Source organism: Ctenocephalides felis, unplaced genomic scaffold (genome assembly GCF_003426905.1).
Source record: "Ctenocephalides felis isolate EL2017-DRISC unplaced genomic scaffold, ASM342690v1 CF-g0.4_SCAFFOLD_03571, whole genome shotgun sequence".
NCBI classification, from domain to species: Eukaryota; Metazoa; Arthropoda; class Insecta; order Siphonaptera; family Pulicidae; genus Ctenocephalides; species Ctenocephalides felis.
This window is the reverse complement of record NW_020539725.1, coordinates 57,864,209-57,996,133: the sequence shown is the minus strand read 5'-3', so window position 1 is coordinate 57,996,133 and position 131,925 is coordinate 57,864,209. Positions and strand designations below refer to the sequence as shown.

General features: G+C 29.0%; 6 protein-coding genes across 6 annotated transcripts in view; 3 read left to right on the top strand and 3 right to left on the bottom strand.

Moving 5' to 3' along the window:
- The first annotated feature begins 24,178 nt into the window (after positions 1-24,178).
- Positions 24,179-99,502, top strand: LOC113386376. The gene is made up of 7 exons (XM_026624159.1): positions 24,179-24,185; positions 24,328-24,370; positions 25,540-25,720; positions 59,669-59,804; positions 84,162-84,295; positions 97,433-97,679; positions 99,420-99,502. The coding sequence occupies exons 1-7, from the start codon at positions 24,179-24,181 to the stop codon at positions 99,500-99,502; spliced, it is 831 nt and encodes a 276-aa protein (XP_026479944.1).
- An 8,941-nt stretch (positions 99,503-108,443) lies between these two features.
- On the top strand, positions 108,444-111,908 carry LOC113386375 (meiosis-specific nuclear structural protein 1-like). Its single transcript, XM_026624158.1, has 10 exons — positions 108,444-108,593; positions 108,984-109,183; positions 109,455-109,658; positions 109,933-110,053; positions 110,113-110,283; positions 110,579-110,700; positions 111,002-111,088; positions 111,185-111,245; positions 111,366-111,539; positions 111,819-111,908. Exons 1-10 carry the CDS (start codon positions 108,444-108,446, stop codon positions 111,906-111,908), a joined length of 1,380 nt encoding a protein of 459 aa, XP_026479943.1.
- Positions 111,909-112,176: 268 nt separating this feature from the next.
- On the bottom strand, positions 112,177-122,432 carry LOC113386374. The gene is made up of 12 exons (XM_026624157.1): positions 122,195-122,432; positions 121,218-121,314; positions 120,554-120,804; positions 120,295-120,498; positions 119,482-120,233; positions 119,236-119,410; positions 116,896-117,093; positions 114,600-114,696; positions 114,265-114,518; positions 113,738-113,941; positions 112,750-113,498; positions 112,177-112,565 (listed from the first exon to the last, which is right to left on the bottom strand). The coding sequence occupies exons 1-12, from the start codon at positions 122,384-122,386 to the stop codon at positions 112,331-112,333; spliced, it is 3,408 nt and encodes a 1,135-aa protein (XP_026479942.1). The 5' UTR covers positions 122,387-122,432; the 3' UTR covers positions 112,177-112,330.
- A 1,467-nt stretch (positions 122,433-123,899) lies between these two features.
- LOC113385142 (esterase FE4-like) lies at positions 123,900-127,598 on the bottom strand. The gene is made up of 6 exons (XM_026622953.1): positions 127,361-127,598; positions 126,744-126,840; positions 125,362-125,609; positions 125,053-125,256; positions 124,219-124,961; positions 123,900-124,136 (listed from the first exon to the last, which is right to left on the bottom strand). The coding sequence occupies exons 1-6, from the start codon at positions 127,550-127,552 to the stop codon at positions 123,968-123,970; spliced, it is 1,653 nt and encodes a 550-aa protein (XP_026478738.1). The 5' UTR covers positions 127,553-127,598; the 3' UTR covers positions 123,900-123,967.
- A 1,313-nt stretch (positions 127,599-128,911) lies between these two features.
- Positions 128,912-131,925, bottom strand: part of LOC113385144 (venom carboxylesterase-6-like) — an 8,398-nt gene continuing 5,384 nt past the window's right edge. The window contains exons 3-7 of the mRNA XM_026622954.1: positions 131,028-131,131; positions 130,759-130,962; positions 129,916-130,658; positions 129,043-129,277; positions 128,912-128,973 (exon numbers count right to left, since the gene is read on the bottom strand). Coding sequence (XP_026478739.1) covers positions 129,091-129,277; positions 129,916-130,658; positions 130,759-130,962; positions 131,028-131,131 — 1,238 coding nt within the window. The 3' untranslated portion in view covers positions 128,912-128,973; positions 129,043-129,090. The remainder of the gene's footprint in view (positions 128,974-129,042; positions 129,278-129,915; positions 130,659-130,758; positions 130,963-131,027; positions 131,132-131,925) is intronic.
- The window catches only part of LOC113385145 (lipid storage droplets surface-binding protein 2-like), a 3,688-nt gene continuing 3,377 nt past the window's right edge, over positions 131,615-131,925 (top strand). Inside the window, exon 1 of the mRNA XM_026622955.1 lies at positions 131,615-131,865. Coding sequence (XP_026478740.1) covers positions 131,643-131,865 — 223 coding nt within the window. The 5' untranslated portion in view covers positions 131,615-131,642. The remainder of the gene's footprint in view (positions 131,866-131,925) is intronic.

Sequence of the window (131,925 nt, the reverse complement as noted above, 5' to 3'; positions counted from 1 at the left end):
GTGCGTTTCCAGTTATCAGACTCAGTAAATTCTGCACAGCCTATATTAGATTTTTAACTTCCAGATTCGCTAACTTTATGTTTTCTAAACGCTTAAGTCATTCTGAATTGAATGAGACCGAATTTGGAAAGAAGTATGCGTGTGCATGTGTGTGTGTGTGTAAACAAACTTTTGCCATAAATCAACGTTATTTCAAAAACGGCAGGACCAAATTTGTGCGACGATCAGTCAAGCCATTTCTTTATAAATAGCAGAAAAAAAGGTAAAAAAAAATCGTCCACGTTTTAGATTTAATCGATTCTGAAAATTGAAAAACCGTTCGAAAGATTTTAGTTGGGGATCGTGCTTATTAGTTTTTGGTAGAAATCGGCCGGTCCGTTTTCTTCTAACAAGTGTTAAAAAATTTCGACAATCTTTATTATTATTTTTTATTACCATAGTCTTATGGAACATACTAAAATATTACGTCTCTACCACAACTCGTTTAACTTTAAAAATTTGTCAAAGTTTGCAAAAATTGGTATCGTTTTTTTAAAGTGATTAAATAAACTTTTGAAAAATATATACTTAAATATTTATGAACTTATAATCATTTATAATTATTTTTTTGCATAGTCATATTCCCATCTGTAATACTCTTAAATTTCAATACTGAGTACCTCGAAGGTCACTTTGAGAGAAATTACATTTACGTAAAAATATATAATTATCAATATGTAATTTAGATATAAGATTATACTCAAAGTTTTATTGTAATTTTTGCATCTTAACACCTTAATGTTAACAATGAACAAAGCTTGAGAGGAAAGTTTTTTCATGATTTTTGTACCCAATTTAGTATTGCTTTTTGCATCATAAACCTATATGAATAAAATAAGAGTTTGGCAGAATTATAGTATAGAATGCAATTTTTGTTGATTGCTAAATAAATTACAGCCTCTCAATAAGTCAATGTTTTTAACGTCACGTAACTCTAAACAACATCATCTATTTCAAAATTTAATTTCAATGAACTATGAACTTAAAAACATCTATCTTGACGATCAAATTCCATACGTGATTTTAAGGTTTTAGATTGTAGATGATTTATAGATTGATTTTAAAAATACTAATTTCTTAAGTTTGACAAAATAACCAGTGCTATATACTAGCGATGGACGAAATTATATTAGTAGATTTTCATGAAAAGCATTTGTCATTATACTCAGCATCCAATTATTAAATAAAATCATGAAAATTTTCAAATAAACCATTAAAATGAAAAATATAGCGAAGTATGTACACAAATAGTTTTTTGATTCGGATAGTAAAAAAAATCGGGTAGTATATTTTCAGTGGGTATGTATAAAGACATGTCTGGAATAATATTGAAACACGTATGATATTTGCTCAGGTGGTTCTGGCTCAGGAACATCGTCATGAATGTTTGGGAAAAACGGATCGAAACCTCGTAGGAACTACTATAACGTATTGATAGTAAATAGTGATGCTCAAATTCTGTAAACTGATTATAAAATTGGAAATTGAAAAGGGGGTTTATTTTCAACACTAAAGAATATACGACTTGTTCAGGAAATCATAACCATGGAAAAAAATCATAAAGAATAATAGATTTTCAAACATACAGTTGTTTAAAAAAAATTCTCGTTCAATTCAATTACGATTGGTTATTCTAGATTTTGGGATCTATATCCGTATGAGTTAGTGCTAACAAACTGCCAAAAACCTAGGGATTTGCTGTGTGATCAAGAGTTTCACACATAAAACCTAACTTCACGTATGTGCTATCAAAGAGACTTCACAAAGTTGTACTTATGATAAAATTGTTGTTTGATGTCGGTACGATTTGCAGGTTAGGTTTTATATGTGAAATGCCTAATCAAACATCGAATACATATTTGGCAGTTCGTTACTATCAACTCATACGAAGATAGACCCGTAACATAGCATTACCATAACATTTTTATTTTATCCGAGAATTTGAACCTTCACTCTTTTATTCCCAGCACTAGTTTAAAAATATCTCTACAAGCATTCAGTTTATTTGTATTGCTCCCGTATCCATTTCAAAACTCTATTCCGTTTGAAGAGGTTCTTCAGTTAAATTTGATACAAAATATTCGTCCATCGTAATTGTTATATTCCGATCTAATATAAATAAGATCGATTTTTTATCGAAATGGTCAAGATATGAGATATAAATATTTTCATACAGTTATGGCGGTCGTAACTTCTTGAAGTGTTACGAAATATTACGTACGAAAGTATTCGACAGGAAATTTAAAATAAACTTACCTTACGCCATTCTGCTTGCAATATTTGCAGTATCTGAAAGAAAAAAATATGTATCAGTAAAAGAAAAAATATATAAATATATAATAAATATATATTTTTATATCAAAAAGGGCTTTTAAATTTTTAAAATTAAACGACTTGTCATAGGGCCGTAATATTTTAGTATGATCCATAAGACTATGGTATCAAAAAAATTCATAAAAATCGTCGGAAAAAATGTTTTTAACACTTTATTGAAAATAAACGACCCGGCAGATCTTTACAAAATCAGCACGGTTCTCAACCATTATCTTTGGAACGGTTTTTGAATTTTCAAATTTATTCACAATTGCAGGCTGAAACGTAAACGATTTTTTTTCACTTTTCTGCTATTTATAAGGAAACGGCTTGGCCGATCGTCGCACAAAATTGACAAGCAATCCTTCTCGAGATACTTCGAATGGCTTTTAATCTTTTAAAATCGGTTCAGTCGTTTTTTGAGAAAACGTCAATTTAAGGCAAAAAATCTGTTCACACACACACACACACATAATTTATCCAAATTTAGTCTCATTCGATTCAGAATTGCTTGAAACGTCAAGAAAATATAAACTTAGCGAATCGGATTTTTTGATGAAAACATAAACTTCTTCTTCGAGAAGTTAATAAAAATTATAAAAATATGATGCATTATATATGTATTTTTACTTTGGTAAGCGGTTATGCAGATTTTTTAGCGATCACGCGGTTTGTTCAGAACACAATTTTTCCTCAAATCGTGATAAATAAATCTTTTCGCCTCAACACCTCCTCTTGGCGCGTATAATATTACAGTTTTCCCGGCAATGCCATCTGGAAAATAGCTAATGATACTTGTGTGCGGCACTTGTTCACTATCTTATGTCGTCGGCGATCAGCCTTATATCGTTTTCCGATAATGAATTCCCTTCCAAACAAGCTTTGACAGTTCCCTAATAGGGAAGCCCAGAATCGTTTATCTTGATATCATATCGGATCGGTTACAGGAGGCGCAACGACACTTCAACAATCTACCAAGTGTTGGCCGGAAAACGAAGAAAAATAAGTGTTAGAGAAAATAGTGGGGTAATAGATGGTGAGCTGGTTCAGAAGGGCATATATTGTAATTTGGGCTTTTTTAAAAATTGCATATCAATTTTTGACTAGTGTGTGTGGTTAAACTCGTGCAGGTGGTAATTAGTTCTAGAATAGTTTTGTGCATATGATGACCCTTCTTAGCAAAGTCTTAAGATGGATTGTACACTCATATGCTAGCCAACCACATTAACCATGCATATCACAATAAAAATTTCTCAACTCAAAAATCCATTATTCTCAAGAAAAATATATTTGACGTTTTTCAGAAGGTTGTTTTATACAACTATTCAATGACAGAAACATGAAAACATTGGATTATTATTTTGACTAGTATTATAATAAATTAATGATGAATTTTGCTAATTTATGCCAGATATATAAAGTCTAAAAAACTTTGGTAACATGCTTTTATAGCAATTATTAGAGTTTTAAAAAGTTTAGATTTTTGAAAAATTAAGAATTTTGATATCCGACCAGAAATATGTGGTTATTATAAAAACAACTCATATAAAAATGTAGAAACTACAAGAATATTTGTATATGTGGAATGTAGGTTTTAGTATGGTTTTATTACAGTTTCTATTATATTTTTGGATTGTCATTCAAAATTAACGATACAAATTATCATGTTAATATGGACGTAGTTGATGACACTATGCATATGACATTGATTGATTAAACCAAACTACTTGATTATGTATTTGTTAATGTAATGATAAATCATAAAGTGAATAATGTTTTGATTAGTACCGAATTTCAGTGACATCTTCATCATTTGACGTATTTGATTACAAAATTCACACAATCTTGATAATTTATTAGATCTTTAGCATACAACCACAAGAATTATTAGCTATTGTAATTTATAAAAAAAACAACATAAACAACAACACTTATTTTTTAGTAGCCTTTACTAATTAATAGATATCACCTTAATTTTTTGAACATACAAAATCTCATTTCAAAAAATCAAGGTCAATTCTATAAAACTTGAGCTTCCAAAAACAAAAACTTAAGAGGGTATTCTGGTCTAGAGGTATGAATTTTATGTGATATTTGAAAAGTAGTAAAGACTAATAAATTTTTACAATATATTTTGATAAATTATTTGTATTAAAAATTAAAATTATATAAAAAGAGTCATGAAGTTTTCATTGTAAAAGGTCATGAAATGGTGGGCTTCGAAAAAATAAAAAATATACCTCTTTTTATTATTAATCTAGAATAATGTCGCAAGAGCATGAATAAAAACAAGTTAATTTTTTTTACCAAGTAGCGAATATTGGGAAAAAAGTACAACTTTTTCTGAGAATGAGAGTAGTTCGCGATAGAGAAGTCTATGAATAATACCCTCAAAAATTTGAAGTGAATTGGTTTAGTAAACGTTGAGAAATCGTGGGTATCTTATTGTAAAAGATAGTTTGAATGTGTTTAAAGTTTTGCAGAATGAGGATACAAAGAAGGATTATCTTGATAAAACAGCTTTGTATCCCAAAATAATTTTATTTTTGAGAAATCTTCTCGTACACCTTGATCTTAAACTTTAACTCTTAGGGAACTGTTGTCCACCTGAGTGGAAAAACATACTCTGAGAGACACAGGCTATTTTATGAACAATGATTACTACAAAAATAAATCAATATTGTAAAAGAATGTCTTTCAATGACCACAAACTTTTATCAAACAAATTGCATAACATTCACAATGAAATCAGGTTTACGGCCGATACAGTAGATTGTTTTGAAATCGGTGCCGTCCCGTAAGGGTTATATTATGAAAAAAAAACAACATCGATTGAATAATCATTCTAAACCAGGGGGAATACCTTAAGAGAATAAGATTATACTACAACATGAGTGTGCAACTGTTTTTCGTGGCACAATAGAAACCATATGCACAATAACTCATATTCTTCATTGGCTTAAACTAATTGTTATGGCATTTACACAAAAAAGTATAATTGCAAATGGTTCAAAAATTGAGTCCAATTAAAATCAACTCGTGCTCCGACGAGCAAAAAAGTTTAATCAAGTGAACAACGTCATATTACAGCATAAATGTGTGTAGGGGGTAGGGGATCGAGGGTTGTCCTGAAGAGCACTGTAGTATGAAAGGTCATCAATTAATTCCCGTCATAGTCGTCCAGTGGCGAAATGAACAAATGGGACTACGAACTCGTCCTGTATTGTCACGTAACATGACGCATCGTCTGCAGTTCGCATCAATCAAACTCCGAACGAACGTCACGTAGTACATTTGAGAAACATCTGCTAGAAACACACACTACACGAGTACGAGTACGAGTACGAGTTGTTCCTATACTATACTATACGTTTCTATATGTTTCTACACGCTGCTCTATGGCCGGCCGATCGCGTGCATTTCCATTTTATATAATAAATTACATACATTAGACTGAGAGCACACTGTGAGCCGCGTAATGTTTAGTCAGGGCTGAATATTTAACAAGAGAAAAATGTTGTAAAGTAGTATCAAAGATCAAGAACTAGTGATGCACGGCATCATGTGCCTTAGGGCAAATTGCTGGAACTTTTCGTATCAAAAATTATTTTTTTAAAAAAATTTTAAGAATGTTTGAAAACCTTGGAAACAGTAGATTTTTGAGATTTTTTAAACTTTGGAAAAAGTTTGACTTTGTTCAAAAATTTGGAATTTTCTTTTTATATTGAAATTTATTTTTAATTGTGAACTTTTGTGTGTATGTGTTTGTGTAAAAAGTAATCGCACACAAACATCAATTTTTTCAAAGGTATGCCAAAATGTTCAGAAAGTTTTAAAACGTGATCTTATATACAAAATTTCAATTCCATTTTTTGTGGTTCTATAACTTACCCTACGCAAAGTAAATTATGAAATTCAGAAAACGCTATTTTGTAGTAAAAACCGGTTTATAATGTATGAATAACAATGAGAGCTTTTCCATGAATAATTTCTTTGTTCAATTCTACAGTTGTGCTTACTACGCTTTTATTAATGTTTTAATATAATTTTGACATAATTAGGCGGAATTATTTAAAATTCAACACTTCGTAATTCAACGGTGATATTGGAGATACACTTTTTTGTTTATGTATAAAGTCATGAAACACTTAGTCTAAATTGGAGCTAATTTGCTCGAATAACACTTATAAGTTAACTCATTAGAGTTGAATAAATGAAGTTGGATATAAAGCAAATGTACCACATTGATGTAAACACTCTTGCAAATCGATATCAGTCCTTCGTTTCACTATTATTAAAAAATTTACACCCTTACCAGTTAAAATTATGCAAAAACAACGAGTAATGAATTTATCTTTACAATTTTTATTCCTGGTCAATCAATATTTTATTGTTTTACTAAATTGCACAAAAAATATAATATAGTAAATAATTTCACCCAAAAACTTTTTATCATTCGATTTTTTTTTTAATTATTTGAGCAAATAGTTTTTCTTTAACTCAAAATCGGTTAAATTCGGATAAAATACTATTCGAAAACCGGTTTCCTAAAATTTCTCTTTTTGTCTAAATTCTAGTATCAGACTTTGACTAAAAATGTATGGATTTGGTCACATGGATAGTATTTTCAATCTTATGAAATTAATAAGAGAACTTTTTTATAAAAGCTCAAAATCGGTTGAAACCGACTTTTTCGGTAAAGTACCATTTGAAAATCAGTTTTGTATAGTTTCAGTTTTGTACTAAATTCTAGTACCAGACATCAAGCAAAAATGTATAGATTTGGTCATAAAGTAAAATGTATGGAATTCTCTATTTTATAAAATTAATAAGAGGTATATTTAAATCATTTATATAGATAAAGACATACACCATGTCTCAAATATGAAAAATACATTTCCTCTAATAATAAAATTTCTCGATTGTAAGCAAAATGCGTTAACTGATAACATGCTAGTTTTAAGACTATACTGTTTTACTCCTTTTTATGATAAACTATCAAATATTGTACCATTTTATAATTTTCATAAAATACAAGAATTTTTAATTGAACTTACAAAGACACTTTATTGTAATTTTTTCGGCCTTTCAAAGTCGCCCACTTTTGTAAATTTTCAAAATTGTCAGTGTTATGTCACACATACGCGATTTGAGAGGAAAAAAAAATGGTTATCGTGGTCCATGTAAAATTTTTTATTTTTGTGGCAATTAATGTGTTAAAAGAATTTTTTATGAATAATTTTTAAGAATGGAAATCATATCTAATATTATATCTAGTGGTTATTTCTTATGTAACTTCTTATTCTGTATCAATTTTTGTGTATATAAGAAAGAAGCCACCAAGTATAGTGTAGTAAGTGTTTTTTTTTAGATTTTGGTAATGGGCCTTTACAAAAGTCAAAAAATGGTTAATATGTATTAATTAATGTAACCACTTCTTTTTCATTATTAGTCAATTTTTGTAAAGTTATATAGTTTTGTTACGTTAAAGTGTGAGATATAAATTGACATCTACATTGAGAAAATTGAGTGTGGTGTTAGTGTTTTGTATTTTTTAGTAATGAGCCTTCACAAAATTCAAGAAATGCCTAATAAATATTAATTATGATCAAAACCGGCAAAGTTATACTTATTTTATAGTGTAAGATATAAATTGGCTTTACATTAAGAAAAGCCTGATCAAAAATCAAGGCTTATTTGAAAGATTTCTTCAAGACAAATTTAAAAATTCGACTTTGCTCTTATTTAAAATTAAATTTCACCTAGTTTCCTCAAATAATTAATCCCAGCCCTATGAATAATACTTAGTGTAACCTCTATTACATGAGTATCTACCTACTACCTACCTAGGTAGTCGTATATGCGTCCGCGTCCCATGTACATTAAGCGGGCCAATCAATCATATTCCTACTAAAAACACTTCATTATACAAATGAACTCGCTCTGAACAATCATTTCAGGTTACTGATTATACACCTCTAGAGGACTTGTACTACATAAGGGCTAGGATCACGAAAACTATGTAGCTAATGTAAGCGCAAATGGGCGGAACTGAATTCACTTGATTAAAATTGAATTAATCACCTAAATAAAAGATACGGTATTAGAAACCAAAAGTGGCAAAATGAGAGATTTTCAAGACTACTGGAAGAAAGTACTAGAAGACCGCTGACCCATTTACCTTATCTCGTCCTAAGGACCAAGATGAACTTGCTCTTTTTCTTAAGAGGGCGCGATAAAAAATTAAAGTACTCTCAGCGAACAAGCCGTTCCGTGCAATGACAAATTGTCAAAGTAATAGTGTACCGTCATCTTGTTAATAATTGATGTGATGTATATATACCTGCTACTTTCTGTGTTATTTAACTCAGAGTTACTTATTCGCAGAAAATATGGAATATTCGCGACCCAGAAGGTTGAGAGCATAAGCTCTTGTCATGCTTATTTATTTGCTTTTATAACTGAATGAATTATTCATTGGAATTTTTAGCGGAGATTGGAATATGTGCAAATAGGTTACACCAAATAATAAATGTTTGGAACAACTACAGATAATTTTGAAAATTGTATCATGAATGGAATCTAGGCACTAGGGTTTGTCGTGTGTTCAGGGAAAACAGTTTTTTTTTTGACAAAAATTATAAAATTCGAAAACCGTTTTTTTAGCGAAAAAAATTGATTTTCACTGTACAAATGGAAAATGACAAATATACTAGATGGAAGTGAGCGTTTTGATACTTGGAATCATATCGGTTCGATAAAATTTGAAAGCATATGAATCTGTTAAGGTTCCCAGAAAGGTTCTGTGTTATCTTTTGTCTAAAGTATATATTAATTTAGATTATTATCAATGTATTACTAATTTAGATCAATGTGACTTCTTGATAAAGAACTGAATTGCTCTACTCAACCTTAAAAAAAATAGTCTTTAACCCTAAAATCCACAAATATAAGAACAAAATTTTCAGAATTATTATATCACGCTTTAAAAACGATTAAGTATAGTTCTGTTGCAAATGAGTGAGTATTATCTATTTTGGAAAATTTTGTGAGTAAACAAAGGAGACTTCTAAATAACAAATCGATAGCAATCAGCTATCAATTCAGTTTTTAACAATCATATTTTATTAAACAAAAAAATAATTGAATATTTGAAATTAAGCAATTAAAATAGTTTTTAGAACTAAAATTGACATTAACAAGTATGTATCAATATGTATCTGATATTTTTTTTATTTAATTATAAATTTAATTGTTCAGTCATTTTCAAAGTTATTTAATCCAGATCAACTATTACTTATTTGTTCTATTAATTAAATTCAAAATAAATTGTTTAGTAGTCATAAAATTGAATATTAAATAAATTCAATCAAAAACTAGTTTCAATCACACTAAATTTGCCGATAATTTTTTTGGTTATTACAGAATATTCGAGAAAAAATTGATTTTTTATATAAAATTCAAAAACCGGCTAAAACCGGTTTTCTGGGATATTTACAATTCAAAAACCGGTTTTCTAAAATGTCAGTTTTTGTATAAACCCTACTAAGCACCACCATTTTGAGTTTTAATTTGAATCATCATAAAATGTGAAATATTTATAAAATTTTTGAATAATATCTATATTGCTAATTGGACAATATGCCTTTGATATTGAATATAATATGTACACATAATACACATTGTTAATGAGTTCAATATTCCAGAACAAATATCATTACTGTATTCGCCATATGTAGATAAATACCCGTACATACAATATGTCAATATTATGTTCCTATGTCCACTTAACAATGAGATTAATAGCTTGATTGTAATGGAATTTACTGCACATTTGCCTACTTATTTGTAAAAAACATAGAATTGATATTTTCATAATTCCAAGTAAAAATCCTTCTTACCGGCATTGCTACATTGAATTAAAACTCATCAATATAATAGAAATACTAATAATAAAATGTGTAGATATAATAAATAAAGTTACTTCTCTCTAGTTAAATGAGACAATGGAGAATTTTAATGCTTCTATAAGTCCTAATATTTTAAAATTCGAATTCAAATAATTCATATAATTTTTTTTCATAAATCTTCCAGTACTAACTGTGCATTTATAGAAGTTTCCAATAAAAAACCTTCGATCGGAATATAATCGTAGTAAAACTTCAAGAGTTATCAAAGCATAAGCTTTCACCTTCTTTATATTCTTATTTGAATAGGCTAAGTGTTCATTCTAAAATGGTTCTTGGGTAGCGAGATGCACATCAAAGATTCAAGATCGCTCTTTGCATCATCTCGAAAGGAACGCGGTCTCCTCTCCACCGTTGGGGTAGGGTAGGGTTTAGAAAGGGCTCTGGGGAATTATTTATTTGAAATGAACGTTTGTTTTTATTTAAATGAAGAACACAGGAATAATGATTGTCATATTATCTGTAAGCAAATTGGTAATCCTCGAAAAATCTTTTTTTATATAATTTATGTTTATTTCTTGATATTTTTAAATGCTTTACCAGAAATGTCGCGTCTTCATAATATAAATCTTAAAATTATCAAATACTTCATCAAAACTTTACAAATGTTGGTTATAAGTCTCAAATTGTTTTAATAAAAATCTTGAATTTTTTGAGTCCAAATCTTATGAATGTTGAATCTATCTCTTTAAAATGTTGAATCTATCTCTTAAAAATGTTGTAAATAATTCTCTTTTTTTTTAATATGAATTTAATGAATGTTGAATTTATCTCTTTAAAATGTTAATTTTATCTCTCTAAAATGATGTAGCTGAACCTTAAATTTTTTGAATGTGAAAATTATAAATGTTAATATATAAATATTAATATTTATAATCTTATAAAATTAATGAAAGTGTTAAATCAATCTTTTGAAAATGTTGTAGTTGAATCGTAAAATTTTTGAATCTATACTTATAAATGTTGAATCTATCTATTTAAAATGCTAATTTTATCTCTTTAAAATGCTGTAACTAATTCTCAGTTTTTCTGAATCTGAATCTTATGAATGCTGAATCTATTTCTGTAAAATGTTAATTCTCTCTCTTTAAAATGTTGTATCTAAATCTTGAAATAATATGAATATTATTTTGGAAAATATTGCTTATAAATCTTAAGAATGTTAAATTTAAATCCTACAAATGCGTTATCTGAATTTTAAAAATCTTAAGATTTTGTCTTCTATTCTCCTAGTCTTGAATATGCTGGATCCTACTCTTAACTAGTTGGTTTGGTATTTAGCCTTGAGGCAAATTACATGAACTTCCCGATATGTGTAAATAATCGACTTGATCAAAAAAATGTGTAAATAATATACTTCATCAATCCTACTTTAAAAAAAAACGATAATAATTTTAGCAAAGTTTGACGAATTTTTAAAATTAAACTACTTGTTGTAAGGCCGTAATATTACAGTAAGTTCTATAACACCATGATGTATATCGCCAAAAAAAGTTCCATGAAAAACGGCTTAAATTTTTTTTTAACAGTTAATTACAAGAAAACGGCTCGGTAAATTTTCACCTAAAATTAATCAGCATCATTCCCAACTAATATCTTTCGAACAGTTTTTGATTTTTTAAAATCGGTTCGGTAGGATGAGCTTAAATGTGGACGAAAATTTAATACTTTTTTTCAACAGTTAATTACAAGAAAACGGCTCGGTAGATTTTCACCTAAAATTAATCAGCATCATTCCCAAATGATATCTTTCGAACAGTTTTTGATTTTTTAAAATCGGTTCGGTAGGATGAGCTTAAATGTGGATGAAAAGTTCAACACTTTTTTTCAAATTACGAAGAAACGGCTTGGCAGATCGTTGCACAAAACTGACAAACGATAGTCCTCACCGAAATACATCAAATGGCTTTTAAATTTCTAAAATCGGTTCAGGCGTTTTTGAGAAAACGTCGATCAAAAGTCTAATTTTGACAAATGTCAAAAAGACCATACTGATTTTTGCAAACTTTGACGAATTTTTAAAGCTGAACCAGTTGTCGTAGGGCCGTAATATTTTAGTATGATCTAGAAGACTATGGTATCTTTCGTCAAAAAAATAATCATAAAAATCGTCAAATTTTTTTTTTTTAAACTTTATTACAAGAAAACGGCCCGGCCGATCTTTACCAAAAACTAATCAGCACGATTCCCAACCAATATCTATCGAACGGTTTTTGAATTTTCAGAAACGATTCAGAATTGCGGGCTAAAACGTGGACGAAAAATTTTTCACTTTTCTGCAATTTACAAAGAAACGGCCCGGCCGATCGCCGCACAAAACTCAGAGACGATAGTCCTCATCGAGATACATCAAATGGCTTTTAAATCTGAAAATTTGAAATCGATCCAACCGTTTTGGAGAAAACGTCGATTTACGGCAAAAAATCTGTTCACACACACACACACATACACACACACACACACATACTTTTTCCAAATTTGGTCTCATTCGATTCAGAATGGCTCGAAACGTAGAGAAAACATAAAATTAGCGATTCGGATTTTTTGAAGAAAACATAAACTTCTCCTTCGGGAAGTTAAAAATGTTGAACATTAGTCACAAAAATTTTGAATATGATTTTCAAAAATATTGAATCAGATCCTTGAAATAGTTGAAACAGAAACGTCGCTTCTTCATAATGTAAATTTTGAACTCAAAAATTGAAATTTTTGAGTCCAAATATTATGAATTTTGAATTTATCTCTTTACAATGTTGTAGCTAAATTTCTAAAAAATATGAATAATGATCTTAAAAATATTGATTATGAATCATATAAATCATAAAAAAGTGTTATCTGGACTTCAAAAATGTTAAATTTTGCAATCGCAATCTTAAAAATGTTAAACATTAGACATAAAAATATTGAATCTGATTTATAAAAATATTGAATTTGATCTTCAAAATAGTTGAATCCAATTCTTAAAACTTCTGAGTCAAGTCAGACGTGACTTCAATAAAATTCATTTTCATAGTAATGTTTAATGACTAAATTGAAAATTTTTGCATATATTTACGTTTGAGAGGTTTCTGAACATTCTGGCATACCTTAGAAAAATAGATGATAGTCGATTTCGTGGATCAACTGATTTGAGTAATTCAAAAAATAATCGATTCTAATTGATAAGGAGACGTGCTGATTAGTTTTTGGCAAAAGTTGATTTCAAATTAAAAAAAAAATATTTTTCATTTTCAAAAAATATTTTTTTCAATAACGAAAATAATTCGGAATTTAATTCTAATTCTAGCTGAAGTTCTGAAGCTTCAAAAATGTATATTTTTAAATTGTCAAGTACTACAAATATTAAATTTTACAAATAATGAAATCTCTGCACAAAAATACAAATTTCGCGATTTCTGGTTTTTATAATAAAAATATGTTTGAGATAATTTTGTTTGCTCTGCACATTATTAGAACATTTATGAATACAAGATTTTAATAGTGTAATTATGTAATTTTAAATTTGAAAATTTTGTGAAAGTGATAGTAATCATTTAAAAATTAAAAATTCTCCCTAAATCACTCGTTATATGATACACGAAAATCGAGAACACTAAAAAAATTATGGCCAATTAACTTAATCTAGTAAAATTGCATCAAATAGTACATACCCTCTGATGTCACTACTATATATTTAATTAATGTCAATCAAAATAGCTCATAGAATATAACTAATGTTCTGATTGTTATTAAAAAGAAGAAAGAGAAAAAATCAAATGCCACATATTAAACCTTGTCTGATAAATATTTTCAAATTTGGATTAATTTCATGAATGTTTCTTTACATTTGTCCACCAACCCTTTGTCGTATACATTCCCCGCCGTGCCATTATTGCAAGATTTAACTTTTCTTTGCGGGTCGTCTCGCGGACTTCCCGTTACTCTTTACTTGCCTAAGAGAGAAAAGGGCTAAAATGGCCTACAGGTAAAAAAGTCCAGGCAATACATCCAAAGTGGTATCATCGTAATATAACGGTGTGCCGGCGGTAGCCCAGAAAGCGTCTGAGATGTCGCCCCGGGACAAATGCGTCCCGAGTAGGGTACAAGTGGCGAATACTTGAAATGGGAACAAGGCTTTTGTATTTTGTATTGTGTGCCGTGATAACACTTAGTGATAACATAGGAAATAGAGGATGAGGAAGGTATAATATCATGTACCGATCTTGAATAACAAATACTTGGGAAATCGACTTCAATTGTGACCAAGAGTAGGTTCTGGATAACGATCATTTAATTAATGAAAATTACCCCAAATTTCTTTTACCACCCGCTCCTCGTCCATTGCATTAGTTGACCACCATAATTATAACCTGCCAGAGTAAATAAATCTGCTCTATACGATGTGTAATGAATTGATTGATTTCGAGTTTACCCACGGTCTACTCGGTCGTCTAAGGCAGGTGTATAATTACAATCTCACATGCGATGTTCTGATAGAACGACAAGGCGACGATAATATTTTTACAAGGAACGAGATTCTGGCGACCTATATATGTATTTAATAGATGGAAGTTATTGATTTTGTAAAGAAAAGGCTAGGTTTACTTTATTTAAGAATCTGCGTTTGCCGTTTGCAATACTATGTCGTATGTCCAAATTGGATTAATGATAAAGATGATAAAGTTATGATCAAATAGACATACAAAAATTGGTGTAATTATAAAATTTTATTATATTTTGCAATAACGGTTTATGTCAAACTTTCTAAATTATCTCATCACAGTTTTAAAGTTGCATCAATCAGCAAAGTTTTATTATACCGTAATGAAAATAATGTACAACATGATAATGATAAATTAGAGAATTATAAACTTAACAAATATTCTACCATGTAAAGTTATAAATTAATCCATAATAATATTCATAGTTTCCTTAATCACTCGCATTATCTATGCAAATGTAACAAATTGCAATACTTTTACTAATTGCGAAGTATGTTCCCATTAAGAAAATCGACTATAAAACGTTTTCCCCGTAGTAGTATCAGAAACGATCGTAATTTGCTTTCGAACTCTTTAATTGAACAAAGAATTTAATTAAAATCCCTCTGATGAATAACTAAATTCCGTTTTCCAAGATATTTGATTCTTTTTCGTCTTTTTCATTCGTTTTTCAGAGGTAGTAGCAATACCTGCGCGTTAAATTTACACAGGCGGAGGAAAGAAATATTTTTTGGAGATCGGTGATAATGTTATTTATTATTGAAGTAAAACTTTTTCAGGTATTTCTATATGGGTCGATTCTGATTGGTCTTCATATTTGTGCGAAGCTTCTTTGTATGCGTGACTTTATACGTGCGTACGTCACCGAAAGCGTGAAGCATATTGTTCATTTTTCGGTGTTTCATGTCATTACATTTTAAGGTTGAATATTAGTACAAATCTTGAGTTAATAAAAAATATCAGGATCAGAAGAACATTTTATCCCGTCCCACATAAATATTTATAGTGCAAATAATGAAGCAAATAAAAAATCTGTGCCGTGTAAGAAACGTAAGAATATTGAAGTAATTTGTATTATTCGAGGTTACTATATATTTTTGAGGTTATTAAAATGAAAATTATTTTTATATGCAAAACAGATACTACAACTGTTCAAAGAATGAAACTGTAACGCCAGCTAAAAACTAGAAAAGAAACAAGCAATCAATGATTGTATGTTAAGTTTAATTACATGAAGTTCTTCAAACGATTTAAAAAATATTGAAGCACTACAGCTTTATTCTAACATGCCCAGGATATAACTTATTCAGAATTATATCTCAGACACTTTTAGAAGTTTAGTGGAAGTCTACATGTTTTTTGTTTATGATGGCTATGAAGTATTACAAAGTTATATATTTTTATGAATAACGAAACATAAATTGATATTCAGATTTATTACTCTAAACAAGAGATCAAGCACGACAATAGTTTGTGTAGTTGTGTATCATTTATATACAGATATCTTTTATAATCTATGCAGTTTACTCACTACTAGTATTAATGAAATTATTCAAGATTGTTATATTTCAACCGTCCATTGTGTGAACGAATATTGTAGAATTTATTAATCAGCAATTACTTCATTTCTCTAATGAAGATTCATTTCTAAATGCAAATTTCAGTGACAAACCGATCATGTAATATTTGAAGTATGACTTTAATTGCATTATTGTTTTCAAATATTATACATATTTTCAATGCTATTATAAATTTATTTATCATTATATAAATATGTAAAATGGTCGACATTAAAAAATGAGTGTTACCATATTACTGATCAACATTATTTAAAATTGTTATATGATGTATTTATTTTTAACTTAAATGCTATCTCGTACAATAGTAAGAGTTTTACTTCAATCGTGTGTGACCTTACGCGCACTCTTTCTTTTTTAGAAATAGGACATTAATTAGAATAGAATATCTAATGAACAAATTATCAACCGTTAATGTGCTAGAACAGTTAACCAGTTAATGTACTAATGGAAAATGTGCAGTGATACATATGTATATCTCGAATTAACCATTACATAATCAGTGCTTTCAAATCATATGCTCCACAATATCTTATTCCGGTCGCGTGGATATTCACCTTAATAGAATATATTAACACGTCCCGGGATGAGTATCCGCAAATAGACGGTTAATAGCGGCCATCTAATGCGATTCTCTACAACAGATATGGGGCCAAACTTTGAACATGGGACTGGAGAGAAGGACCACCAGCAGCTTATTTCGTTAGATTAACCAAGGGTCAAACTGTAAAGATAACCTTACTGGGAAACGAACGAACGAACCAACCAAGACCAACTCTCTCCTTGTATTTGCTAGTACTATTATACTATCGCAGTATTAAACGCTTTAGATATTTAGGAGCTGCTTCTGAAACAGCTGAGGGCTATTAAGAGTTGTAGTACGGTCGAATTAAACATGGATTTTAGAGAATTTGTTATAAACGAGTACTGGGTAATAGATTTTGATGTACAATTAACACAAACTATTAAGTAGTAAATATACTACTACGGTAACTAACTGTCTAAGAATTTTGACATAAACAAAATCTATTCAACTAACCGAATTCAACAAATATTTATTGGATGCAGAAAGAATTTAAAATCAAAATTAAAATTTAATCCAACAAACGGGCTATTTAGATTTATGCGGAATTAAACATGTATTTTGAAAAATTTATAATAACCAATTTCTCGATAATAATTCATCTTGATTATTTATATGCAGGGTGGCTCAGAATTCAACGTAAAACCGCAACGGCGTGATTGATCGTAACTATCATAAAACAATTGAAAAAAACTATCCTAATAATAATATAAAACTAGTTGTGTATGGCACCGTGCTTTAAGGCAAATTGCTGGAGTTTCCCGTAACGGAACGAAATGTTCGAGAAATATTAAATGTTTTCAAATAGATTATTATAAATGTAGCACTGTCTAATATTTATAAGAGTTATATAAGCTTAATTACAAAGTTAAAATTATTTACTTAAAGTATACAAGTGAGTTTAGCCAGAATTAATAAGAAAATTTGAATTATTTTCGATATACAAAAATAAAAAAAATTTGAGAAAAAAAATCTGAAATATTTTTTTTCCAAAATCAATTATTTTGTCAGAACAAGCATAAATTTTTCCTGAATCATTCAAATCGGATGCTAAGTTCTCTCAAAAACTGCATTTTTTGCATATTTAGCTTGGTATCTCCGAAATGGCTAGACCTGCCTTTGCCAATATTTAATCACCACTTCTCCCCGTCATTACAAATTGAATGATTTTTAGATCATTCAAATGGATGTTCCGTTCTCTCAAAAACTCGATTTCTATTTTTTGTACTCTTTGTTTCGTAACTCCGAAACGGTTAACCCTGCCTTTTCCAAAAACTAATCAGCACATCTCCCTATCAAAAGAAATCGAATGTTTTTTGAACCATGTAAATCGGTTAAATATAAGAAAATGCGGACACAGAAAACACACTCAAACACATCCATTTTTTCTGAGGTATGCCTAAATGTTTAGAAACCTTCAAAACATAACAAAATGCAAAAATTTTCATTTACGATTTTTGACCCATTACTTTAACTTATACTACAGGAAGTTAACAAGTAGGTTGATACACAAGTAGATTACTTACAAATTAAATATTTATTGTTTAAATCAATTACTTACACTTAACGAAAAATTTTTGCAACATGCCTTGAGGTAAAATGCCACATACGCCTAGCTTTTCCATTATTTGTGTGAAATTTTCAGTGCACAGATTTACCTTTTTGAATAATTTTATTGTTTGCATTTGAATAAGCAATGAAAACAAAATTGTCCATTTAAACGCTCTTTTTTATCACTTCAAATAATTCAAACCGCCAGCACACCGGCTTAACTCGGATTAAAACAAAATCACTGAAATATATTCAAAAATTGCGCTACAACCGTTGGGTATTCAACAGGATAAATTCATCTGTATATCATATCGTATTTCACATTATTTCCTATTTATGAAATGAAACGTGTTATAGAATCCATGACTATATTTCATATAATAAATTCAATGATATTATTAACGTCGAAATGAATCTCTGATAGTTTGCATGGATTCGTTTTACGCGCTCCATCAGCTTTTACATGTGATGATATATACACATATTGTTTAACAATATGCCAATTAATTAATTGTAATGGACATTGTAGCTTTTATAGACATATCTAGTAACACTGTCATTAAAATTTACAGAATATTCATCAGAAACAGGTGAAATTGTGTGAAATGCATACTATTGACTGAAATATTCGTCAGGCAAATTTTTTAATTACAAACATTTTTGTATGTGCACATATGGCTCTACTATATCATCTTATAATAATATTTGAATTCTATTTTTTAATAAATTTTAAAATATATTGTGTTACTTTTACAACTGTTTTTTAATTCCCGTAGGGTAAATTATTGTAATGGGCCGAAAATTTTTACATTTCTCGACGTTTTAAGGTTTCTGTACATTTTGGCTTACCTCAGAAAATATGGATGTGTGTGTGTGTGTGTATGTATGTATGAATACAAATTTCCAGTCACGTTTTCGGGCACACGGATCAACCGATTTGAATGGTTAAAAAAATATTCGATTCCTATTGATAGGCAGAAGGCCGATTAGTTTTTGGCAAAGGCAGGTCCAGCCGTTACGTAGATACGGAGCAAAGAGTGCAGAAAATAGAAATCGAGTTTTTGAGTGTACGAAGCATCCGATTGGGAGAAGTGTATATTAGTTTTTCGCAAAAGCAGGCCCAGCCATTTCGAAGATACACAGCTAAATGTGTAAAAAATGGCAATTTTTGAGAGACCTAAGCGTCCAATTTAAATGAATAAAATAACTTTCTGCTTGTCTTAACAAAATAACTGATTTTGGAAAAAAAAATTGTTTCAATTTTTTTTTTCAAAAAAAATTTTTTTTTGTTTATCTAAAATAATTCAGATTTTATTTTTAATTTTGACTCTAGTTCTAATATACTTTAAACAATTGATTTCAACTTTGCAATTCAGTTTATATAATTCTTATAAATATTAGACAATGTTACAATATTTATAATAATTTATTTGAAAACATTTAATATTCCTCGATCATTTCGTTACGGTACGGGAAGTTCCAGCAATTTGAAATGTTATTATATGAAAATTATTATTATATGAAATTATTGTATGAAATATTATTATATTTATATTTATATTAAATTTACTTATTTTCCGAAAAACAAAATATTAATTAGTACACCATTGCTTTTAGTTGTTTAAATTGTTATTCCATTCTTGGTTCACTTTGTACTAAAATCTTTTGTAAAAAATCTCTAAGCACCATGCTCATGCTAATTACCATTAATATTACAACATCGACTAGAAAATTTTCTGTAAACTCGTAAAATGGAATATTACCAGGTCGTTGGCCCTCGGTCTATTGAAAAACTCGTCGGTTCTTACAATGTTTGGAAAATGTGTTTTTACTGCCCGCAATATAACTCAAATAACTGTCGTGGCCATTAACTCGAAAAGTTATATGTGTATCGTGGTGGTGCAAGTACTTCGGGCTGCTTGTGAATCATATAGAGATCGGTAACTTAGTTGAAAGTGATATAGTGCATGTTATACACCTGATATACAATGTTATTCACATGTAACATTGTTGGAAAATTTTTAGAATTGAAAGAAAATAACGACGTCAAAAAAAAATTGCTCCAAGTACTTTAACAAATTTTTTTCTACACTTTTTCTAAATTATGTTTCATTTTCATTCAGCGTGTGCTGAATAATTTCTAATTGTAATAAAATGCATAAGTTAATGTTATATTTTTATTTTATCTTACTAAAACCTCCAGTTAAGTTATAACATTATCGGAAGGTGTAAAGTGACTTATTATCATTTCTCATGCAACTGCGTAATAATTTTCTGCAATTCCCTAGCCGCAGGTTCACATTAAAAAATTAACATATAAAAATAGCAAAACAGCAAAGGCGGCGAGGAAACTTGCATGGTTTTTAATCTACTTTACATTTAAATCGAATATTGCGAGAAACGCATTTCAATCAGAACTAGATGAGTAGAAAGATTGCTGAAACCAAGTTTCTGGGAATCAGAAAGATATTCCAGAGTTCTAAAAACAAACATAAATGTTCAAAGATATTTTTTTTAATAATTACATAAAACTTTGATTAATAATTTAATCACGAATCAACAAGGATGTATTCATTTTTTAATATAAATTCCCGAAGGAGAAGTTTGTTTTCATCAAAAAATTCGATTCGCTGATTTCATGTTTTCTTCATGTTTCAAGCCATTCTGAATCGAATGAGACCAAATTTGGAAAAATTATGTGTGTGTGAACAGATTTTTTTCCCGTAAATCGACGTTCTCTTAAAAACGGCTGAACCGATTTTAAAAATTTAAAAGCCATTCGATGTATCTCGACGAGGACTGACGTTTACCAGCTTTATGCAACGATCTGCCAAGACGTTTTTATATAAGTAGCAGAAAAGTTAAATTTTTCTCGTCCACGTTTTAGAACGCAATTCTGAATTGATTTTGAAAATTCAAAAACCGTTAGAAAGATATTGTTTGGGAATCGTACTGATTAGTTTTTGGTAAAGATCGGCCGGACCGTTTTCTTGTAATGAAATGTTATAAAAAGAAATTCGACGATATTTGTTTTAAGTTTTTGACGGTAGATACCATAGTATTCTAGATCATACTAAAATATTACGGCCCCACGACAAGTCGTTTAGTTTTAAAAATTCGGCAAAGTTTGCAAAAAATAGTATCGCGTTTTGGCATTTGTCAAAATTAGACCTTTCATCGAAGTATGCTCAAAAACGCCTGAACTGATTTCAGAAATTTAAAAGCCATTTGATGTATCTCGATCAGGATTATCGTTTCGCAATCTTGTACAATAATCAGCCGAGCCTTCTCTTTGTAATTTGGAAAAAAGTGAAAAATTTCCATTTCATTTAAACTCATACTACCACATCGATTTTAAAAAATTAAATAGTGTTCTAAAAATATTAGTTGGGAATGACACTGATTAGTTTTAGGTGAACATCTACCAAGCCGTTTTCTTGTAATTAACTGTTGAAACAGAAATATGAGCCAATTTTTATGGAACTTTTTCTGGCGATATCATGGTCTTATAGAACTTACTGAAATATTATGGCCTTACGACAAGTAGTTTAATTTTAAAAATTAATCAAAGTTTGAGAAAATGAGTAGTTTTTTTTTACGTTTATTAAAATTAAAATTAGATGATTTACTTGGTATAACGATAGAGTACTTGGTCTTGATGAACATACTTAATCATTAAAATCTAACGGAAAATGGTTCAATTATAAAAATTGTTGATTTGTAAAAATTTGCTTTTAGAAAATACTCCGAGTCAACGTGTTTGTTCGCTTTCAATTAGGTGTAATAAATTCACTTGGAATACTTTTAATCACTCATAATTTAATTTAATTTATATTGATTAAGTCGATTATTTACACATATCGGGAAGTTCATGTAACTTGCCTCAAGGCAAAATACCAATACCAACTAGTTTTATTTATAGTTTTCAATTTTTTGAGAAATATCTCTTGATTTATTTCCACCAGCCCTCCGTCTATCTATTTCTCCGCACGCACACCTTATATTTCTTGCGTCATAATAAATACACAGCATTACGTTAATATAATTACAGCGCCGACGATAAATTACAAACGAGGAGAACGAAATGAATCACATAACACGGCCAGGCCAAACCCTCGAGAATAAAATATTCAAATAAATCAACCGATAGCAGATTATGATAATTCGTTTTTCAGATTCGTTTCCAAACGATACGATATTTATTATTTATAATCGACTCGTTTCGAGAAGTAGATGGGCTTCAGGCTTTAGGCTAAGTTTGAATCGATTATTCGTATATGATTTATGGTGCAAGATTTTCAAGAGTTTGATAAGTGGGAGATAAATAATTAGCTAACTTTGATTTAGGGATAAAGAATTTCTTCTATAAAATAGGGCGGGGCGCGCTATTGGTGAAAACCAACCCAATTATCACAACAAATAACATATATCTAACTATGTGACTATGTTCAGTAAAACTCTTAGCTAATTCATCATTGTAAAAATGCTTTTTGCTTTTTTCACAAATTTGCAACTTGGAACTTTTTTCCTCATAAACAGGTTAAAAAGAAATGACCAGGGAGCAAACAGGTCCCAACGTCTCATTTTTAATTTTAAAGGGATTTTACAAAATATTAACTACATTATTCAACCAATGCAAATTATTAATTTAATGGGTACAATTTCTACAGAGGTAACACTGTCTATAACCTTGATCTGGTATTTGTCAGGAAAATTGGAGTAACTATTTATTGAATTTATCTCTTGTAAAATTGCATTTTCTAGATTAATTTACTTTTTTATTCACTATTTTCTATTTTTTACACTTTTGCCAGGCTAAAGGAATAGTTGGTCCTTTTTACCTTTTATATTGATTTTTGTTGTATTATTATATAAAAATCTGCGTACAATAAAAATTAAATATATTATACTCATTTGAAATTTTGTATCTATTTATAATTAATTCTGTAATAACTACACGCTGTGTAATGAATAGTTAGACTATCATGTATTAAGTTGATAAAAAAACATTTTCATTAAATTTAACCTTGGTTAGGCTTGCCTTATACATTACTTTGATCTTCAATTTGATAAATCTACTGAACACATTTTTACAATTCATATCAAAACTTGTCTTACAACTTAGTCAACTAAGTTGGATTTATTTTGAATGAATCCAAATAATTCATAGATCGCACTATTTTATTGATGCTAAAATAGATTACTGAAGACGTCAGTCTTAGGTATCACTCGGATGTTAAATTTTTGAGATTTATTGTAAGTTTCTTGCCATTAAATTTTATTATTTATACTAAAACTGCAAAAAATTTTATGAATCCTTTTCTCTCCAAATTGAAATAGTATTACCAAAGAAACTCGATCAAGTTCCGAACGCGCAGATATCATTCCATTACCTCTTCTATCAGGTTCAAACTACTCTTCGGCCGCGTTAGTATTCCAGATAAGAATTTAATCGCATCGCATCGCAATTCGATGTTAATTGTTAACGAATAATACAAGAATATTAAGCCGATATCTTATATGAAAACGTAGCTTTTTCCCCGATATTCGCGGGGCAATTACACCCCGGCACGAACACGTTATTTCCTGCCCGGCTCGCTGCGAGCGCTGCGGTCGCGATACAATCAGCAACGAGGAGGGACAGAGGAGGGATAAAGGAGGGTTAAAATGGAGGGTTAGTAGCGCACCCCCCGACGAGAAAGAATCATAAATTGAAATAGCGATGTTTTATACAGATTTACGAATTTGCGTGTTGCGCACTATTCAAAGTACAGATAGACTTGTTACTTTATAACTTTAGTAGTAACTTGGGAAAGTTTCATTACTTCTAAAGGAGGTACTTTTATGCCGAGATGTCAGGTGATAGATAGTGATGTAGGTTTGATATAATATATATATATATATATATAAATATTTATATATATATATATATATATTATATATATATATATATATATATATGTATATATTAAGGTAGTTTTAGCTCTTAATATTAACTCTAACCTAGTCCGCACTTCAACCACTAAAGTTTCTTAGTTTTTCTTTCTAAGTAAATACATATTTTAAGAAATATATCAAATTTTTGTTGTAATTTCTTTATTTATGATCAAAATTAGCAAATACAATGTTATTCTCACGATTTTGATTTACATGTCGCTAAGTAATAAAATTCTGAGAAGCAAATGGAATGGAAAGAGCGTTTGAGTCCTTGGGAGCAAGGAAAATCGAAAACATCCATGTTAAGGACCACTCCAATATATTTATATAAATATATATATATATATATATATATATATTAATATAAATTCCACCACCGATATCTCAAAAATAAGTAAAGTTAAGAATTTTATAACAGTATTTGCACGCAGATGGAAAAAGATGCATAACCGGCCAACACATTGATTTTTGCAACAAAATTTGTTTGTTTCGTTTAACCTTTATGCGCATTAATTTGATATTCTATTAAAATAACACCATTATTCATATCATATATAATTATATGCGCTCAATACAATAAATTGATATTTTGCTCTCACACATATTTTGCTGCATATTTAATTGAAAATATGCAATAATTATGTTTACAAAACCAAAATAATTATCCATTCTCAAAAACCCAACTATTGTTAAAACTAAAGAATAAAAGTGTGTCCCAGCTGAATAACAAGAATACGTTATCGATTCGGGAAAGATACAATGAAGATTCCATGAAAATAGTTTTGCAGGAACGTTCTGGTATTAACTGGAATGAAATTTCAACAATAAAACGAAACACTGCGGTAGTATCCCAAATGCATAGTTAGGCCAGAAGAAAATACCGTAGTTACAAAGAAATGCGGCGAAACAGCGAGCAATGTAAAAGTTGAGCAAAAGAACCACAAATATTAATTAAAAAGTAGTATTAAAAGAATTATTCTAAAGGAGCATAGATATATGTTTTTGATTATGATTTACCTAAAATCACATATTATATAATTTTTAATTAAATATTTGTATTTTCCAGTGGCTGTTGGCCTGAAATTGCTCAGAGTTCAAGTACCGACGGTCGCGCTACGTGGCGAAGGCGTGTTATTGCAATGTTTATATGATCTCGAGGGAGATTCTTTGTATTCTGTTAAATGGTACAAGGATAATGAAGAATTCTTCCGATATGTACCAAAGGCCAATCCGGTACTGCACAGTTACAGATTGGAAGGAATCAAAGTTGATGTAAGTAGACCAATTGTTACTAATTCATTGTTTTGCTAGTCGTATTAAAAAAATCTATCAAATTAAATACACGAATGCATGCATAACTATATAAATAATGAGGTCTGTAGGTTTTTTATTATTTAGTAGAAATTTATACAAAATTTTATCTAATTCCATCTTGTCAAAAAGTACGTGGCGTCTCCACCGTATATTTGGTTCCGTCAATTTTAAGGACTTTTTTTTCAAATATATTAGATAAATAAGACATTTTTTTTGAGCGCATTGGTTTATTAAAATTTGCTGTAGATCAAATAATCTTATATATTGTGTCTATAATTTATCATTTTTTTATGTTTCATGTAACAAAGTGTATGATTTTCTGAATATTATCCATGATACATCCGCAAAGTATTTTTCCAAATGAACATCAACTAATCAAACAATACCATTATATTACTATTAACTTATGTACAGCCCAGCAAAGAAAAATTAAATGCAACAAAGCACAGAAAAAAGCCATAACACGAAGCATTTTAACCCGAGCATAATTTAGGAAACGAATTAATAGTATGCCATAGAGTAATGGTTGCGCGGCATGACTTGGATTAACTTTAATGACATGAAATAAGTGTTAATTCAACTGTTTTTATTTTACGGAGGCCGTGCATGCAAACTCAGACCTTTTCTATACATTTTAAGGCAACTTGCCTGCATTTGCTCATAGAAATATTAGTCGTAGGTGCACGAACGGTTATAGACGGGGGGTTGAGTCTCTTTGGTCTCAATATTCACATTTTATTTAACTTAGAACTAACATAAATCACAAAACTCTTTTGAAATAAATTTAAATATCTGAAATGATCTTAATATTCAATTAATTTGTTATTTAATTTAATATTAAATATATTAGCAAAAAATTGTTACTAAGAATTTCATATGAGATTGGCCTACTGATTACTATTGGCCTATTGAGTGTGGGTTGATATATAAATGAGCGTATATACTATCCTAAAGGCTCAGTTATGGTATTGACTAGTCACTCAGTTATAATATTGACTATTTTTTATACAAAACGGATGTCATTTTAAATTATTCCAGAGTAACATATGATTGACAATAATTATTTGCATCAAAATACTTCTGTGAATTGCAAAACCAAATATACCAATAATGAATATTACACGTTTCTAATAAATATTGCAGATTATTCGTCTCTATTCTAAAATATAACGAATACTACATTTACCCACAAAAAAATTCTTTACTACACGAATGGTTATTTCTTCATGCAGCCGCTAATAATATAATGAACTCGGGGGCGTTTTTAAAATTATTTAGCGCTGTAATCATCGGCAAGAATTTTAATACAGGCAATAAATTATACCGAACACAATAATTGGATGCAGTAAATGCTCGCAAAACATGCTCAATTTGAAATACTAGTCAGGATAGGTGTATAAAATGAACTTAGTTAGATATTAGCTATTGAAAATTATATCATGCGTGTTGCAGTCACATGTATTAAGAGTTGGATATTAATTTGTATAATGTGTAGGTGTTAGTTTTTATAACTCTGTAATAATAATAAAAAGTGTATATTTTTCTATGAATTAAGCTATAAATATTGCAAAGAGATAGTTGATTTACACTAAAGTCAAATTAAATCTCTATGAGTCGCAATTTTGTTTGACATCCAAAAAATAGGTTAACTAGTGGGGCGCATGGCAATGTGCTTTAAGGCAAATTGCTGGAACTTTCCGTACCGTAATTAAACATTTGAGAAATGAAATAATTGATAATAATTTTGAATAATTTCAAATAATTATTTATTATATATACATACTGTAAACATGTAAGTGCTTTTTAAATTAAGCGACGAGCGTATTCTACAAACAACTTTTGTGTATGTTTTTAATATATGTATTTGTTAATTTTTTCTAAAATTGATTTTCAAGCTTTCGAAATATTTTTAGAAGTTTGAAATTTTTTGGTTTCGTTTTTTAAACAGTTTTTTTTTTAATTTTTGAAAATATTCGAAACCGTCTATTTTAATTTAGATATTTTTTGAAAGTTTTCAGAATTGAGTTTGAGATAAACTTTTTTGATAGTGATGAAAAATTTAAAAAATTTATTTTTTTTTGAAGATTTAGAAATTTTTTGAAAATTTTCAAAATTACGAAATTTTCTGTAAAAGCAATTTTTGCACACCGCCTACTCAAGCAAAATTTAATCGGATGATCCGTTCTCACAAAAACAGAATTAACATTTTTGGCTATTTTTGCCCCGTATCTTCAAAACGGCTAGACCTGCCTATGCCAAAAACTAATCAGCGCCTCTCAATACAAATCAAATGTTTTGTAGGTTATTCGAATCGGTTATTTCATACCGTCGAAAATTTCAAGGAAATTTGTTTGAATCATACACATGAAAATCTTGGTATGGAACCCAAAAAATTGACATAAATATGTACACATCATTAAAATCTCTATAAAATATGTAATAATTTGAAGTGCATATGTCCATTTTTGACCGTCAAATAACATTTTTTCAACTTGTTTTTATTGAGAGTCCATAACTGCTAGTTCTTCATCTTGTCAATACAAGTAAAATGTTTTTTGAATTATTAAAATCGAACGAGGGCTAGACCTGCCTTTGCCATAAACTAATCAGCAAGTCTCCTTATCAATACAAATCGAATGTTTTTTTTTAATTATTCAAATCGGTTGATTCTTGTTTCCGAAATCATCGACGAAAAATTGTATACGCGCACACACACATACACACATCTATTTATTCTAAGGTATGCCAAGGTAAATGATCAGAAACCTTTGAAACGTAAAGATATATAAAAAATGTCATCTCTATTTTTTGCGATTACTATAAAAACCCTACGAGGAGTTAATAAAATCAGTAATAATTATTCCAAGCAAAAGCGTACGATCGTATTCTATGACAAATCTGATGAGGTCAATGGCACATGTATCATTTAACATATTGGCCATGAATATTTACATGTCTATATAATAAAACTCGTACATATCGACATACGTATAATATTAAGCATTTGTAAAATCATATTCCGATTCTACCCTCACATGTTAGTAAAGCTACAGTTTCTCTCTGTAGTGTGGAGTAAGGCATAAAACACGCTGATCGTGCCGGAAACTTTAACTGTAATGATGTAGCGGCCAATGCCGGATAGTGATGGGCAATAAAGGTTCAAATATCGATATTCATATCACTTGTAAGATTTTTACTACTGCCAGAAGTAAATGCGCAGTTTGGAGTTCCATAGTCTTGAATGAATGTTTTATACCAAGTGATTGCATTTGCTTGGAATCTTTCATCACTCGGAGTGATAATACACTTGTAATCCATTATTGTTTGATAGCTCAGATAAACTATTAGCAAACCAAGGTAAATAACTTTAGCCCGAGAAATTGTGTTTATGCATAAATTTTGCACTTCAGTGATGATGACCAACTTCAAGAAAAAATTGAATGAGTGTGATAAAAAAAATTAGGGATCCAGGAAAGGATTATTTTATGAATTTTAAATGATCATTATGCACGCATACATACTTCTGTATGTTGATTTAAGTATCCTAAATGTGATTTATTTATGCCCAGCACATGCTATTATTGTACTTTTTCACCAAATTCGCGTTTAAATAGTTTAATCATTATATGATGACACAAAATAGATATATACACCAAAAATGGTAAAAAGAACCAAAACACCCTTAAAGATTATTTTGTGAGTATAGGCGAGTTTAAAGGAACAAAGTAATGTTTATATTTTCAAAAACATCTCTACGATAAATATGTTACAAAATAGACTAAATATTTAAATGCATATGATAAAAAATATTCATATATTCATTATATTAAAAAATTCAAACATATCTCTTATCAAATATATTTGATTTTTTTTATAATTTTGCAAAGGAAAAATGTACGTTTTTTCGAAAAAATACATTTTATTAATTTATATCTGAACTATTTTTCTTGGGCATAATTGTATTACTCTACAAATATCAAAACACTTGAATGAATTTTTTCAACTCTTCAAAAGAAAAAAATATTTTCACCAAAAAATCACTTTTATTAATTCATATCTAAACTATTTATTTTGACATAATTGTATTACTCTACAAATACCAAAACAGTTGAATGAATTTTTATAACTCTTAGAAAGAAAAAAAAATATTTTCACCAGAAAATCACTTCTGTTAATTTATATCTAACCTTTTTTATTGGGAATAATTGTATTATTCTTTTAATGCTAAAATACCTGAATAAATTCTTTTACTTTCCAAAAAATGTTTATGCAGGAAAATTCAATTTACTAATTTTCATCTAAACTATTTTTTAATGTATTACTCAATAAAAGCAACAACACTTAAATAAATTTCTCAACTTTTTAAAAGAAATTAGTCATGTTTTTTTCCAAAAAAATGTATTCGTTAATTTATATATAAACTAATTTACTTGAACGTAATAGTATTAATCTACAAAAGCAACTACATTTTGCTATTATTATTGAGAAAAGTTTATTGATATTATACAATATTTCCATTGCAGTTGCAATACACATGTCAGATTGAAGACAACAAACTACATTATAAATAAGGAAAAATTTTATTATATTTTGCCAAAAACGTTTAAAAATATATAAGTGTTTTAACCGAAGACATATCCGTGGTCTAAGTAAAAATATATCTCTAATAAAAAAATTGCATTGTCAGAGGTATCATACTGCCGTTTTATAACGCAGTATCAAAATTGAATATCATCATTTAGAAACATTCATTTGACAAATATTATGGCGTAAAATGATACCACTAATCTATAATATCAAATTGCAGAAACCTGAGTTAAAAGTTAAAATTTAGCAAAATGAACTCCAGGTAGAAACCTAAAATACTTTGCTACGTTATACCTTATTTTTTTATTAAAATATCTTAACATTTTATATAATAAAATGTGAGAATAAATATGAAATTGCCCACCCCTAACTTTAGTCCTTATTCAAATCTGCAAAGTCGTCCGATTAAAATCCGCTTGACCGACCGAATAGCACGCGCGCACTTAGCTTTTGTCATAGTGTATCCACAGCTGCATTTGCATACTTTTCTAATATCGATACAAAAGATCATACTGTAAAAGAATCTTTGCCAAAGCATATATTTAAATAAATTTTAAATATTAAAATTATTGCGAATAATAAATGACTAACTTTACCTCAGCACAATGGGAACCAAGTGAAATATTTTATAAAATCTTTAAAAAGCTGTTTCAAACAGAAGTTGCAGCAAATATAGTTCTTACTCATAAGTATTAATTGCAATTAAAAACATATAAAAAATTATCTGTTACTGTCTGGTCAATGCAGGCGCTAGTAAGAAGTTACATATTTCCATTGCCTCTGAAATTACCCAAAAACTTATTTCCGCAGTTGCTCGCAAATGCACATCCAACTTTCATTAATTAAATGTTCATATTAATAAACTGGAAATAGACTGAGTTTATATGGAACATTATTTGTATCGGACTATCCATTTAAACAAACGAAAAGCAAATTCTGCGTTAGCAATTGTTTTATTTGCGGTTTTGTGCTCATTGCGCCATATCCGGGCTGGTTTGATCACTAATTGCAAGTTCGGACTACCATTTAGTAGTTCATCGAAATTGTTGGTTTATGTTCCTGCCATTGGGATAGTAAAATCAGTTGGGATTTAGGATCATTATTATATATAAAACTATGTACAACTTGAGGTAACCATCCTCACTGATCTATTTAAAATATTCAGAACAGAAAAACTATCTGTTTATAGACAAAAACCACTATGTTAGCCCCGCTCTAACACTAGGTGTAGGTACAATTTTGACTTGGGGCAAGTTCTACCAAATCAATAACCTGCATTATACAATTGATTCTTAAGATATAGTGCTACCGAAAATTTCATTTATCAAAGACCGGCAGCGCTTTCGATCAACATCAATTTCCAGATTGGTCGCCTAATGGGAAAAATTAATAATTCTTTTCGTCTTTGTCTCCACTTCCTCAGGTGAAAGTAGTCGTGAGTCGTAGACTAGAAGCCGCCATTCCTTACCCTTAGGTATGATTAAATGTCCTTTCTGTCCGACACGCGACTTTCTAATTTCGAAAGCACTGCGTCGCCGAGTTCCGAGTTGCGAGTCAGTAATTAACAACGATCGATTTTCCTTAATGGATATCAGAAAATGTTTGCTCCAACCGATCGGTAATTGCACGTTCCGAATGACGGCGACTTTAATTAATACCGACGGAAGCAAGAAGTAGTTTTCATTAGGGAAAAATAATTTTAGCGGAGTATTTACATAAAGTTCGAGTTTACGATTTGAAACAGACTGCAGAGTGTTTTGTTTTTAGCAAAATAATATTGTAGAGACGAGCAGATAGGTTGAGGTAATTCTGTCTTGGGAGTTGAAAATGGTGTTAGGTTGAAGATTTTATTCTGGAAAATGGCCGTAATATTTCAGTAAGTTCTATAAGACCATGAGATATATCGCCAAAAAAAGTTCCATAATAATCGGCATCAAATTTTTTTTTAAATTTATTCACAAGAAAACGTCTCGTTGAATTTCCACCTAAAACTAATCAGTATCATTCACAACTAATACCTTTTAAACTATTTGAGATTTTTTGAAATCGATTCGGTAGTATAAGCTTAAATGTGGACGAAAAGTTTAACACTTTTTTTCAAAATACAAAGAAAGGGCTTGGCTGATTGTCGCTCAAAACTGACAAACGATAGTCCTCATTGAGATACATCAAATGGTTTTTGAATTTTTGAAATCAGTTCAAGCTTTTTTAAGCAAACGTCGATGAAAGGTCTAATTTTGACAAATGCCGAAAAAACGATACTAATTTTCGCAAACTTTGAAGAATTTTTAAAATTAAACGACTTGTCGTAGGGCTGTAATATTTTAGTATGATCTATAAGACTATGGTATCTACCGTCAAAAAAAAATCATAAAAAAATAAATTCTGTTTCGGGAAGTTATAAACAATTTTAGACGCAAGAGTAATAGAAAAAATGGGAAAATTGCTGCAAATTCCTACGGTTTTTGGCAAAAATCGACAGATCGACTAGTAAACATGTAAAAGTGGAAGGGTTGGCAAATAGGCCAGTAGACAGGTAGACAAGTGGAGAGGTAGATAGGTGAACAGGTGAACCGGTAAGTAAGAATACAGCAAGAAAGGTAGATCATATAAAAATAAAATTATAATTGATCAAATCGATTATTTGCAGTTATCGGAAAGTTCATGCAACTTGCCTCAAGAAAAAATTCTACTTGCAACTAGTTCAAGATCATAATAATATTGAATTATGATAGGCACGACAATATTTAAATTCATAAATCAGTTAGAATTTCGAAATAGTAATTGTAGATTACAGCCAAAGCCTGACGAATAAATCGAAAAGAATAAAAATTTACTACATAAAGTGTTAAACCACAGACCGCATTCAGTCGAACGCAGTAAATCAAATTGATTTTCAACAATATCTTTTCCACATAGTTAAAACCGCTGCATTTGGTATCCGCTATTTTTAAATTTTTTCACCCATAAAATTTCGCACTGTGAATTGTATCGATTTTCGACGATGCAATGAAGCGCGATAAAACGGGCGTTGATCCGTGATATATTGCAGTATTCTATTCTATTCAGTTTTCAATAAAATTGATATTAGAGGCTGTTTTCCAGTGTGCAAACATGCTTAATGGCAACGCAATCATTGTCAAATAAATTGGAACGGCACGTCGTTAAACGAAAACTAACGCAGCGGATCCGGATATTTGTGTTAGGTGGAGTATAGTACGTACCACTGGAGATCTAACGAGTTTTTGGAAATTCGAGGGTTTCAAAAATTCAAGAATTTGATTCATTTGTAAAGGTGGTAACAAATAAATCCAACTACTGGTGGACATCAGCTTTAAGGCAAATTGATTGAATTTTTTTTTTTCAAAATTTTGAAAAAAATCGACTTATTTGAAAATTTCGAAATTTTTTGAAGAGTCAATAAGGTTGATCCACGATGTGCAAAATGTCGTAGACATTTGTTCAAATATAAGTGGAGACTCTTTGGAAAATTTAAGATTTTTTGAAAATTTAAAATTGAACCGGATGAACTGATGTTAGGAATCTAAACCACGTTATACCTTAATAAACCGAATTATTATCGTAACAATTATTTATTTTTTTATAATAAATATAATTAAATTTAATATAATGGTAAATATTAGGTCGCCCAACCCTAAGTCGCGTCCTTATTTGAATCTGCAAAGTCATCCGATTTTGAAAAAATAGGCTTTTTTAAAAAAAATTGAATATTTTTTGGTTGTTCGCATAACGTGCAAAATGTCGTGATCACGTTTTAAACTATATAAGAAGGGACATTTTTGACAAATTAATTTTTTTTTTTTTGAGAATTACAGGCGGTTTATCTATAATGTGCAAAATGTCGTAGATATTGAACTATATAAATGGAGATCAAACACTAGAAATCTTGGTACTGAATCCATGGCAAAGAAAACAAATACTGTACTTATTATTGAAATCTCTATGAAATATCCGATAACTTGATGTGCATATGTCTAATAACCATTTACGCACACACACACACACATACATGCATTTTTTCTAAGGCGCGCCAAAATGTTCAGAAAGCCTTGAAACGTAAAGATATACAAACAATTTCATTTCATTTACCTAAAATTACGTTGGAGCTAGAGAAAGTTCAACAAAAATTTCTGAAATATTTAAATTTGATAAAACCATGTTCTCATCATACGTCTTTTACATAATTTTTAAATATTATCCTCAAAAATATCCTTAAATTCGCACGAATTTATTAACAAACTTATTTGGAAAATTCTTAACTAACAATCTCAATACCTCTTTATAAACTCGCATATTTTGAAAGTACCTAACTCCTATATTTAATGAATTAGTCTTTAATAATGAAATATTTTCACTGATGCAATCATAAAATTAATGAAATTGATAATACATCACCAAAATAATAAATAACCATATGCACAAGCAAATTTTTGTAGCCTATTCTTATACATATATGTATTTTAATAATATCTAATTTAGAGTTAAAAATTACTTCGAAATTTGTTATGGGTTCATGTTGAGAGTATTTTACACATTATATGTTAAACCTTTATTTATTTATTTATTCATAAGCAAGCCGTAATCAATAATAATAGATATTGTTTCAGGCTCTTGTCAAGGCTCTTTTTGTATCTACTGAGTAAGAATGTAATAATAAATCAAATAAATAAATAAATTTTAAAATATGGTTATAAATAATACTGAAAAAAATCTTAATCATCCCCTTGAATATACTCTAATCAATATACATGAAGAATATGGTAGTTATTTCATCTTTTGGTTATATTATGAAGCAAAAATAATACATTTTCTATACTGTATTCCTAATAAGATTCGGTATCAATTTAAGTACCTAAAAAGAAAATTTTGAATATATAATCAACGTAAATTAGTTCCATCTAGTTATCTTAATCTGGACATATGGAATTAAGCTATGACAAGAGTAAATTGAAAATTTTAAGATTAGTTGTGAACGCACCCTGTTATCTTACAAATAGCACTTTACATGAAGACTTAAAAATAAAAATAATTAATGAAATAATAAATGAAAGAAGCAAAAGTACCACAAAATTACCAGGTTACACAAACCAACATTTAAAAGAATTAAGTAAGGAATCTCCTACTCGAAGATTAAAAAAAATGGCCATACGATTTTAAATCAAATGCCAAAAAAAGATATCTCATTGGAGATAAACTCTTTTAATGCTTTTACACCCAGCATATTATATAAAAAATTATATTATTTTGATCGGCAATAAAACTATGCAAAAAATTGTGATATTAGAAGAGAAAAATCATTAATCGTCTATTAAAAATTATTTAATTAAATCTTATCCTATCTCCTATCATAACCCTGATAGGTAACAACATTTATTACTTCCCCATACATATAAAATTTTTGTAATCAGTGCTTGAATTTTATTAGCCCTAGCTCGAAGCTCTCTCAGTAATAATGAATCTTCCCTGATGGGACACGTTCGTAAAAGGCTAGAAGTGAAAATAAAACTCCATGCTCTGGCAAAGTGATGGCGAAAAATTCAATTAAAATCCACTCTGATGTATTTAGTGCTAACTATTATAGAATGATGAACGGTTTAATAGAAATATTCCCCTGTAGTAGAAGATATTGATTATTTTCTTGGTTTACTCTTACAAACCATACTCTTAGAAGTCGGGCGTTAATTGATCTACTACAGAAAGATAATGTACATAAAATTATTTTTTACAGCAATCAGAATTCTGTGTACTATGAGCTGTGTTTACTATCACTCATAGTAACTTATTAGTTTTTCTCAAAAGGGCAACCCACAGGTCAACCATTACTTTTCATACGTAGAAATTTAATATAATACTGCTTGAAATCGAGCTGGGCGTGGTTAAAAATGAACAAGGGACTAATTTGCACTTATAAAAATTTTCACCACCAACAATTAATAATATTTTTTCTGAGTACTTAGACTCTACATGCAATTTTTCTTTTTGTAATATTTGGAATTTAAATGAAAATGATCTTGATTACAGTCAATTTGGCACAAATTATTACACCAATAAAATTATTTTTACTATTATTCTAATAAATTTGCATGTATTTGCTGATCCTAAACTATATATCAACATGCCTGTTTAATATTTCAACAATTTTCAACAGACAATGAAACATAATTTATTGTCATAAATTTTTGCATAAAATAATTTCGCATAACATAGTTAGTATAAATATAAATTACAATAATATTAAATGTTATTCAGGTCATTCTAAGTATTTCATGTTGTTATAAATATTTTTTTTTATATTTCATAAATTTTGAAATAACTAATTGGATAAATATTTCGACTGATCAATAAAAATATATGGATGTTTACTATATTATTAATAATAATTTTTAACTTCAGTTTAGTGTAAGTTATTGTAATCGTCCAAAAATCCAAAATAGATTTTTTTTACATCTTTCACGTTTTGAAGGTTTCGGAACATTCTGGTATACCTCATAAAAATGGATGTGTGTATATGTATGGATACAATTATTCGTCCACGTTTTCGGGCGCACGGATCAACCGATTTGAATGATTAAAAAAACGTTCGATTCCTATTGATAGGCAGATGTGCTGATTAGTTTTTGGCGAAGACAAGTCCAGCCGTTTTGGAGATACGGTGCAGAAAATAGAAATCGAGTTTTTGAGAGAACGGAGCATCCTTTTAGCACATTTACCTCGGTATCTCCGAAACGGCTGGACCTGCCTTTGTTAGAAACTAGTCACCACTTTTCACCATCATTTCATTACGGTACGGAAAGTTCCAGCAATTTACCTTAAGGCACGATGCCATTCACCACTAGTTCAATATGATTTTGAGAATCAAAATTTAATATTCACTAAAAAAAGTTCAACAATATTTATCATATCAAATTTCAGGCACATTCCACTAATGCGTCAAATATTGCAATTTAATTTGCGACGGAATGATTCAAAATCTGAATATTTTTATGTGACATACGTTTCTAATATAAATGCAAATTGCAAATGATTGATTCGTAACTATTGCGGTATTTTTTATTTACGGTGGCTGAATAAAATACGCGGATCGACCTAGAAAAAATAATTGGAACGAATAATTTAAATATTTATATCCAAATTGCATTCTGCATGGTATGTGCAATAAGTTACGGAAAAACTAATTCAATGGTAATAAATAATATGGATATTTTGTAATGTATCTAATACATAGTAATTAATAACAAATTAAAATTCAAGTTTATATCAATCTATTTTAAATATATTTTCAAAGGAGCAACTCCTACGCCAATCTACATCCTTATTCCGATGATGATATTACATAAACCCCACGTCAAATATTTATGTTTACAATTCCGATGCTCTCGGGACATCCACCTCAAATCTTAATTGAGTTAATAACGACAGGCAAATTCTCAAACGATATCTTCTCATTGTAAATAAGGGATGATTTTCGGGCGATTAGTCCCTTCGCCCTAACACGGCATGTCAGGCCGTTGCGCAATCAGTCGCCTAGAAGTTTCGGATATTCTCTCGTCTTAGGAAGATATTTCGAGTTTTCTGCTCGGCGATGCGTCCGGAGATACTTTGGACAGATTTGTCAATGTAAAATTTAGATAGGAATAAAAACTGCATTTATTTAATTACAAAATAGAAGTTAAAATTTTATCGATGGGATTGATATACAGCGGTACAAATCAGCAATACAAATGACAATTAGTTGTGTGTGGCATTAAGGCCTTAAGGCAAATTGATAGAACTTCCCGTACCGTAACGAAATATGTTTGAGAAATATTGAATGTCTTCTTATAGATTACTATAAATACTGTAACATTGTCTAATATTTATAAGAGTTATATAAACTGAATTACAAAGTTAAAATTATTAACTTCCCGAAGGAGAAGTTTATGTTTTCATCAAAAAATCCGATTCGCTAATTTTATGTTTTCTCGACGTTTCAAGCATTTTTTTGGCGTTAGATACCATAGTCTTATAGATCATACTAAAATAGTACAGCCCTACAACAAGTCGTTTACCTTTTGTCAAAGTTTGCAAAAATTAGTATCGTTTTTTTGGCATTCGTCAAAATTAGACATTTCATCGACGTTTTCTCAAAAACGCCTAAATCGATTTTAGAAATCTTTGATGTATTTTAATGAGCACTATCGTTTGTCAGTTTTGTGCGACGATCTGCCCAGCCGTTTCTTTATAATTTGCGAAATAGTATTAAACTTTTCGTCCACATTTAAGCTTATACTACCGAATCGATTTTAAAAAATCAAGAACTGTTCGAAAAACATTAGTTGGGAATTATACTGGCTAGTTTTAAGTGAAAATCTACCTAGCCGTTTTCTTGTGATTAACTGTTAAAAAAAAATTTAAGCCGATTTTTATGAAACTTTTTTTGACGATGTATATCATGGTCTTATACAACTTACTGAAATATTACGGCCTTACGACAAATAGTTTAATTATAAAAATTTATCAAAGTTTAAGAAAATGAGTGATTTTTTGATGTTTGTTAAAATTAAAATTTCGATTTATTAAAATTAAAATTAAAATGTCGATTTACTTAGTATAATGATAGAGTACTTGGTCTTAATGAACATACTAAACCATTAAAGTCCTACGGAAACTGGTTCAATTATAAAACCGTATTCATTCCTTTTCAATCATGTGTAATAAATCCACTCGGATTACTTTTAATCACTCATAAATTAATTTATTTTTATTGATTAAGTCGATTATTTACACATATCGAGAAGTTCATGTAACTTGCCTCAAGGCAAATTACCAATACCAACTAGTTTGTTTGAAGTTTATAAGTGAGCTTTAGAATTTTAGCCAGAATTAAAATTAAAATCTGAATTATTTTCGATATACAAAAAAAATTTTTTTTGAGAAAAAAAAATGGGAAAAAAATTGAGATATTTTTTTTCTAAAAGCAATATTTTGTCAAAACTATTTTTAAACTATTCAAATCAGTTGATCTGTGTGCCTGAAAACGTGGTCGAAAAATTGTATCTATACATACACACACATTCATTTTTTCTGAGGTATGCCAAAATGTTCAGAAACCTTCAGAACGTGAAGAAATGTAAAAACTTTGAATTTCGATTTTTGGACGATTACAATAACTTACCCTGCGGGAAGTTAAAAATCAACCACAATAGCCTAAAAATGGTCACAGTTATAACCGAGCTTTAGGTTATGCGAGATAAATGGGTTTTCTAATTTTTTTCATAATAAGTATGAGTACTAGCACCTCGTTTCGCCTAGACGTTGAGTTCTGGGACACTGTGTATTTATATCTTAGAACTCATATTCTTCTAATGTTCGTTGAACAAAATCATCTCAGATTCTGAATCCATATCGCAGAGCAGAGTAGGCTTTGATCATGCGACGTTGTTTCTGCGTTGTTTCTTGGCAAATAGCATTTTAGTGGTTAATATAATCCAGCGTTCCGGAAATATTGTTCTGGTTCGAAGGACAAATTACGCAAGGAGTTACACAATACACGTACGAGGGCGACGCATTAAGTGAAATGGTCCAAGAGCACGCATCTTTGATTAATACGAGCCGTAACTGCGTGGCACGCTCTTTAAAGGATAATAACTATGAAATTCAGACGAGGATTCAGAATATAATATAATATGCGAATATATTTGTAGAAGGGTTTCCTGATACAAATAACATTGTTTTGTTGAGCCGAATAACTTTGAGTATACTGAAGTAATAAGAATGATACAATATGATGTTGTAGAGAAACTTAGGAGTTCTCCTCGATAACTCCAGATAAGGAACTATTAGTAAATGTTCTAGCAGTACCAGTATCTACTAAATAATATCTAATTTTTTTAACTTTCCGTAGGGTAAGTTATAGCAATCGCAAAAAATCGAAAACTAGTGGGACGCATGGCATCGTGCCTTAATTAAGTGCAAGTTGCTGTAACTTTCCGTACCTTAATTAAACATTAAAAGAATAAAAATAATTAGTCGACAAAAATGTCTATGAATAAATATTGTAAAGACTAGAATTTTCATTATTTGTTCCGTGCAGACAAAATGTGAAAACTTATTAGATTAGACGGACGTTGTTTATATATGTTTGAATGAAATATATAAACAAAATCTAATTAAGCGGACTTATTGTTAGAATGAACATATTTTATTTCAAATGCATCCATTTTTTGTTCGCGAAATATATGCACTGAGTTAACAATTTTAAATAGTTCATGTTGTATCAAATATACAAACATAAAATGTATTAAAAAAAATGTGATATTTGAACCCGATCAGTTTTGACTTTCATATCTACTATCTAAAATTGCAGTGGCGCGCCAACCAACTCAGCTATAAAGACATGCTCACGCACACTGGTATGAGCGGATGTCTAGGATCTAATTGGAATTTCTGCACTTTTTGTTCTGTATCTTCAAAACAGCTGAACCTGCCTATACCAAACACTAATCAGTACGTCTCCACGTCAATACAAATCGAATGTTTTTTGAATAATCGAAATCGGCCGATTTGTTCTCTCAGAACCTGCCATTTTTTGCTCCGTATCTTAGAAACGGCTACACCTGCCTTCGCCAAAAATTAATCAACACGTCTCCTTATCAATACGAATCGAATGTTTTTTGAATTATTCAAATCGGTTGATCGGTGATCCCGAAATCGTCGACGAAAATTTGTATCGATATTTTGTTTTGACGATATTTTGTTTCTGCGCAGCTAACGTATTGCGATTGCTTTGAAAAACGTTCAAAATTTTCAAATTATTTCACATTAAAAAAAAATCAACATTTTAAAAAATGTCAATTTTATCCAAAATTTTTAAAAATCTCAAGAATTGATTTTTTTCAGAGTTCTGGTATGGAAAGTTTCAGAAATTTGCCTTAAGACACGATGACATGCATCACTAGTTTACTTTCTTATTAATTATTTGTTATTGTTAAGACCTTTGCTAGGGTAAAAGTTTTGTTGGTCATTTTTATCCCTTCTGGAAGTTTTTTAGCCCTTCTAGAAGTTATATGAAAAAAACTGTTGAATCCAACTTAAAAATAACAATTTATCATATAAAATATGCAAATAATGTAAACAGTTAAACATTCCTCCTTCATTAACTCTATTTTTTACAAGTATAGGAAAGTTTTTGCAGCTTGTTTCGAGAAAAAAGCCACTTGCAACTAGGTTTGATAAATTTTGTAAATAGTTCTAGCCCTATTATCTAGTCTAGTATTGCGTATCTATATATCGTAGAGGTCTAGGGCATTTTGCAGAATTAACGCACCGCAACAATGCAACATGATAATGGATTACGGAGCTTCCAAAGAGTGGATCAGACCGGGTATTACAAAGACTGTAACAACAGCTTAATATAATTGCTTTGCAAGGGCTGCTGCCCTATATTCAGCTAGTTCAGCTGCTTTTTGGTCTAATCGTACCATGTTGTTACTACTAATACACGCAATAGGGATAGTCCTCAGAGATACTGAGGACATTCGAGTAGTTGGATATATTTTGGAAGTTGGTAAATAATTTTAGACCCACTTTTATATAAATCAAAAGTTAAGGTAATGGCTGGTTATACATCTTTCTTTCTGTATTTTAAAATACTGGTGTTAAAAAATTCTTAACTTTACTTGTTTTTGAGATATAGATGGTGAACCTTTTTACGGATGGAACTTTAGGCTTCGTTCTATTCTATACATATTGGGAAAATCATGCAATTTATTACCCTAAGGCAAAATGCCACTTACAACTAGTGTTAGAATTCAGAGTAATATATTGTAAAAAAGAGTGCGCGTAAGGTTCACACGCGATTGAAGTAAAACTTATTTGCTATTGTGGCATTTAAATAAAAATAAATACATCATATAACAATTTTGAATAATGTTTATTAATAATATGGTAACACTCGTGATGCACATTTATTAGTGTCAACCATTATCCCCATTTATTTATATAATGATAAATTATGGATTATATAATTATAATAGCATTAAAAATATGTATAATATTTAAAAACAATAATGTAATTAAAGTCATACTTCAAATATGACATGATCGGTTTGTTATTGCAATTTCCATTTAGAAATGAACTTATATTAGAGAAATGAAGAAATTGCTGATTAATAAATTCTGTAATATTATTGTAGTGGATTATGTTGAACAACGCCTAAACAAATATTGTTTTCGCAACTTCACTCATCATAAAATTGTGTTTGAAGAACTTCATGTAATTAAAATTAACATGCATTCATTGACTGCTTGCATTTTGTTTTTATACTTTTTTGCTGGCAATATGATTTCATTCTTTGAACAGCTGCAATATCTGTCTTGTCTAAAAATATTTTCTATTTTAATAACTTCAAAGATTTATAGAAACTACAAATAATCTAGAAATAATTTCTAATCAATAAACTTACGTTGAGTACACGGCACAAATGTTTAATTTGTTTTGTTATTTTCAAGGAACATGGTAAAATATTCTTTCGATTCAGGCATTTTGATTAAATCAAGATTTGTACCACGATGTGATTTTAAAATGTTTATTTATCTATGCCGATTTGCTTGTTGATATCGGTACGCATACCACGTTGATGCCGGTACGCATACAACGATAGATCTCTATTCACATACACGACGACTAATCACAATCGACCCATATAGAAATGATCTCATTGAGAGCGAATGACGAACAGTTTGGACGTAACGGACTTCCGTTGCATTTGTACAAATTAACACGCTAAAGAAGCCTAAAAAAGTTTTACTACAAAAATTATTCCACAAGTTGGCTGAAGTTCTAAATGTTCACCAGTTCCTCGTCTATCCACCCAATTTCCCCGATTCAAAAACTATTCTGCGGCATGGTAGCATAATTGGCCAAAAGCAATCTAGTTAATGTATCGCAATGCAATGCAAGGATTGTATTGTATTTGTAGCCGATACTGATTGCTCGTTATATATGATAATTGGCCTGTTGGTCGAACAGGTACATCATACTCATCGGCTGTGAGATTTCATGCAATGTTAATGTATTTTGCCAATTAAAAGCGAATCAGAATCAATTAGCTGATGGTTAGTGAAAATACTCCTTTTGCCTTTTAATTTTGCATTCATTTAACGATTCGGGTAACACATTTTCATAAAAACGAATGCCAAATGTGGCAAATGTTAATTTAAATAGTGGTTGAATGCGAGCTGAATATATTATATGAGGATGATAAAAAAGTACTTTATTTAAATGTGTAGTTATTTTAACCATTATCATGTATTTGGTACAATCCTGATTTATACGCAAACTCTGTATGGAACTTGCCAACATACTACAGTACGTTTTTTTTAAAGAAAGGCTTTTCAGAGTCGATAAATTTTGAAAATTTTAAATTCATGGTTAAACAAATAGAGTTACTTCTAGAATACTTAGGATAATTGTGTCACCATTTTTGACTTGTTATTCACGGTTATGGCTCGAAAGTTTGAAGGAACAAAAATAATAAAAATTAACTTGAATAACTAAAAAATGGTCACAGTTTGACCAAAGCTCTAGGCTGTACCTAAAAGCTCATAATCTTCAAACTATATGGTATAATTTTAATTTAGTTTTTTTTTTCGATATAATTCGTATCACTCATTGTAGCTTGGCGTTGAATTCTGGAACACTCTATATATTTACATGATATTATATAAAATATATTCCTTACCCTTATGCTGATCATGCAAGTTCGAAAACAAAAACTCTTGATGAATGAATGAAACTCACCTGAAAACAAATAAAAAAATATTAGATAAACTACACACAAACAAATTATAGTAGGTATTATTAAAAATTAATCAATTATTAACTTGCAGAGAGAGAAGTTCATATTTTATCCTGAAAATTGGATTTGCTAATATTATGTTTTGGCAACGTTTCAAGTCATTCTGAACTGAATGAGACCAATTTGGAAAAAAGTATGTGAACCAATTTTTGATCTTTCGTCGATGTTTTTCTAAAAACGGCTATACCGATTTCAAAATTTCAAAAGCCATTCGATGTAACGCGGCAAAATCTGACGTTGGTCAGTTTTGAGTAAAGATCAGCCGAGTCGTTTCTTTAGAACTAGAAAATTTGTGTAAAATTTTCAACGTCCACGTATAAGACCACATTCCTAAATAGATTTTGAAAACTAAAAAACTGTTCCTAAATCCTTGGTTGGATCGTTCCTTCGTAATTTAGTTGTTGAATTTTAAATTTGAATTTGACTATTTTCATGAAACTTTGTATAACAATGGATTTCGTATTCTGCAATAGCACATTAAAATGTTATGATAAGTGATTGAATTATAAAAAATCACCAAAATTGAAAATTTCGCCGCGGGCTGTTTCTGATTCTAATCAGATTCTGTGCCCGAGCAAATACGTATTTTAGTGTTTTATATATAGTTACTGATTATATTTGACATCTAAACTTATATGTATTCTCAAAACATAAAATAAATTAGGTAAATTTGAGTAAATAATAAAATTATTATTTATTTTAAATATATGAATTTCACTTCTTATTGATTAGGCTTATTATGTTTACAATCGAAAAGTTCATGCATCTTGCCTTAAGTCAAGATGCTACTTACAACTAGTTCTAATTTTTACACTGAATGTTTCCTACTATGGTAGTACAAAAGAAACAAAATACGAAATAATAATTACACAATTTGTATTTAGCTCGGTCCCGTTTTGCTTATATTAGTTGTCATTTGTTGCATCGGGCACGTTTCGGCGCCGCCGTGAAGATAATCTAGGGCGATCAAGAGCACAAATGGAGGGCGAAAAAACATAGGTGTAGCTATGTACAAAGATTCGGGGAGAGAATTTAATTAATTTTTCAATATATCCTTTGAAAATTCTAGATATTACTGTATTATGTAAGGAAATTGCCTCGTTTAATATGATGATGAAATTTAAATATAAACGATTCGATTAACTTGATAATAATGCACCGCGATTGTGAAAACAGAATCATGATAGAAATATTATTTTACTAACAAAGACATATAGTGGTGGACAGCATCGTGCCTTTACCAAGAATTACCAAGTTAAAATTATTTATTTAAAGAATATAAGTAGTGAGCTTCAGAACTTTAGCCAGCAAAATTTAATTTTTTTTTTTGATTTTTTTTTCTGCTTGAAAACAAGCAGAAATTCTTTTGAATCATTCAAATTTTGAATCATTCTTACCAAAACTTCAATTTTTTATGCATTTAGCTCTGTATCTTCGAAATGGCTGAGCCTTTGCCGGATGTTCTTTCGAAAACTCGATTTCTATTTTCTGCACTCTTTGCTCCGTATCTCCTAACGGTTAGACCTGCCTTTGCCAAAAACTAATCAGCATATTTCCCTATCAATAGAAATCGATTGCTTTTTGAATTATTCAAATCGGCTCATCCATACGCCCGAAATGCACACACATATTCATGTTTTTTGACATATGCCAAAATGTTCAGAAACCTCTCAAACGTGAAATTAATTATCCCACGGGAAGTTAAAATCGAGTGTTTTTTTCAAGACTTTTGAAATTTTTGAAAATGTTAAAACATTTGAAAAATTTCAATATTTTTAAAAAAAATTAAAATAAAGCCTTATTTGATAATTATGAAATTTTTGAATAATTTGTAAAAATTGGAAATTATTTGAAAGTTTTTGATACCCATTCGTGTCGGTTGATTCATACCGTCAAAAATATCTGATTTTCGACCGTCACATGGCATTTTTAATGGACTCCGAAACCGCTGGACATGTCTTTAAAAATTTAGTCAATTTTTCATTACGTCAATACATGTGAAATGTTATCTGAAATGTTCAAGTCGGATGCTGCGTTCTCTCAAAAATTTTTGCACCATATCTCCAAGACAGCGGCACCAACCTCTGCCAAAAACAAATCAGCACTTTTCCTTATCAATAAAAATCGCCTGAATAATTCTATCTCCGTTCTCTAAAATACACACACCTATTTATTCTAAGTTATGCCAAAATGTTCAGAAACCTACAGAATGTAAAAATATGCAAAAATTTTCATTTTTGATTTTCGGACAATTACTATAAAATACCCTACCAGAAATTAATTAATTGATTGAAATTATTCTATATGTGTTGTGGAATATATTGATGTGAAAATGCACAACAATGCCATACACCACTAGTTAATTTAAATGTTGAAATCAATTATAATTACCTTCTGCCGCAGCCCTCTCTACGGGCACTACACAGGGGGTAGGTACAACTTGAACCTTTATATATTTCCCTCGCCCCGAACGTCAAGTTTATTTAATGCGATATCGCGTGACTCCGAGCATAAAACGAACGCCAAGGTATAAGGGAAGAGGGATTATGTTTTCTTATTCTTTGTTTGGCGGCGCCAAATGTGGGTAAGGCCGCCTAAGCCACCCGGACGCCACTCGCGGAAGTGGTTTAGTCACGACGCCAATGCGGAGGCCAAGAGGACGGGTAGGGAAATTATTTAATCGCTGACAGATTGGCCTAAGTCATTTGGGTAATTGTTATAGTAAACAGTAATTGAATTGTGGACATACGAGATTACAAGAATTTGGTGATATTTTCTATAGTATCAAAATTATGTCCCATAAAATACACTGAGATTTTTTATATAAGGATCGGTGATTTACATTTAATTTCAAAATATTTTTATCAATTTGTATAAATCTTGACCATTTTTTTTAAAATGAAATGAATTTAAAACTAGTTGTGTATGATATCGTGTCTTGAAGCAAATTGTTGGAACTTCCCATACTGTAACAACATGTTCGAAGAATATTAAATGTTTTTAAATAGGTTATTTACTGTATAATACTGTAACAATATTTATAGAATAACTGTATATTTATGGTATAATACTGTGAATATATAATATTTATAAAAATCATATGAACTAAATGCAAAGTTAAAATTATTTATTTAAAGTAATTGAGTGAGCATTGGAACTTCAGCGAGAGTTAAAATTAAAACCTGAGTTATTTTCGATATACGATAAATAAAAAAAATCCAAAACTATTATTTTATCAAGGGGAAAGTTTTCTGAATCGGATGCCTAGTTTTCTCGAAAAGTGCCATTTGTTGCACATTTAGCTCGATATCTCCAAAACGGCTCGACCTGCCTTTGCCAAAAACTAAACATCTCCCTATCAATAGGAATCAATTTTTTTTTTTTTAAATAGATGATCGCGGTGTGTTAGATTAATTCTAATTTATATGTGATTTATATTTAATTCTTAATAATTTTTTGAACTTGTATAGATAAATCTTGATAATTTTTTGGAATGAAAAGAAAGTAAAAAGAGCCCCTACTGGGCTTTCTGCATCTAATCGAAATACATGATTAAAATTTGTAGGTTAGGTTTCATGTGTAAAACGCCTGGTCGCAAAGCACATACATAGCTTGTTAACTATTCTTTACAATATAGTCAAATTATTTGAATGTGCTCAAATTTCATCGTATATTTTTAAAACCAGACAGGCGCATTGACCACTGAGCCAAAAGGTCTACGAACTCTACAATTAATCTATTTTCGCCCTTCGTTTTTCCACAAACTCTCATATATTTAATGCTGATGAAGGAAATTATATTTTGTTACATAAATACTTAATAACGGTCAATACATCAATTCGGAATGTGACCTAGTCATAAACGCCACGCCTAATTCTTGAGCGATAGCGTTCTTTATATTTTTTGCTTTGAATGAAAAATGTTTTCCACGCACAACATGTGGAAAAAAACACAATATAAGAGATATTTAACAATAGAATAAATCCTGATAAATAAATGTAAGAAATTTCTCTTTTAACCACATAACTTTTGTGTCGGACGATACAGAATGCCGCGACAAATCGGGCATCCAAAATTTTAATAAAGCAAATATTTTTAGTGCACTATTGACCCATATTTTTCCTCAATTTTCCATTCCAATGCAGTTTTTATTTACTCCAATACTAGTGTAAAATTCGGTCCGAAGTTAATTAAAAATCCACCATACAAACACATAACACAGGAACAATGATCGGGTATGAAAATAATTCCGATGCGACACCTTGTTTATTTATTTATTTGTTTTCGACATACTGCAAATTAATGAAATTATTTTTGTATGTAAATTAAATGTAAAAATATACGCTTGGTGTTGAGTTATTTTCGTGCGATAATTTTTATCAAAATATTCGCAGTATTATGCGAAAATCATTAATTAAATTATCAGGCATCATTATGTCGCTTTATGCATATGCGTTTTTCCTTTGTGGGATGTTTCAATTAATTAAATTTTAAAAAGCGCGATGTGACAATGAAATTGATATTTTTGTGATGTTTGGTCAGAATATGCTGTTGATCAATATTTTGTTTGTGCGAGTGTGGAAACTTTAATTAACCATATAATATTCATTTACTAAAATAATTAAAAATCATATATATTTGAATAATGATAATTATAATAATATTGTTTATTTCTATAAAGGCAATTAGTTTATACTAGTACACAAACAAAAATATAGACTAGTTGGTATTGGTATTTTGCCTCGAGGTAAATAATCGACTTAATCAATAAAATATATATTAATTTATGAGTAATTAAAAGTATTCCGAGTTGATTTATTATACATAATTGGAACCGAACAAACACAAGTATTTTCTAAAAGCAAATTTTGAAAAATCAATAATTTTTGTAATTGAACCAGTTTCCCTAGGATTTTAATAGTTTAGTATGTGCATTGAGACCAAGTACTCTATCATTATACCAAGTAAATCGTCTAATTTTAATTTTAACAAACGTCAAAAACACTATTCATTTTCTCAAACTTTGATGCATTTTTAAAATCAAACTACTTGTCGTAAGGCCGTAATATTTCAGTAAGTTCTATAAGACCATGATATATATATCGCCAAAGAAAGTTCTTTTTTTTCAACACTTAAATACAAGAAAACGGATCGGTAGATTTTCACCTAAAACTAATCAGTATTATTCCCAACTAATATCTTTCGAACAGTTTTTGTTTTTTTTTAAATCGATTCGTTAGAATGAGCTTAAATGTAGACGAAATTTTAACACTTTTTTCGAATTACAAAAAAACGGCTCGGCAAATCGTCTCACAAAACTGACAAATTATAGTACCTAATTGAGACACATCAAATGGCTTCTAAATTTCTGAGAACGGTTTAGGCGTTTTTGAGAAAACGTCGATCAAAAGTCTGATTTTGACAAATTCCAAAAGAACGATACTAATTTTTGCAAATTTTGAAGAATTTTTAAAAATAAACGATTTGTCGTAGGTCCGTAATGTTTTAGTATGATCTACAAGGCAATGATATCTACCGTAAAACTTACTTTTGTATGATTTACAAAGAAACGGCCCGTTCGATAATTGCACAAAAGACAGAAACTCTAGTCCTCACTGAGATACATCGAATGGCTTTTAAATTTTTGAAATCGGTCCAGCCGTTTTAGAGAAAACGTTGATTTACTGCAAAAAATCTGTTCATATACACATACACAATTAACATACACATTTTTTCCAAATTTGGCCTCATTCGATTCAGAATGGCTCGAAACGTCGAGAAAACATAAAATTAGCGATTCAGATTTTTTAATGAAAACATGAACTTCTCTTTCGGGAAGTTAAAAATAAGTCTTATTGTGGAAATATGAAATCATATCAGTATATTCAACTAATTTTATCCAACACTTTTCACACAAACACCTACTATTTTATACACAAAAAAATGATAATGACATAATAAACTAGTTGTAAGTGGCATTTTTCCTTAAAGTAAGTTGCACAAATCTCCTGATATGTGTAAATCATCTATTTAATAGCAATTGATAATTATCAACTTTTAAAATTGTGACAATAAAACACATATTTCCTACATTTTAAATTTACAAAGTATCGCAAAAATACGCCTATAAACATATTTTCCTTCACCAACTTTTAACGAATGTTGTTGTAAGTAAGTTTATTTATAAACAGCTTCAATACACAATCTTGTCCTATTTGCGGAAATCCGACAAAGAGTGTCTTTCATCTCGCATTGCACATAAAAGCGGAATTATCTTTCAAATGTACAAATATTTTTTTATTTTGAAGCTTTTTTACGATCTCGTGTAACGTACACCGCCTGATGTTGGTTTGAAACTTTCTTATTTCTTGTTTTCAAGTTGTTTGTTATTGCAACATACATATCCTTGTAACGCGATACTTCTAGAAATGAATACTGCTTGTACTTATTTATTGTAGTAAATAATATGAAACATGTTTTCAAATCGAATAAGGAGTCAAAGGAATGTATTTTCTGATGGCTTATGATGTGATATTAACTCCAATTCGCTAGAAATTCAAGCAATTAATCAGCAACTCAGATTTTGATTTCTATCCAAATTTGGGGAATCTCATTGCTAATATTTTTGTTTGAATGATAGAAATGCTTTTTGGTGTAGTATTTCCAGGTGAACTGGATCCTCTTATGTAAGACAATACATATTTTAATTCTCCTAGTTGATTTTGTTAATTTTCTCCCAAAACCAATTCTTCCCACCGAACAATCAAAGGGAAACTTTTTCGTGACATTGGAAATAGAACATCAAACATTTGATATTCCGGGCGTAAACATCGATAATGACACAACTTAAATTCGTGATTCCTCTTTAATTAGGAAACTAATTAAAGAAACTCGCAGTCGACCTATAGACAAGCGATTGTCAATTATTGATGCGAACAAAGAACGAAAAAGCTAACAAACGAATATTAGACGAGGAGGTCGTGAAAAATTTTTTGTGAGAAAAATATTTCCACTCACCAAAAGTAAATGTTGATATAAACCTGCTTGATATCAAGTTGCCAGTGGTGGGTGTCGAACCCGGGACCAATTTGTAAAACACCCTTTGGCTGCAACAAAAAAAAAATAAACAAAACCATATATGGTCCATATATGGACCCGTGTTTGAATAAAGGAGTCCTAAAGAGGACTTTATCTAGTATTTCGAAGCCTGCACAAAATACAATTTAAAATTTTATTTCTATATTAATTTTTTGAAAATTTATCTTGAGATCTTATGAAAATGTTGATTTTATTTGAAAAAGTTGATTTTTTATAAAAGCTTGATTTTTTTTTTAATTTTTCCATTTTTTCTGAACATTTTTAGCATTCTTTACCAAAAATGCATGTATGTGTGCGTATGTATGTATATGTGGATAACTGCATTAATTTTATATGTAGATACAATTAATGCAGAGAGACGTGCTCATTAGATTTTGGCAAAGGCAGGCCCAGCTGGTTTGAAGATAAGAGGTGAAAAGTGGTAGAAATGGTCATTCAGTTTTTAAGGGAACGTAGCAACCGATCAGAATAAATATTTGTAACGGAATAAAGAATTTATTAATTTTTTTGGAATGCAGGACCAAAAGTTTTGGACATTAGGAAAAAAATGTTTAAAAAATTCCATTCGTTTGTCAAATATTTTATAGTGATATTAATATCCTTATTCAATAATATTATCCAATATTATTCCTATTGATAGAGAGATGTGCTGATTAATTTTTAGCAAAGGCAGGTCCAGTGGTTATGGAGATAAAGAGCAAAGAGTGCAGAAAAAAGAAATTTGAGAGAACGGAGCATCCGATTTGAATGATCTTAAAAATATTCAATTGGTAATGATTGGGAGAAGTGTTTATTAGTTTTTTGGCAAAGTTAGGCCCAGCCATTTCGAAGATACGGAGCTAAATGAGCAAAAATGGCAGTTTTTGAGAGAACTAAGCGTTTAAATTTTTGTTTCAACTTTTTTTTCAAATTTTTTTTCTTCAAAAAAAATTTTCGAAAATAATTCAGATTTTATTTTAAATTCTGACTATAGTGCCAATATACTTTAAACAAATAATTTCAACTTTGCAATTCAGTTTGTATATTTCTTATAAATTATAGACAATGTTACAATATTTATAATAATCTATTTGAAAACATTCATTATTCCTCAAACATTTCGTTACGGTACGGAAAGTTCCAGCAATTTGGCTTAAGGCACGATGCCATACACGCCACTAGTTAATTTTTCTACTTGACTTATTATTAGTTAATTTCGGTTTTGCATAAAAATTCACATCCTCAGTATCTATTTAATTTTTTTTTACCAAAATTGTCTTTCAAACTCTCGGTCTTTTGCCTAACAAAAAACGTTTGAACAAAAAATAAAACGAAACAATTCTAACGCCCGTGTTTTCTCGTCCGTGTAACTTCCAACATTAATTGTACGACGACGAATGAATTCTAATTTTATGAAAATTGCCTGCCTTGACATTTCAATATCGCTAAATATAAAATTTCATTGAACTTTTCTTACAAATTGATGAATTTTTGATTAACTAAGTTTGATGTTTGAATGAAATCATTCAAGTGTACCAAGAGGTAAATTGTATTTTGAAATTCTGCCGTAAACTAAAATAAGATGAAAATTATTTATCGATTAATTTAGTTTTGTAACACAATCCAAATAAGCAAAATTAATGCTGAATTGCAACTTGCGCACACAATATCAATCTTTTGTATTAATTTCTTCGAGGATTCTGTTCCCAAATAACTTGTACTTCATCCAAAGTTATTTCTTCGACATCAGAAACCGTTCATTAATAAGTAAGACCAAATAAGAAGTTTCTAAGATCGCTAATTGATGAAATCCTATACCAATAATATATAAGTTAGTCCTATAGAATCAAGTTTCGCCTCAGTTCAATAAGTTATAATTTTGTGAAGTTGTGATTATCTTTGTTTAAAAGCGATGAGAAATATTAAATAACATAAAGTAAGGGATAAAATAAATATAAATCCAGTTTTAGTAAGAGCTTTAGCCTCATGGTTCATTACAACATTATATCAGTTTTTATATTTTATTAAAAATGTAGATTTAAGTATGACTTTAATTTTAACTTACGTATGATTTCAGTTTTCTATAATCTCACAATAAAATTAATGGAAATAAACTGAAGACTAAAAACTAATTATAATTGACCAGTCATTAAGTTGCATAGAATAAATTATTAAAATGACTTACAAAATGCGTTCGGCAGGAAAATGAAAATTTAGGGGAATATGATTTTTAATTTTAATACAAAAAATTAAAACAATGTCTTAGGGGTAGCAACTCCTAATAAATATAACGCTTCAACAAAAGTTAAACTACAACAAGCCCCTAGGCTCCACTTTATATCTGCCTACATATAGTTGATTTTAATTATTATTAATTACCTAATGAAATACAATTAACACTTTCGCAATAAACTTGCAGCTTATTAGTTAGAAGTAGCAATGTATATTAAACTTTAAGTAACTGAACATCTGCCCTGCAGATGTGTATTTCAGGAAACATATTGAGAATGCAAAATAATACCTTCATACAAAAGTTTTGCCATTCAAATTTTTTGTCGTCCAAGTTTTTCTTGTTACACTTTTCTCTTGTTTTGTAAGTTAGCAAGAATACATATATTGCGTTGCATAGTTGATGAAATGGAATTTTCAAATATAACTATAATAAATGCGATTCCGGGCTTATGAAACCAAAACAGGATACAAATGTTGATTTATTTGTGTTTCTGTGACTGGTGTCCGATGACGATCTTTCAAATTTTGGTGCAACAAATTGATCTGAATATAAGAGTTGATGCTGAGATTTTTTTAAAAAAAAACTGAGTACAATAAAAAATTTCATTGCAATTTTTCATAGTAATTCTACATCGTTCATAAATATCATTGATCGGAAACCCTGAAAGCTACAAATGCTCACAAGCTTGTTTGCAGTCAGAAAATTAATGAATATTCATGATTCGTGGTTCTTGCAAAGCTAATTCCATACCAGATTTTCTTTCCTACCCATAGTAAATAATATTATTGTATAAACGACTATGTTAGAAAACATATTTTTATTACACGCAACTTATTTTTACTTTGTATATGAGGGAACTACCAAAGCTTTTTATGATATACTATTTCAATCTATTTATATATGTAATTTTTTGTTTTTTTGAACACTGAATTAAATTAGTTGCAAGTAACTTAAACTGTATACTAACTGTATTGGTATTTTGCCTTGAGGCAAGTTACATGAACTTCCCGATATGTGTAAATAATCGACTTAATCAATAGAAAATAAACTAGCTGTAAGTGGAATTCTGTCTTAAGGCAATTAGGGCATCGTGCCTTAAGGCAAATTGCTGGAACTTCCCGTACCAAAAATTATTATTTTTTTAAAAACGATTAACATTTTTGAAAAAAATTTAATTAAAAAAAAATAGATTTGAGAAACTACAAATTTGACAAAAAATTACTTTTTTTTTGAAAAAAAAAATTTATATGAAAAAAAATATTTTTTTTTGAAAAAAATTTTTTTTTTTGTATACAAAAAATTTTTTTGAAAAAAATGTTTTCTTCATTTTGACATATTTTGGAAATTCTGAACTTTTTTTCAAAGCAATCGCACTGCTTGAACTGCTTAGAGACGAAATGTCAAAGCGCGCATGTGCCGCGCCGCCGTCTAACGCATAAGCATTGGTACGGAACCCATAAAAATGTAAAAAAAAAATATACTTATTGTTAAAATCTTTATAAAATATCTGATAATTTGATGTGCATATGTCTAATGATAATTTTTAACCGCCGAACGGCATTATTTTTTACTTTTTTCATTAGATCTCCGAAACCGCTAGACCTACCTCCATGAAAATTTGATCAATTCTACATCTTGTCAATACAAGTAAAATGTTTTTTGAATTATTCAAATCGGACGCTCCGTTCTCTTAAAAACGGAGGTACCGTTCTTGTCACTTTTTGCCCCGTATCTTCGGAACGGCTAGACCTGCCTTTGCCAAAAACTAATCAGCACGTCTCCTTATCAATACGAATCGAATGTTTTTTGAATTATTCAAATCGGTTGATCCGTGTTCCCGAAATCGTCGACGAAAATTTGTATCCGCACATACATACACACACATACATACATACATACATACATACATACATACATACATACATACATACATACATACACACACACACACACACACACACATACATCCATTTTTTCTAAGGTATGCCAAAATGTTCAGAAGGTTTTGAAACGTCGAGAAATGCAAAAATTTTCATTTTCGATTTTTTTGCGATTACTATAACTTACCCTACGGGAAGTTAATTAATTTATGAGTGATTAAAAGTATTCCGAGTGGATTTATTACACATAATTGAAATCGAACGAGCACGTTAACTCGGAGTATTTACTAAGAGCAAATTTTTAAAAATTAATTTTTTGTATAATTGAACCAGTTGCCGTAAAACTTTAATGATTTAGTATTTTCTTTAAGACCAAGTTCTCTATCGTTATACCAAGTAAATAGTCAAATTTAAATTTTAACAAATGTCAAAAACAAAACTACTCATTTTCTCAAACGTTGATGAATTTTTAAAATTAAACTGCTTGTCGTAAGGCCGTAATATTTCAGCAGGTTCTATAAGACCATGATATATATCGCCAAAAAAAGTTCCATAAAAATCGGCTTAAATTTTTTCCCAACAACGAATTACTAGAACGACTCAGTAGATTTTTACCTAAAAGTAATCAGTATCATTCCCAACTAATATCTTTCGAATAGTCTTTGATATTTTAGCCGTTTTGGGCCATAATATTTTAGTATGATCTATGAGACTATAGTATCTAACGTCAAAAAAATTAATAAAATAGTCCAAAAATTCTTTTTGACAGTTTATTACAAGAAAACGACTCGGCCGATCTTTACCAAAAACTAATCAGCACGATTCCCAATAAATATTTTATCTGAACTGTTTTTGAATTTTCAAAATCGATTAAGAACTGCGAGCTAAAACGTGGATGAACATTTCTTCACTTTTTTGCTATTCACAAAGAAAACGGCTTGGCTGATCGTCGCAATTGATAAACGCAAGTCCTCATCGAAATACATAGAATGGCTTTTAAATTTTTGAAATTGATCCAGCCGTTTCTGAGAAAACGTCGATTTACGGTAAAGAATCTGTTCACATGCACACACCCACATAATTTTTTTTTTAAATTTGGTCTCATTCGATTCAGAATGGCTTCAAACGTCGATAAAACATAAAATTAGCGAATAGGATTTTCTTCATGAAAACATAAACTTCGCCTTCGGTAAATAAATTACAAAGTATGGTTTTTTAGTTTTGTAGAATTCAGATAAAATATTTTAGCATAATAACATTTAAGATAAATATCTGATCCCACGCTATTCCAATATTAGCCCTTACCGCCTTCCCTTTGTTTTCCTTCTAACTAACCCAGTTTCTTGCTTGTTAACTAACTCACTTTTCCTCATATTTTCTCTCGGTGTTTTCCAACTTTACATTTCAACACTTACTTTCTGCAACATCTCTTCCCAACATTTTTCCTGCCTTTTTCCGTTTTTTTTCAAATTAATTATCATGGCAATTTGCGCTCTCGGAACAAGTTCTATCGACTAATATCATTATTTGAGCGAGTTGCTCGTCGGCGCATCATGCATGCCTCCGACAAAACTTAGTTTTGATCGCCAACTAACTCCTCAGGTTAAAGTTTATAATTATAATTAAACTTCATAATTAAAGTTCTAGAGTTACTCCGGAGGTAGCCCTGGAAATATTATGCCGTTTTCTGATATTTTGCGATAATATTTCAAATGATAGCCGAGTGAAATAAGATTGTGGAAACAGTTGAAGGCGGCGAAAGAGAAATTGTAAATTAAACACAAATGTATCTGAAAGGATCTATCTTCATATGAGTTGGTAATTATGAACTATCAACAAGCCATATATTTGTTGGTTGAAATATTCTAGGCATTTGTAACCAAAACAGGATCTAATTCTCAATTTATTTGAGGGTCTGTGACTTTAGTGCAAAAAATTGCTCTTAATAAAATACTTTATTAAAAATTTTATTAAAAAAACTGAGTACAATACAATTTTCCATAGTAATTCTACATCGTTCATAAAAGTTGTTTCACATATAAAACCAAACTTTACGCATATGCCTATAATAAAATATATAGTTGCACCTATAATAAAATTGCTATCTGGGAATTGTGCATTTTGTAAGTTAGGTTTTATGTGTGAAAAAAACATTGTTTTTTGACAGTCGGTACTTTCAACTAATAAAAAACTAGACCCCTAGCATTACAATACTATATCATTTCTATTTTATTAGTTCCATAATTGACTTCCCTTGGGGTTATTTATAGTAATCCGAAAAATCCAAAATGAAAATTTTTGCATATCTTAACGTTTCTAAGGTTTCTGAACATTTTGGCATACTTTTAAAAAATGGATTTATGTGTGAAGATAAAAATTATCGTTGACTATTTCGGAAGGAAGGCATGTGAAGCCGTTTCAAAGATACGGTGCAACTAGTTTCGAAATGAAAATTTAGTTTTTGAGGAAACAAAGCGTCCGATTTGAATGATTCAAAAAACATTTTACTTTTGTTGACGAAATAAATAACTGTTTAAATTTTTTAGAAAGGCAGGTCCAGCGTTTTGGAGATCTAATTGAAAAAGTGAAAACAATGCCTTTTGGTAATCAAAAATGATCATTAGACATATGCACATTAAATTATCAGATATTTTATAGAGATTTTAATAATAAATACAAATTTTGTTTACATTTCTATGGATTCCGTACCAATGTTTATCCGTTAGATTGCAGCGCAGCCTTTGAAAAAAATTCAAAGTTTTCAAAAAAATTCTAAATGAAAAAAAATCTAATTTTTTCAAAAGGTAATTTTTTTCAAAAATCTCAAAATTCTCAAAAACCTAACTTTTTCAAAGTTTTCAAAAACTAGTGGTGTATAGCATCGTACTTTAAAGCAAATTGCTGGAACTTCCGGTATCAGAATCATACATTCCAGGAAAAAAAAAACAGTAATCAATAAAAATTGATCAATAATTTACAACAATTGTTTTATACATTTTCAAATAGATAATTATAATCACTATATATTTTATCGTTCATAAAATATACGTTGACAATATCGCTCAAAATACTTGAGAAAGTTTACATTTACAAGAGGTGAATTAATGAATTCATCTGAGGATATATTTCTTACGATTAGAATAACGCATTTGAAATATATACATTTTTAAACTAAATTATAAATTTAAAATTCATATTTGAAGTGTAAAAATTTATATATTTTTAAAAATTTTGATTTTTTTTTTTGGAAAATTTTGAAATTTGCTTGAACCGTGTAAGTAAACTTTGAAAATTAAAAATCTTGGTACGAAACCCAACAAAATTGTAACGAAAGAATTAGTACTCATTTTTAAAAACTTCTACAAAAATATCTGATAATTTGATGCGCATACGACTAAAGTTCATTTTTGACCACCTAATATCATTTTTTTTTTAATTTTTTTTCTGTAATTCCGAAACCGCTAGATCTGACTCACCAAAAATCAATTATTCACTTCGTCATTACAAGTAAAATGCTTTTTGAAACAATCAAATCGAGCTCTCCGTTCTCTCAAAAACTAAATTACCGTTTTCAGCACCTTTTGCCCCATATCTCCGAAATGGCTAAGTCTGTCTTAACCAAAAACTAATCAGCACATCTTCATATCAATAGAAGTCGAATGTTCTTTGAACCGTTCAAATCTGTCGATTTGTGTGCCCGAAATAGTAGATGGAAAATTGTATCCAAAATATACATAATACACTACACACACCCACACACACTCACATATATCCATTTTTTCTGAGGTATGCCAAAATGTTCAGAAACCTTTGAAACGTGAAGATATGCAAAAAATTTTATTTTCAATATTTTGCGTTTGCTATAACTTACTCTACGGGAAGTTAAAAAATAAAGCTTTTTTAAAACATTTAATTTTTTGTAGGGAAAGTACCAGCAATTTCCCCTAAGGCACGATGCCATGTACCACTAAATTTTGAAATAAATTTACGAACCTAAGACTAAACAGCTTATGTCTATTCAGAAATATGATTTTTATTTCTGTTTTACAATATTAAAAAATGTTAAATAAGAAAATCATCAGATCAAAAGCAGAAATTTTAAAATTAACAAACACCACTCGTTAAAATGCAATAGTATCAACCATTACCACTATCATTGTTGAAATGCGATACTAAAACCAAATAAATCTCCCACAATCCATCCTAATCCTTCAATGCTTTTGCTTTGACTTATGATAAATATTATAATTTCCATTGCCATTATTTGCAGCACCATAAATCCGACAGCAGACGCGTGTTCCTGAGGTCGGTGACGTTGAAAACTAGCGGCGTGTTCCGGTGCGAAGTGTCGGCGGAGGCGCCGTCGTTCTCGTCGGGACAAGAGGAAGGAACACTCCACGTCGTGCGTAAGTACCATACAGAATACACTTCGAATACTAGGACTAGGGGATACTTGAAATACTATTTGACACTCGACAGAGAGACTCGAGAACAGTCTGGCTAATAAAGCTCAGTTGTTTTGGGATTTTATTCGGCACTTGGGGATGAAATCATATGGGCGGTTATGGGTGATATTTGGCGCTTTGCTGCGCGGTTTAGAAGAAAACTATCAGCAACTTGTGAATACTAATATTTTGGAATATCAGATGATTTTATTTGCATTCAACAGTTGTATGATTTTATATGTCTTACATGCTCTGAAGTAGGAAATGCAATACCGATGGAAAATTTCAATACCGGTATTTCGGTAATTTTTCATTTTAAAACCGGAATGCCGGTAAATTACCGGTATTTTTATTATAAAAAATGGATATATAATTACAACTATATTCAAATAAACAATAAAATAAGATTTTTTTTTAAATAATAATCTAACAAATATGCTATTTAATTAATTTATTATCACTATCGAGTATATTGAATACTTTTTACCAAAAACAAACGTATGAGTAAGAAAGTTCAAAAACTCATAAAAGATCATATTACATTATTATAATAAACTGTATTGTCTGTATCCGATGTGTTAAATTAGTAGAATCTCCAAAATTTAAAAAAAATAAATTTTATACACTAATTTAAGATCGGATTCTTTGTCAAGATAAATAAAAAGTTACTATAATTGCTGAGTATTGTTATTTAAAACAATGTGATGCTTCTATAGTATTTTTAAACTTCGAAACGTTTTCGAAAAATAATATTTTATAATTGTAATAAGAAGCAAAAATATTTAGTAATTATCATAATTATTATATATAAAGTTAGAAAAAAATAAAGATTACGCAGGGGTTATCTGTATGATATAAAATATTTTGGCGCAAATATCACTTGAAAAACCATTACATTTTACAAAAGATGAAACAAATATCATAATTTATCAGTCGAATTCTATTTATTGTAACACGATATGAAGCCCTTTGGAAAGCAATAAACATCAGTTTAATGACGAGTTGAGATATGTTCATCTTATAGAATCACTTGAAGATATAGCTGTTTATGCAATTATGGAATTTAAAGATAAATTTGTTCCGAGAAAATTAAACTTTAGGGTATTATGTATCAAATAGCGCTTATGTAAAAATACCGAAAATACCGGTATTTTTGGAATAAATATCAGTAAAAATACCGCCGAAAAATCGGGCGGTTTACCGGTAATTCGGTATATCGGTATACCGGTATTGCATTCCCTTTGGAACCCCTTTGGACCCCAGGGGGTCCATGTGGACCACTTTGGAAAAGAAAAATAGTTGGATACTTCAGATTCTGAAGTATCCAACTATTTTTCTTTTCCAAAGTGGTCCACATGGACCCCCTGGGGTCCAAAAGGGTTCCCAAAATTCAGATCCTTATTTCTATTATGACACATAAAATGGAATTCGAGGCAAGATGAATGAAAAATGTAGTATGCGAAAATAGATATTGAACATGAGACATCGAGGCTTTGAAAAATAGAGACATTGGAAGTGGGATGAATAAAAGTGGACTTGAACATAAATATGAAAACAAGAGACATGGAAAATGGTTTATTTTAGATGGGCAGTAAAAATTGGTTGTGATTTACTTGATGTTTTTCAATATAAACGAGGAAATAAATATATAATACACAAATTTATATTTTATGCCCATTTTCAAGCCCTGTTAGCTATCCGTGTACATATTGATGGCTAGGTGCCGAAAATGTTCTCTAACGATATTTATTAGAGGGCGAACTTTTTTCACGCGTTTTCGGCCTGCGTGAAAAAGTTATTTGCTTAGCGGTAATAAGCGTTGACGCAATGGGAATTATGTGTTTGTAACATGGGAATTATGTGTTGAAGGGTCTTACATCCTTATTGGCAAAAATGTTAAGGATATATTATGGTCTCAAACGTATGAGTAAGAAAGTTCAAAAACTCATAAAAGATCATATTACATTATTATAATAAACTGTATTGTCTGTATCCGATGTGTTAAATTAGTAGAATCTCCAAAATTTAAATAAAATAATTTATATACACTAATTTAAGATCGGATTCTTTGTCAAGATAAATAAAAAGTTACTATAATTGCTGAGTATTGTTATTTAAAACAATGTGATGCTTCTATAGTATTTTTAAACTTCGAAACGTTTTCGAAAAATAATATTTTATAATTGTAATAAGAAGCAAAAATATTTAGTAATTATCATAATTATTATATATAAAGTTAGAAAAAAATAAAGATTACGCAGGGGTTATCTGTATGATATAAAATATTTTGGCGCAAATATCACTTGAAAAACCATTACATTTTACAAAAGATGAAACAAATATCATAATTTATCAGTCGAATTCTATTTATTGTAACACGATATGAAGCCCTTTGGAAAGCAATAAACATCAGTTTAATGACGAGTTGAGATATGTTCATCTTATAGAATCACTTGAAGATATAGCTGTTTATGCAATTATGGAATTTAAAGATAAATTTGTTCCGAGAAAATTAAACTTTAGGGTATTATGTATCAAATAGCGCTTATGTAAAAATACCGAAAATACCGGTATTTTTTGAATAAATATCAGTAAAAATACCGCCGAAAAATCGGGCGGTTTACCGGTAATTCGGTATATCGGTATACCGGTATTGCATTCTCTTTGGAACCCCTTTGGACCCCAGGGGGTCCATGTGGACCACTTTGGAAAAGAAAAATAGTTGGATACTTCAGATTCTGAAGTATCCAACTATTTTTCTTTTCCAAAGTGGTCCACATGGACCCCCTGGGGTCCAAAAGGGTTCCAAAGGGGTCCATGGCAACTTTCAAGGAGTCCACGGCAAAAAAAAACAAAATTTGGGGGTCCACGAAATAAAAATGGGAGTCCACGGCATATTTAGAAATGAACCAAAAAGTAAAAAAAACGTTACATATATGTAAAAAAGCGTGTAAGTTTCATATAATTTGTCTGTTAAAATGTTTAATTTTGGCAAGAATCTTAGCGCTTTTAGAGACTGTTTTAGAACTTATAGATATTAAATATAAATGTTTAACAGACAATTTAACAAAGTATAACATAGATATCGTTTATTTTATTTTTCCCGCATCTTTGATTATATCAATACTCGACAAGATATATTGATCTGGATCTCTTTTGGAAAATCTAATAACAATTTTACTGAACGCATTAAATGTTAGTATTGAGTGCGGAGCCAGCCACTCATCAACCTCGCATATCTCAAAACCTATTGAATGTTCCAACTTTAAGTTTTTGTCAAATATTTAGTAAAACGTAGTAACAGTGTATGTCAAGTTTCATCAAAATCGAATTATGCATTTTTGAAAACGTACAATCCGTTTCAATACTAGTATTGAGAGCGGGGCCAGCCACCCATTAACCTCGCATATCTCAAAAACTATTGAATGTTCCAACTTTTAATTTTTGTCAAATATTTAGTAAAGTGTAGTAACAATGTATGACAAGTTTTATCAAAACCGAATTATGCATTTTTGAAAACGTACAATCAGTTTCAATACTAGTATTGAGAGCGGGGCCAGCCACCCATCAACCTCGCATATCTCAAAAACTATTGAATTTTCTAATTTTAAATTTTTGTCAAATATTTAGTAAAGTGTAGTAACAATGTATGACAAGTTTCATCAAAATCGAATTATGCATTTTTAAAAACGTACAATTCGTTTCAATACTAGTATTGAGAGCGGAGCCATAACAAAACAAAAAACATTGCAAGGGTTCCACGGCACAAACAAGTTTGGGAACCAATGGTTTAGAACATGCAAGTACATGTTTGGAAGTAGCGTATGTGTCAAGGCACAGTAGTTCAATTTGAATGAATTTGAGCATTCATAGTGTGAAGACCAAATCAACTACATTAAAACAAATACCACATATTAACACTTTGCGTAATAAACTACCTTGTCAATTTGACTGGTTTCTGTACGGTTCAGATCGGTATACAATATATGACTAAATATGAATTTCAAAATTTAAAAAATTAATCAAAATTATAATGGTTTACATAATGCCTGTCAATAAACCTATGAGTTTATGACACAAATTAGTTAATATTACTGATATATTTCTTTCCTACCCTGCATGGGTTAGTTATAGCTCATATCAACTGACACTGAGAACAAATCGTCAACCATCCTTTGGATATTAATGTAAAAACTATTTATATTATTTTAATATTTATAAATCTGTTTGCTATGTCTCTCCTTTTGACCTGTACCTGCCAATACAGTTCTGGTATATTAGTTTGTGTGTGTGTATCAATGTGTGTTGGTAAATTCCTTAGTAATGTTTCTCCGAGCGCAATCAATCATATTGATGAGATCTTCCGTATCTGCTGTGCATCTGTATGTTATTATCGTGATGTATTCGCCAACTCACACCTTTGAATAGCCATATAGATCTACTACACGTTTACCAGAAAATATGTATATTCGAAACAGGGTTGGCAATTATATCCACGGAAATCGAAATTGAATAAATTTTAGTTGTCAGTAACAGATATAATAATTATTTTATTTATTAGTCGTACTTATGGTATGCCTTTGGCCCTATCGCTAACTGCATGAAAAGGATTATTTGGCAATTGGTTTAGCTTGATCACAGGGTGTCCCAAAACTCAATGCTGTGATGGTATTGACTATAATTATATTGAAAAAAAAATATCTCAAGAAGTTTGAAAATTATGAGCTTTTTGGTGCAACCCAGAGCTTTGATTAAACTTTCACAATTTTTCGGTTCTTGTAATTATTAACTTCCCGAAGAGTAATTAATACGTAGTAATCGCAAAAGTATCGAAACAAAATATATATATCTTTACGTTTTAAAGATGTCTGAACATTTTGGCATACGTTACAGAAAATGGATATATGTGTGCGTATTTGTGTGTGCAAATACAAATTTTTGACGATTTTGGGAACACAGGTGAATCAATTTGAATAACTGGAAAAACATTCGGTTTGTATTAATGAGTGGACTTGCTGCTTATTTTTGAAAAAGGCATGTCCAGCTATTTCAAAAATTGGTGGACAGAAAATTTCAAAAATTCTGAGAGAACAGAGCGTCCGATTTGAATGATTCAAAAAGGAAAGTATTGACGAAACAAAGAACTGATTGAATTTTTGGGAGGCAGGTTCATCGGTTTAGAGATAAAAAAAAAGTTAAAATAAATGATATTTGACTCTCGAAAATAAATTTCTTATACAATGAATGAATGGGTATCAAATACTCTAAGATATTTCAAAATTTTCAAAAAAAAAAATCAAGTTTTCAAAAAATAACAGAATTTTCAGAGAAGGCTTTTTTTCAATTTTCTCAATATTAAAATTTTTCAAATATTTTCAAAATTTCCAAAAATGTTTCAAAGTTTCATTTGTGAAAAGAAAATTTAAATTATAGTCTGAGAAATTCCAGCAGTTTAATTTCTAAATCATAGTTAATCAAAACGTGTTTTATTTAGCAAAAAATAAAATAATCGTCAGAATGCATATGTCTAGAATAAATACAAAAAAATACATAAATGTAAACAAAAAATATTATTTTCAAATTTTTTTAAAATTTACTTTAAAATTGAATAATAGGAGTCATTGTTTTACCATACATAGTTTTCTAAAACCAGGGAATTAGAGTAATTTAAAAGTTTTATAATTTGTCAAAAAAAAAAAATCATTAGTATATAATATAGATCGATTACTCCAAATTTTTATTACTCCATCAATAAAAGTTTATGTTTAGCATTGCAGTTTCAAAATGCTTATAGTTTTCGAATAGACGACTGCCAGCAAGAAAATTAACATTAATGCAAATTGAGCACTTGAAAGTTAGATCTAAATCTTATTATTCTCTTTCCAAACTTTAGGAAAGTTCTGCGAGAAGTTGAATGTCTAATTAAACAGCATTAAATATAATAATCTAACGCGATTAAGTTTTTACGCATATTTTCATCTCTATCGTTTTTGTAATTGGATGGTAGAAACATATAAGATGGTAACTTAGGATATCAAAAATTATAAGTTTGTGCTTATGATCATTAGAAGGAAACTCTATGTTCTTCAAATAGATTATAAAACATTAATCGATCCTCTAGATTGCACGATGTGTCCTTCCCACAATAGAGATTTTCATTACCATAATGGTTATAACACATATATAGCGTTAGCAATTGCGAAATGTTTCTTGACAAAACTATGTGCAAAACTTGTGTCTAGACTTCAACATTTCACAAAATTCAGATCCTTATTTCTATTATGACACATAAAATGGAATTCGAGGCAAGATGAATGAAAAATGTAGTATGCGAAAATAGATATTGAACATGAGACATCGAGGCTTTGAAAAATAGAGACATTGGAAGTGGGATGAATAAAAGTGGACTTGAACATAAATATGAAAACAAGAGACATGGAAAATGGTTTATTTTAGATGGGCAGTAAAAATTGGTTGTGATTTACTTGATGTTTTTCAATATAAACGAGGAAATAAATATATAATACACAAATTTATATTTTATGCCCATTTTCAAGCCCTGTTAGCTATCCGTGTACATATTGATGGCTAGGTGCCGAAAATGTTCTCTAACGATATTTATTAGAGGGCGAACTTTTTTCACGCGTTTTCGGCCTGCGTGAAAAAGTTATTTGCTTAGCGGTAATAAGCGTTGACGCAATGGGAATTATGTGTTTGTAACATGGGAATTATGTGTTGAAGGGTCTTACATCCTTATTGGCAAAAATGTTAAGGATATATTATGGTCTCTTCTGGGTTTTTATCAATTCAACACTAGATAGGCAAACTTGGCATACGTTAATTTCTACGATAGTAAAATTATTACTTGGACCATTGTAATGTTGATAGATAATTTAATTTAAATCACATCACGTGATGTCAACATCAACGTCAAAATGTCAACATCAAGATTTCGAAAAAGTTGCCAAAATGTGTATTAAAAATTGAAGTTGTAGATTTTATGTGTTTTGTAATACCATTGCATTGCAAAAATTTTACTTTCACTATATTCGGATGCAGTAAATTGATCACATATAAATTAAATCTGATACAACTACTAGTTCTTACCTTACGTTGCATGGATGTCTGCATTTCTTCGCAAAATTGCACAGAGTCAAGTTTTTCACACACACACAAACTTAGTTTTACGCGAAATTATGCAAAATTGATTTAATCAGCACTTTTGTTTTAATAATTAATTAATTGACGCGAATTTTATTACCCACTGCACTCACTTCTATTTTAAAATATTTTTTGTTTTATTTGGCTGAAAGAAATTTGTGGATTAGTGAGGGATACGGTCACAATTACATAATTATTTGAATCTCCTAACTATAACCTACTTAACGGTTTAACCTATCTATAGGACAAAAATTTTGATTTGCGTGATTGTTAAAAATTTTATTTTAGGATGGAGGATTCACAAAAACTTTTGTATCTGTTGTATGTGCTAGAAATTATGCCTATCGGTAAGTTGCTGTAATTTTGCGATTAATGAAATAAAAAATTATAATATTTGCAAAAAAATAAAAATATTTGATGAAGAAAACTACAGAATTCAAAAAACATCAAAAAATAATGACGAGGATCAAAAATATTTTAAAAATCGATAAGATTATATTTTTGTGAATTCACATCGAGACGTGTGACCGTACCCTAAGAAATCATGCCTAGGAATGAAAATGCACTGACCTTTGTTTAAAATCACCGATTCTTCTGGAACATCTCAATTACCATCTTGTTGTCTGAAAAATCAGGAAAAAATTAAGAATTTTCAAATATATTATTATCAGATACTGATTTGTGCTAAAAAATCTATGCATTGCCTCGAGATTTCCAGAAGAGAACTGACCGGAAACCAAGAACCAGGAACCAGGAACCGAGAAAAAAACACTATCACTGCACACTAAAACACTATAAAACACTACACAAACACTAAAGAATCGATAAACAAAATCGGATTAAAAAATCGAGGAAAACGATCACTACGAGTCCACACCAGATAAATTGTTTGACTACATGCGAATATTTGTCTTTTTATGAACATACTGTTTATCACTAATGAAACTTAGATGAATTTTGATAATAATGTTCTTTTGATCAACAAAATCATTACTACTAACGATGAAATGCATAGATATTCGTTTTTACTCAGGCACTTTTATGGAGAGTTCTGGTAAATCCTGCTTTGATGTTTGGTTAAATTCAGTCTAGCATCAGAATAATCTTCTGGTAATAATAATAAAGTATTTAACTTAGAGGTATTTTTTATATAAATTCATCTTCTGGTTTGAAATTTGAAATTTTTAGTAAAATTAGAAGCTCAAGTATTAAAATTAGGAGCTGAAATGTCAATTCTTCCAAATATTTATTTATTGATCAAGTCTTTATTTGCAAAATTTTGCATCACACTGTTAACACAAACGAAACACTTTTTTTAGTCCGCAAAACGATCCAGAAAGTCCAATTACATTTATTCAATGATCACTATTTTTGTTCTTGCACTTTTTTATTGTTTTGGATAGTATTCTTTGATTTTGAGCATTTTTCACGATAATAAGTTGACCTCCCGTTGTATACTTTGTTTTTTGAAATGCTTTTCAGGACCTCTATCCTCAAAATTGGATTTATTCTGAAAATAAATAAATTAAATAAATAAAAAAACATAAACTAGATCAAATAGATATTTTTTCATATTATCATTATTCTTATATATGGATTGCAATAAAATGGCATGGAACAAATACACAATAAGACGTTCAAAAGATATATAAAAAATGGTTCAAAAGGTTTTGTTACTGTGAAGATTTCATACTTTCGTGATATATTAAGAATTTCCACATTTTATTTTTTAACATTGGCAATGAGGAATTAAAAAAATGAATTATAAAAAATTCTTTCCCACCGTTTCGTTAACCTAAGCAATTTTTTTTCAAATCGGATGCTTAGTTCTCTTGAAAACTGAAATTTTTTGCACCTTTACTCTATCTGAAACGGCTGGACCTGCCTTTGCCAAAATCTAGTCACTACTTCTCCCCATCATTACGAATCGAATGTTTTTAAATCATTCAAATCGGTTGATTCGTTCTCTTAAAAATTGACATTTTTCACATTTTTTGCTCCATATCTCCGAAGTCGCTGAGTCTGTCTTCGTCAAAAACTAATCAGCACGTTTCCTCATCAATAGGAATCGAATGCTTTTTTTTACATTCAAATCGGTTCATCCGTACGCTCAAAATCGTCGACAAAAAATTGTTTGCACACATACACATACACTATTAGAATCTTTGCTATTAAAATCTACCTGAGCAATATCTAATCACCAATTACAGTCATATATCAAAATTTTTGCTAAAACTGAAATTTTGCTAAATAAAATAAAATTTTGCTACATTTAAATTTTGCTAAAACTTTTTTTGACTTTCCATGTCAACAAAATACGTTTCTCTGGAGATACAAAAATAGTAATGATGCTGATAAATGATCTGAAAATGGTCGCTGTTTAAATCATATACATACAAGGCACTATTTACAATCTTCTGAATTCTCTATATTTAAATTACATTTCCTCTCATTAAACCTACTTCCTCGCCTCTGCATATCATCAAGAACACCGAATCAATCAAATCATTGCAAACGTCTCTACTACATATATTCCGCACAACACGTACATCTGATAACAACCGAATCTTAATCAACAGATAATTGACTCAACATTCGTGAGCGATTTCTCATATATGTACCTACAGCCATCTAACAGCCACCACCCACACCTGACATTTCAGATCCAGTCCGTCCATCTGAATATATGACGGTAAACGCAGTCTCCTCATGTGTCAAATTACTGGGAATACATCAAACGATATCTGCCGAGTTCCAGGTCAACGAATACCACACTCGCCTAAACTCCTCTCCTAGCCCTGGATAGGCCTAGGAAGTTATTACACTCGAAAAGTAATAAAGGAAGATTTATTGTATTTAAAAGGGAGATTATGAAGTAGAAGTTAAAAATCTATTTGGTATTACTAGGTTGACGGGCATTTCTATCTCTACCAAAAACCGCCAAATTGACATAATTCTTTAAGAAATCTACTAATTTATACTCTGGTTGAAATTGCAATAATTTTTAAAATAAAATTCACACATTCTTACACGCTAGCTTCTACGTTTAAAATTAATAATTATTATTATGTTTCATAAATTGATGTCATTAAGGGGCACACCTAGTGCGATATTTTCAAAAAATCAAATTTTGGATTTTTCTATATTTTGATATGTTATACCTTTAAAAATAACATACTAAAATTTTAAATCAATATCTTAAGTAGTTTTTGACTTACAGCCATTAAAAGAGTATATCTTTAAACGCGCTTTTCTCGAAACAGCATTTTTCGAATTTGCTGGAGTGATTACTCGAAGACAAATGTTCCGATAGCTATCATTTTTTTTTGCATCCCCCTTATACAGTTCTACATACAACAACCCTTCAGTTTTTTCACCTGATCCAAAATAGAATTTTGGGAGGCGAAAAGCGACAAAAATTTTTGGAAAAAATTAACTTTTTTTCTAAATGCCGCCATTTTGTCAATTTTTGATTTTTCTGTTCGCCCGAAGGTCATCGTGTAGACAATATGTTTTAGTTTAACGAGAATTTTTTTTTAATGTTTTATCAACGGATGCTGCAATCACTCCAGCAGTAAACGATCTTTTTTTGGCGCCGCCGGGGATTGCGGATTAATTAAGGAAAATTGCTAAAGCATTCCTTACCATGAATGAAAGTTTTTTTTAAAAAACTTTAGAATATTGAAATACTTAAAGTTTTTTGATAATTTGTATATTTTTGAAAATTTGAATTTTTTTTTGAAAAAATGAGATTTCTGCCTTTGCTGTTTTAGTACAATTTTAGTAAATCTTAGTGCGGAACGCATAGAAACCAAATTTGTACTAATAGTAATCGCAAAGAAATCGAAAATGAAAATTTTTATACTTCTTTACATTTCAGAGGTTTCTGAACATTCTGGCATATCTTACAATTAGAAAAATTTATATATGTGTGTGTGTGCGGATACAAATTTTCGTCGACGATTTCGGGAATACGGTTCAACCGATTTCAATTATTCAAAAAACAATCGATTCCTATTAATAAGAAGACATGCTGATTAGTTTTTGGCACAGGTACGTCTACCCAGTTTCGAAGATACTGGGCAAAAAGTGCCAAAAACGGTAACTCAGTTTTTAAGAAAACGGAGCGTCTGTTAAATAAATAAAAAAAAACATTTTACTTGTATTGACAAGATGAAAAACTGATCAAATTTTCAACTCTTCAACTACAACTGTTCAAATTTTTGTAAAAACAGGTCTAGGGGTTTTGAAGATCTAGTAAAAAAGTAAAAAATTATGCCATTTTGGAATAACCATTAGACATATTCACAACAAATTATCAGATATTTAATAGAGATTTTAAAACGGTGTATCAATTCTATTTGTGCGATTGCTTTGGAAAAAAGTTCAAAAATTTAAAGTTTCTCAAAAATCAAATTTTCTAACGATAAAAAATTTTTTTAAAAAAACTTTGGGGACGGGAAGTTTCAGCAATTTGCCTTAAGACACGATGCCATATACCACTAGTTTTTGCTTTGCTGTTGTAGAATAAATAAATTTTAGTACGGGACGTTCAATTGGAAATAAAACTTGTACGTATTATTGAACTTCATATAGAATAACCATTAATTTGAGAAAATTTCCATACGTTTCGGCATGCTAAAACGACAAAAAATCGATAGAATAGAATACAGTCAGTCGTAAGATTCATTCCCCCCATTAGCAAAATTTATTAATAGCTAACGTAAAATAATTCAACTCGTTGATGCAAATAAAGAACTGTTAAAAGTGTTCATGTCTAAATTTGAGGGCATTAATTTTCGTCCTCGGCAAGTATGTTTTATCAGTGACAATGTACTTTACATAGCGGCCGACACTTTCCCGTGACTCGCGACTTGGCGTGTCCGAGGACCATCAAGGGCTCCATATAACTCCGGGGCGTCGCGACATTTGTTCTACCTACTGCCATGGCTAAAATAATATACTAGGAACCCATGTTTATATTGACTAAAGGTTTTATTAGAATACATAAATATTAACAGTTTATATTGACTAAAGGTTTTATTAGAACACCTAAATATTACCAGTATATATTAGTCGATATATCATACATCTAATTTATATATTAACCTCTGTGAATTTATATATTTCCGCTTTGTAGACGGCTGTCCACCTGAGTGGACAAACAAATTCTGTGAGGCACAGGCTATTTTATAAACAATGACTCAGTTTGCATCGAAAAGTTGATGAAATTACATATAGCAGTGATAAACAGTGTTGTATTTTGAAAATAATTTTAAGATGTTTTAGTAGTATTTTTAGCATTTTTCTTTGCTATATAGTCTTTTTTTAATATTTAAAACGACTGAGCGCTTTTAAATATGGTAAAGCGACTGGTCAATTTTGTGAATTAAGCAGTAGTGAACATGAGTTTCAAATAGACATTCATATAGACAAATTTTACGAAATTACTATTTGCACCGAAGAAAATGATGAATGTGATAATGATATTATCCAACCAACAAAAAGAAGAAGAAGTTTGACAATTCGAAGAAGGGTGGAAAGATATTAGCGAATGTGACGATTCTCCTTCAATAATCGAGTCTGACATACATAAACGAACACCCCGACTACAAATACCAAGCAATATAACACATCCAATAGATTATTTTACTTTATATTTTACAAGTGAATTCTTAGACAATATAATAGAAAAAAACAAACCATCATGGGAGCACAAAAATGAACAAATATACTGACTAAACAGTGGCATATTCTAAATGCGAGAGAAAAAAAAGGAATTGTATTGTCTGTTCTGACAAAAAAGCACTAGAAGGAAGGCGGCGAACAATATTTTATTGTAAAACATTCAAAATCAACCAGCTATGCATTTTGGAAATTGTTTTGAACGTCAATTCTTTATAAAAAGATCAAATATAAATTAATATTATAAATGTATGTCCTTCAATGACCACAAATTTTTAACAAACAAATTGCATACACAATGCATACACATACACAATGAAATCAAGTTTACAATCGGTACAGTAGATTGTTTTGAAGTCGGTGCCGTCCCGTAAGTGTTAAAAACGTGACCCTGATGTGTGGTTATTGATTTAGCTGTACCATTTTTGTTGGTAGGATTTTGTCTTAAAATTCAACATACAAAACATTTGTAAAAATGTGGTTAGGATTTTTATTTTTATTTCAAAATCAAAATATTCAGCTAGAATCGTAAAGTATTTGTTATTGCAGGTAGACAAAAGCATAAAATCACATTGTCCTGTGTATTGTTTCCATGTACATTTTTATACACACACGTCGCCCATATATTTATTTATAAGACGCTCGTTTCGCCAAGGGAGCTTGTTTTTGTATGCCCGTTGTACTATTGTCGTATTGTCCGGTAAAAGCGATAAAATAAATAAACAAAGCACTCGCTATCCACACTACGTTTTTATAAGTCCTAGGAGACAAACGAATAATAAAATAGGAAACGGATTCTCCTACTAACAAAAACTTTTCAAACGATATTCTTGGAGGACAGACGCCGGGTAAAAGATAATATTGCATTTAAATGAGCACTGGAAATCAATACGTGGTAACATTTTTATAAACCCGACATCTTTCACTAATAAAGGATTTTATATTAAACCATTGAAACATATATCGTGACCAACAACTTCATGCATATTCAGTGCTGTCACAGAGCCATCTATGTAATTGATTCACACTAATGACCGTTATATTCAAACTTTTGACTACCTAATATTAGATGAGTATATTTTCAATCTACTTATTAAATCGTATTCAATTTTAAGTCTTTTATAAATAATTCAAAAGTCAAAATAATAGTTTCAATAAATTCTTCAATTCTTCCATGGTATATCTCTAGTGCATCTATCCACTCCAAGGGTTAATTCTTCCCTATTTTTATTTTTAATACTTGCTTCTTGACATAAATTTTATATTATGCCGTAAACAGTGTAAAATTATGACTATATATACATACAAGTAATTTACATTTGAAATAAATGTTCATTTTCAGTCATAATATTATACATCATGCAATAATCGTTAGATTTACCAGCGTAGTAATAAAGCATTCGCTTTGTTAATAAGAGAGGGTTATTAAGAATTAGGATGGGTTTCTATGAACCGAGAGAATTATTCTTATACTAATCCATTACTAAAACTAGTGGGGTGCATGGCATCGTGCCTTAAGGCAAATTGCTAGCACTTCACGTACCGAAATTAAAAATCTTGGTACGGAACCCAAAAAAAATTGCACAAAATGTGTACACATTATTGAAATATCTTTAAAATAGCTCATAATTTGATGTACATACAAATGACATTTTTTAACTTATTTGTATTGAGAGTCTATAACAGCTAGACCTGCTTTCCCAAAAATTTAATCAGTTCTTCATCTTGTCAATACTAGTAAATTTTTTTTTTGAATTGTTAAAATCGGACCCTTCATTCTCTTAAAAACTGAGTTACCGTTTTTGGTACTGTTTTCCCCGTATCTTCAGAACAGCTAGACCTGCCTTCGCCAAAAACATCATGTCTCCTTATCAATACGAATCGAATGTATTTTGAATTATTCGAATCGGTTGATTGGTGTTCCCAAAATCGTCGTCGAAAATTTCGTATCCGCACACACGCACATACACATTCCATTTTTTCTAAGGTTTGCCAAAATGTTCAGAATCCTCTGAAACGTAAACATATATAAAAACTTTTTTTGCAATTACTATAACTTGCCCTACGGAAAATTAATAATTATTAATAGCATACTAATTTTATTAAAACCAGAAAATCTGAAGGTATAGAAAAATATCACGACAGGTAAAAATGATTATAAACTGAAAATTTAGCTTTCTGATGCGTCTAACAAAATTGCTCAAATAACCGGAAATTATTGAATAATATTCTTTGTAACTTTAAGTAACATATAGAATTTCAAATTCATTACTAAAACTTTTAACAAAAAAAAAATTAATAACAAAAAAAAAGAACAAAACTTTTCCAAATATTTGGACTTTTAACAATTTCAATCAGTTTTAAATTTACCATGAAAATCTATGGATACTAAAACATTCACTATTTTTTCAGTTATCATATAGCTTAGACTTGTATTAATATGTTTGTATTTTTCATGATACTTTAGCTCATAATAAAGTTTATTTTCTTTCAAGAATTTTAATTAAATCTGGCTAAAACCCTAGAGTAATATTCGCAAACAGTAAATATTCTTAGTTTTAACTCACGACTAAAATAGTTTTCGAAAGTTTATTTTATTTTATAGTGAAAATTCGCTCTGAATTGTTATATCTGCTAAATGACAATGTAGAGAATTACAAAGGCAACTACTAAACTTTTTAAATTCAAGAAAAAATGATAATCAACGATAATTTTTATTGAAATTTTAATATAGAAAATTATCAACTAAATCGTTTTTATTCGTCTAAAAAAGCTGTAATTGTGAATAAGTCCAAACTCAAAATATTTCAATTCTGCTATTATCATGGGTATGCAGCCTTAGATTTTACCATTCCCTCTATTTATATCCAGCACAACTTATATTCAAATTACATTTTCTATTTGCCTCTAAAGAAAATAATAATGACGATATCTTTTACGGTGGGAAATTAAGTTTTTTTTATGGCTGGAAATAACATGCAGTTATTCGGACACAACAACGTTGAGAAAATAAAATTGTGAAATGCTTAATTGCTTCCAGTAATTAGTTTAATAATATATAAACTTGTACAATGTAGCAGCATTTAAACGACATAAAAAGATTTAAGTTCAGGGGAGCAAGCTAAAAATATATATAATATATAAATAATTATTAATATTAGTTTGAAATTCGATGAATAATTAAGTCAATGAATAAGTTCTTATTTATGTTCGTAGAAACGTTTTGTTAATGAGAATAAGTCCTAGGTTTGCAAATATCCGAGCAAGTTGCAGCCGAGCTGCCTTCTAGTTAAGACTAATATTAAAGTTTAACTTGCTGTTGTACTTCGAAGCAATTGTCGTACTAAGAGAAGCAATAATGTGTTATATGCTTTTCTCCGAAAAGTTGCACATATTGTTTAATTTGAAGAAATTAGTACGGAAATTTTGGTTTATCTTTAGAGGCAAAATTCAGCTGCAGGGCTCTCTGCCAAAATGAGGAGAAGACAGATTTTCTGACACAGACTTAGTTCACTTAATTTTGTACCAAATTGTATACTCTATTTAGATAAGAAATTACTTATAGGAATTTTTTCTAAGGCTAATTGTTAAGCTCTAGAACATTGATCACGGTCGTTTGATACGACCGTGAACTTCATCATCACCTGCATTTTCAAAATGTTTACTTTAAAAGAAATGTGTTTACTAAAAGCTAATCATCACAATTTCCATAATAGATCTATTGAAGAATTTTCAAGATTTTTGGGGAAAAAATTTGCAGTTATCAGGCAGAATTAATCAACACAAATCCATATCAAGTTTTGTTGCAGGCCAACAGCTTTTAGGACGTGAGTAGGGTTTGTCGGTTTTTAAAAACCGGTTTTAAAAACCGGTTCTTGGCAAAAATTATGGAATTTGAAAACCGGTTTTTTAGTGAAAAAAGTCGGTTTTCACTGTACAAATGGAAAATGATAAATATAGCCAAATATAAAAGGTAGATTCGTTGAAATCGCGTTTTGATTCTTGAAATCACATCGGTTGAATAGCATTTGATATCTTATCAGTCTGCAATGGTTCCCAGAAAGGTTTTGTATATAAATAAATATATATACCAGTGTATATTAATTTAAATCAGTGTGACTTCAGAAAGAAGAGTTATAAACCCTAGAAGCCACAAATTAAAGAACAAAAAACTTAGAATTATTATATCAGGCTTTAAAAACAATTAAGTATAATTTGGTCGCAAGTATGAGAGTATTTTCTATTTCAGGAAATTTTGTGAGTAAACAAAGGACACGTCTATGTAGCAATTCGATAGACGACCTCAGTTTTTTGAAATCATATTTTATTAAACAAAAAAACCATTAAAATGATTAAAATTAATTAATTAAAATTGCTCGGAACAGACAATACCCGAGTTTAGCTTAATCGTTTTTAAAACTAAAATTGATATTAACAAGTATGTATCGACATGTATCTAATATTTTTTTATTTTTTTTAAATTTAATTTGGTGATTTTTTTTTTATTTAAAAATGTATTATTTTTATTTATTCAAAAACTTTCCTTTCACTATCATAAAAATATTATCATTCTTATATGTGAAAATGATACATAAATATCGAATAATTACTTTCCAAGTTATTTAATCAAGATAAACTATTATTATTTTTTAGTTCTACTAATTAATATTAAAATAATTTTGTTTACAATCTATAAAATTGAACAACAAATAAATTGAGTCAAATACTACTCTAAATTACACGCGGATAAATTGCAGAATATTCGAGCAAAAATTTATTTTCTATATAAAATCCGAAAACCGGTTAAAACCGGTTTTTTAGTAAAATTAAAATTCGAAAACCGGTTTTCTGAAATGTCGGTTTTTGTATAAACCCTAGACGTGAGGTTCTGATTTCTGTTAAGATATGAGAAAAAAATCAAGTTTTATCCAATGACTCTTTAACACTTAAAAACGGTCGAATTTTGGCTTAGATATACACGCATACAAGCATTTTACATACATTTATGCAGCCTGTAATGTTTGAACGTCTGTGTATAAAAATGTTATTTTAGGTTGAGCCTTACAAAAGTCGTAAACAGTAATATTGATTGTGGTGACAATGTTGCAAGTTCAATATGTATGCTCCATCTCATAAGAAAGCCATAATTATTTGGTAAAATATTGAAAAATTTGGAATGCCACCTAAAATGTTAGCGTCAAGTATATTAAATGCCCAATATCTTATATCCCTCAACAACCTCATCGAAAATAGCTCCTCCAGCTACTAACAGCAGTAGTAGTGACTTGACTTACCGCCATTAAATTCCCTCGAACATTTCAACAACTATTCCATCAGATATCTTATCATTTATAAATAGTATGTAAGGAACATTTCGTTTTATCTTCTGCTTCTATACGACCATGTCGTCCTGCTGCGTCTTTGCTTTATTCGAGTTCGTGGGGTAAACACATCGCGTGTAAAAAGATATCAAAACACTAGAAGCAGAGGTAATAAACACGCCCGGGCTAACGGGGAGACAAAGAGTAATAGATTTAGAATGAAAGTGGTTGGGGGCTTTGGGGGGCAGTAGTAGCAGTAGCCCTGTATCTTAGTTTTTCGTGTGGAATCGCTATTAGAGTTGATGTATTCGTATTAGGCATCGCGTATTGGCGATTTGTGGCCGAGATACTGGGTCGAGTGATGAAGGTGATGGAAAGTTGTTTTAATATTATTTTTAACTTTCCGAAGGAGAATCTTATGTTTCCATCAATTAATCCAATTCGCCATGTTTTTTCGACATTCCAAACCATTCTGAATCGAATGAAAGCAAGTTTGGAAAAAGTATGTATGTGTATGAGAACCTTAAATCGACGTTTTCTCAAAAACGGCTGCACCGATTTCAAAAATTTAAAAACCATTCGATGTATCTCAATGCTGAGTATCGTTTTTCAGTTTTCTGAGCCGTTTCTTTGTAATTCGTAAAAAAATAAATCTTTTTGTCAACGTTTTGGCTCACAATACTGAATCACTTTTGAAAAATCAAAAACTGTTCGAAAGATATTGGTTGGGAATGATACTGATTAGTTTTAGGTAAAGATCGACCGAGCCGTTTTCTTGTAATTAACTGTTAAGAATATTTTTTGTCGATTTTTATGAATCTTTTCACGATAACGATCACGAATCATGGTCTTATAGAACATACTGAAACATTGCTGCCCTATGGCAAGTAGAATAATTTCAAAGACTCATCAGTTTGATGATATATCATAGTCAAAGTGTGTGTCAAAAGTTGCTGTCAAAAGTCACATTGTCAATTAATTAAAATGTAGAATAATAAACTACAATTTTAGGTCATACAAGCACATATATATGGAATATAATTAATATAATTATAGATAATTGAATGTGTTGAGGAAATTGAATTGGAAACTGCATTGTTAGGATTTACTTGAAGCCGAAAACTTGATTTTTAAAATAAACAATTGAACATTTTACCTAAATATTTAAATCCCAATTTCTATTGATTAAATCAATTATTACACCTATTGGTATTTTGGAACTTGCCTAAAGACAAAATGTCACTATTAACTAGTTAATTAAACTATTGGTTGTTTTATCAGCTGCTTATTTCTACTAACGATAAAGTATTTGAGATACAGGGGCCAATTCTCCGATAAAATAGAAATGTTATGGCAATGCTATGTCACGGGTCTATATTCGTATTTATTATATTTTCTGTGCAATTAGGCAAGATTTCTACATAAAAACTAACTTCACGTATGTGTTATCAAAGAGACGCCAGAAAGTTGCACTTGTGATAAAACTGATATTTGACTTTGTGCGTTGTAGGTTTTGTTAATCTTCTACTTGTAGCTAAATCAAATTTCCATCTCCTCGTATTTATCGATTGCCGTACACCCATGACATACACATTGTCAGAGTGTGCGGGCGCCGTGGCGCTGTCTTAGCGTTTTATGACCCGCGTGAATTACCAATGAGTTCTGCCCGTAAATGCCGTTCAAGGATAATGAATACCTTACGTATTCATTAAGCTTGATTCAACTAAGGATCGGAAAGATTTTGACACTAGAAAGATTGATACAAGGAATGATTCTTAGTGCTTAACATGCTGTGAATCTTTCTCAACTTTAAAGAGCCTGCTGTCAAATTATATATAGTTTAATATATATGAAATGTATAATTAAATATATATACATAAAAAAATTTCAGGATAAAATAAAATTATGAGGTATATAATCGTATGAGTTGATAGTCACAGACTGTCAAAAAGTTGTGTCGTTGTTGTCTTAGATTGATTTTCATATTGGTTTTATATATTTTTTAAAGTACTACACAATATTTTAAATTGGCTGCATTGCAATTTTTAGGTTCAAACTCTATTTCCAATTATTGCAATTAACTGCATATATTTGCTATATTGATTATAGTTGCAAGTTTATGGCTTTTCAATCTTTAGTACTGATTGTAGTTTTCTATAGTATGCCCTAATTGGACCTCATCACTTCACCCACACCATGTAAAGTAGTCGATATTTCTTTACAATATCAAATCATAATCTTTTATCAAATATTAAATTTTCTCTAATCTAAATCAAGCTTTATCCACGAACAATGTTTTCTTGAGTACCGGCATCATCCCACACATGTATTTCAATCTAATGACCTTAATTATAATACCGAATCGCTCCCGAGTACCTACAGAATGAGTATTATGGTTATGATCGAATTAATTACCCGATAGCTACCCAATGTCTGTGTGTCTGTATTTTATATTGCATTTTATAGGCAATATAATCGATAAGATGACTGATTTTACTGTTACAAAAGACCATAATGGTCCTATAAAGATATATTGTGGATAAGGCATAAATTATTCATGGTAATCGGCTGATATTCAGCACGTCATTTCACAATGAAAATGGTATAAAAATATTGATGTAAAATAATAACTGGGTAATAATAATACTTAGACTTTTTCAATTTTATATCTATAATTTGATATGACTCTATATAAATTATCAGGTTTGCAATATTTAACATTAGATGCAAGAAGCATTCTGTTTTAGGGCAACTTGCACAGGTATAATCAAACTACTTAATTTTATACCAAAGCAAACTATTTTGTGCAATAAAAAATTAAGCAAACTTTAAAAAGCAATTTTCATATTAATAATTACCAATTAATTCAAAACTTATAAGAAAACAGTTCAAACAGAATATTTATTCCATTGAACTCCATTAAAAGCATCTGACTATATCTTGAACCTTATTAAAACTTAACAACCGCTTCACAGAGATCGCAATTATTAATTTCGAACAGTAATTAATATGCATTTTAATTGCATTAGTTTAAGCTCAAAAGTTCTTTGTTAAGAAAAGATATTTATCCAAATATACAGATTCAAAGCTTTCCTTTAAACTTTACAATAAGACACTTCGTGAACAGAAGAAACTTTTGCAGTACGATGGAACAAAATAACTTTTTAATCTTTCTGTGCCGTTTGTTTTCATTATTTATTTGCTTTCGGATAGTTTACGGAACATTATAGAATCGTCAAATACCAGAAACTGAGAATAGAGTTTTTAAAAAATTTACAAATCGCTTCAAGCAGACTCACTATTTGATATATAATTTCTTTTTGATCAATTTGTTAGAGTTTGTGACAATAATTGACCCACAGGTAATTACATGTGTTTTACAGGTCAAAGGTGCTAAGGTAATCTGTTCATATTAAAGCAATGCTAAAATGTACTACTTGCCTCCAAATAATCTTTAATGAGGGCATCTTAAGGGCGTCTTAAATCCTCAATCATCTCAATTTTTCCTAAATTTTGTATATCCTATCCTATTAAAATTCCTGGACTTTCGATACATTTTCAACAGCTAATTGCAAAGATGTGGTTGCCCTTCAAATTATTTGTGTAAACTAAGTAAAGTAAAACATTAAGTTTCGGAAGTGATTTTAAAATTTTTAAAATCATTGCCTTCATTTTCAAGGAAAAATAGAAATGTATGATAAAAGTGTGGCTTACTTAATTTTACTCCAAATATCTTCAAAATTTTGGACAAGAAGCTTTTTCATGAAAATCTTAACTGCAAATGCAAAACAAAAAAAAAGAAATATTTAAAAATATAGAAATTTAATCCCAAATATTAATATTAGCGAAATCACCAGTTGCAAATTATATGTCTTAAATTTTGGCAAAATTTCACCATTTACTGCTACACTCTTTTACAAGTTGGCTCAAAAATAATGCAAATATACACATCACAGTTTTTTGCATGCTAACCTTAATTGCAAATTTTGTTAGAAAATAAATAAAACTTTCAAATATTAAAACATTTGTACTAATTAACATTTCCTTTAATAATAAACATGTAAAATTTTAATTCCAAGTTGTTTACAAATTCTTTCTTCCAGAATATAAAATAAAGAAGTCTTTAAAACATTTATGATCGTTTTTGATGAAGTTTTATTTAAACTTTTACAACTGCAAAAGCGCTTGAGATTATGGCTTTGTTAAAAGTTTATTGAATCAGAGTTATTTCGCTGCTTTATGGGACAGTATAAAAAACAGTTTTTTAAGTAAAATAATTATTTTATGCTATTAAAAAAATGTTTCCTGAATTAGGTAATGGATTAGTAAAGAATACCGGTAGAACTGAAAGGTAGAAAATTAGAAAAAAATACTAACAATCTTAGCAGAAACTGAAGGATCTGGGTTGTCTTCTAATTACATCAACAATTAGTTTGGTAAAATATGTATTGTTGACCAAGGCTACAAACATTAGTAATTAAAAACACTAAATATCTTACAGTAACTCCAATGTTGATTCCAGGCATCTCACTCCACTTTTGATTCTAGGAATATAGGTTATGATAATTTTTTTCTGAATTAAAAATATTCTGTATTTTGTAGAAAAAGATTCAGCATAAATTTGATATCGTGTACAGAGATTTCTATTTTATTAAATTACATGAGATGCAAATTCAAGAGGTTATGAAAACGTCGTAGTGCGCTCCGACAATAACTCTTTCGAATGCGTTCTGTACGGATTCCGAACAGAATCGCCGAGGGCGGAATTGTTATTTCCGTTTTTTACAGGGTTGAATTTTTCTACCCTACATCTTGAAATTTGAAAAATCATTTAAAAAACATCTATATGCACAACAAATTACTAGATATCAAGAAATTTGTTAAAAAATTAAGAAAAACAGTTTCAACAGTGAAAGAAAAATATCGCAATTTCCATCAATGCAAGCCTGTATCTGGTTTCATCAAATAGCTTTCAATTTTTTCAAAATCGGTGCAGCCGTTCTTGAGAAATTGTCGACGAAATATCAAGTTTTGACTCTTATGAAAAATATAATTTTAATAACTTCGGTGACACACATACATAATTTTAATGATTTTGGTGTCAAACAATTCAGAATGACTTAGAACGTCAAGAAAACAAAATTTACAACTCGAATTATCTATCGAAAACATAAACTTCTCAATGGAGATCATAATAAAATTTTATTAAATTATTCATATTTACAGAAATCTGAATTATGATATCGATCCTTTACCCTCCCTCATCCCTGTTTCAAATCGGAATTTAATACAAAGTTATATAATTGCTATCCTCCTCGGCTATGCAATATATTATGGATGTAGCGTTCGAATACATTAGAAAGCTTTAAGAAAAAGGAAATTGCATTTAAGTGCAACTTTGGCCCATGCGGTTCCCGAACAGATGTTTTCTATTGCACAATATCCCTTTGGAAACTTTCAACAAACATTCTTAATATGCACTGACAATAATGAACTATAATATATCTATACTAATAAAAATTATTTATTACAAATTGTAATATACGATTTTATAGGAAAATATAAAATAATTAAGGATACTGTTTAATAAAAAATTAGACGACAATTATCGGATAAAATAGAAACGTTATGGTAACCCTATATTACGGGTCTATATTTGTATGAGTTGGTAGTAACAAACCGTCAAAAATATATATGTTTGCTGCGCGATCAGGCGTAACGTAACGTAACTTTACGTATGTGTTATCCAGAAGACATCAGAAAGTTGCACTTCTGATAAAATAGTTATTTGACATTTGTGTGTTTCGCAGGTTAGGATTTATGTGTAAAATGCCTGATGACATAATAAATGTATAGTTTTTTGACAGTTTAACTCTGCCAACTCATACGAATACATTCCGTAACATAGCATTACATAACATACTTATTTTATCCAAGAATTGACCCAAATCACCCCGAAGTTACCTTTTTACTAATAAAATTGTAAAATTTTCTTCACTTGATGTAGAGCTCAATCGCTTAATTAATCAATTACTCATTTAAAGAAAAATTTTATTATATATATATATATATATGTCTAAAACAGAATTATTTATATGAATAAATTTGCAATTTTTTAAATATTCTAATAATGTCCATATGTTTTTTCCAGATCTCCCAAAAGATGGTCCTCATATTACCGGAGAGCGAACTCAATATGAAATTGGAGATGACATCAATTTAAATTGTACCTCTGGAAGATCTCATCCACCATCTATTTTACAATGGTTTATCAATGACAAACAGGTAAATTTTCATTAAATATGAAGATTATAAAAAAAACAATACATCCACTACAAGATTGTGATATTTTAAAACATTTTCCAAATAAAAGATGGATGGCAAATTACGTTTACTTATTACTGATTACTAACCTTAAAATATATGGATTATTTATTTTGGTCCCTGTTTATTAATGAAAAAATATAAAAATTTTAAAATATATGGAAAAAATAATTTATCTATTTTGTAATGAATACACTAAGTAATAAAAACTTATGAATGTAACCTTTGTAGCAAAAAATATTTTGATCCTTTATGTTACACATTTAAGAAATGTTAAGAAGCCATTGGTCATCCATGATCATTGTGGTAAGTGCATAAATTTATAAGAAAATTATAAATTACAAAAAAATTGAAAAAGGATAAAAAGGTGTCTTTGAATAAAATAAAAAAAATAACTGCAGTAGAATTGTCGATAAACGGTGGTTTCATCTTTCACCAGAAAATGAACTGGAACGTGACATTCTAACTTTCCTTTATAGATTTAAACCAGGATTTCCTTTTGCATTACTTGAAAATTTTAGTAAGGAAAAATTCTGAGTTTCATGGATACTTTATGCAATAATCTTTAAATTTTCATATAGAATTTTTTTAAATTCAGCTAATGATTCTAACTGAATTCAAAGAGAATTGGGTTCGTGCAGACTCCCTATGAAAAAAATAGCATTGGCAACTTACAATAAGTAAATGTTAACACATCTAAGTACAAACAGAAATTTATTATTGATTTACAAACCAATAATTGATTATATTTCATTTATATTCGAGTAAATCAATCAGATCTTCATTGAAATACAAATAAAGTGTACCCATGAAACTATAAACAGAGATCGCCTTACATAACACAACAATGCCGATTCAATATAATACCGAACCCATTCTTCAATATTAATTCAAAACCAGTCGAGCAAATAGTACAACATGTGTAAACAGGGCCAAATTTTAGCCATATTCAAACCAAAAATTAAAATGCTAAAATGCAAAACTAATTTGAAATGTAAAAAATCCAATTTTTGATTGATCGATTCTTTAAAATTAAAAATTCAAAACGATTGAAACGCTGAATTTCACTTTTTAGAGTTCCAAAATTACAAATTCTAAATATCTTAATTACAAATTTTAACTTGTTTTAAAGAAGTAATTTACTTATATTTATAAATTCGTTACATTTTAGTAGGTAAAATTGTAGTCTTAGTAAATAATATCAGAATAGTAATAATGTATATATAAATTTTTTTGAAGTGAATATACCTTGAATACCCGTAAATTTATAAATTTTAAGAAGAAATAAATATTGATATATGGAAATTTTCAGTTTAAAATTTTGGAATTTTGAATGGTCAAAAGAAATTTAAGTTCAAATTTCCAGATTTTTTTTTAATTCTAATTTTAGGCGTTGGAATCTGAGATTCAAAATTATCAAATGCCAAAGTGTAAAATACAAAATAATAGATTTAGGTGTAGACAGACATAATTTTTGTACCTAAATATATGTGTAATTTTGAATTGTCGAATTTAAAACTAGTTCAAACTAAGTTCAAAATCTGAATATTTTAAATATTGAAATTACATATTTAAGGTTGTCGAAATGTTGAAATGGCAAACGTAAAATTATGAAATGATCAAATTTAGAATTTATATTAATAATAACCAAATAATAATAATTTTAGGTATAGATGGATATAATTTTTATACCTATCCTAAAATATAGATATAATGTTTTAAATGTCGAATTAAAAATTGTCAAATACTAAAGAGTACAAAATAAGGGATCGTATTTACATTAAAATGATATCCGTATTATGATGATTTAATATAAAATAAAAGCAAATAATGATAATAATAAAATTAATAAATAATATAAATAAAATTTGTGAATAATAAAAATAATACTAGAAAAACAATGAGGTAGAATAAAAATATTAATGCTCAGAATTGGAAAATTTTAAATATTAAAATTACATATTTAATATTGTTAAAATGATGAAATTTCAAACGTAAAATTATGAAATAATTTCATAATTTAATAATAATTAAATAATGTTCAAATTTGGAATTTAATATTATCAAAGAGTGGAAAATTGAAATTGAATACTGTCAAATATTAAAAAAATTAAATTTAAAATTGTTCAAAATTATTAATTTGCCGAGGGAGAAGTTTGTTTTTTCGCGTGAAAATCCAATTTGCTAATATTATGTTTTCTCGACGTTTCAAGTCATTCTGAATCGAATGAGACCAAATTTGGAAAAAGCATGTGTTTGTGTATATGCATGTAAACTGTGTGTATATGTGAGCCAATGTTTGACGTTAAGTCGATGTTTAATTTAAAACGGCTGAACCGATTTTAAACATTTAAACGCCATTCGATGCAACTCGATGAAGAGTAGTGTATATCAGTTTTATGCCACGATCGGCCAAGCCAAGTTTTTTTGTAATAAGCAGAAATCTTTAGCACAATCTTGAACCGATTTTAAAAATTCGAAAACTGAACAATATTGTTTGGGAATCGTGCTGATGTTTATGTTTTTGTAAGAAAATCCAATTTGCTAATTTTATGCTTTCTCGACGTTTTAAGTCATTCTGAATCGAATGAGACCAAATTAGGAATAAGCATGTGTGTGTATTTGTTTGTAGGCTGTGTGTATATGTGAGCCAATTTGACGATTCGTCGACGTTTTATCAAGAACGGCTGAACCGATTTTAAAAAATTAAACGCCGTTTGATGTAACTAGAAGTGAATTAGTGTTTATCAGTCGGCGAAAGCGTTTCTTTAAATCAGCAACAAAAAAGGTAAAATATTTCGTGCACGTTTTAGCCCACAATTTTGAATCTATGCAAGAATACCTACATGAAAAAACAAAAACTGTTGGAAAAATATTGGTTGGGAATAGTGATGAACAGTTTTTGGTGAAGGGAATAGTGCTGATTACTTCAAATATATACAAAGAAGATTTAAAATGAATAAAATTTATTTTTTCTATTATCCAAATTTGACCCTGGTTGTTGTCCTACCGAACTGCGTACGTACACACGTTTCATGATTATCCATACAGTCTATTGTGTCTGGAACACCATAAATCAACAGATGTATATTATGATCATTCCATCATTTGAATTCTAATGACGAACAACACGGGGAGGTTCTTGATTAAGCAAGAACGGCTGCCGAGTGTAAAATAATTTTCAAAGTCAATTTACTTGACGAAGCTTTCTCTGTTCGTGGAAGAGAAGGATTTGATTAAGCACGTATTTAATTCAGGGACTAGCTGCTGATACTCTCCCGAGCTTTTTATAAGTTACAAGAAGTCTGCGGTAATAGGAGGAGGATGGGATGTGATGTGATATGGGATGTTGTGTTTCTGTATCGGGAATTTGTAAATTTTAGTTAGATACAAATCATGTTTCTTGTAAGGAATATTTTAGTACGCAAATGTATAACAGAGATCCCTTGTGAATTACTGGTTAAGACTATGGGATAAGAATCAGGAGTTCCATGTACACGCTTCGGACTTTCTTATAGTGACATTAGTTGCAAATAAATACAGCAAAATGTTAACAATAGTACAGTCATTTAAGCTTAAATTAGGTAAGAATCTCGGATTCAAGATACCCAGCTGTAGGTCTGTAAATAATATTTACTAAATACTCTAAAATAGCACCTTAAAAGTTGTCTGAAAACCTACATATGGTCCGTACATCCTACTTTTAGGGTGCTATTTTAGGGTATTTACAGACTTACAGCTGGGTATCTCGAATTCCGAGGTGAACTTACTATAACAACTGGACTACAAGTAGAAATGGGGCTTCCCGACATTGAAAAATTTATCAGTATTCCAATTGGATATAGGCCAACCCTTGGGTTGCCTTCTCAACATCCAATTTTCCATGTCAGTCATATGTGTCTGACCCTAACAAGTTCCACATGTGCCATGTCAAATGTATATGTCTGATATACATAATTTGGTAGTAGGAAAAAATGTTCTAATAAAAATTTTCAAGTTTCAAAAAAATTAACTTTTCAAATTTTTTTCATCATTTTCAAGATAAACTAAATTTTGATCGATTTCAAAAAATATCAAAATTTAAAAAAAAAATTTTACAAGAATTTGAGAATGTTTCGAGATTTTCAAAAAAAATAGATTATTTACCAAATTTTCCAAATTTTAAATCAAATTTAATCAAAATTTAATAAATTTCTTTTAAACATACACAAAAGTTGTTTGTAAAATACGCTCGTCGCCCAATATAATAAACACTTAAAAATTTAGGTAGTAAAAAATATATAGGCCAAAAAACCGTAGACATGAAAAAATTCATTTTTTTATTAAATTTTTTTTAAGTGTTTTTCCAGGAATTTTGACATTTTTTTCTTGGATACATTAAGTTTTCTTGACACATTTTCAACAGAATTATCTAATAATGTTATCTTGGTCCATATGGAATTTTTCTGATATTATCGTGGCAATTAACGTGTTAAAATTAACGTGGTTAAGGTATATCATCATATTTTATACGACCCTCAAGATCGTTGTTCAAATAAAAAATTAGTATACGAAATACTTTTCGTATGCAATTTTTTATATGCATTTTGACAAACTAAAGTTCTTCTGAAGTTCATTCCAGATTTATTACGTTTATTAAAATTTAAAATGAAAATCGTATTATAATATATTACCAGTTATGATCGGTCTTTAAATAAAAAATTAGCGTACAAAAGTATTTTAGTCTGCAATATTTAATATCCATGTCCATGTATAATTTTCTTTAATTGCATATTTACAAACTAAAATTCTTCCGAAATTCATTCCACATTTATTACAAAAATTACACATTATTTATTATAAAAATTGTGTTTTATTACTGAATGATTGGCACCTCAAATATAGTGTCTCTGATATTATCTGGGAATTAATATTTTATTTTCTTTTGTAATATTTGGAACAACATTAGCACTTTTTGTACAATAAACTATTATGATGTAATTCCTGAACCTAAAGTTATTAAAATATGTAAAGATATATGCATATAAAAGTGTATTTTCACCAGACCTAAAGTTATTGAAGAACAAAAAGCAATTTTTGCACTTGAAGTCATAATAACTTTCCGTAGGGTGAGTTCTAGTAATGAGCCGAAAATTAAATGTTTTGCCTATCTTTACGTTTCAGAGTTTCTGAACATTTTGGCATACCTCAAAAAAATGGATGTGTGTGTCTGTGTGTTTTGTGTATCCGTATTTTTTCGTTCACGTTTTCGGGCGCACGGATCAACCGATTTGGATTGTTCAAAAAACATTTGATTCCTATTAATAGGGAGAAGAGCTGATTAGTTATTGGCAAAGGCAGGCCCAGCCGTTTTGGAGATACGGAGCAAAGAGTGCAGAAAATAGAAATCGAGTTTTTGAGAGAACGGAGTATCCGATTTGAATGACATAAAAAACATACAATTACTAATGATTGGAAAAATTGTTTATTAGTATTTGGCAAAGGCAGGCCCAGCCATTTCGAAGATACGGAGCTAAATATATAGAAAATGGCAGTTTTTGAGAGAACTAAGCGTCCGATTTAAATGATTGAAAGAACTTTCTGCTTGTCTTAACAAAATAATTGATTTTTGAAAAAAAAAATTGAACCATAGTTCTTATATATTTTAAACAAATAATTTCAACTTTGCAATTCAGTTTATATAATTTTTATAAATATTAGACAATGTTACAATATTAATAATAATCTATTTCAAAACATTCAGTATTCGTTGAACATTTCGTTACGGTACGGGAAGTTCCAGCAATTTGCTTTAAGGCACGATGCCATACACCCCACTAGTTTTGAGTGTTTTTGTCCTGGTGTTGCTAAATGATGACACGCATCTGGTGTCGAAACGTATAAATAAAAGTTTTTCAATACTTTATTACCTTTTTTATTTCGACGAATGGGCTGCTAGTTACATTGAAATATATATATATATATATATATATATATATATATATATATATATCTAACACGGTTTATGTAAAACTTCTTGCCATCAGACACATATGACTGATATGGCAATAAACCTTTTAAATAAAAATTCAACTAATAAATTTACGCAACAGATTCCCTCCCTCTTTTAAAGTCTGCACGAAGAAATTTTGCAGCCACTACTACCACGCCGTTGTCAAATTTCTTTACACATACATACTTTTGCATCATGTCTTAACAACGATGTGTAAATCATATACGTATTTAATTATTCATCCATATATAACACCTTATACGTAATTAAACGAAATTTGCCGAAACGAACTTAGGACCGTCCGACGTACAGTCCGATTAAAATATTCACACGTGGAAAGTTAAGAACTTGTACGTACCTGCATGGCAACAGCAACTCTCCAGGAACAAAAATTGAATAGAATTAAACATTTATTACGTATAATAGTATCTTGAGATGCATTTACTATACAGAGTATACAAAGAAACACACACGCATACCTTCAATATACCCATGCGAAAGACAAACCAGCAAGGGTAAATGCATTTCCTTCACTATACAGGAAACACACATACACACATACGCACACATATATATATATATATATATATATATATATATATATATTGTAAAGTAATTAATATTGTACCTGTTGAGTCCATGCGCCGTCCTCAAGACTTCTGTCCTCACCATCACCACTCGCATTATTCATTAAAAAAGACTTAATTCCTACACTAAATCTAATAATTACTAGTAAAACATATTAGTACGATACCACTATGACTTAAATCTATCAAATAAAAGTATATTATATATACGATATAACATCGTAAAATTTTATTCGAACCGACAACCACGTGCAGATTATCCCTCGTGCAAGTGCGTTGCACAACTGACCTTGCTCTTCGGCGACCCCAAGGACAATGTCTCAAAAATTTGCCATAAGCTGATATTTGCGACATCTGTAAACAATAAAGTGAATTAAAAATCCTTGTAATGACAGATGATGAAAGAAATTATAACTGAAATTATTATATTATATATATATATATATATATATAATATATATATATTATATTATAACAGAATAAGAAACTAATATAAATAGAACTAGTGGTATATGGCATCACGCCTTGAGGCAAATTGCTAGAACTTCCCGTACCTTAATAAAATATTCGAGCAATATTAAATGTTTCCCAATAGATTATTATAAATACTATAACTTTCATTATTCTTATTTTATAAAAAGTAAAAAAAACAAAATTTAATCTACCGGATTTAAAATGAAGAACATTGTCTAATATTCCTAAGTATCATATAAACTGAATTCCAAAGTTAAAATTATTTATATATTTATTTATTTGAAGAATATTTATTTGAAGAATTAAAATCCGAATTAATTTGCGATATTAAAAATATTTTTTTTTTAAATAAAAAAAATATTTTCTCAAAGCAATCGTTTCGTTAACACAAGTTTTTTAAGTCATTCAAATCAGGTGCTTAGTTTTCTAAAAAACTGGCATACTTTTTGCTCCATATCCCCGAAGCCGCTGGTCCTGACTTTGTCAAAAACTAATCATCACGTCTCCTCATCAATAGGAATCGAATGTTTTTTGAACCATTCAAATCGAATGATTTCGTACGCCCGAAATCGTCGACTAAATGTTGTCTTCACACAAACACACACGCACACATCAATTTTTTCTGAGGTATGCCGAAATGTTTAGAAACCCCTGAAACGTGAAGATATGCAAAATTTTTATTTTTGATTTTTGGCATATTACTATAACTTCCTACGGGAAGTTAATAAATATAAACAATATATATATATACGAGGTCTGTTCAAAAAGTTTTCGTAATTTTCGTTTTTTCAAAAAAATATTTATTTATTCGTCTACATTAATGTGGTCCCCTTCAAAGTAGTCCCCCCCAGATATAATACACTTATGCCAGCGTTTTTTCCAATTTTCGAAGCACCCTTGATATTCACTTTTTGATATGTCCTTGAGCACTCTCGGCGATTTTCTTCAATCGAGGAAAACCGCCGTCCTTTCATGGGTCTCTTCAACTTTGGGAATAGGAAAAAGTCACACGGAGCCATATCTGGTGAATTTTTGCACTTTGCAACACTTTATTTCATTTTTTACGCAAAATTTAATACAAATTCTTTGACTTTCTCAATTCTTCCATTGTAAAAATCGCCGAGCTCAGAAAAACACGTCGAACCTTAGCGACTACCACAGACAAAGTAAACAGTGAATATAGCTGAAAATTTCATCATACTTTAGGGGCATGTATACCAACACAATAAAAAAAAATTTTGACAATCAGACACTCCAGACCCGCGAAATTTAATTATTAGTAATTCCGGGTACTTTTTGAACAGACATGTATATATATATATATATGTATATATATATATATATATATATATATATATATTAATATTCATGGTATAAAAAAATAATATTTTACTGTATATTAAAATTTTATATATGAAAATTTTGTTTTCAAAAGTAAAGACATAACTAGTTGTAAGTGGCATTTTGCTTCAAGGCAAGTTGCATGAGTTTCCCGACATGTATAAATAATCAACCAAATCAATATATTAATTTGTGAGTAATATAAGTATGCCGACTTGATGTATGGCTTCATAATGTGAAAAACTATTGTACATTATATAATTCTGTACAAATGTTTCTATTACAAATTATTGGAAAACGAACACTCCTCAGAGTATTTTCTAAAAACGCGGCCGAATAATTCAAATTTCAATCATTTTTATATTTTTTTATCAAAACCAGATACTATTCCGCCATGCCAAGAATCAGTAAAATCATCGAGATTTCGTCTAACAATTTATTACGAAAAAACGGCCCGGCTGATTTTAGTCCAAAACTAACCAGAACGATTCCCAAATAATATTATATCTTTCGAATATTATATCTTTTGAATATTATTTGCATTTTCAAACTCGGATAGAAATTTTTAGCTAAAATGCGGCGAAAAAAATTTGATAGTTTTAAAGTTTTTGAAGCAGCTGATAAATTTTTGAGATCGGTTCAGTCGTTTTTTGAGCAAACAGCGATGAAAGCCTAATTTTAAGAAACGTAAAAAAAAACGATGCTGATTTTCTCAATTTTGATGATTTTTTAAAATTGAACGATTTGTTGTAGGGTCATAATATTTCAGTACGGTCTATGTACGGCCAAAAAAAGTTTTATAAAAATTGGCGAAAGAAAAAAATTTATTAGTTAATAACAAAAAACGGCCTTCCCGATATTTACCAAAAACTAAACAGCTAGATTTCCAACAAATATCTTTCGAACGGTTTTTGAATTTTTAAAATCGATTTAGGATTGCGGGCTAAAACGTGGACCAAACTAAAAAAAGCTTACACTTATTTGCTAATTACAAGAAAATGACTTGGCTCTACGAAATATTAAAAAGCGGTTTACATACACACAGAGAGAAATATTTGCACACATACATACATATTTTCCAAATTTGGTCTCATTCGATTCAGATGAACTTGAAACACCGAGAAAACATAAAATAAGCAAATCGGATTTTATCGTAAAATCTCCTTCGGAAAGTTAACCATTAATAAAATGCTCTGTAAAACACTCAGTAAAGTTATATATAATATATTAAAATCTAACTCTCATCATCTAATTCTAATTTCTATAGTAAATTCTATAGTACATACCTCTGAACCAATATCATTTCTCCGCCGAAATGATTTACGAGGCCAAAAAATAGCACGAATCTCATCGTAGTGGCGATATATTCACGTTATGAAATAATCCTAAAATCTATATATGGGATCTTGGGATTATAGTATTATTATCTTATATTATCGATATAGTTTTTGCTTTAGGCACCCGTTTTCGGGTTTAGCTGGAAGACTTATCCGCAAGAAATTACCCTGTCGAACGATCTATTCTTGTCTATTCTTAGGCTCACCCACGCCTACAACATATTTGTTTGACCAATCTAGATTAGATAAAGGATTAATTTTGATTGAAGTCATAACTTCTTATATATCTGTAAATGTAGAATGAATATCTTTTCTATTGTCTGCTATAACAAATTTTCTAAATACTCCAGCTTTCCTCCTGCAAGTGGAGCTGGTAGCGTCGCGCCATTCGGCAATTTCAGTCTGATAATTTGATATCGCGTTTGCTATTACTTCGGGAATGTGTGCCGGGAATTTAGAAACGGAAGAAATGTAATTATACATCGGACGAATGCGCCCCCATGCGCCCCCATGCGCCCCCTTGCGCTCCCGCCTGTCGCTCTAGTCTTTCGGAGGGAACAAACGCGTTCGATGCAGTTGCATCGGGACCTAGTTTTCCAATAATGGAGAATAGAAGGATAAAGCAGAGGTTGCAGATAAAATATACACATTTTACAGATTTTGTAAAAAAATTACAACAAACTTATGTATTTAAGTTTCCGCGGAAGATGTTAAGTTTTCGCGAAAAAATCTGATTTTATAAAATCTAATTTGATGTTTATTCGATCTGTGTGTGTGAGAGAGAGAGAACTGAATTTTGACCTTTCGTCGACGTTTTCTCAAAAACGGCAGGACCCATTTAAAAAATATAACTAGTGGTGCATGGCATCGTTCCTTAAGACAATTGCTGAAATTTCCCGTACCGACAACTAAATTATTAAAAAAAACTTTTCAAACATTGAAAAAATTAGATTTTTGAAAAATTCTAGAATTTTTTAAACAAAAATGACTTTTTTGAATTTCTTTTATATTTCCGATCGATTTTACTAAAGAACTATATATTGATGTTTAGAAGCAGTGTCTGGAATAGTGCTAGAATAAGAACATCTAAGATATTTCCTGTGTAAGAGAGAATTGAGTATAAAAACCTTAGAATAATACCCGGCTATCCCATCCGTACGTTGTAAATAACAGTTGAATTAATTGAAACCGAATTCTCTAAGTTAGATTCTATTTAATGGTGCTATATGTAGCGCTCTCTAAAGCAATTATTTTTAACTAGGTGAAGAAATAAAATTGTAAAAAATAGTAAACCAAATATTGATGCGTACTAAATATTATGAAACAACCTATGTGATTATTTTTTTTCTTAATAGTTTGATTAATTATAAAAATGGTTTTTATAGTCGCAAAATTAACTCATTAATTTGCTTCTGTAAAATAACTAAATGTGCGTAATTATAAAAAATCGTGTGTAAAAACATTAATGTATTAAACAAGATAAACAGATCATAAACAAAAAGAACTAAAATTCTAATAAAATATTAAATTACTCATTTAATTTAAAATTCTAATAATTTAAAATAATCTTTGCAAATTCTAAGCATATTTTCCATATAATCAATACCGATAAAATTATTTTTTTCTAACTAGAATTATTTAAGTTGAGAAAACGATCACGCAGTAATTATTTGTTATATTTTGTATGTGACTTCTTTGCCAATTTCCATATAGTGTTAAATATAATTTATAAGGATTGATATACAGTCTCTTTAACTGTAATTAAAACAGATAAATTTGTAATAATTATAGCTTATCAAGGTAAAAATTGTGAACTTATCAAGTTAAATTATTTCCCGAAGGAGAAGTTAATATTTTCTTAATGTTAATGAAATTTTGTGCGATTATAGATATGCTATCATTGCCAGTCTAAACCAAAGTTTCTTAAAGATAAGACTCTAAACGAACAATTATAAAAAGTTATTTAAGTTTGGAATGATGAGCCACATTTCTATGAACATACTTTCTTTCAATAACATATAATATTTGAAGTAATTGTCAAAATTTGTACAAACTAATATTTTAAGCTCGTACAGCAGCTCAATGTTCTTACAAATCAAATTCGACATATTGATTTCTTATTTAAAGTCGTTTATTTACACATATTGAGAAGATCATGAAACATGCCTTAAGGCAAAATACCACTTATCCCAAGTTATTCTTACAAATGAATATGTGTAAGTGTAAAATGTAATGTAAATCACTTATATGTAAATATGTAGTCATAGACAACAAGAAAATTTTCAATCCTATCGTTCGATTGATTATGGATTTTGACTAATACGTTAATTATAATATCAAAAAAATACATATTTTTTAGGCAAATGTAATTTTATTAAATAATTCAGGTAAAATCGTATCAAGAAAACCTAATGCATCAAAGAAAAATTTATTTTTCCAAAATTCCTGAACAAACACTAGATTTTATGTCTAAAATGACTGACATGGCTACATATCAAAACCTTTCTCTCATTTTACCAAATGTAAAACTTCTTAGCGTCAGACACATATGGCTGACACGGCGATTAATGTATTTAGTGTAAAATTTGGTGTATGTTGCAAATATATGTTAGACAAATAACATAAAGGTAAAAAAACAGTAAAAGTTTATAAGGATAGTCGGATTGTCATATTTTAATCGTTATATACTATGAATGCTATAGTATCCACTCCAAGATTTACGATAATTTTATAAGTAATGATATTAATAATATTTAATAGTATTTATCATAATAGTTCATTTGATATAAAGCTTATATGTGATACTTTTATTTTAATAATATAATGGCAACTGTGATGGTTTATAATTTTGTAAGAAATGATATTAATAATATTTAAATAAATGTACATAAAATCGAATCCACCTGTTAAAATCGGTTCATATGTAATAAGGCCTATGTTATGCACGTAACATATGACGTTTGATCAGTCGGGAGAGTTTTGCGATTGCCGTCGGCAATGTTCGCTCAGACATGTGACGTCACACACCCTTCTATATAGAACGGAAAATATATGAGAATTAGCAGTCCATGTAGTGTAATTTTACAAGATGTGCTTGCACAAGCTAATTAATGACTACGGGGAAAGATAAGATAATACGAAAATACCGAAAGAATCAGTTTTTACCTGTCATTATCTTGACAGGTAAAAAATAACAAAAACGTAAGGTTATATGAATATAAATTCAAAATAATTTGAAATTTTAATACTTTAGCGTTCATGTCATTCTGCATCGCAATAAAAATGAATGCTATAGCCTTCACATGTTACGTGTTAAATAATAATGCAATATTAAAAATATCATTACCTATATATATCTTTCACCCAGGTAACGCGTCCCGACATGCTGGTGCCGCTCGCCCCCGTGCTCCATCCGGGCGGCCTGGCGACATCCGCCCTCGGGCTGCGCTTCTCGGTGCGAGCCTCGCACTTCGTGGCGGGATCCATGCGTGTTCGCTGTGTGGCGAGCGTCACGCCCGCGGCGCCCGTGCTCTGGTCGGCAGGGCAGGAGATGGCTCCGGTGCTGGGAACAGCTTCGACAGTGGTACTGGACAATAGGGAAGCCATGCTGCTGGGTAATTATTAATAAATGATTTGGTTTAGGTCGATAAATAATTGATTTGTGGCATGTGGAGGTGAATACGTACATGGTTTAACCTTGGTATTGTATGAACCATTCGGTTGTTTTGTATTTTTGAACTTTTCTAACTATCCTGTTGTCTCACATTTCAATCATAATTGTGTCATTAAGACTCTTGTAACAGTTATGGACTGAAGACGAAGTCATTCTGTGTAAAAATTTATTGAGTTTCTAATTTATTTTAATTTACTCAAAAATCCATGAGTAATTTTATTTACAAAACTAGTGGTGCCTTAAACAAATTGCTGGAATTAAATATATGAGGGAAAAAGTCATTAATCAATAAATATTGATCAAATGAAAATTATAATCACTATATATTTTATCGTTCATAAAATATACAGTGACGATCCTATCGCTCAAAACAATTGAGAAAGTTTACATTAGCATGAGATGCTGAATAAACCCATCTGAGCATATATTTCTCACATTAAGAATAAAGCAATTAAAATATACACATTTTCAATTTGAATTGTAAATTTAAAATTCATATTTGAAGTATAAAACTGAATTTCTGAAATTTTAGAAATGTGCTTGACACGTATAATAAACTTTTGGTACGGAACCCAACAAAATTGTAACAAAATTAGTACTCACTTTCAAAATTTGATCAAATATCTGATAATTTGATGTGCATATGTTTATTGATCATTTTTGACCGCCAAATATTTTTTTTTTTACTTTTTGTTCTGTATCTCCGAAACCGTTAGACCTGCCTTTCAAAAATTAATCAGTTTTTCATTTTGTCAATATAAGCAGAATGTTTTTTGAATCATTCAAACCGGTTGATTCGTGCGCCCGAAATCGTGGACGAAAAATTGTATCCAAACATACACACGCACACATACAACCATTTTTTCTGGGGTATGCCAAAATGTTCAGAAACCTTTAAACGTAAAGATATGCAAAAATTTTCATTTTTGATTTCTTTGCGAATACTATAACTTACCCTACAAAAAGGTAAAAATTTTGATTATAATTTATTTCAATTCATACAATAATACCGGGGCAATTTTATTGACAAATTTATTAATATTTATTAACTTTCCGTAGTAAGTTATCGGAAAAATCGAAAATATTTTTTTTATCTATCTTTACGTTTCAAAGGCTTCTGAACATTTTGGCATACCTTAGAAAAAAATGATGTATGTGGGTGTGTGTGTATGTATGTGTGAATACAATTTTTGTTGATTAGTTTTTGACAAAGGCAGGTCCAACCGGTTCGAAGATACCGTGTAAAGGGTGCCAAAAATGGTAATTGCCGAGCAAAACTGAAAAAATGTCATTTTTTTTCAAAAATTTCAGAATTTGATAAAATCTCATTTTTTCTGTTTTACAACAAATTTTAAAGTTTTTTACGAACTTTAATTGTCGGAACGGGAAGCTCCAGCAATTTGCTTCAAGGCACGATGCCATGCACCAATAGTGTAACAAGTATTTCCACATTTCTAAAAGTTTATGCGTCATACGCATGACGAATATACTCGTCAATACACAAAATTATTCCACTTCTCCATGACGTGTATATTTGCCAATCACAGTTTACTGATCAATTGATAAATTAATTAAAATAATTTTAACTTACGAATTGAAAAGTTTTAGCATCATTTCAGCTTAAGACTCTAAAAACAACATTTTAGATTCTAAAATTCTCATTATATTTTCTCTTTTTCAGTACGAAGTGATAGCATAAGACTGAGGCCATCTCTGCTTCAATCTTCCATAATTCTGCTTCTTCTAACAACATGGTTCATTTAGACTTCATCAATAATCGAGCTATAATTTTTCCTTTTTTAAATAATTAATTATACAAAAACTATCATAAACAGAAGATTGAATATTCCACTATCTATATTTTTATAACAAGTAAAAATATGAAGAAAAAAGATAGCATATGTAATATAAAAAATTAATATAATGTTCAAATTAATATGATATTAATGCAATGTATATAGTAAAGGATTGAAGAAAATGGTAATAAATATTATATATGTGTCTATTTCTGGGTACATTGTGTTTGTATAATTCAGTGTTGAAATTGATCGAAATTTTATCGAATTTTAGAATAAATAATTTATTTATAGTTAAAAACTATGTATGAAAAAAACTATTCAACTTGTAAGTTTATTCCAAATAAAATATTATTTTAATAAAAAATATAAAATTCTAAAGTTAACTATGAATTACATAGTAACATATTAGATATGATTATTTAATTCTTGGTTGATATATTCTATAAATTTTTTCTCAGTTTATATAAAATATATGCAATGTATATTCAATGTTATTATAACTGATTTTCGATAAAATTTTGATCAATTGAAACATTTTTTTATTATAAGAATTACTAAATCGTCAATAAATTGTGAGATACGATAGATTAGAAGCAAAGAGGATATATTATACGATATATAAAATATTTTTAAATTATAATTATTAAGGTTGGACGACAAAAATATTTTTTATGTAAAATTTGCATATCACAGATAAAATATCTTAATTCTTAGAAAATTAGACAATTCAATACTAATAATGTATTAACGTTTAAGTTGCATTTAAGTTTCTAAACATTACAATAGGTGTTTTGCTATTTCTATTTTCTTACTATTATTTTTAAGATTTTTTTTGTTATAAAATAGCAAATTATTTTTGTAAATTATTTGCAAATTTGTATATTATGTATTTCCATCAAAAACACATTTTTTTAATATTTTGTATGAGAATAATAGAAATTTTATTATACTTTCAATCAATAGTCAATTTGATCAAAGTTTTGTCGTCCGACGCAATTTTTGAAGAAATGTATTATAGGCATTGTTTAATTTAAATAATATATATATATATATATATATATATATATTTATATATATATAAACAAATTAAGTGCGATAAATACTATAAATGTACATAAAATATTATAAAGTAACCTCATATTACAATATAATATTTATTAGTGGCATAATGTATAAATGTGTCTTCTAGGTAACAGTAGCATCAAATTTTCTGATGACTAAAAAAGTTTTATTTTTTCATAATTATATTTTGAGTAAATAAATTCAGAAACCATTTCAAGAAAATTGAGGTAATACAGTTTTGAATCAATGTATGAAACACTATAAGATCCTAATAATATCAATTTAAATAAAATAAATAAATTTTATGAGCGTTATTTTTCAAGGGAGATAATCAATTTTGTTAAATTGTTTGACAAAATTTGAGAAATATTTATGAAAAAAATATGAACAAATTGATCAAAAAAAAAAATCATTTGGATAAAGATATGAAAAATTCTGTTTTTGAGTTTGCTATGTGAAAATCTATATGATTTATAGAAAGTACCAACTATATATTTATCTAAATTTCATTAAAAAAAAAACAACAAAAAAATGCAATTTTGAGTGTTCATTTGTCATCCTGTTATTTATGACAAATAAATTGAAACCAACGATATTAATCAATTGATAAAATTTGTATAATAATTTAATATCGAACTTTGTTATTTTACTCTGCTTGATAATATTATGATCTATATGTGTAATATTCAAACATAATCCTATCATATCTTCCATAAATCTGCTTCATATTTTCATTTAATTATGTACATAAAGTATAAAGGTATTCTTGTAAAATAATTTAAAAAAAAATTAAAAAAAAATGTCAATGGATTTGTATTTTAATAATAGTAAAAAACCGAAATTGGGGATTTTTTCACAATGGAAATACCATTAAAACATAGTAAATTTAAAAAATGAAAAATTTCAATTACCATATCGTACAACAATAATTATTTTTTGTCTATATTTTATAATTGTGAAACAATCCCCAATTGAGCAAATTATATAATATTGTATTAGGTAAGTTATAATCATAGATAAATATATTGATTGTAAATAATATAATAAATATTTATAGTCAATCATGTAAACTTAATTTACAAATTAAGTACAAGAGTTTAAAAACAAATATTATTTATAAAAAATATATCAAATTCATCAAACATTTTAGTAAATTTATAATAAATAATATAATGATGTAGCACTATGTGGCTAAGTAAAGAATATCAATGATGATTTTATAGGAATAAAAAGCAATTATTAACAAAAATTATTTTTCAACGAACATAATTTAAGTTCTTATTGACCTTATTTAATATAAGTGACTTTCAAGTCTAATTCATTTTAATATATTAAAATTATTATTTTAACAAGTATGTATTTTGCATCAGAATGTTATTTGAAATGTATAGATTTTATATTATTATTATAGTAAGTAATCAATTATTTTTTATTATTAGCCACGTGGTCCTACACAAAAATCTTTTAAATTAATTCCACACCATACTACATGTTATTAAAGCACTTCATTAAAATATTAAATGTATGTATCTATCTGTTAGTAATTTTTTACAAAAAATATACGTAAGTGTAAAATTAATATTAGTGTCGAACACAAGTTTTCATCATATTGCATTTTAATTATTAATTATACGTCATTGTATTGTATTTTACGTATCAGTTGCAATAATAATGAATTTTTGGGAAAAATCAGAAGCTTCTTAAAAATATTGTATAATGTTTTGTATATAAAATATTTATAATAATACATTGAAGTCTTGTTTATTAAAAAATGTGGTATTTATTAGATTAGAAACAAAATTAAATGAAATCAGGTATAGTAATTTTTAATAAATAAAATGTGATCAGGAAAAGTTAATGAGAAGAAACTAAAAATTTAGAGTATCAAGATCTACATATTGACTCTCAATTCTTTGCAAATATAAAATCTACAATTGTTGATAGCCATTAATAATATATAGTAATGAATTTTATATGAAACTAGCAAACCGGGCGAACTCCGTTTCACCACCAGATGGTTTCATTTTATGTAACATTTTGTTTGGTGATTAAAAGATAAAGAAAAAAATTGCCTGCTGTTGAAATTGAATAAAAAATTGGACAATACACGTGATTGATTTGATGGTTTCCAATTGAAATGATAGAAAACGAATAACTTATTTTGTTTTACTTTTTTTGCACAATTTCATAGTGAACACAATGCCGGTTTGTCACATGAAATTAACTGAGTCAAACAAAAAATATTAGTTTGTAGTACATGCTAAGTATCAGAGATTACGCTGTCAATTTTGTTAGTATTAAGTAAAACCACAAACTAGAAGTAACTATTTAAAAATTACTAAAAAAACAATATAAAAAATTTAAGAACATCTATTATCACAGATCTAAATACACGTTCACATACAAAAATTTTAAGTCTTCACCAAATTAGTAGGAGTGCAAGTTTTTCAATCAAAGACCAAAATTACTAAAGTATACATACAAAAAAATTAATCACAGTCGCATTCCATTTCTGTCGACTCAATTTGCTCTCCTGATTGCTGTTTTACATTTTCCATTAGTAAATTTTTGGTCAGACGATCGTTTTCGTCCATAAGTTTCTTGATTCGAGCAGCCATGTCGTGGATTTGACCAACCTGGATAATAGACATATTAATTTAAAAAAAAATGAGGTTATTACATGTTTATATTTTTTTGGTCTTAAAGTTTCTACTTTGCTATTAATACTATTAATATCAATAATGACTTTTGATAAGGCTTGAGAAAGTACATATAGAAAGTTGTGGTTTAGTCAAAAGAGCTGCTTTAAAATTTTAGCTACTAATGGATATAAAAGTAATAAAATATTATACATACAATACCAAATGGCTTTTCTAAAAATAGTGTTCTATATAATTTTGATAAACTGTTCAAAAACCAAGAAAATATATCCAAGGCCATTTGGAGGTCCTAACAGAAAATACAGGATGACTCGTGTCTAAGCAATTTACCTGCATGTAATTACAATCACAATTTCGATAATAATATACATCAAAGTTTAATTTTGCACTAACAAAATATTAAAAATATTTCGTTTCTATTTCAGTTTACATTCATATAATTATTTCTATTTCTTACAGTGGAACAATGTTCTTCAGCATCCGCAACAGTTCTTTCAAGACAAATGCTATCCTTCAGCTCTTGTTTCAATAATTCATCAACTCTCGCAGTCATTTCGTCCCAAATATATTCATCATCATCATCCTCCATTGCTTCTGCAGAATCTTCAGCAAGAGCACTCTTAGCAACTAATTCTGCTGCAGAATTTGGCGGATCAGTATCATTTGTGGTCAAGGTGGATACAGAGGCGGAGGAACCTGTTTCCCATGGAGATGGTCTGAAAAAAATAAAAAAATAATAAATGATAAATTTAGCATATAAATTATTGAGTATGTGTAAACGTGTTTTTTGTAGGTTCTACCTTGGTGTTGAGGATTCTTGTAAAATACTAGGATTATTTTGTTGCAAATCATCTGTTAAGGTGGTGCATGATAAGCACTCCTGATCAATTAATGTCGCCGAAGAACATGTTGGCTGCATCAATGCCGCGGCGACGAAGTGATGGTCTGTACTAAAATAAAAAAATAGTGAAAAAAATTATGTAATTTTATATATTGTTATTTATTTATTTTTACTTTAAAGCTCTACCAAATTATCATTATTATGTCAATCAGTTTTAGTCAAAAAAAGTATGAACTTGATATTTTTACTCAAAGCTCTAGTCTGTCGCCGCGGCGATTGATACAATATTTTAGCATAATATATTTAATATATATCGTAGTAAATATTTTTAAAAACTCATAATAGTAAATCGTTTTATCAATATAATTTTAATGTACCAATGGCATATTTGATTTCATGTGGGGGATATTTTTATATTAACCTAAAAATATATACAATAGCTATATTAGGGTGGTCCTTAATATGGTCATTTTCGAATTTCTTTGCTCCAAAAAGCTATACAATCATTTAATTTATTTAACTATATATCCAGGAAAATAAATTTTAAATATATCTTATCGTTAATCATATATCTTGTAAAATAATAGTAATAACAGATATCAAATTGACATCTCGTAGTAAATGAGTATAAGATAGTAAATATGTCAACAATAAAAAATTAAGATTAGTGGGGTGCGTGCCTTAAAGCAAATTTCTGGAACTTCCCGTACCGTAATTAAAAATCTTAGTACGAAACCCAAAAAAATTTACACAAAAAGTTCATACATTATTAAAATCTCTATAAAATATCTGATATATTGATGTACATAAGCCCAACAAACATTTATGACCGCCAAATGACATTTTTTGGCATAGAACGGCTAGACCTGCCTTCGCCAACAACTAATCAACATGTCTCCTTATCAATACAAATCGAATGTTTTTTTAATTATTCAAATCGGTTGATCCGTGTTCCCGAAATCGTCGACGAAAATTTGTATCGGCACACACATACACACAGACATACACACGCACACGTACATCCATTTTTTCTAAGGTATGCCAAAATATTCAAAAACCTTTGAAACGTAAAGATATATAAAAAATTTCATTTTCGACTTCTCTGCGAAATTACTTACTTGGGAAGTTAATGAAAGTTTTTATCTATAATTTGTAAATTTTCATATACATGAAATGAATTTGTACGAATTGAATTTAGTCAAATTTATTACATATAAATAAAATTTCATCTATTTTTATTAATATAACTACAACAATATTCTTATTCTTAATATTTAGACCCAATGGAGGGTTAGTTTACCGAAGGAGAAGTCAAATCCGATTTGGTAATTTTCTATTTTCTCGAAGTTACAAGTCATTCTGAATCGAATAAGACCAAATTTGGAGAAAGTATTATTTTCTAGTCTGAAATAATATGTTATTTTCGAAATAAAAAGTTGAATATTTCACCTAAATAGCTGAATTCTAAAAATTATTGATTAAGTTGATTGTGTATACGTTTCTGAAAATTCTAGCTACTTGCCTTAAGATAAAATGCTTTTTACAACTAGTTATAAACTGACATCTCCATAAATAATGTTCCTACATAATGTATGTAAAATCTCTAAATCTCAACCAACCTGGTGGATGTAATTTCACTAAAAGCATCACTTCTTTCCATTTGTCCCATTTTGGGAGCTGGTGAAAGCTCTCTGGCACTTTCCAATTTGTGTTCAACTATTGCCAGACGACGAGGGGTAAGGCAAGTCTGGATACTCAACATCATATTTGCTGTACATCTGAGCCAATGAAGAACAAACCAGGAACTCTCATACTAGATAAAAGACACACATTTTGGTAAATTATTAAAAAATAGGTTTTAATATCACTATACCAAATCATCATCAAAATTCAAAATTAAACCTTGTTTACTGATAAATCAATAATAATATAAATCTATTATTACCTTGGGTTCGTCCTCATACGCATCCTCGAGCATAGGTTTATTTCCAAATAGTACAGAAACGCATTTTGAGATCATTATCAAAAATTGTTTCTCCAGATACATCTTGAATGCACAAATTTACTGATTGTGATTCACAAAAGACAGAATAAAATCACATTTTAATTCACCATAAATTAGTATTAAAATTCTACAAAAAATCTTATAATAAAAATACCAAAAATATTTGACAAAAGCGCATCGAGTTGATCAATTGTCAAGTGTCAAGTAATAAAATTTTGATATAGGATTGGAATTGAATCAAATTTGTATGTAGAATGCCAATCAGTTAGTATTGATTTAAAATATTGTTAGCAGAGTTATTATTTGGCAGTAATAATAATGCAATTTTTATGAAGAAATTATATAAACTTATATAATTTACCAAATTAATCTTTATTGTTTTATCCATCTCATCTAGAGTGCTAGAGAAGTCAGTCAGTCAGTTGGTAATTTAGTGTCAGCTAATAATTACTTAATTTAAATTGTATACTTGTCACAGAAAACTAATAATAAATGAAATATTATTTTTGAAATATTCAAAACCTATTGTCTTTAGAAAATATTTGTTTCAAAAAAATTAAATACAATTATTATCTTAAATTACAAGAATTTCTACCAACAAAGGTCTCTGAAATCTGTTATTTAATTCCAACTCAAAACATTATACTACTTTGATGTTACAAGTTTGATAATATTATTATTTTTTTATTATAACATAGTATTTCATACTAATTAGCAGTATGAAATACTGCTAATTAGTATTTTTACTGATAATTTTTCTGTTATTATTGGTCATTCAAATATTTTATTATCCAACATTTATGATTTTTTAATAATCTTTACAGGTCTCATTGGAAAAAACCCAATTGTTATGGTTGTATATTAAAGTACTTCAAATAAGTAGTTTAATAATTAAGTAGTAGCAGTTTTGGCTTAGTTTCGGGCAGAAATGACTAAACAGCCAATTTTTATCAAAAATAATATGTTTCGTCTATATTTACAAGAGAAAACTTTTCCTGATATCACTATTGCTTGATATTAGGCAAAGCAAAATTTAAACTCGCAACCTTATGGATGCAAGACCAGGTCTCTAATACTATGACACGAACACCCCTCTTTTGTGTGAATATAAATCAATAAATCAAAATATTAAATAGCTTGTTTACGTTTGTATAAGATATATAAAGGTTGCCTTGGTTACGTATAACAAACCATTTGCATAGTAAAGACACTGTTTCTACAAAAGCTTAATTTTGAATGATGTTTTCAAAATAATCCTAGACTTTTTATTTTACATTTAATAACAATAATTATATAATGAATATAAATACAGATAATAATTATTAAAGTATATCAAATAAATATATAGAGCAATATTGTGGTAACACTGATAATCCGTCTAATAACTATATTTATTAATTTGCACCGCAAAAATCACTTAATAAATAACAGATAATAAAATTTTAATATTCTTAATATTAAAAAATATACATAAAAGCTCAACAGTGTAAAAAAATATCAAATATATATAATTAGTTTTATTTTAAATAATAATGTCGCAAAGTGAAACAAATAAAGATTCAAGTGAAGGAGATGAAAGGTAACCAATTTTTTCTAATAAAAAATAATTTATATAAATGATTTTAAACTTAATCAAATAAATTAGAATAAATTATATGTAAAATATTGTATTAAACTGTAATTGAGAACGTTTTCATAAAAGTTTGTATAAAAATTACTGTAATTCAGATTTATCCAAAGACTTACTTAACTCATATATGGTTATTAAAGCTAATGAGCTCTTCTATAAAACAACGATAATTTTGATTCTGATTTGATTTTCATGTTTACTTGTTATTAATAATAAATAAATCATTTCAATTTAAATTATTCTACATATTTTTTAAAATCGTACATATAAATCTTAGATGTAAATTTTCTGAATTGCTATTGTTTCTAAATAGCATATTAAAATAATATCCTTAGCCTTTGTTTCGGAATTAAATGTTAATTTTTGGCGCTTTTAATGAAACTTAATATGATGATAGAATTTGTTATATAAACTAACATTGTAAAATATTAGAGGCTTATGAAAAATTGTTGAACTATAAAAATTCATTAAAGATTGAAAGTTATTTTAAACCCTACATGCATTCAAACTGTATACAAAATTTCAAACTGTAAAGTAAAAATGTAAATTTATTCATAATACAGACAAAACCGATATGATTTATAACCATTTGAAACCAAAAAAAACTATTGAATTAAACTGATAATTTATAAAAAAAATCATTCTATTAAATATTTCTGGCACAATTTTCATTTTTTGCTAAGATACGAGTTGTATAGAAAAGCCACTATGGTTCCTGCAACCGAATGGCGAAGAATGCAAGAGTTGGTCAACCAAAGAAGATACGAATATCAGTTGAAATCTTTCCAGAAAAATTTTGATAAATATTTAAAAGAAGGATCAGAGGCTTTGTCATCGAAATGGACTGATAATCTCATTGTAAGTAAATAACATATTTAAAAAAAAATTATTATGAACTCTATTCGTTTTGATGTAAGCACATTTTTAAGTTAATTATATTTTACTTAATTTTATGATATTTTTCCAAAAAATTTAGTAACTATTATGATGTATTATATTAACTATCATATTTGTTTTAAATTATATCACAAATGGTAATTGAAAAAAAAATTATATTTGTATTTACAAACTTTCTATTCCTATATAAATCTAACCAGAAGTTACATGAATGAATTTGATTGTACTATCACAGTATTTTTAGAGCGTTCTAGAGATATTTTTTCTCTGTACTTTATCGCTTGATTTTATTTGTTATAATTTTATATATGTATTTTACATTGATTGATAATAAATATAATTATTAATTAGAAATTAAAAGAAGAAAACATGCGAAGAATGTTGGAAAAACGTGCTCAACAAGATCACAGGATGACAGAAGAAGAATTTCAAGAACTCAAAAAGAAGAGAACTGAAATAACACCAGATCAGGCTAGAACCAGATCGAAATTTATTAAGAAAATTGAACCATTTTTGAAAAGAGATGTTGCTGGTCCAAAAATGCTAGAAAGGTAATAGCTATTTAATTGCTTCAGTTGCAATAAAATTATAAATTTGTAATAGAAATACATTTTTCTGGATTTCAGTCATAGAGTCAGTTAGACCAAAATTTATTACAATTATAAAAAATTATTCATATATTACAGTATAAACTGTTTTCATATATCATATAGTATAAATTTGAACCAAACAATTAATAAAGCAAAAGATAAATATTTAATAATTTTACTTCTTGAATAAATTTAATTAGTTCTAATATTTTTATTTTTTATACTTTTTTAGTGCTTTGCTCATAAGTGATGTAATTTATGAAAGAGATCAACAACTTGAATACCAAGAAAAACTACGAGATGATGAAAAACTTAAAGAAAAACTTCATGGTGAATTTGTTATAAGAGAAGCCAAAAAACATTATATGGAAGAAATGACCAAGAGAAATAAAAGATTGCAGGAATATGATGAATATAAGAATTCTGTATACCAACAGTATGTACATTTTCAGACAAAATTCTAGACATTAACATTAATGGAATATTTTTGTCTAACTAAATCCAGTACACAAAATCTAAGAGTTTTTTGATCTAAGAACTTGTTTACTCTTTTAAATCAAAATTACGAAATGTAGTTTCGGAAATTGCATAAATCCGTACTAATTTAGAATTTAGGCAATTTTTCAGCACTCATCTAGTTTTTAGTGTGAAAAATAAGATATTAAATTTATGTTTCTAGTGTTATGAAGTTGACCATTTTCATATTTTAGAAAATTAGAGCATGCCCACAACAAAAAACTAGAACTTGACCAAAAAATTAAAGATGAGTCCAAAGAATTGGAAGAGCAAACTCAAAGATTCAACAATATACTGCAACTCGAAAATTCAAAGGTAAAATAATGGAATTTATTTATTGTTTATTTTAAAATTTACTATGTGATTTTCACTAGATATTAAAGAGTAAACAACAAGCAAAACAAAATTATTTAGAATGTTTGGAGTTAAAACAAGCACATGATGAAAAAATGCAGAAAATAAATGATGCTGAACGCCAAGATATTCAAAAATTTGAAGAAGGCCAAGTTAGATTGAAAGCTATTACAAAAATGAGAGAAAAACAGGTGATTCTGACAGAATATTTATTTCTAAAAAAATCTGTTCAATATGAATAATAAAAACTAAAAAATATTCTCTTTGCTGCTACCGAAAAAGCAGAACAGAGTTGGTTTCGAGATGCAAATTCAACTTTTGGGTTATATCAAAATAATTTACACTAAAACTTAGGTATAAATTTGGTATTCATCATAAATTAAAATGATGATTGTATGAATTGTACTACATGAAAATGATATTTTTGAAATTCTGTACAAAATACAAAGAATAATTGCTAAGTCTTTTAGTTTCTATATATTTTAGATGAAACGAGAAAAAGATGAAGAATTAAAAAGAGTTTCCAAGAAAATTTACTCTATGATCAAACCAGATTATACAGAAGAAGAAAAATGTCTCAAAAACGCTGAAATAGAAAATGACCTAAAGTAATCGCTTCAAAAATTTAATTTTAATTTTATTTTTAATTAATTTCAGTTTTAATTTAAATTTCCAACATCTATAAAAAATATAGAAACGATTTGACATTCAAAGCACCAGTTTTCTTTACTTTTCCTATACAGTTGCTTTTTTTTAAATTGAATATTTAATGTGGGTATATTTGAAATTTAAAAAAAATTAATTATTAAAATTGGATTTATTAATTAAAAATTGGATTTATTAAAAATTGGATATATTAAAAATCGGATTTATTAAAAATTGAATTTATTAAAAATACTTTTTTATCAGATTTCATGAACGCCAAGACAAAATGTTAGAACACAAAAATAAATTAGCAGAAGAAAGACGAAAAACTTATGAAGAATATCTTAGAGAGTCTGAAGCAAAAAAACTTCAAGAAAAAGAATTTAAGAAAAATGAAATTCTTAATGCTGAAAAAAATCGAAAAATTACTTATGAGCTACAAAATAGAACTGAGAAAAGAATTCGTGATATTATGGAGAAAAATAATGAAGATTGGGCTAACCAGATGGTAAAAATAATGGATACTCCTTATATTCACTAACAAAAAACTGATTTAATTAAACATTTAATTTAAATCAATTAATAATATCCGAGTTATATTCACAATTTTTTTCTTTAATGATTTTAGAAAGAAGTTGAAAGAGTTAAAGCTCTAGAAAGACAAGTAAACAAAGAAGCTAATATGAAAGTTTATACAAATTATCAAGAAGATGATGAACATTTTTTTAAGTATGCGAAGAGTATTCTTAGAAAATATAAAAATCAGGAGAAACCTTTGTTTCCTATACATGTGGCCATACAGGTAACAAAATAAATTAAAATATATTAAAATAATACTTCATAAAAATAGCAATAATTTCGAATAATTCATTTAAATATTGAATATTAGATCATATAAAATCTGAACATAAGTAGCAATTTCAAAAATATAAGACTAATTGAAATTAATTTAATATAATAATTAGATTTGAATTTTAAAGAGCATAATGTACTCCATAGAGATTAATAATAATATATGCTTCTCTAGAAAAGATTATTTTTATAATTAATTTTAAAATAATTATCTTATACGCATTTTCAGAAATATAAAGATGCAAATGAGATCGATAAGAAGATTGTGGTTCCCAAACATTTAGTATCGAAAGTTCCAATAAATAAAAAATCAGAGTAAACTTGAGAAGGTGTGGTAAAAAAGTATTTTATGTTTTTTATGAAAAATGTATGAAAATTTTAAAATTTAATATTATATCTACAGGAGCAGGAAAAAATTATAATTTTGAGAAACTGTTCTCAAATTATTCACTTTCATCATTATATAACGCATAAACGAAAAAGATGTGATAAATTGAAATTTCATATACGTGCTTATTTATATTATTTAATGAGAATATCTGTATATGTATATAAAAGTATATAATATGCTTTTTATTCTTATATAAAATACGTATAAAATTAAAATACCTTGCATACTAAATATATATCTTCAAGAATTTCAGAATAAAATTATTCAAACAACCGTAAGTAACGCAGCCTCAATTAATAAGTTAAAGCTTAAGAATAAATTAACAAAATAAAATTTGTATTAAATAATAACTATAAAATATTTAAAAAAATAAATACTGCATATACTGAACAAATTGATGTCATTATATAAATATTGCTAATACTTCTCCCAGAGTTATACAGTTGTTCCCAAAACTGCAATCTTTCTTTATCAGGATCAACTCCAGTTTCTAATTTTTCTCCAATGTTTAGATAGTGCATTTTTTCCTTGGTCATACTTTGCCAGATAACTGGTATTAAATCTGTTTTTTCTGGTGTTGGATTCCTTAAAAAAATAATAAAAAAATTATATGAAATTCTAATAGCCAAAAGATCAAATTAATTAAATGAAACTAGTTAGAACAAAGTCTTATACGATAGAATGAGACTACAATTTACTAATAAAAATAATCTAATGTTGGAGTGTGTTCAAGCAATTGTTTGTAAAAAATCAAAATAGTTTATCTTACCCAGTTTTTGCAAAGTTTGTCCACAACTTTGTCATTATTTTCTGCATTCTATCAACTTTACTTCCTGGAGTATTAGGAAATTCTAAACTTTCTATTTCATTTGTGAACAAATACAACAATTCATCAGCATGACAAGCTCTTTTCATATCGATTTTATACAATTGTTTGTAAAAACTTACTTCATCAAATGCAAATCTGTAAAAATACACAGCCTCTTTCGACAAATTGGTATGGATTTTAGCCATGGTATTGGTTTTTGTAGCTATCATGAAATCAGTTATTAAATCTACAAATTGGTTTTTCGTTTTATCAGATACTGGTTGATTTTGGAAGTAAAATTCTCTTATCTTTTTGGCAGCTTCTGTTTTATCCATTTTTATATCTTGGGGTACTAATAGTTCAAGATGTTCATCAATTTCTTTATATTTCTGGGGATCATCGAAGTATGGAGGCATGAACATGGTGCCTTCGCCATCAGTGTTTCCTATCATGATGGAAACTTGGTTGAATTTACCGGATTTTTCGATTTGTAAAGGGTGTTGTGTTAAAAAGGCTTCGTGTCCAGGATGTATTTGTTCTGTGATTGGAGCAAAAGCAATATCACTCATTTTTCCTGCATATTGTGGAGCACGAGTAATATTTTCAGCAGCTTCTACCAAAGTTTCAACTGGTACATTTAGGAGAAATGTGAGGGCCTTTTCTGGTTCAGTAAATGTGTAGTTTAATTCTTTACATAGTTCTTTGACCCTCTAAAATAATAAGAATAATTGATAAGAATCATATTTAGATGATTCATAAAAATGTATGGTCAAAATTTTTTATCTACATATTTTAAGTGAACGAAATAATAGTTCCTGAATGTAATTAATTAGTTATATTTTTTGATACAGTTCAAGATATCAAATTTAACGATTACATTTTCTTCAAACATTTTTGCAACAATAGTTTCTTTAATATAATTTCTATGTTTGCTATACCAAAAACTTACCGCCCTCGGATTTTCTTCATGAGCCCAATAGTTTAAAGCTGTTCCACTCTGCATAATAGCTTTATGAAAAAGACCTTTTGCCATATCAGAGAGCAAAAGGTAATGTACACAGGAACCACCAGCTGATTCTCCGAATATTGTCACATTATGGGGGTCACCTCCAAAATATTTTATATTACTTTTGACCCACTTTAATGCAGCCACCTTCAAAAATAAAAGCAACATTATTAATAATATATTCTAACTGAGTAATATTAATAAAAATATTATAATTGACATTTTGGATGTTTTAGTTAATTCAACGATACCAATATTTTGTATCTATAGTATTCTATCTTTTTTCTTTTAAGTATAATTTTTCAAATCTTCATCATTTTTTTAAGTCTACATGAATTTAATTTTATATGCAAGTTCTCGACCGGGATTTGATCCGAATACCCCTGCATCTACAGGTCAACATTTGACTACTTGGCCATATCTAACCACAAAATTTCGATTGAATTTTATGAAATTTCAACTCAACCAACCTGATCTTTCAAGCCCATATTTCCTGGAGCGTCTGGAATATCCAAGCTCAAGAAACCCAAGGCTCCAAGGCGGTAATTGATGGTGACTAAAACAACATCTTCTTCAACCAAAAAATGTGGCCCATACCGATATGCAGTTCCACCACCCATGTAAAAACTACCACCGTGGATCCAAAACATTACTGGCAACAAACGTTGGTCATCCTCAGGTATATGAGGTGTATATACGTTTAAGTATAGACAATCCTCACTACCTAGGAGAAATTTTAGTTATGAATCTATATCAAATATAATTTGTACCAAATATCTGATATTTATTATTAATTAATACTTACCAAAATAATATAAGCCAACCATGTGCAGCGATCTACAAGATTCGCCTTCAACTGTTGCATTTCTGATATCGTACCATTTACTAGGCTCCTGAGGTTCCTAAAAAATTAATTTAGATTTTTCAACTTTTAACAAAACATTTAATTTATCACGTAATGAGTACAGAACTACTATCATTGTCGTCATAAAACAATAAATATCTTCTTTAGATACGTTATCATGTAATCAAAATAAATATGTTTTGGGTTCATCATATTTATCTATTATAAATATGAGTTAATCAATGTAAAAGTTTTATGTCATTAAGTTTGTCTGAAGATATCAAAATTGTTATATGTAATCAATTGATTAGCAAATTGCTGAATTTATTATCTACAAAAAAATAATAAAAAAATTTAAAAAAAAATTAATAAAAACAAAAAAAATGAATAAATAAATAAAAAAATTGTTCAATCAAAAGGCAAAATATTACAAATTGTAATATTAATATTACAAATAATTTTAAATATACCAAAAAAGCATTTCTTTGTTAATATTTAGACATGTAGTTTGATATCAATAGAAAATCTAATACAAATCACGATGGTTATATATACATAGGAATTGACTAAAACTTAAAAAAAATTGAATTAAACATTCATTATTTTTTCTAGTAAACCTGAGTAAAAAAATTGAACTTGGTATGTTTTAGTTTTTTTTTGCTATAACTAGGATTGAATCCTGCTAATGAAAAAAGCTAAATATTAATTGTTCATCTGTTCTGGTACTAAAGAATAAAAGTTGTACTAGAACCTTTTTAAAAGCCAATACAAATATATATTACTACTGCTTGATATCAAGAATTTATAGACGTGGGTAAAAACTTCCTTTGGGTGATATGGTACATCTAATAGTTCAGCAATAGGTCTTCCCAAAAATTACAAAAAAATTACTAATAATTAAAATCATTTGTTAGAATAGACAATAATACTCGAATCCATTAATGCACATTACACATTAATGAGTTTAAATATTTATTATTAATAATCAAAATTACTAACTAAATTTCATTAAAATAAGTAGTAAATTTTTGTTATAAATCAGATTATTTTATGCATTAAAAAGGTCATTATGTTTTTTTAAAAAAAATTCAGTTTGGCATAAAATTCATTTTCAATTTGTGAGTTTTATTTCCTGCAAATTTTATGAAAATATTCTAATCGTCATTTTGTATATAATAATTACATATTGATATATTACTTATGCAATACTACTTTACAGTTATATATTACTATTTGCATAATAATTAAGTTGATAAAGAAAAATGTAAATGACCTAAGTTTCATGGCATGTGAAGTTTTTATCAGTTCTAGTAATTATATTAAATTTTATTAAGTATTTTGCTCATTTATAATATAGTAAAAAATTCCACTTGTAATAAAATTATGTTTTTTTTGTTTTATTGTTCTTAGCAAACTGTACATTGAAAATTATGTAAATTAAAAATTATAAATCTTTTAGATAAAATAGGAAAGTTGCTTACAATGAGTATGGATTTGAATGAAGAAACATCAACTAATTTGAATAATTTTTTTTCTTAACTCGTATTCAGCATAAAATGTATGGCATAAATCGCTGTTAACATTAGTCATTAAATAGAAAAATTTGAAAAAAAATGATAAAATTAACTAAAATAAGTTTTATACATAAAAATTTTGCTGTGAGTCGATAGCCTAATTATTAATTAAAAAATATTAATAATTTATCACTGAAAAATATCAATAGGAATTGAGATAAAAACCTTGATACCACATTATCTAACATAAAATAAATATAAACATTGTCATCGTCGTTAGTGTGGATGATGTGATGATAATTATTGATTATTTCAATACAGACAATATAATTAAAACATATACAAATACATACATATCAAAGAAATTAAATAATTACATGCACCTATTTAACACGTTAATCGTCACGATAATACAAGAAAAAATCACTTGGACCATGGTAAATTTATCCGATAATTGAGTTAAAAAGTACCAAGAAAAGTTGATTTATCGAAGAAAAAAACTTTTTTGTCAAAATTCCTGGCAAAACATTATTTTTTATAACACACATATATGACTGACATGGCCCTATGATAAAGCTTATTCTAAGAAATGATTCGTGTAGAACTTCTTAGCGTCTGACCCATACGTCTGACATGGCAATTAACGTGTTAATATTAGACAAGAATATAAATGTTACAATGCTACTTTAAATTTTTTAAAAATCAAGTTTTTAAATTTAAAAAAAAATTCAAAATCAAGTTACCTTGAATCTCAAACTCCCAACAGGTGGTTCAGCATACGGTATTCCAGAAAAACTGTAAAACATTTTAGAACCTTTCGTAAAATCGACGGCACCTCGTAAAACACCTTGTTCGATTGTTACATCTACATAATCACTATAAATTTCAGTTGCTTCACTACAAATAATAAATAAACTTATAAATATTACAAAGGCACTCATCTTCACTCACTGGTTGTTTTCAAACAACTATTGTATTATATTATTGTGTCAGTAAAATTTGTCCGACAAAGACTGATAACACTCCTGTGAAGGTGGATATAATGAATGATTTATGCAGATTTGTTTATGAATATGCATTTTGTACAAAAACACGTGTAGGTATATTCTCGTTTGAAATTATGCTAATTTACACAAAAATTTAGAATATCAATATAATACACTAAAAATTTAGAATATCAATATAATACCAAATATCAATAATATACATATTTGGATTCGATATTTTGTTTGGTTCTTGATGCTCAAATCTAAAATTATTACCAAGTGATGAAATGTGAAAAATTCATTTTCATTATGAAGCAGCATGACCCGAATGCTATAGCATTCAAATTTGATGATCAGTTATTTTGAATTTAATTTTATATAACCTTACATTTTTGTAACTATTATGCTTGTCCAGGTAATAACCTGATACTTATTTTTGGTTCTATCTTATCTTTTTCCGGTGAACACTAATTAGATCGAGCAAATTGTGTAAAATAGTAGTGTATTTCTTGACCTGGATTCATCGTATATAACCAATAAATCACGTTAATTAGATGCAATTAATTATTCTACAAATAACCAATAAGAAATATTTAAATCCAATTTTTAGTTGAATACGAAACTAATTAAATAATGTAGACTCAAGGCAAATTGTTACAACTTCCCGTACCAAAAATTTAAATTTTCAAAAAAAATGAAATGAAAAAAATTTTCAAAAAATAAATTTATCCATAAAGCCTACATCAAAACAATAATCAATGAAATACAAATTCGCAGAGACATGTACAAAAGCATCGTCGAAGATCACTCAATCTGAACATCAGAACACTGCCAAGGTTGAATAAAAATGAAATTGATTTTTCTCAATCTCTCAGTTCATAAATTTATTTCCACAACTAAAATCCGAATTTGTGTAGCCCCTGTACATAAATTCCAATTATATGCAATCAGAATAATTTAGTTCAAAACGTCAACTTGATTGAATTATGACCTGTAAATCACAATGCTAGTTTCTTTTGAAATTAATATTTATATAATACTATATATGGCAAACGTTATTATTAGTAGACGAATTTGTTGTTAAGAAATAAGAAAAGTATATGAAATTAGAGTGACCAATCTTTTCCATATAAAACAGTATGTAGTTAAGAATTAATCAACAGAAGAATCACAACATTTTATATTAGGAACTTTTAAGTTCTGATTGTTGTCCAAATTAATGTCAATATTTAAATAATTTAATTTCAATGTATTAACCCATTGTAAAGACATTTTAGGTGTTAGATTCCTGAAATCTAAAACAGTACATAATTAACATAAATATTTTTTAACTTAATAAATGTTATTTTTAATAAAACATGCAAGATTTATGCTAATGTCGTCTTCATCAATTACGCAATCTTGCGCATATTAGTTTGTATTTAATATCTGATTTGGAATATAATTTACGTAATAAAATTAATTTTGATGATGATAATTTTAATTATAAAAACAAATATGATTCAAATAAACGATAATATACACGAGAGACTTTGAACGGTTATGAATATTTTTATTCCTTCATTCATATAAGTATTTTTTATAAAAACAATAATTTACTCTGAATTAAAAAAGATAATCTTTCTATGCATTAAAAAATTAATATAACTTTGTAAAATGATTTCGGGCTAAGTATTATTATTAATAATAATAATAATAATAATAATAATAATAATCTAATGTGATTATAAGGCCTATTAAAAAATTGATCAGTAATCAATTGATCAGTAAGTAATTAGTGTTGTTTTTAAAATTGTATTATTTTATTCATTCTTTAACTTATTCCTTTAGAAATTTTCATTGAGAAATTTGATATTTCAGTATCTCTAATTGAATATATATTTTGTATATTGAACAAAATATAATAGATTTTTTTTATTGTAGATATACAATTATTGTCTTGTTTTGTTTCTAAGTTCTGCAACAAATTGCGAAAATATGTAATTTGTTTTTAGAATTATGTTATAAGTTGAGACAAAATTTAATGCATAAGTTACCCTTTGTATTTTTATAAAATTTTCTGTTAATTTGCTGATATACCGGCAATACCATATCTTATTCTTTATCTTCACGTGATATTTCATTTAATGCATTTTCCCAAAATTTGACACGAGCCTCTTCAGGATTTGTTCCCAAAGTCAAATTAGTGCCAATGTCCAAATAATATAAGTTTTCTTTGGTGGCAGGCTCCCATTTTACAGGCACTATTTCGGTCACTTCGGGTGTTGGATTACTAAAAAGGTAAAACATACTTATATCAAAATCTGTATTTTAATTATTAGTAATAATTATTATTGTACGAACCCAGTTTTGATGAAATTTGTCCACAACTCGAGCATACGGTTTTGAGTCAAAACCACACTCGGTTTGTCTTTTTCCAAAGGCATAATATCGATTTTCAAAATGTTTGGCATTTCTTCTCCATGACAAGCACCTACAAGAGTACTATTCTCATCAAACAATTTTCTAATAGGATTACTTTCCGCAAACGAATATTCATAGTAATAAACTGGCTCATCTTGGTGTTCCACAGTTAATTTCACTTGTTCATTAATTCCTCTTGTAAACCAATCATCTCCAAACATTTGTGCAAATTGTTGATCACTTGTTGCAACTGGTTGATCGTTGAAGTAGAATTTTTTAGCTTTTTCTGCAAGTTTTTTAGAAGTTTCGGATCCACGAACTAGGTCCAAATCAGTAGGCAAGCCTTTTTCGAAATCAGCGTCCAATTGTTCTAACATATCTGGTTTTTGCTTTTTGAAAAATGTGAACATATTACCTTCGGCGTTGTTGAATCCTACAATTTGCGGGACTTTGTTGAAGTTTCCTGATTTCATCCTGGTTAATGGAGTTTCTTCTAAAAATGGCTGGTGGGTGGGAAAGACTTTTTCTACAGATGGTACAAACACAAAGTCATCTATCAATTGTCCTTCGACCACAGAACGTAATTTTACTGATAGAAGGCTATCTACTGGTGCTGTTTGCAAAAAGTCTAAGGCTTCTTCATTAGTACTATTTGAGGGAAGACCCAAAGCTTCGCAAAGTTCAAACGCACGCTAAAAATTTTGAAGTTTTTTTATTTTGATTAAAAATAAATTTCATTTTTAGATACTGTACCTTAACAGGATCTTTCTGTAACGCCCAAGGATTCAATGCACTACCACTCTGAGCAATTGCTCTTTGAAAAAGACCTGTTGCAGTATGTGATAAAAGTAGATAATGTACACTTGCTCCTCCAGCTGAAACACCATCAATAGTGATTTGATCAGGATCTCCACCAAATTTGTCAATATTTTCTTTTGTCCACTTCAAAGCTTCAACCTACAAAAATAGATTTATAGACTACTTGTTTACATATGCATGTTTATATAATTACCTGATCCAGTAATCCGACATTTCCAGGAGCACCTTCTAGCTCTAGATTTAAGAATCCATATGGTCCTAGACGATAGTTGAATGTGACTACTATGATATCATGTTCGATCAAATAATCGGGTCCTTGGAACTCATAATTTCCAGATCCTCTAATAAATCCTCCACCATGGATCCAAAATAATACCGGTAGTTTTTCACCAGATGTTGAAGTTTTTGGTGTGAAAATGTTGATGAATAGACAATCTTCATCACCTATATAAAGGAAAAAATAGTAGGTAATAATAGTTTTATTATAAAAATTTTGTTACTTTATTTGCCTATTAGTCCAGTCATTATAGTAAGTTCATCTCGGATTTCGAGATAGTCAGCTGTAAGTCTGTAAATACTTATATATTGACACCCTAAAGTTGTCTCAAAACCTATTTATGGTATTGACACTCTACTATATGTAGGTTTTGAGACAACTTTAGGATGTAAATATATAAGTATTTATAGACTTACAACTGAGTATCTCGAATTCCGAGATTCTTACCTAATTTAAGCTTGAATGACTGGACTGTATCTTTTCAAATATTTACTTAAATAAATGTAAATGTATTTTCTACTATGAAGGTTCTCTCAAGTCAATGATGAAATTTATCTTAAAATAATCATTAATTACTTACCATCAAGTTTTTTCTCAAGCATATTTACAGATCTGCAAATACTTCCAGATTGTGTAGCATTTAGAACTCCATCCCATGGTTCTGCTTTTTGTGGAGGCTGCAAAGAGAAAAAATGACAGTCATTCTTTTTTATAAGTTATTATGTAATGATCCGAATTGAATCTATAACGTGACTAATTAGAACAAATTTGTTCCAATTAGTTGTACCAAATATTTTTTTCTATTGTGCTCGATGTCAAGTTCTTCCTGTAAATTGTGTAAATAATTGCATGACTTCTATTGTAGGCGTATGGTTAACTATTTTGGACAAATGATATAGAATGTTACTGTCTAAAAATACTTTTACGAGGTAATAACTTTGACCTTGAAACCACAAGTATACAAGTTCAAATCTCAATAATACCTGATATCAAGTTGTGGCAATATCCATGTACTCTTGGAATTATAGATCAAATTATCTTTACTAGTAAAAATAGCTCTCACATAGTTTTAAAAAATGTAGCATAAATCTTGAGCTAATTTAATGTTAAAAACGATGAGCATTATTAAAACTTTTTTTAAATTGATACCAAGAATTTTTGAAATATTACATTTTGGTTTCTAAATTTTCAACATTCATATTTTTTTGGTGCACATTTGTTCTAGCAGCTATAAGAACTACTAAATTTTATATAGATGTTTTAATTTTCATCATATGTACCTACTATTTCTGAAGAAGGTAACCCAAAGGTTAACAATTTTCCTTAAGTAATAAGAACTTCTTAAGTACATATAGAAGTATTCATTTCTATTCTATATATCTAATATTACTTGAGAAGACAACCCAACGGTTTACCATTTTACCAAGAAGTCTCAAGATTATTAAAAAAAATATTTAAAAAAAACGAATCGTCCTTTTCTTACTATACTACGCAATTAAAAAAAAGAAATTTTTGTAACTATATTTGATAAATTTATTTTGTTTTCTCAAAACTCACCCTAAATCTCAATTTTCTTATGGGTGGTTTCGCATAAGAAATTCCCAAGTAACCATAATACTCCACTCCATTTTCATTGGTAAAAACTCTTCCTACTAATTCACCCTGAGACAAAGTCACAGTCGGATCACAATTTATTAAATTAACACTAACTAAAGTAATAAAAATGGTTAAAAATAAATTATACATCATTTTAAATATATTGTTATGCTTCAATAGACTATGTGTACCTACTGAATGGTCGGTACACAATGATACAAATGTTTGGGAAGTAATACGTTATATAATGTTGCCCGATGTTATTATGTCGAACAAATTTATCAGATTAAGACAGATCATCAAGTTCAATGCTAGTTTTTTGTCTGTATCACGAACGGTATCTAGAATAGTTTTTTGCTATTCTCTAAAATTTCAAGACAAATCATCTTAAACATTAATTGGTGCTCATCATTATGTCTATAATCTGTAATATACTATCAGATTAATGAGACTTATGTAACCATGTCATTCATATGTGTCAGAGGCAAAAATATCCACATGATCTGACATACGAGATTTGGCAAAAATGTTTGTCTGTAATATAATATATGTGTGACATAGAAAATATTATTTTTCCAGAAATTTTGTCAAAAAAAAATTCCCTGGATGCATTAAGTTTAAAGTTACTACATCAAAAAAAATCCTATATTATAAAGTTAATTTTTAACTTCCTGTAGGATAATAATAGTAATCGCAAAAAAATCGAAAATGCAAATTTATATACTTTTACATTTGAAAAGTTCATGGTAACTATGGATTAATAATGTTTTCATATGTTATATTAAGATACAAAATTGTAAGTGTTTTCTTATTATTATTAATATCGTTATTGTTTTTCTATAAAATTTCTTACATATTATTTATTTAGTTTTAATTTTTATAGTTAAATTGATGGCCACTGTATGAAGGCTAAGATGCTAGCCGAAACGTATTGATTTCAAATAGATAAATTTCTGAAAACTCTCATACTATTTTTATTGATGTAAACATATATATATATATATATATATATATATATATATATATATATGTGTGTGTGTATCTGTGTGTGTGGGTGTATGTATTTATATTTGTACTTTTATCAAATGTTTTATTTTAAATATAAATACATATTGATTTACTTAAAAATATGGCATAATTACTGTGAAAAATTTAAAATTTCTTTTTTTCTATGTATTTTCATATGCTTTTAATGATATTAGCATAATGTAGACTGTATAATTTGTTTCGTTTTTTAAGTAAAACTTAAATTTCGTTTGGAATTTTACTTAAATATAATTTTATTTTAAATATAAATACGTATTATCAAAATATAATTTCCACTAATGATATCAGAAATACTAATTATCAAAATTATTGAAGAGTTAATTTTATTTTTAAGTTAAACAAAAATTCCGTTTGGAATTTTACTTTATTTTTGGTATTTTCTTTAAAAAAAATTATTGAAAATATCTTATATTTTTAGTTAATGTATTTTTACTGATTTTAGTGTATATATAAAAATACTTCAGAGTACTTAATATAACATATCTATTGGAAATTTTGCTAAAAACAAACGACGTTGTGTTTTGAAAATTAAAACCATGATATTTCAAAACAAGCAAAACAAGAATAAATAAATAAAATTAGAACTGATACACATAAGCCAATACATAAAACATAAAAATTGTTATTTTTTAATTTTTATTTACCTAATATATTACCTAAAGTATTTAAAACAATTTTCATAAATTATTATTGACCGTGCAAAGATTTTGTGGCGTCTTCCCAAAATTTGACTCGGTTTGCCTCAGGATTTGTTCCCAAAGTTAAGGTGGCATCAATGTTCAAATAATTCAACTTGTCTTTTGTGGCAGGTTCCCATTTAACTGGCAATAATTCTGTTACTTCAGGAGTAGGATTTCTAAAATTTAGTTTAAAAAAATTATTGAGATCCAATCACATCTAATCATTATAAAATTTGTTTTTTCGCTAATTTGACTTACCCATTTTTGATGAAGTTAGTCCACATGGCAAGTACTCTATCTTTTGTTAATAGAACATTAGGTTTATCTTTTTCCAGCTTCATCATCTCGACTTTGAATAAATTCACAAGTTCTTCTCCATGGCATGCACCAGTCAGATTATGATCACCAAATGTTCCTTTTGCAGGATGACTTTCCGAGAAGGAATATTCATAATAATAAACTGGTTCGTCTTGTTTCTCCACAGACAACTTGACATGCTTGTCAACACCTCTAGTAAACCAAATATCTCCTATCAAGTCAATAAATTTCTGTTCATTTTCTGGAACGGGTTTATCGTCAAAGTAAAACTTCCTGATTTTTTCTGCAAGTTTTTTCGATTCCTCTGATCCATGGACTAATTCAAATTCGGCTGGTACGAGTCTTTCAAAATCTGCTTCAGCTTGGTTCAGCATCTCTGGTTTTTCTTTCATGAAGAATTTGAACAAAAGTCCTTCTGCACTGTTAAATCCAACTAATAAAGGTACTTTGTTAAAGGATCCGGATTTCATTCTGGCCAATGGTGATTCTTCCAAGAAAGGTTGGTGGGATGGGAAAACTTTTTCAATTGATGGTACGAAGACAAACTCTTCTATTATTTCACCTTCTGTTTCAGCTGGCATTTTCTTCAGGAGACTGTCTACGGGGGCTTTTTGTAAGAATTCTAAAGCATCTTGAGTATTGTTTGTGGGATGACCCAATATCTCAGCAAGTTGAAGACTACGCTGTAATGAAAATAAAAATACAGATTTATAAAATTATACGCGTACAAAATTCTTTTGTACATCTAATCGTTTATCATTTTTCATTACTAACCTTTACTGGATGTCTCTGGAAGGCCCATGGATTAAAAGCACTTCCACTTTGAGCAATTGCCCTTTTGTAAAGTCCAGTGGTTGTATGAGATAACAAAAGATAATGAACACTTGCTCCACCAGCAGAAACACCACCAATTGTAATATTTTCTGGATCTCCACCAAATTTCTCAATGTTTTCTTTGGTCCATTTCAGAGCTGCCACCTGGTGAACCAGAAATCAACAATACTATACACAAATTTTCAAGCAGTATATTTATAAATTTTGTTCATATGATTGTTGGATTTATTTTAATTTTTCTTACATTACCTGATCCAATAATCCTACATTTCCTGGAGCACCCTCCAACTCCAAATTCAGAAATCCGAGAGGTCCCAATCGGTAATTGAAAGTTACGAAAATAACATCAAAATCTACTAAATAATCTGGGCTTTGGAATTCTAAATTTCCGGATCCAGTCACAAAACCACCACCATGAACCCAGAAAAATACTGGAAGTTTTTTATCAGAAGTTGTTTTTGGTGCGTACACGTTTACTACCAAGCAGTCTTCGTCTCCTGAGAAGAAAATTAATGATATAATTTATAATTATATTTTTAAATAATTATACATTGTTTCAATTTATGGCGGAAATAGTTCAGTCAGTAGCATGCCCGACTCACACGCCAGAAATGAATTCTCACTTTTAATTCATTTGTCGCTAAGTTATACATAAAATTTTTTTTTATAATATAATATAATTTTCAAACATATTTTTTATGTTATTTCCATACAAAGTTTGATTGAATTGCGCACTATCTAGAAGTTAATATTAAGAGCTAAAACTTTCAGAAAATTGTTTTTTATCAATTTGGAACCATTTGAGCTATTGGGAGCAAGAAAATTCGAAAATGCCCAAATTAAGGACCATCCTAATATATATATATATATATATATATATATATATATATATATATATATATATATGAGTAAGCACTTGTGGGGCGATACATCAAAAAATAAAAAGCAAAGATTTATAAATTAATCTTTAATTCCAAACGTTTCGACATTCAATTTAAGGTCATCATCAGTGGATCTAAAAACAGTATAAAAAATTAGTAAAACTAGGTAATTATAATATATGTGGATTGGTAAAGAAACTATAAATATAAGACAAAAAATAACAAAACAGCAATAGAAACTATAAATATAAGAGAAAAATTAACAAAACAGCAACACTTAACAACAAACAAAATTATTTTGTCAGAAATTCATCGTCTGCCTTTGTGATTTATATCATATTGGAAATTGCAGTCTTTTAAACAGTATAACGAATTCAGATAGGATTAATATATAGTATCCGTGGTAAAGGTACATTGGATTTTTTCACTCAAAATAATTGCTTCAATAATGTTGCCCATAATCTTGTACTATATATTAATTGTTTTCAGTAATAATACCTAAATTACATTTTTCTTCATAATAGTTCCATATACATTGCTACTTATTTTGGAATCTCTTGAACCAAGTTAATTTTAGATTAAATACGATTAATTTTAATTTTGGTAAAAATGGCACTCATAAAACTATTTGATATAAAATAGTATAAAATGTAAAAAAGAAATGTTGTAGATGGCCAAATGCTTTAAGTAAGCGGGGCCAATAAAAATATAAAAAGAAACTAATCAATTATATTTATTATTAGAAATTACCTTCAATTTTCTTCAAGAAGAAATTTAAAGATTTACACACATTTCCGTATAATGTGGCGTTGAAAACACCTTGCCATGGCTCAGCTTTCTGTGGAGGCTGTTCATAAAAAATGTAATAATTATAAAAAAATATTTACACTCTAAATGATCGTACTCGTTTTCTATGAATCTAAAACTTTTTTTATTCATAACCACTATATAATATTTTTTAATCTTGTCGTTAATTGCAAATAACTGGCTAAAAATTGTTTAAATTATTCAGTATAAAACTTTCCAAAGTGATTTGAGTATCTTCCTTAAAATTTCTATAATTACAGGAAATTATATTAATATTATTATCAATATTAAATATATTATATATAATTTCAAAAATAGAATAAATCGTACTCCGGATGGATTCGATATAAAATAGTAACAAATGTAACATTAGTCAACAAAAATGCCTCTACCGATCGTCGCAAAAACGAATCAAAGCAAATCTTTATCGAGTTACAATGATTGGCATCTAATTTTGAAAGGAAAAAATACTGTTCAAAGACACAAAATAAAAATATGTATTCTGACTACAGATTTGAGTATGACATGATATCTTTAAAAATTACAAATTCAATTATTACCTTAAATCTAAGTTCTCCAACAGGAGGTTTAGCATAAGGTACACCTGTGTAGCTAAAATACTCTTTTCCATTTTCGTTCGTCAAAGCTTTTCCAACCAATTCGCCTTGGGGCAAAGTTACAGTCGGGGAATCACATTTTATAAAATTAAAACTAAACAAAAAAATACAACTTAAAAAAATAACACGAGACATCTTGGATCTAGACTATTGACTATGTGTACTGAATTATTAGCACACAGTGCACACGAAATATTAGAAGACATCCATTATATAATGTGCGAGGTTATTATGTCAATGTGTGGAACAGTTTATCAGATTAAGACGGATCATCAAGTTCAATTATGCTTTTTTTTGTTTGCTCACAATGTACAACTGGAATATTTTTTCTAGTGATTATTTGTAGTAGCATTGTGTAAGAACATTCATCTTTGATATGGGCAGATGAATAATATCCTTATGTTTTTTTAATTGGAATAGTTTTAGGTGTATGATACTCGCATAAGAGTACTTAGAAGTTATAGTAATCGCACAAAATCGAAAATGAAAATTTTCTTATATCTTTACGTTTCAAAGGTTTCTGAACATTTTGGCATACCTTAGAAAAAATGGATGTATGTGTGTGTGTGCGGATACAAATTGTCGTCGACGATTTCAAGAGCACGGATCAACCGATTTGAATAATTCAAAAAACATTAGATTAGTATTGATAAGGAAACGTGCTGATTAGTTAGTACATTTTAGTACATGCGACATTTTCCTAATTTCAATTGTTTATCTCAAAATGGATATTACTACTGTTTGATATCAAGCTGCACCCAACGCTAGATTCAAACTCGTAGTCTCGTGGTTACGTACTCTTCACTCTATAATTATATATCTATCTAAAATTATTTATATTTATCTAAAATTAATAAATCTTATATTTTAAATAAAAAGTGAAAGATATTCATTTATTGATAATTTTTTTCCATTTGTTGTTATTTAGCAAGCAAACCAAACGCAAACACGGAAAATATTTGTTTTATGTTAGTAAACATTGACTGATAACACTTTATATAAATATTCAAAAATTATTCACACACACGACTGCTTTTAAGATTAGATAATAGTTAGTTATGAAATACATTATTAAATGTAATATTATTCTATCTCTCATAATGTGCTTTTTTTATTTTGAATCAAAAACCGAATGTAAGTAGTAATTCTTTAATTTGAAGATTTTGCAATGCACAATTAAAATTCATATTTATTTCAGCTTTTTAAATTTTTTAAATTTATTTTTAATCTACCAGGAATACAACTTATTTATATTATACTTCTATTTCAATTATATACAATTTAATTAAATAGTGGTTTTTTGAAATTAATGGCAGGACTAAAAAATATTAGTGCTGATGAAAAAATGTTATAGATAAGATCATAAAATAATATCGTTTTACCTACTTTAAAATGCATATATGAATTAGGACTTATGATTTCATACTTTAAAATATTTGTTCTTATTGATCACAATAAATCGCAAGTGTAATCACGTAGTATACAAATATTTGTTTTCTTTTTTAGCAAGTACTTTATCATTATCCATAAATAAGTTGTCTGCTAAACAGTTTTTCCTACAAACATTATGTATAATGAAATAAACTTTTAGTACACCATATAACCATATACGACTTAAAACAAACCTTATAGTACAATTTCATTCGAACTATTTATTATAGTTACTGATTACTTTAATGTACGAGTTCGACTCGCACTTGACTGTGCTGTTTAGTAGCATCCTCCCAAAATTTAACACGATTTTTTTCTGGATTTGTGCCTAAAGTCAAATTTGAATCAATATTTAAATAATTCAATTTATCTCTTGTGGCAGGCTCCCATTTAACAGAAAGTACATCTGTGATTTCTGGTGTTGGATTCCTGAAATATTATTTGAGATTTTCTTATTTTGAAATTATTTAGTAGATACATATTATAAAACCTAGAAAACTAATGTCTATAAAAATTTAATAGTAATTTTTAAACACTTGCTTAAAATAGTTTTTCATCAGTTTCCAGCAATAAAATGATCATTTTGTAGAAAATAGTAATTTCGAGAAAAATTAAGTGTTCAAGGATTCTTATCAAAATTGTAAAGCAAAACTCGTTAATTAACTATTTTGATCAAAATTTACGAAAACATATTCGTCTCTGATACTGCTCTTTTTTTCAGAAAAGCTTCTAAACTTTTTAAAAATTTTGCGAATCAATGGATATACAGGACCTTAACTTTTGAAGATGCTCTAAACGAAGACTTAATATCAAGTTTCATAAAATCAAGACACAAAATTATTATAGTATTCCTTCATTTGTATTTTATATATTGATTGTTTTGTTATTTTTGAACATAGTGAATTGTATATCTAATGCATCTAATACATCTAATCTAATCTAACTTAAATTTGGCTGAAAAATCAAACAATACCATCAAAAAACTTTAAAGTGTTCGAAAAAAGTTTCATATCGTTCGTTTTTTTTATTTGTATATTTTACTATATTGAGTTTAAAATATAACTTACCCTGTTTTAATAAAATTTGTCCACATTTCCAGCATCCTTTTCTGAGTTAACAAAACATTTGGCTTATCTTCATCCAGAGACATCACTTTCAGTTTAAATAAATTAACTAATTCCTCACCATGACAAACACCAGTCAGATTATGATCACCAAACATTTCTTTGGCAGGATGACTTTCCGAAAATGAATACTCATAAAAATAAACCGGTTCAGTTTGTTTTTCCACTGTCAATTTAACTTGTTCATTTACACCTCTGGTTACCCAATTGTCACTGATTGCATCTACTAATTTCTGCACGTTTTCTGCAACAGGTTTATCATCAAAATAAAATTTCCTAATTTTTTCTGCAAGAGATTTAGAGTCTTCAGATCCATGAGACAGGTCCAGATCAGTTGGTATGAATTTTTGGAAGTCTGCTTCGAATTGGTTTAGTATATCAGGATTTTCCTGCAGGAAGAAGTTGAAAAAAATCCCTTCGCCACTGTTGAATCCAACTATTTGTGGTACTTTGTGATAGTTTCCGGATACCATTCTGGTGAATGGTGATTCTTCTAAGAATGGTTTTTGATTTGGAAATACTTTTTCGATTGATGGAACAAAAATAAAATCCTGGATCAGTTCGCCTTCAACTTCTGGGGGCATTTTTGCTAATAATTTGTCTGCAGGTAGTTTTAATAAAAAGTCAAGTGCGTCTTTAGTATTGTTGGTGGAATGACCTAAGGCTTCACATAGTTGGAAAGCACGCTGAAAAAAGGTAAAAGATGTAATAACCAAAAACTCTGGCATTCCTTTTTTTAGTCTGGCTACTTTCACATTAGCTTTTTTAAGTTCTATTATGTTTTACCTTAATGTGGTGTTTTTGGAAAGCCCAAGGGTGAAAAGCACTTCCACTATGCATAATTGCCTTTTGGAAAAGACCTCTTGCACTATGAGACAGTAGATGGTAATGGACACTTGCACTCCCTGCAGAAACGCCTCCAATTGTAATATTATCAGGATCACCTCCAAATTTTGCTATATTTTCTTTTGTCCATCGTAACGCCTCCACCTACAATAGTTTGTGTGAACAAATATGCCATCTTTTAGGATGACAAAAATAATTTCAATTCTCACCTGATCCATCAGACCAACATTTCCTGGAGCTTCTTGCAATTCCAAATTTAGGAAACCAAGAGGTCCCAGGCGATAATTGAATGTGACCAAAATGATATCATAATCTATAAAATAATCTGGTCCATGATAATCTAAGTTTCCAGAACCGCTTACGAAACCTCCACCATGAATCCAGAATAAAACAGGAAATTTTTGTTTGTTTGAAATTTGTGGAGTTTTTATGTTTATGATAAGGCAATCCTCATCACCTGAGAATAGATAGAAAACTAGTGGGGTGGGTGGCATCGTGCCTTAAGGCAAATTGCTGGAACTTCCCGTACCGTAACAAAATGTTCGAGGAATACTGAATGTTTTCAAATAGATTATTATAAATATTGTAACATTGTCTAATATTTATAAGAATTATATGAACTGAATTGCAGAGTTGAAATTATTTGTTTAAAGTATATTAGAACTATAGTCGGGATTAAAAATAAAATCTGAATTATTTTCGATATACAAAAAATTAAAAAAAAAAAAAATGAGACAATTTTGTACAAATATTTAGACTCACCAAAGATAAACTTTACAATCGCTCTTCTTGTTAGTAAAATTTATTGTTTTATTGCTCTCAGAATGTGGGAATATATTTCAATTTTAATCATTTTTTTCCTATTCAGAAAAATGGCCGATAAAGTACCAGACACCAACCAATGCGCCTTGTCACAGAAAAAAGTCGAAGGGGCCAAAAGCAACCCTTCTTTGCTGCCCCATTTGGAGTCTTTGGAACGCATGATGAAACTGCCTGTGGTAGAAGCGGCCTGGGCCCAATCTCAGGGCGTTTATGATAAAGTTAAAGGTAAGGAAATATTTTTTTTTTAAATTAATAATGCCATATTATACCTGGACAATCCAATCA

Excerpts from the sequence above, each read along its gene's own strand:
- LOC113386376 (XM_026624159.1), top strand. Across the intron at positions 59,805-84,161 it reads AGGAACACTCCACGTCGTGC|ATCTCCCAAAAGATGGTCCT; the intron begins GTAAGTACCATA and ends TGTTTTTTCCAG. Across the intron at positions 97,680-99,419 it reads TAGGGAAGCCATGCTGCTGG|TACGAAGTGATAGCATAAGA; the intron begins GTAATTATTAAT and ends TCTCTTTTTCAG.
- LOC113386375 (XM_026624158.1), top strand. The coding sequence starts at position 108,444 with ATGGTTCCTGCAACCGAATGGCGAAGAATGCAAGAGTTGGTCAACCAA. Across the intron at positions 110,054-110,112 it reads TGCAACTCGAAAATTCAAAG|ATATTAAAGAGTAAACAACA; the intron begins GTAAAATAATGG and ends GATTTTCACTAG. Across the intron at positions 110,701-111,001 it reads GAAATAGAAAATGACCTAAA|ATTTCATGAACGCCAAGACA; the intron begins GTAATCGCTTCA and ends CTTTTTTATCAG.
- LOC113386374 (XM_026624157.1), bottom strand. The coding sequence starts at position 122,386 with ATGATGTATAATTTATTTTTAACCATTTTTATTACTTTAGTTAGTGTT. Across the intron at positions 120,499-120,553 it reads ATGTCGGATTACTGGATCAG|GTTGAAGCTTTGAAGTGGAC; the intron begins GTAATTATATAA and ends CTATTTTTGTAG. Across the intron at positions 113,499-113,737 it reads ATGAAGAAAATCCGAGGGCG|AGGGTCAAAGAACTATGTAA; the intron begins GTAAGTTTTTGG and ends TTATTATTTTAG.
- LOC113385142 (XM_026622953.1), bottom strand. The coding sequence starts at position 127,552 with ATGTCTCGTGTTATTTTTTTAAGTTGTATTTTTTTGTTTAGTTTTAAT. Across the intron at positions 126,841-127,360 it reads TTGGAGAACTTAGATTTAAG|CCTCCACAGAAAGCTGAGCC; the intron begins GTAATAATTGAA and ends TTTTATGAACAG. Across the intron at positions 124,137-124,218 it reads ACTAACTTCATCAAAAATGG|AAATCCTACTCCTGAAGTAA; the intron begins GTAAGTCAAATT and ends ACTAAATTTTAG.